The sequence below is a fragment of the Hippopotamus amphibius genome, chromosome 13, assembly GCF_030028045.1.
Source record: "Hippopotamus amphibius kiboko isolate mHipAmp2 chromosome 13, mHipAmp2.hap2, whole genome shotgun sequence".
In the NCBI taxonomy this organism is placed as follows: Eukaryota; Metazoa; Chordata; class Mammalia; order Artiodactyla; family Hippopotamidae; genus Hippopotamus; species Hippopotamus amphibius.
The window spans coordinates 41,057,432-41,179,327 of NC_080198.1; the positions used below are offsets into that span (position 1 = coordinate 41,057,432).

At 47.6% G+C, this 121,896-nt stretch overlaps 3 protein-coding genes and 2 pseudogenes across 6 annotated transcripts; 4 read left to right on the plus strand and 1 right to left on the minus strand.

Moving 5' to 3' along the window:
- Positions 1 to 2,417, plus strand: part of LOC130834435 (consortin-like) — a 5,240-nt pseudogene extending 2,823 nt beyond the window's left edge.
- A 26-nt stretch (positions 2,418 to 2,443) lies between these two features.
- Positions 2,444 to 3,965, plus strand: LOC130834436 (consortin-like; annotated as a pseudogene).
- A 23,655-nt stretch (positions 3,966 to 27,620) lies between these two features.
- On the plus strand, positions 27,621 to 28,631 carry XCR1 (X-C motif chemokine receptor 1). The gene has a single exon (XM_057706529.1). It carries the CDS (start codon positions 27,630 to 27,632, stop codon positions 28,629 to 28,631), a length of 1,002 nt encoding a protein of 333 aa, XP_057562512.1. The 5' UTR covers positions 27,621 to 27,629.
- Positions 28,632 to 34,356: 5,725 nt separating this feature from the next.
- On the plus strand, positions 34,357 to 114,230 carry FYCO1 (FYVE and coiled-coil domain autophagy adaptor 1). Of its 4 annotated transcripts, none has more exons than XM_057704435.1 (18): positions 34,357 to 34,476; positions 43,922 to 44,066; positions 47,055 to 47,161; positions 48,740 to 48,865; positions 51,972 to 52,078; positions 54,685 to 54,828; positions 59,594 to 59,684; positions 60,645 to 63,062; positions 64,120 to 64,212; positions 64,911 to 65,029; positions 67,188 to 67,355; positions 68,690 to 68,839; positions 69,552 to 69,763; positions 71,187 to 71,331; positions 90,183 to 90,278; positions 93,925 to 94,135; positions 111,959 to 112,068; positions 114,077 to 114,230. In XM_057704435.1, exons 2-18 carry the CDS (start codon positions 44,012 to 44,014, stop codon positions 114,150 to 114,152), a joined length of 4,428 nt encoding a protein of 1,475 aa, XP_057560418.1. In that variant the 5' UTR covers positions 34,357 to 34,476; positions 43,922 to 44,011; the 3' UTR covers positions 114,153 to 114,230. The 4 variants fall into 4 exon arrangements, with proteins under 4 accessions (XP_057560418.1, XP_057560421.1, XP_057560419.1 ...); XM_057704438.1 differs by lacking the exon at positions 34,357 to 34,476 and adding an exon at positions 38,261 to 38,346; XM_057704436.1 differs by lacking the exons at positions 34,357 to 34,476; positions 90,183 to 90,278; positions 93,925 to 94,135; positions 111,959 to 112,068; positions 114,077 to 114,230 and adding exons at positions 43,054 to 43,278; positions 78,491 to 79,340.
- Positions 78,881 to 82,524, minus strand: CXCR6 (C-X-C motif chemokine receptor 6). Its single transcript, XM_057704440.1, has 2 exons — positions 82,440 to 82,524; positions 78,881 to 79,933 (listed from the first exon to the last, which is right to left on the minus strand). Exon 2 carries the CDS (start codon positions 79,910 to 79,912, stop codon positions 78,881 to 78,883), a length of 1,032 nt encoding a protein of 343 aa, XP_057560423.1. The 5' UTR covers positions 79,913 to 79,933; positions 82,440 to 82,524.
- Positions 114,231 to 121,896: the final 7,666 nt, after the last annotated feature.

Sequence of the window (121,896 nt, forward strand, 5' to 3'; positions counted from 1 at the left end):
TCCTTCAGGTCTCAAGGTCCCAGTTGGGCTGAAATCCAACCCCCGAAGAGGTGGAGGAAGGGCTTTGGGTAAAAGGCAGGGCTCATTCATAGTGAGACTGGGGAGTGAGCGGGCTTCTGTGAGGGAGACAGGAGAAGACCCAAGAAACGAAGCAAAGATCTGGTACCCATAACTGGAGCCAGAGAACACAAGGGGCCTCCAAGGATGTGAGCCTCAGGATCTGGGCTGTAGCCTCCTTAGAGGTCTGGCAGAAGGCAGCTGAAGTTGATGTTGGCTGTAGAGAGAAGGAGGGTGCAGAGACTGGGAACCAGGCCAAGCCTGACAGCTGTCCATCCATCCCAGCGACACCCCGGAACTACCACAAGGAAATGCAATGAGATTAGAACTCGTGATGCCTCACTATGTATCAACAACTTTGAATCATCACCCCTTCTTTTCACTGATCAGCACTTTCAGGGTAATTGCAAAGATTATGGAGAAAACATCTTTGTGGCTGCTGGCATGAAAATTTCTTGGAGGAGAAAGGGTCTTTGAAAAGTCCACTTTTCAAGGGTAGAAAGGGGCCTTCCAGACTGGACTTGGAGCTGCTCCCCAGTTTTCTGCAGAAGGGGGGGGATTTTTCTGGAACATGAAGGAGGAAGGAGAAGTGGGGCTGGGTGCTGTGGGCAGGAGGCCAGAGGAGAAGAGAGATGCCACCATATCCCAGAGGAAGAGTTCAAGGGACTTGTTGAATTCATACGTGTGAGGTTAACTTTCCCTGGACCACTCCACTTCCCCTAATTGAAATCTTTAGTCAGTTCTCCACTGCTCATTAATGCACCTCCTACTCCCCAGTATTAGAACTGACCTAAGCCAATTGAGTCATGTATAACCATGCAGGTCCTTTTGGTTAATAACAACAGCCACTGTGAGTTAAGGGAGTTGAAAGTCACCTACTCCCCTGTAACCTCACTCCCCTATAACCATAAAAGCAAGTTTCAGAATGAATTTGGCCCTGAATACAGACATTTGTTAGCAAGGAGGCAATACTTTCAAGTGCAGTCATTTGGGACCACAAACAGATGGTGAGGATGAAAACAGAGGCCTCAGGCAAAGATGAACAGATCTTAGTGGGAATTACTATAAGTGGATTTTCTGTCTGTTTATTTATACACACCTATTGCTTCATTCAAAAACTCACTAGAGGCAGGGACTACTTGTTTGGCTTTAAAAATCCCTGTGACCTTACTCCCTAACCAGCAGGGGAGAAATATGATAAAACATTAATGACATAAAAATATGCCTTATGCACTGAGAAACATGAACAGTTTTTATTCTGCAAAGGTATAGACATTGCAGGTGAAAATCTAGGATGTTGTACCTCTCAAACCAAGTATTTTCCCCCAAGATGTCTACCAGGAAGATCTATAAGGAAATTCCCTTAGGAAGGCAGAAAGGGAATTGTGAGAGGGGCCTGTCGAGTGCAGGTGCAGGGAGGAAGTCCAGTCCAGCAGGCAGGACTGGGTGTCTGGAATCTGGTACAAAAACAGACCTAAACCAGGTGAGCATCCAGCACTGGGGTCCAGCCAGCCAGGCACCAAGGGGCGTAGAACTCAGAACGCAACAGAGAGGACCCCAAGAACAGTAGTCCTCACAAATCCAGGAAGATGGGCAGCTGGTAGGAGGGCACCGGGACAACAGTGGATTATAAGACTGTAGCCACTGGAGTGAAATTTTGGAAGAGGAGGGAACTGCAGCCCTGAGCAGGAACTGAGAATGACAGGAGTAATGAGTGGGTTCTGCACCGGCCATCCAGACGCCCTCTAGGAGGGGTGCGCGGAGGGAGGTGGGAAAGCAAAAGCGGCAGGAGACCCGAGCAAGCTCTGTGACAGCTCCTCGACCACCAGGTCAGCAAGCGGGGCTGGAAGCAGACTCGGTGCCTGGCGGTAGCCCTCCTTACGTCTCCGGTTCCCAGACATTGAAGGACTTTAATGAAACTTAAATGGCTCAACAAAAGGTGCTCTAATAGATGACGGTGAAACTCCTACATATAATCTGCAGATAGAACCACAAGATGGATGTCATCCTGGTAACAAAGTGGGAAGTATAGTAACATGCTTCCCCTCTGCATCAGTTGAAAAGGAAAATCAACTTGATGGGGATGGGCGTGAGCTTGTGACCAGCAGTGACAGTGCAGTGGGCAAACCTGAAGTGTTTGAGCAGGACAGTCTCAACAGTAATGGAAGCTGCACTCCAAGCTGTGAGGTGGCTGCAAGTGAGAACTCGGAGAACACTGCTTGTGAAGGCCCCAGAGATGAGCAGGCCTTCCTGAGAAAGGACAAAAAATACCTGGGAAAAGAAGTTCAAGGAGCAAAAGAGGCGCTGTTAAGAAGATCCCACAAGATAGCAGAGTCCTATTTCTAGAAGGAGAACTATGAGAAAGCAATGAAATTCATTCAGCTCAAACGACTGTATCATGAGCAATTGCTTGCAAATCTTTCTGCCATTCAAGAACAGTGGGAAACAAAATGGAAAACTGTAAAATCACATACAGTTACATCTTTGAGGAATTCAGAAAAAGGATTTAATGGTGAGGATTTTGAACGGCTTGCTAACTTTTGTACAACACATCAAGATCCTCTTCTATCCAAACATAAGATAGCAGCTGTATAGAAGTCCCTGGCAAGCAGATGCTTTACGCAGTTAATGGTGTCTGAAGATCCAAAGGAAAGAGGAGCTACAGTCAAAGAGCCGGAGAGTGAAACTTGTCTTGGCGTGGAATCAGGAAAAGAAAGCCAACGTAAAAGGGAGACCTGAGAGAGCAGTCCCTGCTGTAATGAGATGGGCAGGCAGGCAGATCCCCCAAGCCTTCCAGTAACTGCAGGGAAGGGCCACACAGAGGAGCCGCTCTGCAGCGCTGAAGCCACACTGGAGCTCCACGCCCAGCCCTTGGAGTCGGCTGGGAGCAGGTCTGGGCCCCACTCTTCAGGGAATGCTTGTGAGGATGACAGCTGCTTGCAGCTGACTCAGTCAGAGGCCTGCCAAGATGTGACCGAAATAGAGGGCATTGCTGAGGACCCTAAGGTTTCCAGCAAGTCAAGTGATAGAGCCATTGATTTTACCAGGCTCTGACCATATACCTCCTGCATTGATTTCGGAGGGTAAATACTCACAGATGCGAAGAAAGGGACTCCTGTTGCTACTTCAGGATGCTTCTGAGGTGTTGTCCACAGACCAACCTGAGAACAGTGAATTAAATGAGCCGCAGCAACCTGACCTTACAGACAGTGATGGAAAATCACCACAGGGGCAGACTGACTCAGAGGGCTCTGAGAGTGTACTTTTGTGAAAATAATCAAGTATCTGACTTAAGTACAGAGCTTCCAGAGGTGTATATGGCCCCAGAGGAACAGGGAGATAAAGATGAACAAGTCAGTAAAGAAACAGAACAGCTTTTTAGAAGGATGCTTAAAAGAAACTGAAGATTCCCTTTCTTGTGAAAATAACCAACAGGAAGACTCAGATCTCCTTCAAGATCTTTCCCCTGAAAAAGCGCCCTGAAGTCTGCAGGAGCACCTGTCTTCTGATGAAAGCTGTCTTCCTCTCAATGATCTTGCAAAAAGAATAGCAATTGCAGAGGTTGTTCCTGCCGAAGGATTGGTCTCTATATTAAAGAATAGGAATGATACTGTAGGAGATCATCCTGCCCAGATGCTACAGAAACCACCTAAGTGAAGAGTGAGATTCCAAGAAATAGACTACAGCTTAGATCAAGATGAAGTTGCAGGTGGTTCTCGCATTTTACTGGTCTTGCTGTGCATAGCGACGGTTTTCCTTAGTGTGGGAGGAACTGCATTATACTGCGCTTTTGGTGACATGGAGTCACCTGTTTTGCAGAGTCAGACTTTGCAGATGACATGGACTTCTATTACGATAAGATACTACAGGGAATGGCAGAACTTAAACACTGGATCTACCTCTCCTAGCATCCTTCAAGAGGGACAGGCATGCTGGCAGTGAGAATCAAAGAGGGAAACTTTCTAAATAGCTTTTATTTCAAGAGTTCTGTGACATGTGCCCAACCCCCTTCCCCAGTGAGGAACCGTGAACACCAGAAACAGCAACTTTAAATGGCAATCCAGAGGAACTCTGAGAATAATCTGCATAATGAGGCAGATCTGAGCACTGTGGATGGAAGGTATGGTCTTTGGAGAGCATGTCTACCTCCTCCTCGCTGCTTCCTAGTGTAATGAGCTACACTGAGCAGAACTAAACAGGACAGTGTTGGAGCCAAGATATTTTTGGTGCCTTGTCAAGCTAATGGCTAAGGACACTTTTGGTTTACAATTGTTGGTCCAAAGACATTGCTTCCAGCCATCAGGCAATAAGTTTGTGTGTAATGAAGATTTAACTGTGGAACAGATGAATTGTAGAAATTTTGGCCCTGAATTGAGAAACTGTGACAGATCTGTGACAATTAACTTGGTTAACTAGCCAGAAATTAATCGTGGGCCTGGAGGTAAAATTAAAGAGCTCCCTCTGAGTCTCAGGCAACCAGTGTCATCATGGATTCTATGCTTTCTGGTATAATGAATGCTGGATTCATCTCAATTCAGTGAACGCTTATTGAGTACCTATTATGTTCTGAGACTCTAAGAACCCTTCTGCAGAGGTAAATAAGATATTAGTTCCTGCTCTAGATGTTTTAATTCTGGTCTTATGTAAAATAATACTTTGGCAAATTAAATTAAATCATCATGTATAATTCAGTATTAACAGATCATACGTTCAGATTTGACTTAATTGATTTAGACCTAATATGGGGTCATTAGGCAAAAATTCAATCATATCTTAAATAGGCAAATGTCTGATTTTTATTTGAATCTGTCACTTTCCTCTTCTAAGGTACAGTGGTCTAACAATTAGGAAGCCTTGCTTTGGCCTTTTATATCATTGGCAGCATTCTAAAGGAAACAAAACAAATGAACTATAGTTTTTTAGCAATGGTCATTATTTCATGTTTTTCTGTTAGGATCATTTGAAAGAAAAAGAATTTTCTTTCTAGTTGTTACTGGCTGGTACAGTACCTCCCTTCATGTTTCTTTGTGTTTCTGCTTATTTATTTAGAACCTATGATTTTTAAAGGACTTTCTATAGAGTTGAAATTGTATCATTTAGCATGCATTTGGTTATCCCAATACTAGATATTTAATTACTGTATACTTAGTGTTTTGATTTTCTATAATTTCAGCTCAATGTGGTTTTAGGCTTGTTTATTTTTAACTTGATGTCTTATTTTTACTTATAATACTATTTGACTTGTCTCTATCATGTCACCATAAACTATAATATTTTCAAGGATTATAGATCAAAGATATTTATTTAGAAGTGTACAAGATAGTGAAATCTGGATTCCTCATACTTAAGACTGATTTTATGAGAAGATTTTTTAAAAGATTTATTTATTATTTTATTTATTTATTTATTTATTGGCTGTGTTGGGTCTTTGTTGCTGTGCGCGGGCTTTCTCTAGTTGCGGTGAGCGGGGGCTGCTCTTGGTTGTGGTGCACAGGCTTCTAAGTGCGGTGGCTTCTCTTGTTGCAGAGCAGGGCTCTAGGCGTGTGGGCTTCAGTAGTTGTGGTGCATGGACTCAGTAGTTGTGGCTTGTGGATTCTTTTTTATTTATTTATTTATTTATTTATTTATTTTGGGGGTACACCAGGTTCAATCATCTGTTTTTATACACATATCCCCGTATTCTGGCTTGTGGATTCTAGAGTGCAGGCTCAGTATTTGTGGTGCCCAGGCTTAGTTGCTCCGCGGCATGTGGGATTTTCCTGGACCAGGGCTCAAACCCGTGTCCCCTGCATTGGCAGGCGGATTCTTAACCGCTGCGCCACCAGGGAAGTCCCTAAAAGATTATTTTAATGTTCTGTTATAAACTTTAAGAATTTGTGTTCAAATTGTATGTGAATATGTAAAATGTTGATGGTACTATCTTATGTGTTTCTGTAAAAGACATTCACAGGGTCTACTGTGAGGGGCATCCCCATCAGAGAGAAACCTCTTTTGTTTTACCCTCATGATTTCTAGTTACAGATATTTGGTGATGCTGATTTCTGCCAGATTTATATCAAAATTTCCCTCCCATTCACCTTTTTTAGGTCACTCCTGAAGTCCTAAAAAATCTATGTGTCATATTTGCCTATTGGCCACCAGGGCCATTACTTCTGAAACTGAAGATTTCCTGGGAATCTTCACACTGAGGTGAAAGAACTGAGAGAATACTTTGGTACTCTGTGGAGTCCAGTTGATTCTCAGAAAAACCACGTGTGTGCTCACTACTCGCCAGGGAGGGTGAGGTGCGCTCAGGAGCATGTTGATGTCTTGATTTAAAATAGGCGTGGAAAAAAAAAAGAGAGAGAGAGCCTGATCTCCTAGAACAAAATAAATAAAATATAAAATAAAATAGCCATGAAATCTCAACTAGAAAAATTAGGGCAACCTTTTAAAGTGTAATTGTCATTTATTGCATGAATTGGAATAATTCTATCTGGTGATGAGAGAATTGTTGTTATCTCTCACTTAAAAAAGCCATCCAGTTTTACGATAATGTAATTTTTTCTGTCATCTGAAAGTACTGACAACTATTTGTAACTAATCTTTCTTAAGAACTGTATTTGAGAGTAACAGATTAAGCTTGTGATTTAAAATCTACACCAAAAGAAAAAAAGACTGGGTTCTGGAGGGACTGAGCCACTGTCAAGTAGAGACTGAGTACAGAGAGTGAGAGAAACTCCCAGAGTAAATGAACAAGGAAAGAGTTAGAGTCAACTTTGAGAGGTTGTTTCTGATAGTTGCAAAACATTCAACGTATCCAAATTCCTTTTTATGTATTTATTTATTGGCTATTTAAGGAATCAGTGGAGAGATTCTTTGGAGGCGTGATCTGTGGTCATCTTACCAGAGGCAATAGCAACGGACTTTCACATTTATGTAGCCCTTTGGACTTTGTGAAAGGCAAACTAACTCATTTGAATGTCAGAACTAAAGTCTAGGGCACAGTTCAAACTCCATCTTGGCCCAGCACCTCCTCCTGGAATTCCTGAGACTATGACCCACCTGCTTTCCTTAGAAAGAACATTTATGGCTGAGCAAAACCTGCCTTCAGTGAGCACCATATGTCATGGGGCACTGCCAGGCACTTTCCTAATTGTCTCCACATTGTGCCTTCATATGGGGGCAGCAAAGAGGACTGGAGGCCTCTGAGCTACCACGTTCCTGTGTTGGCCCTCCTTGTACTTATCACGGAGCTTCCTGTGATGGCCTCAGAGTCCAGTCCCCAGCAACCCTTTTTACAGCTGTTCTTAGCAGCTGCTATCTTGACTTTTATCCGGTGCATCTTCTGGTTAATGGTTTTTCTTGCAGTGGGTATGCAAAGAAAATCCCCTGATGGCTGTGGGAGACGGGTAGGGCAGATATTTCTAATGCTACTAATTACGACTACGGTGGTAGCCAGTCTTCACGATGGCCCCCAGTGGTTTGTAGCTCCTCGCGTTCACATCCCTGAATAGGGTTGACTTGGATAACAAGTGCAGAAATGACAGTGCTTGACCTCAGAGGTTAGGTCATAAAAGATACAGTGGCTTCTGTCTTGTTCTCTTAGATTACTCATTCTGGGACCAGCCAGCTACCATGTCCAGAGGACACTCAAGCAGCCCCATGGAGAGACTCATGTGGCAAGGAACTGAGGCCTCCTGCCAGCAGCCATGTGAACAGAGCTCTCTTGGAAGCAGGTCCTCCAGCCCCAGTGAAGCCTTCAGATGACGGCAGCCCCAGAGGACATCTTGACCTCATCCCATGAAAAGCCATGAGCCAAAACCACCCAGGTGAGTTGTTCTCAAATATCCAACCCACAGACACTGTGTGAGATAATAAATACTTATTATTTAAGCCACTATGTTTTGAAGGAATTGTAAAAAGAGTAAGATAAGTAATATACCCGTTATACAAGTGAGAACCTGCGCCCCAGACACATACAGTGAGTAGCCCAGAATTGCACAGCTAGAGCTGTGGCAGAACTGGGAGGAGAGTCCTCATCTTGTGACTGCTGATCCACTCCGCACGGGTTCTCTTACAGCCCCGTGATTCAGCAGTTCTCTAATTTGGGTTCAGAAGAGACAGAGATGAGGTTGCAGGCACAGTGCAGCAACTGTCTGGGCAACCAGGGCCACGCTTAGGGCCTAGACTCACATGGCTCCTCCACCAGGAATCCAGGGTAGGGAGGAGGACTGAGACCCTTTGCTCTGACTCGTGTGTGGCTCTCATGAGGAGGAGACACAAGCCGGAAACAGGGACTTCTTCCCACCTGGGCAGACCCACACCCGTGCAGGTTTACACATGAGTTCAGGCCTCAGCGCCTACCACAAAGCAAACTACAGCTGAGCCACGGTGCTGCAGTTCTGCGGGACTGTGGTGGGGATGATTTGTGGTGTCAGGGCTTGCACTTAAGATCCTTGCCTGCCACACAGGGTCTGGCCTTGCCTCCCAGCTTCCCCGCTGCTGATTCATGCGTTCACTTTAGAGAAGTTGCTCCACTGAGCGGTGCTTTCAGTTCCCATGTGACTCACTGGCCATGTGATCACCGGTCCCCGCTCTGCAAGCAGCGCCTGTGGGCTCTCTGTAGTGACAGACAGTAGTAGACACAGGGTCAGCAAGTGATAATTCTAGCTGGCTCTATTGTCTCATCCTTCCAGCTAGGTTGGACTTATTCCAGCAAGAGTTACAGTGGCCCCCTGGGTGGGACTGAGATTGGGCAAATCTAGGGGGTAGTTGAAGACAAAAGGGTGAGAAGGGCTGTGTAGTCTCCAGGGTCTCGAGCCAGGCTGTCAGCACCAGGGAGGAAGCAGCCAGATAGAGCCCTAAAGCAGGGCTGGCTTCCCGGCAGAGAGGAGAAAAATGCTTACAGGGTAGGCAGAGGATGCAAGAGAGAGTGACCCCTGGGCTGTGCAGGAGACCTGTGGAAGCAAACAAGGGAGAGACCTGATGTGGTGACATTTCTTGATAACGGACCTTAAAGGCCCCACAGAGAGTCTTATGCCCATGTCCTCCTGTGATATTCAAGGACCTCCATAATAGGAGAGATTTAAAAAAAAAAAAGAATAGAATGTAGGACACCTACATTCTAATCTAAACTCAAGATCCCATCACTTGGCTCACCTTGGAAAAGTTGTTGTCCTGTCTGGCCCTCAGTTTCTTCATGAGTAGAGTCTAGTGAATGGTTTTCTAACTGGGTTCCTTGGATCCCAAGGGTTCTGCAGACCTCCCTTAGAGTTTGCCGCTGGGAGGGAGCCTCTAAACCTGTACTGTCCAATAGAAATATGAAGTAAGCCATACATGCAGTTTTAAAATTTTTAGTATACATATTTTAAAAATCTAAAAATAAACAGGTAAAATTAATTTCAAGAATATCTTTTATTTAATCTATCTAGAATATTATCATTTCAACTTGTAATCAATTTATTACATTTATTAATAAGACATTTTACATTCTCTCTCTTGTACTAAATCTTCAACATCTGGTGTGTAATTTGTACTTAAGCACATCTCGTTTGGGACCAGTCACATTTCCAGGGCTCAGGAGCTAGAGCTGTGCACCTGACCTGTGAAGAGGGAGGATGAATCCAGCCTTGAGAGAAGACTTCCCCCTGGTGGACAAAACAGGAAAGTACATGGAAGACTGAAAGATTAGAATCTGCAAAATATCTTTGGATTGTGAACGATCACATCCATTTCCTTGATTCAATAATCATGTATAACATCAGCATTATATGTATAGTGAAGGCATCCGGAGAGAGCACGTACAAATCAGAGAAGCAGGTCAAGGCCAAACTTCTGAGGAATTTGGGAGTGAGAACTGACTCGCTTCTGGGAAGAGAGTATGCACTATTCTTTCAAGGAATTTTACTGTGAAGGTGAGGGACATATAAGGGATAGGGTACAAACTCGAGGGTATTTTAAATGTAAATATCTGGACAACAATACAGGCTGCAGAACAACTGTCATGATCGGATCAAAGGAACCAGAGGCATTCAGACCTTGGAGCCGGCTTCACTGGTTCCTAACTGTGTGACTTCGGGCAAATTACTTACCTCCTTGTCCCTCTGTTCTCACATCAATACAATAGTACCTGCTTCTTGTGTTTGCAGTGTGATGAATGGTGTTTGTTATGAGGATTGATTCTTGTTTTCAAAATAACATATTCAAATGCTAATAATAGACATAAGAAAATAGCTATATTGTATTAGCTATAATGATTAGGGGGATTCCTTTAGAGGGGCAACATTTTCTGTGAGTGCTCACACAGCGGTCTGCCTTTTCCCCAGTGAGTTGAAGTTCAAATGCTATTACAGAACAAGTCTGAAAATTCTCTACTCAAAAGTGACAATATTATTTCAACAGGGGGCAGTGGCCAACAACATATTTCTCTAGCATCTTCAAACTGAAACTGACAAGAAGGCCAGCTTCCTGACCTAGTGGGGACATTCTGGATCATGGAGGTCCAGCCCCTTGTTTTACTTCCTTCCCAGGGAAATATAGAACTTATTGGGATTCACAATTCTATTTTTTAACTTAGATGCTGATGAATTCAGTGATCTCCTACTTTTTTTTTTTTTTCCAGAATAACAGCTACCATCTGTTGAGCCACTGCTAAGGGGTAATCAATGCCAACGTCCTATCTAATCCATTCAATTCTGCAAGGTAAGGTTGGTTTACATAAATGACATTATACCATAAATATCATTCAAAATACTTTTTTATTCAGTATGATGTTTTTGAGCTACAACTGTGCAGCTGTAGTAAATGTATTTCTGACTGCTGCTTTGTCTTACTGTGTATGCATACACCAACATTTTATGTGTCCATTTCTTAGTGACAGACACCTAGGTTGTCCCCAGTCTTTGCCATCAAAAACAATGTTGCAGCGAGCATCTGCCCACCTGTCTCCTTATGGCCTGTGCAGTTTCTCTGGGTGAGGAACCCAAGAGTGGAACTGCTAGATCAGAGGTATTTGCAGCCTCACCTTCTCCCAGGTTGTCCCTCAAATGCTACACCAGTTCACACTCCCACCGGCCTTGCCTCCACTTTCCTCGTTCTCATCAGCCCTTGATATTACGACTTTCTAATTTTTGCCAAATACGTGGGCAGAAAATGATGTCTGGCAGTTTTAATTTGCATATGCCTGATTGCTATTGAAATCTCCTCGTATTCCTAGAGACATTCCAAACTTAAATTCAAAGGGCTGTGCAAAGGGCAGTTTCCATCCAAGAACACGTAAAAATTTCTGACAGATGTGTAGCTTTTTACCAGGTGACTTTGTGTATTTTAGTGTATCTATTGCTCCCACCAGCCCTGGGAAGTACTCACAGCAGATGAGACCCAGAGGGCTTAATGACTGACCCATGAGTCATCCAGCCAATTATTACTAGAACTAGGATAAGAATCAAGGTGTCCTGACCCCTCACCACGGCTCTTCCTCCTCAACTGTGTTGTACCCGGAGCCCATCAGTAAGAGGTGGCCTTTCCCCCAAAGCACAGGGTTCAGATGTTTGTGAGAGAGCTGGGGATTTTGTCTTCTGTTTTGTTTATTTAATCAGCTTCATTGAGGTATCATTTTCATACAGTAACATGCACCCATGTTAATTGGGTGTTTCCACAAGTATACACCAGTGTAACCACCACCAATCAAGATACTAAACATTCCTGATACCCCCAAAAGTTCCCTGGTAACCCACCTTTCCAGATAATCACCCACCTTCCCAGATAATCACCCACCCTGGCAACTACTTACTTGCTTTCTGTTGGTATAAATTAGATGTCTTTCCCAGATTTTCCAAAGTTTAGTTCAGAATAGGTGCTCTTTTGTGTTACTCAGCATAACATTTGTGAGGTTCATCTGTAGTGTTGCATGGATTCGTATTTTGTTCCTTTTTATTGCTGAGCATTTCACTGTATGACTGTATCACAATTTATTGGTCCTTTCACTAGTTGGTGGACAATTGCTTGTTTCCAGTTTGGGGATACAATGAATAAAGCTGCTAAGAACCTTTAAATCCAAGTCTTTATGTGGTGAACAGGGCCAGGACCAGGTGGAGGCGATGTAAGATGCAAAATTTAAGGAGGCACTCACTCTCAGGTTCAGGATCTCAGGTTCAGGAAGTGCTAACTCTCCACTTCCGTGGACCCGAGAGTGAGTGCCTCCTTAAAAACCACACCCTTGGCTCCTTGCTTGCCTTACCTCAGTCCTGAATCTGGTGAACATGTTATCTGGTTGTAGAGGAGAGTTTTAATTGTAAACTAAGAGCTCAAGAGCAGAGCCAGAGTCTGAGTTTCTCAAAGTGTGATCTGAAGACCCCTCCTGAAGCCTAATCACCTGCTGAGCTCATTAGAAATGCAGACCTCCACCCTACCCCCTTACCTACTGTATCAGAATTTGCATGTTTAATACAACATTAGTGATACTTATCTACACTCACTTTGTAAAACCACTGCTGTGGGTAATGGATAATTGTTGAAGCTTTTTCAGCTAAAAATAGCAGGATCATAGCTTTTTTGTTTGTTTAACTTTGAAATAATTATAGATTATCGAGAAGTTGTAAAAATAGTATAGAGGAATCCCACCTAATTCACTCATTTTCCTCCAGTGGTTACATCTTCTATAACTATGGTACAGTATCAAAACCAGGAATTAGACATCGATATAACGTATGTGTACAGTTCTGTTCCATTTTATCACATATGTAGATTTCTGTAACCACTACCTCGATCAAGATACGGAACGATTCTATCATCATAAAGATGTCCCTCCTGCTACCCTTTTATAATCATACCTGCCCCCACCATTGCTAACCCTGGGCAACCATTGATCTGCTTTCTACCTCTATGATTTTGTCATTTCGAGAATGTCATGTAAATGGAATTGCTCAGTATGTGACTTTTTGAGATTGCATTTTTTTACTAAAACCCCTGAGATTAATGCAAATCATTGCATATACCAAAAGCTTGCTCCTTTTTATTACTGAGTAGTATCCCCTGGTATGGAATTTAGCCATTTACCCATTATGGGACATTTCGGTTGTTTCCAGTTTGGGGCTATTAAGAATTAATCTTATATAAACAATCATGTTTTGGTTTTTGTGAGAACAGAAGTCTTCATTTCTCTGGGATAAATGCCCGACAGTGTGACTGCTGGATCATATGGTGTGTTCAGTTCTTTAAAACTGTCATACTCTTTTCCAGAGTGGCTGTGCCATTTCATGTTTCCATAGCAATGTATGAGCAATCACTTCTCTACATCCTTGCCAGATTTTGGCACAGCCCCTATTTTTTATTTTAGCTTTTCTAATAGGTGTGTGTTAATATCTCATCAAAGTCTTAATTTGTATTTCCCTCATGGCTAATAATGTTGAATATGTTTTCACGTGCCTATTTACAATCTGTATATTCTCTGCAATGAAATATCTCTCCAAGTTCTTTACCCATTTTTAACTGAATTGTTTGGTTTTTTACTGCTGACTTTTGAAGATTCTGTATATATTCTATACACGGGCGCTTTGTCTGATACGCGGTTTGCAAATGCTTTCTCTCAATCTGTAGCTTATCTTAACAGGGTCATTTGCAGAGCAAAGTCTTTTCATTTTGATGAAGTCTAATTTATCTCTCTTTTATTTATGCTTTTGGTATTATGTCTAAGAACTTGTACCAAGCTTTGGGTCCCCAAGATGTTCTCCTATGTTTTCTTCTAAAAGTTTTTTGTAATTTTATATGTACATTTATGTCCATGATGCATTTTGAGTTAATGTTTGCATAGCATCCAAAATTTAAGTTGAGCTGCTTGTTTTTTTTTTTTTCTTCATTCTTTCTTTTTTTTTCTTTTTTGGCCTATGAATATCTAATTGCTCCAGCACCATTTGTTGAAAAGTCTATCCTTCCTCCAGTGAATTGCTTTTGCACCTTTGTCAAAAATCAGATGACCTTTCTGGTGTGGGGCTATTTCTGGGCTTTCCATTCTCTTCCATTAATCTTCATGTCCACCCCTCTGCCAGTACTACAGTCTCAATTACTATAGCTGCATGATAAGTCCTGAAATAGAGTGATTACTCTCATTTCTTTCTTCTTTTTCAAAATGTTTTAGTTATTCTAGTTCCATTGCTTTTTATATAAATTTTAGAATATGCCTGTCTCTGCCCACAAAAAATCTTGGAGGATTTTGCTAGAAATTTCTTTATAACCATATATCATTTGAGGGAGAATTGACATTTTTACAATGATAAGGCTTCCAACCCATGAATGTCTCTCTATTTATTTAGATTTTTTTCTTATTTTCATCAGCATTTTGTAATGTTTAGTATCCATGTTTTGTGCATTTTGGGGATTCATGCGCAGCTATTTCCTTTTTGAGAGAGAGAGATTGTAAATACTGTTGTCCTTTAGTTTTGCTTTCCATATGTTTCTTGCTAGTGAATAGAAATACAGTTGATTTTTATATGTTGATCTTATATGTTGCAACTTTGCTAAACTCACTTATTATCCTAGGAATTGTTTCAGTTTTGTTTTGTTTGTTGAATATTATTTGGCATTTTCTGTGTAGACCATTATGTCGTCTGCAGACAGGGACAATTTTATTTACCCCTTTCCAACCTGTATGCCTTTTATTTCCTTTTGCCTTATTGTGCTGCCCAAGGCTTCCAGCACTATATTGAACAAGAGTGGTTAATATAGACACCCTTGCCTGGCTCCCAACCTTATGGGAAAATATTCGCTCTTTCAACACTAGTATTTTGTCAGCTGGTGGTTTTTAATAGGTATTTTTTATCAAATTGAGGAAGTTCCCCCCATACCTAGTTTTTTATGAGAGTTTTATCATAAATAGTTGTTGAATTTTGTCAAGTGATTTTTCTGTATCAATTAATATGATCATGTGGTTTTTCTTTTAATACAGCGGATTTCATTGATTGACTTTAAGTATTGAACCAGCCTTGCATCTCTGGAATAAACCCCATTTGTTAATATTTATTAAAGATTATTTTCATTTGTATTTGTGAAGGATGTTGGTGTACTGTGTACTTTTTGGTACCATCTTTATCTAGTTTTGGTATCAGGGTAATGCTGGTCCCACAAAGTAAGGTGTGAAGTGTTCTCTCTTCTATTTTCTGGAAAGGATTATGTAGTGGGTATTAATTCTTCTTTAAACATTTGAAAGAATCCTCCAATCAAATTACTTGGGCATGGAAATTTCTCAGGAATTTTTAAATTATGACTTCAATTTGCTTGAAGTGCTAGTCAAGTTATTTATTTCATATTGGGTGAATTGTGGTAATCTGTGTGTTTTGAGGAATTAATCTACATCTAAGTTATAGATGTTCATACAACTTGTTTAGCATCTTTGTTTTGTTTCTCTCTCTTTTTTTTAATATTTACTTTTATTTATTTATTTGGCTGCACCAGGTCTTAGTTGTGGCACACAGGATCTTTGTTATGGCATGTGGGCTCTTTAGTTGCGGCATGCGGGTTCTTAGCATGCAGGATCTAGTTCCCTGACCAGGGATCGAACCCAGGCCCCCTGCATTGGGAGCGTGGAGTCTTAGCTACTGGACCACTAGGGAAGTCCCTGATTATTATCTTTGATGTCTGAAGAATCTGTAGTGATATCCACTGTTTCCTTCCTGATATTAGTAATTTGTATCTTTCTCTCTTTTTTTGTTAGCTTTTCTAGAGCCATATCACTTTCATTGATTTTTTTCAAAGAATGAATTTATTTTGTTTCATTTCTCTGTTGGGTTTATGTTTGCAATTTTGTAAATTCTTCTCTTTATTTTTTCCTTCCTTCTACTTACTTTGAGTTTGTCTTGCTTCTCTTTTTCTAGGTTTTTAAGATAGGTGCTTAGATTATTTATGTGAGACATTTCTTCTTTTCTAATGTAAGCATTTAGTGTTAAAAATTTCCCTCTCAGTGCTGCTTTAACTGTGTCCCACAAAGTTTGATGTTGTATTTTCATTTCTATCCCACTCAGTGTGTTTTTCAAAATTCCCCTTGAGTCTTGTTTGATCCTTGGATTATTGAAAAGTATGCTATTTATTTTCCAGTAACTCACTTGTTGAAGATTTTCAGGCACAGTAAGTTGGTTTACTATTTTTATTGTATTTTTTTTCAGCTGTTGATTTCATAGTGAGAATGGGTAGGAAGGAGACCCATCTTTATCATTGAATGAGCCCAGAACTTTGTCAGCCAACTTGTATTGACATGGAAATCTATATGAATACCCCCCATACCCACACAGGAACACACAACCACACACACGCACGTACACACACATACCCGCGGCATACTTATACCCACACCTGACCAGCAGAGCTCAAATTCTCATTTTCAAAAAAGGCTCATGGCAGAGACCATGGTAAACAAAAAAACAGGAAAAGGAAGCTGTTTAGGAAGAAAAAAATAAAAAAGTACCAAATCAGCATTGCATCGCTAAAAGAATTAGGCCAAACCAGAAACCTCCAGCGGAAATATGACATTTCAGGGTCTGGGTTGACTGTAGACGCGCTGAATTTCTTGTATATTGGCAACACCTGCGTTCTAAGTCAGCGTCTTCCCCACTTCCCACCACCACTGTCCCTATCGCAACAAGGTCAATCCAACTAATTCTGCTTCATAAAATTGAAAGGAAAAACACACTACACTGACCACAACAGTCGAGTAGAAATTCTAGAAACTAAAGACATATCAAGAAGAAAGCTATGTCCTGCACACCAGTTCAGCATCTGACAAATAATAATGCCCTTCTCAAATGATGTGTACTAAGAACCATAGACATGTTGTATTTATGTTTATATGCAACAGATGTAAATATAGAAGTATCTTTATAAAGCTGTTCCCCATCCATCTGATAACTATTTCTGTCTTCCAGGTTTTTTCGTTTCATTCGTTGCAGTTCAGTCTGTCTAGAACTTCCTAAGGTTGTACATTGACATATCTGACAGTGTATAGGATCCCTTAGCAGCTAAGCCATGAAACTGAATCTTTGGGCTCTTAGCTCCAAACAAATGTCCAATGAGGCAACTTCACCTCCCCATATAAGCTAAGGGCACCCAATCAGTTTAGACCGGGGTTTCTCAACCTTGGCACTATTGCCATTTTGGTAATCTTCTTTCATGGGAGTTTGTCCTGTTTGTCAGCATACCTGGCCTCTACCTACTAGATGTCAGAAGCTCCCTCAAGCTTTGACAACCAAAAATGCCCCCCCAGACATCGCAAAACTGCCCCCAATGAAAGCTGCTTGTTTAGACATATACCTCCTTATTTCCTGCTTCTGATGCTGTGCAGAGCTGTGATGCTGGCTGCCATAGCAGCCATCTCACAGTCATGAGGAATGATACTACAGAGGCACTGAGGTTAGTACAAGAGATAGAAGGGGCTGTGGTTCTTGACATTGCTGGGTTTCTGCACCAACCCTAGCATTACCTTCCTATGGGAAATAAACAGCTTCCACCACTTAAGCCTCTTCAGTCCTGTGCTTTGTCACTTACAGCCAAGAGCATCCTAGTAAATCCACCGATCACCTTATTCCTGTGCTTAAAACCCTTCACTAGTTCTCCATTCAGGATGAATTTCAGACTCCGGAGCTTAGCACCCAGGGCCTTTGCCTCCCTCTGGTGCTCGTCTCCCACAGCCCCTCTCAGCACACATCTTCTCCTCTTGAGCCTTAAGTAGAGTCCTTAGACCTAGCTCTGAGACTTCCTGTCTCCTGGTGTTTACACTTACTGGTCCCCGAATGTCACATCCTTCCTCCTCTTCTCTCTCTATTCACTCCTACTCACCTTTCAAGGCTTAGCCCATGTCCTCTCCTTCAGGAACTTTTCCCTGAATCTCCATGTGGTGGTTTTGAAACATGGACTCCAAATTATTTGATACTCCTCCACTTGAGAGTGACTTGGGCAGGGATTTGGACCTCTGTGGCTTTTCATACTCTGGACACTGAAGCAGGGTGCTAAGTGACTAATCCAGGGGAGTGTTATTCAGTAACACGCGAGGTGACCTTCGTGGTAAAGATGTGCAGTGCGTGAGATGAGCTAGTCAGATATGAAGGCATCCAGCAACCCAACTCAGTCCAACCAGCTGATGCTGCTCTTCTTTCCAGCCTCAAACCTCAGCAGTCTGCCTCTTGCACCACACATCTCTTTCACTCAGAATCATTGGGCGGCTCAGAACGTGCCCTACTGCATGTGTTCCCCCACACCTGGCATTCAGCCCCCTTTCCCTGCATAACTGCTACTCATTCTTCAGCTCTCCTTTTGACACCACCTCTTCTAGGAAGCCTTCCTTGCCTCTCCGAGGCTGGTATGCACAGAGCCTGTCCCTCACATTGCACTTAACACACTGCATCCTAACCACCCATTTCCATCCACATCTGTGAGCTTGTGAGCATCTTAAGGGCAGGGAATGATTTATTCCTTTTTGAACCAGCAACAACCTAGAGTAATGCCAGAGCTTGCTGTAAGGATAAATGTTCATGGCATGATTGTGCCAGTGGTATGGCTGAATGTGTTTTGCTCTCGTCCTCCATTCAACCAGCATTTTTTGAGACCTAACCTTGTACGGAAGGTACAGCTTCCTGCATTGCATCCACTGCCGTAGCCTGGGAAGCTGGAGCTCAGAGTTATCGAGTGCTCACTGGGCATTGTACTGAGTACCTAACTCACTTTGTCTCATCCTCGTAGCAAGTCAGTGAGGTTGATGCTGCAGTTATCTGCAATTCATGTGAGGAAACTGAGGCGCCAACATTCCATGGGCACTGAACCTTGGAGTCCACATTTGAACTCCTGCAGCCTAACTCTGGAGCCTATGGTATTAATCTCTACACTGCCTGGCTTCCTTCTGAACCACCCAGCTGCTTGTCACAAAGGCAGAAGCCCAGGCCTCACCTGAAGAGCTTGTTTCTATAGGTCTGGACAGGACCTGGGAATCTGCATTCCTCATGAGCCCCATATAGTGCAGAAATGATGGCTATACCAAGAGCATCAAGGAATGTCCAAGGCTGTGTGAGGTCTGGCCCTGATGCGTCTGTCTCACTGCATCACAAACACATCCTGTACTCAGTCTTCTCCAAACTCTTGCTGCCTCTGCCAGGAATGCTGTCAGCACTCCTACCCACCCACCCAAGTGTGCTTGAGGAGCACTGGAGGGAGTGAGAAGAGGGAGACCTCGCTGCCCAGGATGGGCTGGCAAAGCCCCAGGGACATCCTCACATGGCCCTTTCCAGAGGCCCTGGAGAAGGTCAGGAGGCCTTTAGCTCCTCAGATGTCTCTTTAGTCTGTGATGCTGCCAGAAACATCCAAAAGGCTCCATCCAGAACCCTCCATACCTTCAGAGCACACCGCAAGGTTTAGTCCTCTAGCTGCAACCCGTGTGACCCTCGGAAGCTCCTCACAGACAGGTCCTGGTGATGTCAGCAGTGTGTGCTCTGCCTGGGACAGGACCGGCGGGGGAACAAGGCAGCCGTGGAAGCTGGGGCAGCCCCAGCCAGCTCCTGATTTCCCCAACTCTCAGTGTGAAAACCATCCAACCAGGCCTGTGCATGCACGGGTGGGCAGAGCAGGCCTCTCCCGGGTGATTTCCGGGTCACAAAAGGTTGAAGGGGGGCCATGTGAGGATTTGGCAATTAACCCAGAACAACTCAGCTTTCTTCGCTACCTAGCGAGCAGCCAGGCCTGCCCTAGGGGGATTTCCCAGCCATGTTCAAATGGAAGCTAAACTGAGCAGGCACCTTTGTTAAAGCCACATCAAGGGTAAGTTGCTGGAGAGGTGGCAAGACTCTGGGTGGTGATAGTCGTCAAGGGGCCTACAGAGCGTGGGATGGGCGAAGGTGGTGTGGAACATCAGCGTAGGGCTTTCCCCCTAACCAGCATTAGAAGTTCTGACTATTGTGTAATTAAACACCCTCAAATATAGAGCCACCTAAAATAGGAGCCATTTTATTATATCTCATACGTTGTGACTCACAAGCTTGAGCAGCGCTCAGCCGGGTAATTCTTTTTCATGTGGCATCAGTGGAGGTTCCTTGATGCCACTGAGCTGGCAGATGGGCTGCTCCAAGGTAGCGTCCCTCCCAGGTCTGGGCCCAGCAGAGAAGGCTGGAGAGCTGGGCTCAGCCAGAGCTATCAGCCGCTCCACATGCGGCCTCACCAGCATGGTGGCCTCATGGAGTTGGTCTCCATAAATGATGGTTCAGGGGCTTCCCTGGTGGCGCAGTGGTTAAGAATCTGCCTGCCATTGTAGGGGACACGAGTTCGAGCCCTGATCGGGGAAGATCCCATAAGCCGCGGAGCAGCTAAGCCCGTGAGCCACAACTGTTGAGTCCGTATGCCACAACTACTGAACCCCGTGCACCTAGAGCCCGTGCTCTGCAGTAAGAGAAGCCATTGCAATGATAAGCCCATGCACCGCAACAAAGAGTAGCACCACCCCCACCCCCCGTTCTTTGAACCTGGAGAACACGCGCGCAGCAGCAAAGACCCAACGCAGCCAGTAAATAAATAAATAGATAAATAAATAAACAAACAAATAGTGGTTCAGGGCTATCAATGAGAATGTTAGGGACCCAGCTGAAGGCTGCCAGGCTTCTAATGACCTAGAAGTCCCAGAATCTCACTTCCATCATGTTCTATCAGCCAAGCAGGTCGCCAAGACCAGCCCGCATTCAAGAAGAGTGAAGTCAGACTTTGCCTCTCAGTGGAAGGAGCAGGAAAACATTTGCAGCCATATTTAATCTCCCATACTACAGACAAGCTGGGAAACACTTGCTAGGCCCATTGCGGGGATTCTTCCTCCACATGTTTGTCAAGCTCCTCATGCGTGCCATGTTCCGTCCTGGGCAATGGAGAGAGAGAGCGATGAACAAGACAGAGACGTGGTACCTGCCCTCTCGAATACAGCCTAACAGTTACACAGCGCCTGGCACGAGGGAAGGGCCAGCAGAGGTTGGCTGCTGATGTTTTAATTGTTCAATGACTCGTTATTGGATAAAATCAATAAGCGTAATAAGCATAAGCAGAGCATGGCTTTGAAGAGTGACAGGGTGCGAAAGCACGGGCTGCACAGAGTCGGACCTGTCCAGGCGGGGGAAGTGCAAGCCTAGGAGGAGGAGTGATAAACTGGGGGGAGGGGAGGGAGCAGCATGTGTGGCCACTGAGTGCCGTGGGCAAGGGAAGCGGGCATCGAATGAGCTGGACCAGGACGGACCCCCTAAGGCTCTGAACTGGGCGTCTTACGTCTGTCCCTCCAGGTCTGCCTTCCAGCTTCCCCACCCACCTCTGCTTCTGAGACTCCCCTACATCAACAGACTCCCTTGCCTCCTCTGCTGGTGCTAGAAGGCACCAGCAGGAGTTTGGGTGGAGTGGGGTGGGCGGAGAGAAAGGTTGGCATGTTTATCCTTCTGACTCCCTCTCTGCTGGTCCTGGGGTAGAAGTGAAGATTTCCTCTGCCAAAAGCCATGTCCTGTGTCCAGCAACCTCCTCCTAGGGCCTGTCTCACCAGGCCCCTCAGTGGCTCTTTCTCCTGTGCCTCCAGGCCTGGGCTCAGTAGTAGCTGCTCATTCTCGTTGGCCCAGGGATACTTCACCACCGCTGCTTGCATTCCCTACACCCTGTCCACACCTTTGTAAAAGTCCCTTCCTTGCATTGTCCTCAGTCACCCTCTTGAGAGGGCCGTCTGTCGCTTCCTGGAATCCTGAATGATACCACTACACCAGCAAGGATAGGTATTTTGGACTTTATCTCAGGAGCAGTTTTAAGATAATGATAAAACCTTCTATCCAGTGGTATGCTGATAAAGTTTAACAGCCAGCTCTCCAGAGGGGAAAGCCCTGATCTGCAGTGATTGCCAGATTCCAAGGTGTCAGTACTTCCACCGTGGTTGATTTCAAGCTACCCGTGTGACAGTAACCAGCTCACAAAATTCCTAAAAGTAAAACGCAAGCTGGTATGAGCCAGCTCCAGCATGCCTCTGCCCAGATCAAACACTGGCTCTAGTCTCTCCCGCTAGGGCCCCCCCAGCCAGGGGCTAGATGTTCTAACAGAGAGGTGGGTGGGCCTTCTGGACGCGGTCAGCCTCCTCCCTCCTTTGCCCTGTGAATGTACTTCCCAGTGAAGCCAGGATGCTATCTCCGAGGGATCCCAGAGCTGCAAGACCTTTCCTGTGCCTATGCCTATGCCTGTTCTCATGTGCATGGAGTGGAGGCTCAAACAGAACCATCCATCTTGCTGGACTTGATCCAGTTACATCACGAGACCCTGGAGATCTAGAGTCAGCCGTTCCCTGTGAACAGCAGTTAATTCCTGCCAAGAGCCCCACTCGGATGCTGGTGTCAGAGACCTCTGATGCTGGTCTCTGCCCTGAATCCCACTTCCGCACAGATGCATCCAGTCCCTAACTGTGATAACCAGGCCCCTGTCCACATTGTGCTTTACCCAGAATTGAACTTCCCCTTCTGTATGTTGAGCCTGCATGAGGCTGGGACTCAATTCCATCTTTGTCCAGCCTGACCAGTATTTTAGAACTTTCTGTTTAAGGCAAGAGCATGAACTTTTTTTCACAATGAAACCAAATGTGAGGAAATGTGAAAACATTAGTTTCAAATTGTCTTCATATTTAGGGAACAAACATTTGTTAAACACTTGCTATATGAGTCCTCTCAATAATTACCTACCTTGGCAAAGAGCAATTACACACACACGCACACACACAATTGGACAATAAATCTGTAGAGAAAATTCCTAACTCAAAATAACAAAATTTGAATCAAAACAACATGATACTACAAGTATCCTTTCAGAATGACCAAAATTTTTAAAGTTAGTAACACCTGATTTTGATCAGGTATACACTGTTGTGGAAATGTAAATAAATACAACCATTTTAGATGCTGTAAATGGTAAGTATTTTGGCAATACTTCCAGAAATTCAACACCAGCACATTGAAGGTATATGTATTATATCTTCCTTTAATCCCTGCAGCATTGTGATAATTTTGAAAATTGAAAGCAGACTAGATGTCCATCGACAGGAAAATAAGTAAAGCCGGACGCCACAATTGCAGTGGAACAGTTTCCAGCTGTTATAAAGAATAAGGTAGGCTTGGAAAGACTTTCATGCCATTTTGTTTAATGTAAAAAGCATAAATCAATGTACATGATAGGATCCCATTTTTGCAGAGAAAATCAACAAAATTGGAGCCTTCATACATTACTTGGGGGAAAATAAAATGGCACACTCTGTGGAAAACAATTCGGCAGCTCCTCAAAAAGTTAAACATATTGATTTCCAAACAATCCAGCAAGTCCACTCCTAGATCAATAGCCAAGAGCACTGAAAATATATATCCACACGGAAACTTATAAGTGAACGTTCAGAGCAGCATTATTCATCACAGCCAAAAAATGGAAACCACCCAAATGTCGTTCAATTGATGACTGGTTGAAATGTGAGTTATCCATGCAATGGAATATTACTCAACCATTAAAAGGAATGAAGTACTGATACATGCTGCAACGTGGATGAACCCTCACAATGTTATGCTAAGTGAAAGTAGCCAGACACAAAAGGTCACATGTGATTCCACTTACATGAAATGTCCAGAACAGGCAAAACCATAGACACAGAAAGTAGATTAGTGATTGCCAAGAGATGGAGCGAGGTAGGGAGTAGGACTGACTGGTGGCAAACAAGCATGAATTTCAGGGGAGATGGAAGTGTCCTGAATTGGATAGTAACGGTGGTGTACAACATTGTGAATATGCCAAAAACTACTGAATTATACAATTTAAAATGGTAAATTTTATGTTACGTGAATTACTTCAATTTAAAATAATAATCATGCATTACTGGTACATTAATCAAATATAATTTTTGATAAGATTAAAATACCACTTTAAAAAATACATCTTTTAAGATCCCTTCCAACTCCAAAATTACCTGCATCTATCTTTGGTGCAGCCCTTAGGGGCTTAGATGACCCCTAAGTTGTGGACCCCACCTTCCTGTGGAGACAGGCTGGGTGACCCGCTCTTTTCCATGCAACAAGTGACGTAACCAGGTTCTACATAGGGTCTTGGGTGGAGTGAGGGGTTGGGAGCAGATGAAGCCAGGAAGCCTGGTGGTGTGAAGAGGAGGGATTAGGAAGACTCCCTGTCTCTCCCTCTGTCTGCCTCTGAGACTCTACACATTAGTCTTCCCCCATCTTCCTCTAGCCTACTGGGCGGGTAGGTGTTTCAGTTTCTTTGAGCAAAATATGAAACAAAGAAGCACCATTTCTGCCTCAAGACACATGTAAAGAGGTGCAGATATAGGTGAGTTCCTTTACAAATTTCAAACCTATGATTTCCTCTATTTTTAATAGCCTATGTAGCAGGAGTTCCTAAACTCTGGGTAGGTATCACAGCCACCTGGAGAGCAAGGAAACTGTGCGGATTCCTGAGTCCTCCCTCCAGAGGCTCTGATTCCCCGGATCTGGGGATTCCCAAAAAGCTAAAGAGCGGGTCTGTGGACCCTGCTTTGAGTACAGCTATCATATATAACGCTTTGCTTTTCTTGTGCTAAAGGAAGTGGTGGTGTTTGTTTGGTTACGTCTTTATGTAAGGCTTTGTTATGATTAGTGGTTGGGTAATTTAGAGCTGTATTTCTCAATCCAAATTATACTCTGGACCAGAAAGCTAGAGTTACTCTGCTAGAATTGAAGGGGGCTTTGGAATAGGGTGGGAGGGCAATGACAGGCAAAGGGAACCAAACCTCTAGGATGTAACTCGGAGAGGTTTGGGGTTTGGCGCCATTCTCCTTTCTATGCCCAAGGCCTACCAGGCCCTGACTGGGAGCACCTCTGAAAATTTGAGCAAATGAATCAATAATCAACAAAAAACTGGAATTTTTTTGTAGGTGCCTGATATCCCTTTTATTTCTAGTTTGCTAAGTGTTTATATCATGAATGGGTAAGTTTTGTCAAATGCTCTTCTGCTTTTATCAAAGGATCATATAAGTTTTGTCTTAATATGGTCACACTTAAATTGATGGATTTTCACATACTAAACCAACTTCATACTTCTGGGATAAACACTTGGTCATGATGTATTGACCTTTTAAAATATACTGCTGGATTTGATTTGCTAACATGTGGTTAAGGATTTTTATGTCTATCTTCATGAGGGATATTGGTCTATAGTTTTCTTTTATTGTAATATTTTTGTCTGGCTTTGGTATCAGGGTTATGCTGACCTCATGAAATAATTTGGGAATTATTCTATCTTGTATTTCAGGTAGTTTGTTTAAAATCAGTTTTATTTCTTCCTTAAATGTTTGATAGAATGCACCAGAAAAATCATCTGGGACAGTTTTTTAGAGTTAACTAAATTACTGTAATAAGGGTAGGACTACATCATATCATTTCATGTCAGTTCTAGTAGGTTGAATTTTTAAAGAAATATGTCTGTTTCGCTTATGTTGTTGAATTTGTTAAAATTGATCACAATATTTCTTTGTTATTCTTTTAAAGTCTGTAAGATCTGTAGCAGTAACCACGCTTTCATACCTGCTGTTGACAGTTCGTGTTCTCTCTCCTTTTGTTCTCAGGCTAGCTAGAGTTTTAGTACCTTTTTAAAAAACTGTTTCAAAGAACCAGTTTTGGCTTTGTACAACATGAAAGGTGCTTACAAACTAACCCCCTGTCCCAAAATGTCTACACTTCCAACTTGTTACACTACAGGAAATCCCAGATATTTGTATTATTTCTGATTTCATTCTAAACTGTAAGCCTCTTGTAGATGGGGTCTATTACGTTCACATTGTACAATCCAGCATCTGTCGTAGCACCTGGCATGTGTCATTAAGGGCTGTTGTATTGAGTCAGAGAAGCTCTTCTTTCAGATAAGCTCCTCTTTAAAATGTAAGTACTCAATTTCTAAATGTCAAAAAAATAAGACCATGAGACAGACTTAAAAGCAGAATGGGTTGATGAGACTCAGTGCTCTTAAAAATCCATAAGAAAAACAATATTATCCCAAGTAGAAAAATGAATAAAGTCCATAGAGACTTTAAAAATGAGAAACAGGTGGACAGTGAACATGCCGAAGCATACGTATTCCTCTCTAGATATCAAAAGGATGCGAGACAGGACAACCATATGAATATTTTCAACTATCTTCACTTTTGTGCTCAGAGACACAAATTGACTTCACCTAAAATAGGATAAATTTCAAGGCTCCCCCTTACCCCCTTATTATTCCTCCTCTCCCAAACTAGGAAGTGGGAACCTGTTTCTCCAGTTCTCCTCCTCCGAATTCAAGGTCGTAGAGCCTGGATTCCCCTCTTGGCCATCCTTGCTGCCTGCTGGCTTTATGACGTCGAGAAGGTCATTTCACCAGTCTGAGCCTGTTTCCTCTTCTGTAGAGTGGGAATGGTCACATCTTAAGAGAGAGAGTTGCAGGATTAAGGGAGCAGTTGAGCCTGACATGTTAGCACAGTGCCTTGCACATGGTAGATGATGAGAGCTCTCTTACCTGTTTCAGGCAGCTGCTTCATCCAAGTCTCCCATCCTTCTCTGAGGTCCTTCTCTGATTGCCTTCCTCAATGAAATTTCCAGCTCTTCAATCACTTTCTTTTGTCTCCTTGGCCTTCTAGTCTCACTAGTTCTAAAATCTCACTAACACAGAGGATTGAATCAATTTGACTATATGTTTTCTTAGCTACTGCCTTCCTGTTGGACACCTAGGTTATTTCCACTTGCTTGTAAGATATCCTATAGACCAAACTGCCGGATGATGAAGCTTTCTGCTCTGAGGGCTAATCCTCTGGGTTAGTGGTGATTTGGTCTCCCAGATCCTCAACATTCACTGAAGTCTTGAGATTATTTCATAACTGGATTTATATGAGAGAGATATTTGCTCCTTTTGTGTCCTCTCTTTTTGGACCAGTTCCTGGAGACAGCAAGTTTCTTGAGACAATCCTGCCATCAGGGTTTGTACACTTTATGGGAGGAAGGAAAGGGGGGAGCAGAGGAAGAAAGAAAGGAAGGGAGGGACAGAGGGAGAGGATAGGGAGAGGCAGGTGGGCATAGTAAATGCTTACTAGATTGTGTTGAATAAATGAAGGAATGACTGGGACTCATTAGTCCTGTTTTGTAGATGAGGACCTAAGTTTCAGAAAGGTTAAAGAGCTTGCCCAGGAACACAATATTGGGCCCCCCATTTGATCTCAGGTCTTTGAATCCAGTTCCACTGTCTTCCTCCTACACCTGCTGGGACACTGGTCTAGCTTAGTGTTACTCAAATGCCAGTCTTCAAGGAGGAAGGAAGCTTATATTGTAAATTAATTTGTCACTTCCTTCAAGAAAGTCTTGCTAAGAAAAAATGCTAACCAAACTAAACAACATGCTTAGTGACCTCACATTTTGGCGAAAGTTCCTAACTTTATTATAAATAGTTCCCCAACAAGTAGCTGGACCATGGGCCACACGTTTTTGTACCATGAGTCCTATTGCTCTCTAGCCTAACCACATGGCTTTGAACTCCATGTCTCTATCACTTCAGATGCTCTCAGCGTCTAGATGGAGCCCTCAGACATCCCAGAGACCACCACCCTTTTCGAGTATGATCCTCAGACCTTTCTGTGTGAGAAGAAGACCTTTGTCTTCGCCACCTTCAGCACCACCATCCTTTACTGCCTGGTGTTCTTCCTCAGCATGGTGGGCAACAGCCTGGTGCTGTGGGTCCTGGTGAAGTATGAGAGCCTGGAGTCCCTCACCAACGTCTTCATCCTCAACTTGTGTCTCTCAGACCTGGTATTCTCCTGCTTGTTGCCCGTGTGGATCTTGGGATACCACTGGGGCTGGTTGCTGGGAGACTTCTTCTGCAAGCTCCTCAACATGATCTTCTCCATCAGCCTCTACAGCAGCATCTCCTTCCTGACCATCATGACCATCCATCGCTACCTGTCGGTGGTGAATCCCATCTCATCTCTGCGCGTCCACACCCTCCAGTGCCGCTTACTGGTGACCATAGCCGTGTGGGCAGCCAGCATCCTATCCTCCATCCCTGATGCCATCTCCCACCAGGTGTTCCCTTCGGGCTGTGATTATTCAGAACTCGAGTGGTTCCTAGCCTCAGTCTACCAGCACAACGTCATCTTCCTTCTCTCCGTGGGAATTATCTTGTTCTGCTACGTGGAGATTCTCAGGACCCTGTTTCGCTCGCGGTCCAAACGGCGCCACCGGACAGTCAGGCTCATCTTCACCATCGTGGCGGCATACTTCCTCAGCTGGGCTCCCTACAACCTGATCCTGTTTCTGCAGACACTGTTGAAACTTGGGGTCATTCAGAGCTGTGAGGTCAGCCAGCAGCTGGATTATGCCCTGCTCATCTGCCGCAATGTTGCCTTCTCGCACTGCTGCTTCAACCCAGTACTCTATGTCTTCGTAGGGGTCAAGTTCCGCAGACACCTCAAAATTCTGCTTCGGCACTTCTGGCTCTGCCGGCAACAGGCGCCTGGCCTTCCCCCATCACCTCACCCCCCAGGTGCCTTCACCTATGAAGGCACCTCCTTCTATTGAAAGGGAGTCTGGTGGGGCAGGAGGAGGTGGACAGAGGAGCTGAAGGAGGCGGAGCTGAAGGAGAAGAAGGGCAGGAAAGAGCATGGAAGGCACAACACTGGGAAATGCTGCAGCTGCAGTGGTGGGAGTGAAAGAAGTACATTACACCAGGGTGTCCAATATGTTCCCTCTTCTGCAGAAAATTTCCCCACCTGGAAATTTTATATTGCCATCCAGAAAAATGTTTCTTAGATTTTGAGAAAATCTTTTATCATTCATTCTTTCATTCAGAAATGAATTTCTTATCCTTGCTTAGTTCGAAGCCTCTAAAATATGAAAGGATTCCCAGAAAGGAGCATCCCTCAAGACTTTACGAGGGTCTGAAATTCAGTTGTGCAGATGTAGGCTGCTGGCAAGATGGTCTCTCCCCTCCCTGATTGTAGGGTTGTCCCAGCTGATTTTGGAGGGGGTTGGCTCTGGGTGACTGCTGGATGGGGCTGTCTGCAGAAAAAAAGTAATCACATCCTCAGATAAGCATAGTCAGAATGACAGCTGGATTCTAAAAACCCACAGCTGGACTAGAGACGTGTTCTGTGTCTTAGTTTCAGTTTCTAGCATGTGAACTGGCACTTGCATATTTAGCCTATGAATCTTCAGAATGAATGCAATTAGTGCCACCTTCTGCAGGCATTTATTCGGAGGATGTAAAGATGAATGAGATGCAGATGCTACCCTCCACGTGCCAACAGTCCATCTCTGAAGGCCTGGATAACTAAACACCCACGTTGATGAAGGCATCCAAGGGTGAAGATTCCTCCAGCATCTCCTCCTCTCCAGATGGATATTGAGCTGACATTTCCGATTCCTCATGTTCCACCTAAAGTGTTGTACCCCTCCTGGTTGATGGTCCCAGCTTTTCCCCCAAACCAAGTTATCTTTGAGCCGTGCATTTCCTTTCCCTCCACTCGCATGGCCAAGTCCTGTTGATGTTACCTTCCCAGTGTCTCTCATGCCCATGGCTTTGTCCCCAAACCCCCTCATTCCCTCAGCATCTTCCTGCTGCTCATCTCTTTCCCTACCGAGCATCCTCTGCATTGACATCAGGGTGCTTCAAAACCCTCAGTGGCTCCACCTTACCTGCAAATAAAGCCCAAACACCTTAGGCCTTATTTACATGTAAACAAAGGCCCCTGCAATCTGGTTCCAACTAACTTTTCCATTCTTTCTATTTGTATTCCAACCTAAGCCCCCACCCCCAAGTAGCCTGGAGTCCAACCACGAAAGACCACCGGTCCTTTCCCAGACACCCTTCTCCCAGTCTCCACTGGGCCTTTGTCCTGCTGGGCCTTCTGCTCCCTAACCTACAAGGCCCAGCTGAAATCTGTAAATCAGAAGCGCACGCTCTGGTTTGCCACGGCACTGTGCTTGTTCCATCTAAAATAGTATTGTCGCCCTCCAACACTTCGTAGTTACATCCATGCATGTCTTATCTCCCTGACCCATCACACTGCAAACTGCCAGGGGGTGGGAGGGAAGAATGACAGCTGTCATTATTCTTACAATTTATGCTTTTGGAGGTGCCATGCCCATGTGACATATTCTACCTAGTTTGCCCCAGACTGCTTCTTTATACATATTAACCTTTCTTTCTAGTCTCCACTCTCAGAGCACGTTGCTTCTCTCTCTCTGTGGCAATGGCTAAACTTGCCCTTGCTGTTGAGTTAGTGGACACATGCCTGTCTCTTTCACTGTACCAGAGCTTCACATCCAAGGACATAAAAACCACCCTCTGAGCTTTCCCGTACCCCACAGACCTGGTCTGAATCTGTCAACCTGATTCAGCTCTGGAGTGGGGCCTTTGGAAAATCTCCCCAGGTGATTCTGACAGGCACCCCAGTTAGGAACATTTGGCTGCAACTCCTTGAAAATGGGAATTCCGGTGTCTTCCACAGTCCCTTGAGCAGGACTTTGCACTCCGCAGGCACTCATTACATGCTTGTTGAATAAAGTAGCTACTCATACAGCCCTCACCTGGAGCCTAGAGAGCTTATAAAGCATGTTCCCCTTCATTTCCAGCTGCAGTTGATCAATGACCTATTTGCTGCTGGACAGCCAGTCTTGAAGGAGGTTGACCTGACTGGGGAAGAGTGAGGGTCTAGTTTTAAGAATTAGGCTGCAGCACCTGTTGGAGAGGGCTGGGTAGTGTACCCGTGAAGGGATAAAACTCCTGTGGACTTGCTAATCAATTGGCGGGGCTGTCACTCACCACAGAGGAAAGGAGCAGCAAAAGGAAAGAGTCAGTTAGTTATGGGGTCAGAGCGAAGCCTATGAGCTCTGGTCAGGCTAATCATTCTGCACTCCTTCAAACTGATATTATTAAAATGTTATTCAGCTTTTGTTCAGAGAGTGGGCTGAGCCCAGGGAGCAGAAGGACAGAGGACTCCACTCACACACCCACTTCGCCAAACCAAAGCAGGTTTCGAGTCCACACTTCTTAGAAGGCAGATTTGGGGAGCTTGTATAACTAAAGAGCATGCCCTTTGAGAGCCTCACTCCACCTCACCCCATCCCATTCCTTCACATCCCAAGATACTTTCTATTCCTTTCGACACATAACAGCCATATCCCTGGGAGCACTTCATCGGTACAATCACATGTGTGATTTGCATTCTCTTTGCATTTCTAGTGATGTTTTGGCATCCCCAGTAGACTAGCTCCCAGGGTAATCTTTAATCCAGAGTCTTCTCCTAATCTAGGTCTTTGGGAATCCAAAGGAAGAGGCACAGAGAAAGAAAGATATGAGTGGGAAGATGAAGGGGCATCCATCCTACCAGAAAGGGAACCTGGGCAGGACTGCTGAAGGAAGCAGCCTGCGAGCTGCAGCCCAGTGATCACACTCCACATTCATTGACCACACTCTTCATGGACCGCAACCTCCTGCTTTCCCCTCCCTCTACCCACTGAAACCACTGATCGACCTCAACTGGACCATTGTGGGACTGTCCTTCCTGCTCCGGTCAGAAAGGGTGCTCTGGACCCGGGGCTGCAGACCTCCTGCCACTCCTGGAGCATTAAAAAACCACAGCAGTTCTGAGGGAAGATCCTCTTCCCAGCATTTCCACCTCCATACTCTCGGACAAAATCAGCACGAGAGAAACCTCGCTGATCTCTAAATAGGAACATACCTCCAAGCCTGGGGCAGTCCCAGACTTCAGATGACCCGAGCCACAGTGGAAGTTCCTTGAGGGCACAAACCTCCTGTTGCATGTCTAGACCCCCCCCTCATTGCCCAGAAGTGTTTGTGGTAGGTTAAGTGGATAGGAGACCACCTTTTTGGCTTTTTTTCTACTTTTGTTTCTTCATCCCACATTTGCTTACATCTTCCAGTCAACACTAGGCACCGCCCAATGGGCTTCCCATGAACTCTTCTCTTGGGCCCACCAGCCCGGACAGTGCCTGGTATGTTGAACTCATTGCTTTCATTTGTGAAACCTGCCTGTGATGGGACAAATATGAATTACCCTTAAAATCATCTCATAAAATCAGAAAGCATCACTGAATCATATATGCAAATAAAAGATTAGCATGTACTGACTTACCTTAGGTTGGTTATGTTCCCCTCATTTCTACCCAAGATCATTATTTAGGATTCTCAAAAGTTCTCTGCTTATGAGGGGTCTGGGTTAAGATCTTGGGTAAAAGGAGTGATACAGAAGGAGGACTGGAGATAAAGGGTTGAGCAAGACCCGTGTGGGTCAGGATGGTAGGAAACTGGCTCCACTCAGGCCTTGGGTGAAATTGTCCAGGAGGCCAAGTCTGTCTTGAGTGCTCCTGATCTCAGTTTTCTGTCCCTGTCTCTCCCCTGCTCTGGCACCCATGTTTTCTGTCTTCAAGCTCAAGTTTTTTTCTATCTCATAACCTGAACAAGGACCTTCCAGAGATCAACCCTCCAATCAGAAGGAAAGGTACCACTTCCTGCTAGGAATTTCAGGCATCCTGAAAACTTGGTAGGATATATTTGGCAGGTTTGGAGTGAAGTTTGGTAAGGGAAAGAAAGTTATCCTAAATCCTCACCAAGTTATTCTGAGTACAAATCTCCTGTCTCCAACTGGGAGTCAGCCCAGAGTTTAGGTGCAGAGTTGTTGCAATCCCCCCCACATCCCACATCCCTAGCCCTTCCACAAAAGAGTGTGGCTAGGAGGACCAAAGGATGACAAACGTGGCCTGACTCCTTGACTTTATCATTTCAGAAAATCAGCCTTGAGCATCACCCATGGTTAGAGAGAAGACATGGGCAACAGAAGGGCACGTGGAATTGGATGGATGCAGGGAGTAGAGACGAGGGGGGGGTGAGGAAGGGATACGTAGACCTCCAGGAGGTCCGTGGTCACTTTTGTAGAGGGCCTGCTCTGGGCTCTGGGCTCTGTGCAATAGCAGTGGGAGGCCCATGTTGGGAGGAGTGAGACCATAAAGCCCCACTCTCAAGTTGGCCAGCCTCTGGTCATTCCTGTGTGGGGAAAGATTTCCATAGGATTACTCCCGTCCCAGGGAATTCTTGGCCCTTTTTCCAGATGACCTGGATGAACCCTCCTGACTGAGAGAAAATGACCTGGCTTGATTGTCCACACAACTGGGAACTGACACCTTAAATGTGTCATTAAAATTATTCCAAGGCACTTTGCAGTGAACTATGGGAGTCTGGGGAAGGAAGTACCTACCTGGGTCTGTTCCCTTGGCAGGGGAACTCAGTTTTAGGGGGACTCCATTTCAGGAAAAATGATTTCCCTTTGCTATCTCCTTTCCCCTCTTCCCTTTTCCTTTTATAGTTTTTAACAGGAAGGGTGGAAATAACTTCTCCCAACCCCCACAAACTGACTATTCCATTCATCTAACTCACTGCCTTTTCTACACCTAATTCAGAAAAGATGGCTAATGAGATTCCATGGCCTAAGTCTATTTCCTTTCTTGAATTACTCTACCAGACAGCTCCCCTCTTTGTCCATTTGTAATGTTGGGGCCATGGCTCCTGACTGGACATCACTAGCTAAGTCCTGTGAGGTAGAAAGGTGTTTCTAGATTAAATGGTGGGAACTGGCAGAGCCAAGGAAGGGAGCCCAGTCGCAGGCTGAAGTACTCCACGTACTGTTGCTCTCTTCTCTTGTGCCCATTCGTTACTAATGAATGCATTTTGTTCTATTGAGTGCAGCCGCAGAGTGCTTCACAACTTAGAAATTGGGCAGAGAAGTTAGGGGTGGTAGTTCATTCATTAACACATAGTTTTTGAGCACTGATTTTAAGCAGGTCCCTGTGTTAAGTAGCAGGGGGGATGGAAACATAGATCTTTAGGCCCAACAATAAATAGTGCTTTTTATTTAGCCCAATATATTAAAAAAAAAAAACTATCATTTCAACATGGAATCAATATAAAAATGTTAATGAGCTATTTTACATCCTTTTGGAACTCAGGTATATTTTGCACTTATAGCACATATACAATTCAACTCAAACTAGTCACATTTCAAGTTCCCAAAAGCCACACATGGACAGCACGGCTTTCAGGATCCCAGACATATGATTTCTGGACACGCATGCTCCCAGGGATTGCAAGGGTTAATTTAAGGCCGGCTGCCCCCGCGGGACCAGTGGGAGTTGTGAACATCGGCGCTGCGGAGCATGCCGGGAGTTGTAGTCCGCTCTCGTGTGCCCGTGGGGTCAGACGGGAGTTGTAGGCAGCGGCCCTGTGGAGCGTTCCGGGAGTTGTAGTCCGAGCCAGCCTGCGTATCATGGCCGCCCACGCTGGGCTCTCCTACTCTTCCGCTTGGCGGCAGAAAGTTTCGGTTTTGTCACACCGTGGATCCAAGAGCGCGTAAGTGCCGCGGGGGGCCGGCTGGACGCAGGGGGCATCTCTAGTTGATGTCGTCTCCGGAGCGGAGAACTTCCCTCCAGGCGCGGCTTGTCACCTGTTGCCCTTACCGTCCCCGCCCATCCCGCGTCTCGCACAGACCCCGCCCGAGCCCGAGCCCGAGCTCTTGCCCAGCGGGCCTAGGAAGCACCTAGGGCCGGTGAATCAGACCCTGGAACCTAGGCTGCCTCTTGTGAATCAGTTAGAAAGACAGACACCGCTCCCCGCCCCCTCCGCAACACACCAGTTCCAAGACCCCCGATGGCCAAGGGGCCGACAAGGAGCCCACATGTGTGGTCTCAGAACAAGTCTTGGAGTCTTTAACCGGAGGACAGGTGCCCGAGTTTCTGCTTGCGTTGTCCAAGAGGCCGCTGCCATCAAGGAGCGTACTTTCTGGCTCAGCTGGGCCGGAACAGCCTAGACCTTAACTTTGCAAGACTCCAAGACTTAACTCTGCCCAGGTCTCTCCCCTCCCCCATAAGGGGACGGTTAGTGTATCCCAGACCACCCCCAGGCCATGGCCCGTTTTCTTTCCCCGCTGTCTCTCGTGCTGTGGTGCAGGGTTTTGAGGTGGCCCCCAGGTGATTGTTCCTGAAACACCTGTGGATTTCTGGGTTGTGGTGTGGCTGTACGGGACTTAGGCCAGAGTCCACGCTGTTAAGAACCGAAGGCGGGGGGGGGGGGGGGGGGGGGGGGGGCGTGTAAGGGGAGGGCTAAATTTAATTTTTTGTAAGAAAAGCGTGTGCGGTTGACACCTTAACCACGTGGCTGCTGGCTCTCCGTTAGTGCACTTGTGTAATCTGATGCCCCTTGTCACTCTTCACAGTTCCATCAGCTGCCCCCCTCCAGAAAAAAATAGAGTGCTCTTTGAAACTGCCCATGTTGGCCACAGCCTCTCTGCCACTGTGCCTCTCTGCCTGTCTTACCACAGCAGTTTCCTTTCCTGACAGAGAAATGGGTCAGGGGCTTTTGTGAGGGCAGAGCATCAGGTCTTAATCTGCTCACTGCTCTCCTGCCACTTCCAGCCTTGTGGTCGCCTCTGTAGCAAGCTTAATTCCTCTGCCATCTGCCTAATACCGGCAGCTGGGTATTGTAGCTGGGGAAGAGCTGTCACGCTGAGGTTCTGCTTTCAGTGGCTCCCGCCCTCTGAAGTGGGCCCATGTTGAGGAGGTTCCACTTGACCCTCCCAAGAGCTATGGTTCACAATGTATTCAATGCCCTGTACCAGTTATCAGCCATTATTATTATCAGCCTGGAAATCAGAGTTAATTGTCTCAGTGATAGGACGTGGCCTTCTTTGATTAAAAGAATCTGAAAAGGCTTTAGGAAAAAGATTTTCTGCTTCTGTTAAAAGTGTTGTTCTTAAAAAAAGGTGTTCTTTGCATAGTATTGCATTTAGTTTTAAATTTGTTTTCAGTACTTTATTAGGAAAATAAACGTACAGAATCATTGAAAGAATTGTATAGCGAACATATAGCCACCTGTTAGATTCTACAATTAATATTTTACTCAGATTATTTTTTGTGGTGCTTTAGAGTCGATCCTCTAGTTGCTGTTTGGATGGTCTTTGCTCCTTGTGGCTGGCTTTGGGGCACCAGCATGGGTTCAGGAGCCACGCTTTTAACCTGGTCCTTTTGGGATGGGATGGCCCCCACAGATGTTTGCGACAAGAGGAACCACCCGAAACAGCACAAGATCAGAGCAGCTGGTGACTTTGTCCCGTGTTGATCACTGAGGCTGTGGGCTGCTGCCTCTAGAACATACAGTAGGTATTCAAGAAATGGCAGTCCCCCTCTTAGCTTTAAGGGAGAGGCTTGGCTAATGGGTAGGCCTGTGTTTTCTGGTGATTCCAAGGACAACTTTGGTGACTCAAAACCAGAGTGTCTTTAAACCTGAGGCAGAAGAAGCGTATTGTCAAGCTGTGGTGTCGTGGTGAAAATCACTGACAGGAGCTCGTAGTCTGGCACCACATTCACTGGAGCGGGCCCAGGCAGCAGAGCAGGTAAGACTCGTTAACCAGAGGCCACCTGTGAGCAGAGAGCAGTCGAGTTTGGTCTTGTCAACATCTGCTCGCCTAGTGGCTGGATGCCATTGTGTTGCTCAAAAGATAAACAGAATTTCCTATTTGTGATCTCAATGCCAGATATTTTTTTAAGCTCATGATTGGCTTAACAGCCTCTGTTTGAACAACTAAATACATCAGTACGGTGGGTTTTGAACTGTTTCCATAGGTCTCTGTTTATCTTGCTGTTTTTAGTTGTGTCACTATACTATCCTGATAAGAGCTTCAGCCTCAGAGCACATGGGCTCCCTGGCTTTTAGAAGATGAGGACGACAGAGCGCTGCTGAGTTGGGCAGGAGGTGTTTTTCACTCTTCCTTGCTTTGGAGTCAGTCAGCCTGATGGTTTTAGTGGCCACCAGTGGTCCTTCCTGTTCACACAGGTCTCTGTGGCATTTGAAAGAAACCATGTGCCATTTGAAAGGGGATCTAGTTGGGCCAGATCCTCTTTGCAGGGATGAGGATGTGTGTGTCAGTGTGTTTCCGAGGCCAGGCTTAAGGAGAATCTGTGGTCTGGATGTAGTCCCATGGCGGTGTGGCTGGTTCCAGGGCACAAGGGCAGGTCTGGCCAACCATTTCAGGAACCTGGGGTACTACACCCTTGGCCTGGGGCAGAAAACCGAATTAGGGGAGCCCTTGGAGTCCAAAAGAAAAACCCGAAGGGAAAAAGCATTCCAAGCAAGCTGTTAGTCTGCAGAGGGCTAGGCCAAGAGGAGAATCTCTATAAGAGGTCCAGGGCGGGCTGGCAACTGAAGCAGAGGTGGTGGCTTAATGTGGAGCTGGAAGGAACTGTAGCCCCAGGTGCTTTTTCCAGGGCATCTGCAGCCTGGGTCAGGAGCGGGGCTTAGGAGCCTCAGCCAGAGTAGCCACTGAGAATGTCTGTTCTTTTCCTTGCCCACCTCCTCCATGGGGGAAGGTAAAGGGTAACCTCTCTACACTGTATCTAAAAACACACACACATACACCCACCCACACACACAGACACACTAGGAAGAGGTCAGATAACTTCCCCAGGACAGATAAGCTAAAATTGCCTCAAAATACTTTGAACTAAATGTACCACGGGTCTCCCTCAATCATGGCGTGATCTTGACTGCATTATTTGTTACATGATAGGGAATGGAAATGTCACAAGATGAATCTGATTCTACATTGTGAATAGGGTCCAAATTGGCAACACTCAGCTGTGATTGGGAAAAGAGAAGACTCTTTCCTTGCCCACTGCCTCCTGGATGCTTTCTCTGGGCTTTCCAGTGGCAAGACCTCGGCCCTGCACCCCCAAATATGGATGTATGGCTGCTTCCTGAGCAACTGCCCACCTTCCTAGAAAAGAAAGAAGCAACACCTCACATCCACAACCCTCTTGGCCCTGCTCTCCTGGGTCAGTAGACTGGAATCAGGGCCAGTTTTGTGTATGTTCTAGGGGGAGTGACCAAGAAACCTGGAATTGTTAGCAGAAGGGAGGGGGCCAAGAGAAGGTTCAAGAAGTCTCAAGTCTTCATTCCCTTTAAGAAAGAGTACAAGCAAGGAGTGTTTGGGCGAGATGACCCAGGCCTGCAGTTGGTCAGCCCTTTAATTATAGGTTTTTAATTATAATTGGGTCACCTAATGAGCCTTTGTTCACGTGTGCTGAAGTGTCGGCCTCTAAGCTGGACTGTGACAAACTCTCAAGCACTCTTCTAGGCACCATCTTGAAGCCCTGGCGAGGGCAGTCTGCCTGCCCACTGACCACTTCATCACTGCGCCCCAGGACTTCTGGGCCTTCAAAGCTGCAGGTACCAGCCAAGTACCCCCCTTTCTGTAGATGGTAACTAGATAGATGCTACTGGGTGTGCTGAACCAGGCCAGCACAATGGACTCTTCAGAAAGGCTTTCTGTTTTTGACTGGTCTGAACTGTCCTTGTTACAGAAACATTCTTTCCTGGTCAGGGCGGAATTGACAATGAGTATACTCCACCTTATTCTGGAGTCGGGGAGGAGCCCTCACTGGGTGGTATCCTAGCTATTGTGTTGAAATCAAGTATGACACATTTGGCAGTCAGGGCAAGGTTGTCTTCTGTGTCCCAAACCTCCTCCCCCCCTTCTGATCCTTCTTTCCTTATGTGGCTACTCAGATGCTGTTGTCAACTGAGAAAAAAAAATACACAACATGGGAGTTGTGAGCTGTTTTATTAAGGAGGGAAGGCCAGTATTAATATGATTTTAGTGAAGGGGGTACGTGCAGTCAAACACACATTTTGGTAAGGCTTGCTGCTAGTCACAAGGAGCATGTCACTATTGATGATTTTAGTGCTTTTCTGTATATGAGAAGATGTAGGAACCTGGGCTTGTCAAATCTTCTCCTGAAAATATCTAGCTATCTGAAGGCCTGTTCTGCCATTTTTTCCCAGAGCACAGAGTGCCTCATTCCTGATCTCCACCCTGAACTGCTTTCAGGACATCCTGAAGGTCAGTGACTGCAGTGGCTTAATCCTTGTAGAGGTGGACGGCAAGCGCCAGTTTTCAGCTGGCCCTGTGTTTCTCCTGCCAGAGCCAGATTCTGGGCAACATTCTGAGTGTTAGTCATTTGTACCATAGTGTAAAGAAGTTGACATGAGTCAGTGTCTTTGTATCTTAATTTGGAACTGAACTGCTGTCTCTGTTGTTTAAGGCATTTAGGGTCTCTGGTGGGCAGGAATGGGAGGAATTTGGAGATCAGGGAAGATCCTTTACCTCTGTTATAATACCTAGGCTGTGACAAGGAACCCAGGCAACAGTACCAGGTAATTAATAAGAATTTTAAACAACACACTTACTCCCTTTTCCTCTTAATCAAAAGATTGGATGTTTTCAGACATTCTGGATAAGCTTAAACATAATTTTGAGTTGTTGGCAAGAGAATCTAGTGTTCCCCCAAATTTTATAAAATGAATTTCTGTGCTATTTGAAAGAGCTTGCCAGAGATGGAGTGATGGAGGTCTTTACAGTGTCACGCAACGAGGACCCTGGGTTCATGGAGGTGATTTGCACTTTGGGGACCTTGCAAGGCGCTGAAGTCCTGGAGCCCTGGAGCCCATGGTGGTGTGGGCAGAAGCAATCTCTGAGTGTCTCCTGAGTTAGGAGAGCAGTTTGCCAGTGGGTTGTTAGAGGTCATGATCGCACTGGTTCATGCCAGAAGTCTGTGATCCCTGTGATATAGTAGGAAGTACGTATTTGGTCTGTGTCCCTGGTTCCTGGCACAGAGCTTCTAAAACTCTTGGGATTTCCTGAGTAATAGGGGTGTCTTTTTTTATTCATAACGAAACCTTTTCTACCAGAAGTATAGCCATATGCTAATAAGATAACTCTTCATGGCCCCAGATAGATAGCTTCTGGGTGAGGGCTGGTTCCCAGAGGACTTTCAGCCCCACGCTTAGACCCCTCTGGGTAGTGGAGAGGGGCTGAAAGTGGAGTTAATCGCCAGTGGCTAGTGGTTTAATCAGTCGTGCCCATGTAATCAAAACTCCATAAAAACCTCAAAAAGTATTTCTCTGGGCTGAGAAATACTTTGCCTGTGAACATGTGCTGGAGGGCGCAGAGCCCTGAGGGTATGGAAGCTCCATGAGCCACCCCTCTTATCTCTGCATTGCCTCCCTTTGGCTGTTGCTGAATTGTGTCCTTTAAAATAAACCAGTAATAGTAAAATGTTTCCCCAAATTTTGTGAGCCGTTCTAGCAAATTATCGAACCTGAGAGGGGGATTGTGGGAACCCCGATTTATAGCTGGTTCGTCAGAAGTACAGGTAGTGACAGGTACTGGGACTTGTGACTGGTGTCTGAAAGCCGGGGCAGTCTTGTGGACTGAGCCTTTAACCTGTGGGGTCAGCACTGACTCCAGGTAGTTAGAGTTAGAATTGAATTGAGGAAATTCCCTGGCGGTCCAGTGATTAGGATTCTGCGATTTCACTGCCGAGGGCGGGCGTGGGTTCGATCCCTGATCGGGGAACTGAGATCCTGTAAGCCGTGCTGCGTGGCCAAAAAGAAAAAGAATTGAATTGAATTGCAGGACACCCAGAGGTGTCAACTGGATATCGGTGTGGAAAAAAAGCCACATATTTGGTGTCATAAGTGTTATGAGGAAAAAAATCTCTCATCCCTAAACCAAAGGGCAAGCTTATCTAGAGGCACAAGGAAGTTGACCAAGGAGTGGAGAGAGACTGTGCCCCATTCTGTGTCTTTTGAAGTTTAATAATAACCTCAGGCCCAGGAAAAGGGAGGCCAGAATGCTGAGAGTCATTCTTTCAAGTGCATGAAAATAGCATTCCTGTGGTGACCATTTGCTTCCTGAAACCCTGTGAGATGGTGACCCACAGCCATGGTGGGGAAGCCCACTGCGACCTACAGGCCCAGCGGCAGTTTCTTAGGGCTCATTATCTTCCCTGTGAGCTGGGAACTTAGCCTTGGAGGAGGGAGGTCCTCCGAGGCTCAGGCAGAGGAGGCCTCCTGGGCTCGGGCTGACACGTGCAGTTTCACCAAAGTGCCAGGAGGTCTTGAAGGAGCATGTTTCTGTGTGTTCAGGCTCATCATGCCAAGGTGCCAGTTTGGTTTACAGACACTGTTGCCCTCGTGCCAGGCTCCAAAGAGGGCTGGTTTCTAGGAAATCCAGCTGCTCGTATAGTTGATGCGTTGTCCCAGCCAGAGCCTGGACGACGTAATTCAGAATCTACTGTTGTTGTAGTTCTTCCTTTCCAGGCCCTGCCCGCTCCGTCATATGCGCGTCTTACCCCGGTTTTAAGTAAGTAAAACACACAGACCCCGTGGATGCATGGGGTATAGGTCATCTTCTTCCAAGATTATTTCTCCCCGAAGCTACAAGGGTCTCTGTTGACCACGGTTGAATAAGAGGAGTGCAGGTAGAGAAACGGCCTCTACACCTGCCGTGCCCTCCACCCTGGCACCCTCTCCTCCTCAGGTCTCTTTGATGACCTCCTATTCGTCACCCAACTCAGTTGCCATCACAGAGTGTCCACCACCCTCTCCCTTCCCCAAGCAGAATGAACGTTTCCCTCCTCAGGTCCCATCGCACCTTGCTAAATTTATACCAATGCTGCTACTTTTTGCTGTTGAGATAAGATGTACAGTATGTGAGTTTTGACAGATTATATGTTTATCAAATATGTACAGTCATTTAACCACCACCACAATCAAGACACACGACAGAATTGCCCCCAGATTTCTGCATACTCTTTTGCAGTGAGACTTTCCCTTCCCCATCAGCCCCCGGCAACCCCAGATCTGATTTCTCCCCAGTGTTTTGCCCTTGTAAGAACAGCATGCAGATGGAATCGTCAGGCAGGTAGCTTTTAGTCTGGTTTCTTTCACTTGGAAAACATCATTTGTTGTGTGTGTCCCTGGTTCATTCCCTTTTCTTGTTGAGGGCCCATAACTTTTTATTCATATCTCTGCATGGACCCCGTCTGCCGTATCTGCACCTCTGGATGCTTTTCTCTCTGTCTTCTGGTGCACAGCCTGGCTCCTCCAGGGCTGGATGGTGCCATGTGTGCCCCTGTATCCCCAGGCTGCACTGGACAGTGTGGAGCAGGGGCAGCTGTGCATTGACAGTGATGATCCTTGGGCCTCTCCTCCTCGCTAGGAGGAGCCAAGTGTCTGTCCAGGCAGCAGAGCCCCTGCAGAAGTCTGGCCCGTCCTGGGCTCCTGCTCTCTAGGGCCCTGGCTGGTCCCCGCTCAGGCTCTGTGTTCAGAAGGTGACCTAGAGAGCCGCCCAGGGATGGGCAGGCTGACTTCCGGTAAATCGTGCCCACCCTCAGTTTGGTGTCTGTGATGGCAGGGTGCCAGCACTTGCTGGGGACTTTGGTAGGCTCTCTGTGGACCCTCTGACCCTCTGGGCTCTGTGTTATGAATTACTGGGAGTGTGGTACAGGTGTGTGCCTGTCTAGTTCCTCCTAGGGTGAAGAAGCCCTCTTTGGGCCTTGTTTTCACTGAGTCACGGCTGCACTGGCTTGTGAGTTAAAAATAGACCTAGGCATATCTGCACCATGACAGGCCCTCCCTGGGCCTCAGGCGGACCTGGAATGCTTGGGTAAATATTTGGAAGAACTTGAGGCTGGCGACCATTCCTCCTCCTGGATCGTCTTGCCTTGTCTCCTGGAGCCGTAAGGCGAAGGGTGTGATGGGAGAGTGAGGGCCAGCTTGTGTTTGAAACACTCAGGGTGGTGGCACATTCGAGAGGCACTGGAGTTCGGGGAAGTTCCTAGAAGCCAGTGGAAGTGGTTGACATTTGCTGTAGTGACAGTGGCTCCGTGGTAGAGCCAAAGGGGTTGAATTCAGACTGACCAGAGTTCACATCCCGATTCCCCTCCCTACTGGCCCAGGGCCTGAGGTGAGTTACACAACCACTGTGTACACTAGTTTCTCCCTTGTATGTTATCTACCCCCCAGGGTGCTGCTGAGAATTAAAATGACCGAGTGTGTAAAGCACCTGACAGGCCCAGTGCACAGCAGGCCCTCGTCTGGGGTGGCTGCTACGGCCACCTCTCGTCTTGCCAGCAGACGTTACGCCTTCGTGTGGGACGTCTCAGGAAAAGAGTATAGGTTCCGAACGGAGGACACAGTGGTGTCCGAGGGCATGTCCAGACCTCCTTCCGATGCTGTTCCTGTCTCCTCCTCTTTATGGGTCTCCAGCCACCGCGGTGTCCTTAAATCACTTCAGCAGCTGCCCAAGTAATGCTGGTAACTCGGGACTCACGAGCCAGAGAGGATGGTAACCGAGCTTAAAATAGAGACTCGCCCCTTGACGGGTCCTGAGGGCTGTGCAGGCCCCCGCAGGCCCCTGGTGTCTGTCCTCCCAGGGTGAGCCGGACGCTGGGCGGCTGGAGGCCACAGACCTCGCGCGGGGAAGGCCAGGCTCTCCTTGGCCTGGAGACCCTGAGGGTGTGTCCCCAGCTGCTTGCCTCCGCTGCGGCCTGGGGAGGGCGTGGGGCCGGGTGTGGCTGCACCCTCGGCTTCGCAGGCCGGTGAGCGGGGGTTGGACTGGTTCTGGCCTTGCTGTTTGGGGTGGGGGGAGCCACTGGGAAGTGTTTCTAAAGGTGGAAAATGAGGCAGGCCTAAGAGGGCAGACTAGGAGGGGAGCTCAGGAGGAGTAGGTCACGCTATTTAGTTGCTCTTGTTTCTGAAGCTCCAGACCAGGTCATTGTGTCTGAATATAAGTGTGTCAGAGAATGCCCACAGAGCAAGGCCCACGCAGAAAGGTCAAGCCCTTCCCGTTGAGGGACGACGCCCAGAGGGGCGACTTTGTGCTCGGAGCCGTGTGCCTCTGCTACTGTCTTTAAATGGTGTCTGTGACCGCTTCCTCCATGACCTCCTCCCTGTGCAGGTGCCGCCAGGGAGTGTGACCACTGCTGAGCGGCCCCAGGCAGGAGGCGCACAGCCAGGAAAGGCAGCCCCTCGGACGGTCACGGTTACCATGGCGTCCACCAGCGCTGAGAGCCAGCTGCAGAGAATCATCCGCGATTTGCAAGGTACGGCTAGGCTGCAGGGCACACCCAGCTTGCTGTTGAGGGAGCTGTGACTGTGCTTTTACTGCTGCCAGCTGAAATTCAGCCCTGTGATCTGTGTTTACACCGAGAGTAATCGGAGCCCTGGGGACACATCATATTGAAATAATTGGGGCTCGGATGTCCGCGCTGTATAAGGCTAGGAGACCTTGCCTGGCCGTCCTCTCAGGCACTGTAAAGGCACTTTGTAAACAAAATCAAATACCCCTTTCTGGGTCTGGGTCTGATTTCACAGTGTGTGTGTGTGTGTGTGTGTGTGTGTGTGTGTGTGTGTGCGCGCGTGCGCGCGCGCGTGTGTGGAAGCCACCTGTTAAGTCTTTGAATCGTGAGCCTCTGGGAGGTGGTGGAATTGGCTCATTTGTGGAGGAATATTCGCCCTCCCTCTGAGCAGGAAGACGAGATACCTGTCTTTCTTGTTTTGCTGTTCCACCTGGTCACAGGTGGAACTCACTCCAGTTCTGGGCCTCTGCCTCCCAGACTTCCCTGAGCTCAGTGCCGCCCAGTGAGAGAGACTTGTGGGCGTCAGCTCACTGGCCAGAGGCAAGGCAGGTGGTGTGAAGAGTGCAGAATCGGGAGGAATGGGCTGTGTTCTGTGCTGGGCGTGGAGTCCAGGGCCCGCGTTCACCCTTTCAGGTGATGTCCCAAGGGTCAGAATTTTGGCAAGTTTTCCGTCCCTCTTGGCAGGTCTTGTAAGCCTCTCTGGAGCACCAGCGCATTTGCTACAACATGGGCTGAAGCTGCCTCCTCCTTCCATGTCATGGGGACCCCAGTGACACTCTCCTGGCAGACTCAAGGCCCAAGTTCCTAACTGCTCAGACATAGCATTAACCAACTGCAGTCGCTCATACCCAGGCTAGTGGAGGCCACAACAGTCTTCATTGTGAAGGTCAGAAGTCAGTGAGATAAAAATCACTTTCTCAGGCTTGTCTCCTGTTTATGCAGGACTTTGGGCGTCTGCTAGCTGATAATTACATGGCACAGGTCTCACAGGCAATAAGTCATGGAGCCCTCATGTTTGGATCTGTGAGGCAGGAACCATTATTATTCCCATTTTCCAGATGTGGAAACAGGCACAGAGAGGTTAAGTGACTTGCCTCTGGTCACACATCCAGTCAGGCAGAGCCTGGGTTTGTGCGCACACCTGGCCCCAGAGTCTGTGCTCTTAAACGCACCAGTCTATGTCCAGCTAACATGTGAGATGGCTTTTTTCTTTTTAAATCTACACACGCCCACACACAGAAAGTAAAATGACAGTCCCTACAAATCTGAGTTTGCCCCTGGTCTTCAGAGGTTTCTCTGTGTTCTAGTCTCTGGCTCTCAAGGATGACTCTGCAACCTGGGGGTCCTTATCGGAGGGAAGAGAGAGGAAGGGAGGAGCCTGTGGCAGAGCTCCTGATCCGGGGAGGGGGGGACAGGCATCAGCATGTGTTCGGTTGCCCTTTTCCACCCCACGTGCTGTCCTCGTCTGTCACGCCCCACACCCCGAGGCCATCTCAGTGTCCTGTACCCAGCCCTCGGAGCACTGTGGTGGGAATTTTTAAAAGGCACTACACTTTCTCAAGACACTTTCCTTTCATCTGTTGGTAATGATCAGAGATTAGAACTGGAAATTTCATATTCCATAGCCAAGCCTCCTTCTTTCAAAATTTCAGGAGTTCCCAGGTCAGCTTGTGAGCTTTACCCCTGCCCAAGCGTTGGGGAAGAGGCTGTGTGTATTTCCCAGTCCCTGGCCACTGGTTCTCAGTGCTGCCACAGCAGATGCTTCTAGTAGGGCACACTGAACAACAGTCACTTGGGAGACTCAGTCCCAAGAACCTCTTTGCCATTTGCTGACCTTTGCCTGAGGGGTCAGTGTTGATTCACTTTTAGCAACTCAGGCTCAGCTTCAGTCCTGGGCAGGTCTGCTCTCTAAACATGGTGTTTGCGAGCACGGGCTGGGGTTCCTTTTCTTTCAGGAATTGTCAGAGAAGATAGTTTTGTGCAGCATGTCCCAACCATCTCATCTGGGGACATTTTTCTCAGTATCTAAACTAAACCCAACTTCCGACAGTCTTTTGTCCCACAGCAGGGCTGTGAGTGAGGCTGTGAAAAGGGCTTTTCCTCTTTTTCTGCACTGGGAGGTAAATCATCTTAGAAGTTAAGAGGTGAGCTCTGGGGTCAGGAAGCCGTTGAGAAAACCAGGGTTGTCATTCCAGCTCTGTTTGCCACCCGTGGTCTTTGGCCAAGGGCTCTGATCTCTCCGTGAGTTCCTCATCTGTAAAGTAGGGATGATAATGCCAGCCTTCATCAGTTCTACCTTGTACTTACTTTCTTTCACGTTTTAACAGCTCTGAAATTGGGATCATCTTAAAATCAATTGCATCTTAGATTTGTTGAAATAAAGCAATTCCTGCTTCTCAGTGTTCTGTTGAATGAGAAAGACACGCAGAGGCCTGGTCTCTAACCAGCACTCAGTTAACAGGAGCGGGTGGTAGTGTCATTCTTGACATTGTCATCATGACCGCTGTTTGCACACTTTGGGTCCTCTGGAAGCCTGGTCTTAACCTGTACTAAGTAGTGGGGTTATAGTGAAGAGCAAGAAACATCGCTTGGAATAGAGGATAAAGCTCGCGGGAAGTCAGTATCAGGGGACTGCTGTATGATTCATCCACACAGCAGACATTTTTGACCAAATACTGCTTGCAAATTACGAGGCGTACATGATGGGCCTACAGGGATGACCAAGAAATGTGCCCAGTCAGTGAGCTGTTGTAAAGTACCTGTGGGCTCTCAGGACATCCTAGCACCTTCTGACTTGGAGTTCCAGCCCGTGGATGTTTACGTAGCACTTGACACGTGCACAGCACTTTGCCTTCATGGACCACTTACTCCTCCTGCTCCCCAGGGTCATCCTGCTGCCCTTTCTGAGGCAAGTCTCCATCTGGTTACATGTTCCTGTTTGTTGTCTTAAAGATGCTGTGACAGAACTAAGCAGAGAATTTAAGGAAGCAGGGGAACCCATCACAGATGACAGCACCAGTTTGCATAAGTTTTCTTATAAACTTGAGTATCTCCTTCAAGTAAGTGACTCCTGTCATGTGTTGATTTCTGCTCTGTTGTCTCTTGTCTCCCTCTTGGCTTCCTCATCAACATTCAGGACACAGCTCCAAAAGCTCAGTGGAGCTATTGAGCCCTCCTGGTTAGACTAAAGGTCAGAGCCATCCCTAGCCTTCAAGTGTGATCCCCTGGGGAATCAGATTGTTGCCCCTCAGGATGGTTTTGGGAATCGAGAGCATTCTTCAGAGATTTAAGTCATCTTAATGCAGGTCACAAAGTCTCTGTATAACAGGGATCTTAACTTTGGGGCAGTCACATACCCCTTTGGCAGTCCAGTGAAAGCTAGGGAATCTCTCCCCAAACATATGCATACAAACCCAATCACACATTTCCTAGGAGTGTGTGGACCCTCTGAAGATTATCCAGAGGCCCCTTTTTCAGAGCCTTGCTCCTCAACGTGTGGTCCATAGGGCAGCAGCAGCAGTGTCACTTGGGAGCGGGTGAGACGTGCACTCTTGGTTCCCACCTTGACCTGCCGAATCAGGATCTCTGAGGTCAGCCCAGGAAGTTTTCCTTTAACATGTTCACAGTGTAACGCTTATATCTTGTATTGCTTGGTTCAAGAAGCCCAGATCTAGAGGACTCTCCAGGTGTGGAAAAATACAGGCAACTACAATAGGCAGGAAGGAAATGGACCAATATGATAACAGAAGTTATGTTAGGGTGATTTATTATAATTTTTTCTTTTATTTTTTTTTGTTTGTTTTGTCCAGATGTCCTAACAATGTATGCAAATCTTTTATAATCAGAAAAAATGCTATAAAATGTTACGTTATAGGAAGATATCCTCTATCATTTCAAACACCGTAAGTCTGCAATGTCACCTCCCACCAAAGCGTTTAGGACGGGAGCCCGCTGGAGGAGGTGCTCACTGTGTTGAAGGCCCACCTTTCACATGCCTTTTTTCTTTCTTTAATTTTCATTGGAGTATAGTTGCTTCACAATGTTGTGCTGATTTCTGTACAGCAAAGTGAATCAGCGTTACAAATACATATATCCCCCCTTTTTGGTCACATGCCTTTGCAGCTGGTTCTCTTGTTTTACATTGTGAATGGATTAATGGGCCTTTTTTTTTCTCAGCCCATTTTGGTTTTGGTTTTGAAATGACTCATGGCTGACATTTATTTGGATTTATTCTACGTATGTTAAAACAGTATTGAAATTTGAGTTGAGTAACGGATAAAATGTCACTAATGCATTTCCCTATGTCAAGACATCGTTAGTATTATGTTGCCCTTAAACTTTTCACTTGCTTTTCTTTACCATGTGTTAATAACACCTTTGGTGTCTTCTACCCAGCTCTATGCACAGAGGTCCCTTTGGGGACCCATTATTCCTGAATCTCACTAGTTGTATGACCTTGAGCTAGTTACTTAACCTCTCCTAGCCTCAGTTTTCTCAGCTGTAAATTGAGGACTAAAACACCCTCATTCACCAGTAAATAAAAATAATGCGAAGAAGCTGTTGTTATTATTCATCGTTTAAATGATGGGATGAACGGCAGTGGGTTTGGCTGTCCTTCCTCTCCTTTCCCTACCCAGTTCGATCAGAAAGAGAAGGCCACCCTCCTGGGCAACAAGAAGGACTACTGGGATTACTTCTGTGCCTGTCTGGCCAAGGTGAAAGGAGCCAGTGACGGGATCCGATTCGTCAAGTCTATTTCGGAGGTAAGCAGAGCAGCCAAGGACCTCACGTCTTCCCCTCGCCTGCCTTAAGCCTCTCTCGCGGAGACCTTTGCTGCAGACAGCCAAGTGAGGAAGCAGGGGTTTACGGGTAGGAAGGAAGTAGAGAAATCCAGTCCAGGAGTATGTGGTGCCCACTGATAGCTCCGGGAAGCTGCCCAAGTGAGCATTTATCAAGCTGAGGAATGGCTCAGTCCTGACTCTGTATTAGACCTGGACCCACATGTGACCTAGCAGGGTGGGCTGCTCAATGGTGGGCTGCTCGTGGTGCCCCCGAGAGGTGTGCAGTACAGGCTACCGTCACCTTTTTTAAAAGAATCAGTTTCTTAGATAAAATTCTTAGAGTTGCTAAGCTACTTTCCCTATGATTTGCCCAGGAAACTTGGATTTGAAATGAAGAGAGTGATGTGGGATCTTGAGAGACAGCTAAGCAGCTTCCCACATGAAGTTCTGAGCCCCTCAAGAGCAGAATGCCATGGCTTTGCTCTTTTACAAAACTCCATATCAACAACACACATACTCCCCTACTCACCCCGCCCCCCCCACACACCCTCCCAGCCTAGTCCATCTGGGAGTGAAGGACTTTGCACATTAAGGAGCAAGTAATCCCCTAGATTTGGGGCAGGAGGCCTAAAGGGTTTGTACATTTCATCTTTCTTTTCAGTATCTCATCAGTAAGTCTAAGGTCCCTTTAAAGTCGGCAGACATGCTCCCTGGCCAGCCTCCCACAAAGGCCACAGGGTCAAGTGCTTTGGGAAGAACTCCCTGGCCGTGCCAGCTGGAGCCAGGTGGGTTTCTCCTTATAGAGGGTGATGGTGTTAGACACGCGGACACTGAGGGCTGAGCATTTTCCACCAGCTGTACCTCTGACAGCTGAGAAAATGAGGAAGGGTGCTGTCTTGGAGGAGTTGGTTTAATGTCCAGGTAGCACAGACAGGTCTTGTGAGAGCTTGCCTGGTGGGACACTCAGGTGCATGGTTAAGCGTTCTGTCGCTTCTCAGTGTGGTGCCATGAGTTCCAATTAGATGCTAACAGAAATTAAGGAATTGGATGATGAAAGTGAACCCATGATCTGAAAAAATTCTTAAAAAAAACAAAAAACAAGGCTATGCAGTAAAGGAACTATTATTGTTCCCTTCCCCAAAGGGTGTTTAAAAAGTTCTTTTAAAATAGCTCCTTTTACGTATATAATCAATTCAGTTAACAGGCCTGATTTAAAGTGTAGCCTCAGATGTTTGCCTTTAAAAACTTCAATGTTCCAAATGCTGTTACAGTGGCCATTTTATTAATGAGGACAAGCCCCTCCCTTGGGAGTTTACAGACATGGACTTGTGTGGGGTTCTTTTTAGATTCCGCAGGACCTGTGTGTGGGTGTGTGTTTGTATGACAGACACGCTTCACTTCACAAAGCCTTGCTCAGCTGTTCTCGGCTGCCTGGGTTTCCTGGTTATCACCGCTGAGCACTTTGTTCTCACCTCACTTATCAGTGGAAAAGCATTTGGACGTGGGGAGGTCATCAAGCTTCTCCCCTGGGCATCTGTCATGATCTACTCCCGGTGGACTGCCATGCTGGTTTTTATAAAGTCAGTGGGTCAGGCCACCGCCCACCTCCATTTCCAGACCTCCTGGCTGTACTCCAAACCCACAAAACTCACGTGGAAAAATGTCTTACAGCCTCTTACAGAAAAGTCTTATGAGGTTTCACACCTTCTTATTTTTTAAAACTACTTCATTCTGTGGTACCATTTCCTCACGTCAGCAGTGAGAAGGCATATAGCTCTGAGCTAAAAGGTGCCAGGTGCCGGGATGTTTACAGCATCACAAATGTACCAGTGATTGAGGCTGTACCTCATGTCTCCTGTCTTAATCCAGCGCCATGGTTAGCTTCTTAATAGGGTGGAGGGTTAGGACCATCTTTTGGTCAAACCACTGCCAGCCTTCCCCCAACCACCAAGTTAAACGTTTCTGACCTTTGAAGAGGTGAGGAGAGAATGGGTCTTGGCTTACCCTGCTCAGAGCCAGCGCCTGACGGAACAGGTGCATGTGGTAGGTTGAGAGGTTTTGAGTTCCTGCCTGCTTATCTTGAGCTTCTGGGGCTGAAACATTGGGAGCACGCATCCCATGATCAGAAGACACTGATCTCGTGTCTTCTGTAGCTGTCCCTTTGGACAGCTTGATAGCCCTTGGTCCATCTTGGCAGCTAGGACCAGAGTCGCTGACCAGCATACCCCACCTCCATCAAAACAAGCTTCCAGAAACCTCTTTAGAAGCCATGTTTTGGCACTATGGGGAGAGGTTTTGAGGATAGGCCTACACCTGGACCCTCCATCCACCTCAGACTTCCTGAAACAGAATCACACCCATTTTTCATTACCTCTGTGTGACTGGGCTGCCTAGAAACACCCCTGCCCTCACCCCCTGGGCACCTTCTGACTAAATGCAGTGAGTTGGTAGAGCTGAAAAGAAATCCAACCAGGAAAGTGTTGTGGATATGTGGATTTTACAGATGGTCCCATGAAGACACAGAGGAGGCAGTTATACATCCATCACAAGCCCCCCTAACACTCCTCTGCCTTTTGCCCTGCTCTCTCTTCCACCTTCCACATGGGCTCCAGCCAAGCCCCTTAGGCCTCTTCCCCTGTATCTCTTTTTCCAACACTTCAAAAACAAGCCCAGGCATTAGCTAAACTGAGACATCTCTCACTCCTTAAGTGTACTTCTGGTATGAGAAGCCCTTCGTTTACCTCCAGCTTGTTTTCTAAATATTCCAAATTAATATTTAGACTCCATCTGACTCCAAACCCAGAGATTCTGATGGAGCAGAGGAGGAAGAAAAACATTCCAGTAGAATTCACAGTAGATGTGTGAGCCTCTCATGACTGTATCTTCCTTGACACGTTTGTTAGAGTCTACAGACTGTTCTCAGGTGGAGGCCTGCAAGACATCCATTTGAGGGACATAAATGAAGCTTATGTAGGGTAGGACTGGGTGACATTTTCTGCCCTGTTTCTGCTTTTGCCAGCCACCCACGAGGCCTGTATTTGGAGTCAGGCTAACAGCTCTTCATTTCCATTTTATCTACTTTTTCCAGCTCCGAACATCTCTGGGAAAAGGAAGAGCATTTATTCGCTATTCCTTGGTGCACCAGAGGTTGGCTGACACCTTACAGCAGTGCTTCATGAACACCAGAGTGACCAGGTAAATACATGACAGTGCTGGGCTTTACCTCCACACCATTCAGAAATGATCCGAAGTCCCCTCATTGATAATAATGATACTACTCATAAGTCAGACAAAGACAGATATCATATGATGTCACATATGTGGAATCTAAAAACAATTTGAATGAACTTATATATGAAACAGAAACAGACTCACAGACATAGAAAACAAAGTTATGGTTACCAAAGGGGGAAGGGGCAGGGATAAATTGGGAGTATGGGATTAACAGATATACACGACCACATGTAATATAAATAGCAGAGATTTACTGTATAGTACAGGGAACTATATTCAATATCTTGTAATAAGCTCTAATGGCAGAGAATCAGGAAAAAAAAAGAATATAGTTATGTATACATTTATGTGAAACCAAATCACTTTGCTGTACACTTGAAACAGGATATTGTAAATCAACTATACTTCAATTAAAAAAAAAGGATGATGCTACTTATAATACAGGAGATGGAAGCCAGCAGTGTCCAGTGATGGAGGGCTGTTGAATTACATCAGATTAGCTTAATTGGCATAGCAAGGCATCATTTAAAATTATAACAAGGAAGTCTATATAGCAATAAGGAAAATAACTATAATAATCAATGAAAAAGAATGCAGTTCTTGTCTATCTTAGACAATGAAGAAATTACCAAAAATATATAAAAGAATTAGAAAGTGTATGAGAACACGATTTGATAAAGGATAGGATTATGTATATTTTTCTTTTTAAATTATTGTTTTTGCAGTGAACAATTTTTCAGCACTTTTCAGCATGTATTAAAGTATATAAGGTCTCTGAAACAAGTTCAGAAGACCTCAAATAAATGTGATAAACTAGGACTTCCCTGGTGGCGCAGTGGTCAGGAATCCGCCTGCCAACGCAGGGTATACAGGCTCAATCCCTGGTCCGGGAAGATTCCACATGCCGCGGGGCAGCTATGCCTGTGCACCACAACTCCTGAGCGTGCATGCCACAACTACTGAAGCCCACATGCCTAGAGCCCATGCTCTGCAACAAGAGAAGCCACCACAATAAGAAGCCCTCACACCGCAACAAAGAGTAGCCCCTGCTCTCCACAACTAGAGAAGGCCCATGTGCAGCAGCGAAGACCCAACACAACCAATAAAAATAAATTAATTAATTTAGAAAATGTGATAAACTAAACAGTAATCATGAACTGCAGCAGCAGTGCCTGTCTGTGTCGCACCCTGGCACAAGCAGAGGCCTCCACCTGTCATCCTCTCCTCCCCTTCCCTACCACAGTCCTTGGCACACATGGGGCAGGTAGCACTGAGCGTCCACAGACGAGGAAAGTGAGACTCGGAGAGGCCAGATGCCTTTCTCTGGGCCCCACTGCAGCTGAGGTGGAAAGCAGGAGCTTGGGTCTGGGTCTCTGAACTCCTAATGCCAGGTAGTTTCCCCTGGTGGATGGCATGTCGTTGGTGCTGGCACTAATGGGCAGACCCCACTGGTCACCCTGGACCAGTGGGTTGCAGCCTTGGCCTCTCAGCAGAATCACCTGTAGGGTTTTTAACACCAACAAGCCTGGGGCCTCACCTGAAACCTGAGTCAGCACCTGCCCCATGGGTCTGGGCTCCCTGGAGACTGTGATGGGCGACCAGATGAGGAGCCTTTGTGCCCCTTCCCCAGCAGGAGGGGAAGGAGGAGGGAGAGGAGGATTGGAGCAGGTAAAGTGGGGAGAGGGTGTCAGATTAGCAGCCGCAGATCAAGTGCCGATCAGCTGAATCTCCTTGGCTGGCCCGGCACCCCTTTTCCAGCTCTTCTTCCCCTCTGCCTCTGAAGTGTTCTTCCAGTCAATCAAAGAAATACCTCTGAATTGAAGAAAAACTGTTGGGGGGAAAATATTTTGTTTCATTTTGTCATCTTTAAAATTGTTTTGCATAACGTGTATTTCTCTTGCACGTGCCAGACTTTGTGAATTCGAGTTGAGAACCTTTGCACATTTGATTTGCAGCTTATTTTGTTGTGATGTTTGGTGAAAACTGTCATAAACAGCTTGACTTCCAGTGTATCCCAGTTCACAGATATCAGCCAAGTAGCTCATTAAAGTCATCAGTGCTGTCTTTTTAATTCTTACTGCTTCACACGAAGTGAAACAACTACCACCTCAAAGTGGAGATGCTTTGTTCCTTGGCTTTTATATTGGTGTCTGGACAGAAATTAGCAGTGAGTGCATTCTCCTGTGTTGAGTTCTGTGGAAGGGATAGAAGACAAGATTTTTTTTTAAAGAAATATTCTTTCCCCTACAACTGCCCTTTCTTGGACAGTAATTCAGATTTAAGGTTTCTCACATTCTTTTGGGAAGTAGAGATGATATAAATAATAAACAGATATGCATCTAGTTCATTTCAGTAACTTCCCTGAAGAAGAGCAAACTTATTTAAGAGTTATGTGCTCCTACAGTGAAAATCAAATTGTGGTGTGTGTGTTTGTGTCTGTCTTTAATTAATTTAGTAACCTGAATTGGAATTTGACGAGGCAGAGCCTTACTGGGGGGACGATTAAATGCACTCTTCCCTTCTCTTTATTACTCCTGTACTTGACCCCTTTTTGTGTTTCCTTTCAGTGACTGGTACTATGCAAGGAGCCCCTTTCTGAAGCCAAAGCTGAGCTCTGACATCGTGGGCCAACTCTACGAGCTGACTGACATCCAGTTTGACCTGGCATCGAGGGGCTACGACCTGGATGCTGCTTGGCCGACGTTTGCCAGGTACCTTGAAGAATTAACTGCTTGATTGAAAAGAGGGGAAAGAGATGTTTGCAGTTTTGAAGCTTGCCACCAGTCTACTCAAAGCAGTTTTGCTTACACAGTAAATTACCTGTAGCTTTGCAACCCTTAAGCTTGCTAATTTTACAGACTTGGTTGAATTGTGACTAGTGATAACATCTGAAGGTTCCAACCTTAAACTAACCTAACTGGCCAGTTGGCATGAGTCAGTAGAGATATGTATGTGAAACCCAAGGGTTTCAGATGTGTTAAGGAATTTGTTGTGGAGGTGAGGGGGGAGCAAGTGGTCTTTTCCCCGATGTGTTCTCATAGATACAGTTATCATGGAGGCCAGTAAGAGAGGGAGCAAAAGCTCGTTCACATAAGGGTTACCGGAAAGTTTACTTTGTTGTGTTTTCTTTTCTTACACTGCATCTTCACAACCGCCCTAGGATCCAGGTGCTGAGGAAACAGGCTCAGAGAGTGGAGGAACTTGCCTGGTGTCACACAGCAGGGCCAGGGCAGCAGACTCGAGTTCAACTCAAGTTCAGCATTCTGTTTTATTTTCCTTCCTGTTAATAAGGTGTTTTGGGGTTTGTTTGGTTTTTTTGGAATTACAATTTTTATATTTCTTATTACGGAATTCTTTCCATGGAGGAAAAAGTACTGACTATAATGGAACCCATGTGCCAACCACCAGGATTTAAGAGGCTAACATTTTTGCCATATTTACTTCATGTGTCCTTTTTAGGACTGTTCAATTTTGAGGTCATTTCAGAATTACACAAAAGTTGTAAAAATAGTGCACAGTACTCATCTATCCTTTTACCTTGATCCTCCAGTTATCAGTATTTTACTACAACTGTTTTAATCATTCTTTCTCTCTCACACTTTTTTTTAATTTTTTAATTTTTTTTATTTTTAGGCCACTCCAAGTGGCATGTGGGATCTTAGTTCCCTGACTAAGGATCGAATCCGCACCCCTAGCAGTGGAAGCATGGAGTCTTAACCACTGGACTGCCAGGGAATTCCCTATCATTCTTTTTTTTTTTTTTTAGTATTTATTTGGTTTTTTTAAAAATTTTTTAAATTGAAATATATTGACAATATGTATATATTTCAAGTGTATTACATAATGATTTTTGTAGATATAATGAAATGATTACAATAAGTCTAGCTAACATCTGTGAAAAGTTCATAGTTACAGTATTTTTCTTGTGTTGAGAACTTTTTAAGTCTCTGTGCTTAAGAACTTTTAGTCACTATACTGTACATTACATCCCCATGACATTTTTTTTTCCCATCTTTATTGGAGTATAATAGCTTTATACTCTTGGCTGTGCCAGGTCTTAGTTCCAGCACACGTGATCTTTTTTTTATTTTATTTTATTTTTTTTATTTATTGTCTGCGTTGGGTCTTCATTGCTGCGTGTGGGCGTTCTGTAGTTGCAGAGAGCAGGAGCTACTCTTCATTGCCAGTGTGCAGGCTTCTTACTGTGGTGGCTTCTCTTGTTGTGGAGCCCAGGTTCTAGGTGTGTGGGCTTCAGTAGTTGCGGCACCTGGGCTCAGTAGTTGTGGCTTGAGGGCTCTAGAGCACAGGCTCAATAGTTGTGGCGCACGGGCTTAGTTGCTGTGTGGCATGTGGGATCTTCCCAGACTAGGGTTCAAACCTGTTTCCCCTGCACTGGCAGGCGGATTTTTAACCACTGTGGCACCAGGGAAGCCCAGCACACCTGATCTTTAGTTGCAACATTCGAACTCTTAGTTGCAGCACACAGGATCGAGTTTCCTAACCAGGGATGGAGCCCGGGCCCCCTGCATTGGGAGCACAGAGTCTTAGCCACTGGACCACCAGGAAAGCCCCTTCCTATCATTCTTTCTCTTCACTTATTTATTTATTTATTTTATTTATTTGGCTGCGTTGGGTCTTCATTGCTGCACACAGGCTTTCTCTAATTGATGTGAGCAGGGGCTACTCTTCGTTGTGGTGCGTGGTCTCCTTTGTGGTGGCTTCTCTTGTTGTGGAGCACAGGCTCTAGGCACGTGGGCTTCAGTAGTTGTGGCACATGGGCTCAATAGTTGTGGCTCATGGGCTCTAGAGCACAGACTCAGTAGTTGTAGTGCATGGGCGTAGTTGCTCCACGGCATGTGTAATCTTCCCAGAGCAGGGCTCGAACCCGTGTCCCCTGCATTGGCAGGTGGATTCCTAACACCTGTGCCACCTAGGAAGTCCTGTTCTTTCTCTTTATGTAAACATGTTGGTTTATTTCCTGCTTCGTTTTAAAGTTACAGACCTGATTCCCCTTTACTCCTAAGTACTTCATTGTGTATTTCCTAAAATCAGGGACATCCTCTTACATAAGCTTAGTACAGTTGTTAAAATCAGGGAATTGACATTGATACAATACTGCTGTCTAATCTATAGACCATGTTCAAATTTTAAGAATTATGCCAGAAGTGTCTTTTGTAACCCAGGAGCCAATCCAGGATCACGTCGGTGAATTGTTGGGTCTGTCTAGTCCTTGTTCATTTGGAACAGTTTCTCTTCTTCGTTGTTCATAGTTTAGACCTTTTTGAAAAGTACAGGCCAGTTATTTTTGTAAAATGTTTCTTAATTTGAGTTTGTCTAGTGTTTTCTCATTATTGGATTCAGATTAAGCATTTTGGGCAGAAATACCCCAGATGTTGTGTCCTTCTCAGCGCGTTGTATCCGGAGACACAGGATGTTGATTTGTTTCATTACTAACAAGATTAACTGTGATCATTTGGTTAAGGTGGTGTTAGCCCAGTTTCTCCTGAAGTTACTGTATCTTATGGGAAGACATTTTTGAGACTAGGTTTTTATCCTGTTTCTTTGAAATCTCTCTGCTGTTACTTTTAGCATCCAGTGGCAAATCTTTCCTGAATCAATTACTGTCATGGTTACCAGAGTGATTTTCTGACTCCGTTATTCCTTCTACATTAATAATTAACATTCTATTGTAAGGAAGATCTTTTCCTTCTTCACCATCTGTTTATTCATTTATAGCAGTATTGACTCGTGGATTCTTATTTTATTCAATAGGTTGTGTTTTATCACTGTGATCATTTTAAAGCTTAAGTTGTCTCATATTTGGCCAAAGCCCCTTCAAGATGGTTCTTGTGGGATTTTTTTGTTATGTTGTGTCTGATACCTTTTTTTTTTTATTGTGTTGGCTGTGTTGGGTCTTCGTTGCTGCACACGGGCTTTCTCTAGTTGCGGCGAGTGGGGGCTACTCTTCATTGTGGTGCGCGGCTTCTCATTGCGGTGGCCTCTCTTGTTGCAGAGCACGGGCTCTAGACACGTGGGCTTCAGTATTTGCAGCACATGGGCTCAATAGTTGTGGCTCACGGGCTCTAGAACGCAGACTCAATAGTTGTGGCACATGGGCTTAGTTGCTCTGCAGCATGTGGGTATCTTCCTGGAGCGGGGATTGAACCCGTATTCCCTGCATTGGCAGGCGGATTCTTACCCACTGCGCCACCTAGGAAGTCCTGATACCTTTCTTTTAAGAAATAAAATATAGGTTCAAATAAAGCCCCACCACATGGCCATCCTTTCTCCTTTTCTCCCTTTCTAGAAGTAATTACAACCCTGTAGTTAATGCATGTCATTCCCAAATATTTTTGTTTTTGTTTTACTACATGTGCCCAAAAATATTATATGTATAGTTGTTATTTTGTATATATTTTTAAAATTTGCATACATTGATTGAATCATGAGATAGCTATAATTTTGCAACTTGCTTTTTTCATTCCACGCTGTTTTCGAGATTTTTATCTGTGTTTACACAGGGAGTTCTATAGATGTGGAGTAGGGCTGGCAAACCACGGGCAGTGTGTAACACTCCTTTATTTACATATTGTTTCTGCTGTCATGCCACAGTGGCAGAGTTGAGTTGTTGTGACAGAGCCCATAAGGCTTGCAGACGGAAAATATTCACTATCTGGCCCTTTACAAAAAAGATTCCCAACCCGTGGTGTAGAGTATTCCATTGTGTGAGTAAACAGTTTATCTGTTTCTCTAGTGACATGGAGTTAGGCTGGTTCTGCTTTTTCCACCATGGCAGTGATGCCAAGTGTCCCCACATGTCACCTTATGCACATATGTGACTGTCTTTTGGGTAGATACTGAGAAGTGCAATTGCTGGCTTGTAGAGACTAACAAGGTTTAAAATGCAATTGCAGATTAAGGAGAAGATTCTGATTAAGTAAAAGTGTGTTTCATTTGCAATGACTAGTGCCGTCAAATAGAACTTCCTGCAGTGAGGGAACTGTCTGGTGCAAACCAGAAGAGGTCTTCCAGCCACATTACCTGTGTAACATGATGTAAAGCAGTGACCTCAAGGCCCAAAGCACAGCATGACCTTTATTTACCAGATTGACTGCTGCCAGTTCCTCCCTGGTAAACAAGTTATGGCTGGCATTGAAGGATCTAGGAAAACTTAACCAAAAACTGGGAAATACTGTGTTCACTTCATTCTTTTTGGGCAGTGGGAGCAAAGAAAGCCACCATGCTTAGACTTCAGCAGCAGGGTCCACCTGCCACGACCAACCTGAATGTGTGCTTTGGTGGAAATAGTTGGACTTTGCCTTCATATTATACCTGGAAGGGCACTGCCTCTACCTCCACCTGGTTGCCTAGGGACAACCAAGGCCTCCCTGAGTGTGTGTGTGTGTGTGTGTGTGTGTGTGTGTGTGTGTATGTTTCCTGCTCTGATGCAAGCATGTCTGTTCTGCGACCCCACAGGAGGACCCTGGCCACTGGCTCTTCTGCTTATCTGTGGAGACCCCCCAGCCGAAGCTCCAGCATGAGCAGTTTGGTGAGCAGCTACCTGCAGGTAATGCCGAGGAGGCTGGGGACTCCCTCTCTGTCGTGTCAACCAGGGCATGTCCTTGCCCCTCCCAGCTCAGGGGGTTGTTCTCAGATGTCTGGTGTTCCAACCCGAGTGATATAATCCCTCAGTCCTACCACTATTTCCTAGAGTCCAGGTTTTTACAACCAAAAGGAATGTAGGCCTTTTCAAAAAATAAATTCTTTTAAAAGCTTTTTTAAAGTGTGTCAAAAGAAGGTGTCTGGCACTGCGGTTAAAAGTGGCAAGGTCACATCCTAACTGTCACTCGCCACCTGTACGACCCTAGGAAGGTGACTTACCCTGTCAAAACGTCAGCTCTCTCATCTGTAAAATCTCATTCCAGCCTGTAGGGTGTTTGTAGGGAGTAAGTGAGGGCACACACGTACAGTGCTTAAAGGCGTGGCACAGGCTAGAGCTCAGTAAGTGTTCGTGGATAATGTCAGTTTTGTTAATTTTGTTGGAAATGTGAATGTATCATATAGTTTCATGGGAAAGAACACAAATTAATCAGCATAGCAAAATAAGAATAATTAATATAAGAAGCATTAAGAGTAGCATTTTTACCCTATTTTGTGATTTAATTGCAACAGGAATTGTGGGTACGGTGCAATGGGTAAGCAGTAGTTTACATGTAACTTCATTTCTCTGAGAGCCAACATCCATTATGATACCAAAGCTACAGGAGGCTGGATGGGAAACGCAAGTTCTGAGTCTCAGTGGAGATGACACGTGTGGCATTGCATCACATTTTTAGGGTGTACTGCTGACCTTCTCTGGCAGATGCTTTGAGCAAAGGGGTTCCGGTCCTTTAAATAGCTTGAGAGACTAACCTTAGGTCATGTAATTGCTGTATTTTTACTTCTGTCATCTGTAAATTCTACAGCTTTGCCAAACAGCCATGTAGCTTCATCCCCAAGCCACTTGTTTTTCGTGTTTCTTCCCCAGACTCAGGAGTTGGCCTCCAGCCTTGACCTGAGCAACCCCTTAAACAATGAGGCACTGGAGGGCTTTGACGAGATGCGGCTGGAGCTGGACCAGTTGGAGGTGCGGGAGAAGCAGCTGCAGGAGCAGATGCAGCAGCTGGACAGAGAGAACCAGGAGCTGAGGGCGGCTGTCAGCCTGCAGGGAGAGCAGCTGCAGGTAGAGAAGGAGAGGGGCCGTGTCGCCGCCGAGGACAACATTCGCCTCGCCAGCCTGGTGGCCGCCCTCCAGAAGCAGTGGGAAGTCACCCAGGCGACACAGAACACTGTGAAGGAGCTGCAGACGTGCCTGCAGGCCCTGGAGCTGGGTGCCACCGAGAAGGAGGAGGATTACTGCTCAGCCCTGCGGCGGCTGGAGTCCTTGCTGCAGCCCCTGGCTCGGGAGCTCGAGGCCACACGCAACTCCCTGGGCAAGAAGGACCAGCACTCAGCTGATGTCCCAGACGAGCTGGATGCAGCCAAGCAGAAGGCCGATGTGGCACTGGACACCAAGGGGCAGCAAGGGTGCATCCCCAGTGACTCGGCCCTGGAGACCCAGGAGCTGGGCGAGAAGCTCCGAGCCCTGGAAAGGGAGAGCACGCGGGTCCAGGAGCTCAACAGGCAGCAGAGCGCCCAGCTGGAGCATCTGGCCAAGGAGCTGCAGCGGAAGGAAGAGGCCCAGGCCAACCTGGAGCACCTGGTGGAGGACATGGTCCCACTCCAGGAAGAGCTGTCCCAGAAGGGGCAGGAGGCAGCCCAGCTCCGGCACCAGCTGCAGGAGTCGCTGGCCCACTTGAGCTCCCTGGAGGAAGAGTTCGCGGAGGTGAGGCGGGAGAAGCAGCGGCTGCAGGAGGAGAAGGAGCTGCTGGAGCGGGAGGCCAGGTCCCTGATGCGGCAGCTGCAGCTCCTGGAGACCCAGCTGGCCCAGGTGAGCCAGCACGTGAGGGACCTGGAGGAGCAGAAGCAGCAGCTCATCCGGGACAAAGACCACCTCAGCCAGAAGGTGGGGACGCTGGAGCGACTTGCTGCGCAGTCAGGCCCAGATGTGCCCGTGACGGCTGAGAATCTCGAGGCTGTGAGCTCCACCCTGCAGCAAGCCTGCAGGAAGCCAGAGGGGGAGCAGAGGGGCCTGCAGGAGGGACAGACAGACGATCCCAAGATGCAAGGGACCAGCCAGGAGGAGAAGCTCCAGCAGGCCAACAGGGAGCTGGAGAAGGAGCTGCAGAATGTGGTTGAGCGCAACCAGCTGTTGGAGGATAAGCTTCAGACCCTGCAGGCTGATTACCAAGCACTGCAGCAGCGGGAGGCAGCCATCCGGGGCTCCCTGGCCTCTCTGGAGTCAGAGCAGGCCAGCATCCGGCACATGGGAGACCAGATGCAGGCAAGCCTCCTGGCCGTGAAGAAAGCCAAGGAGACCATGAGGGCCCACGTGGCTGAGAAGGAGGCTGCGCTGCAGAGCAAGGAGGCCGAGTGCCAGCAGCTGCGGGAGGAAGCGGAGCAGTGTCGGCAGCTAGCCGAGGCCCGGGCAGGGGAGCTCAGGGCTCTGGAGGGCCAGTGCCGCCAGCAGACTCAGCTGATCGAGACCCTCACAGCAGACAAAGGCCAACAGGGGCTCGGCCCACCTCAAGACCACGCGCCCCAGGAGCTGGCAGCCCAGCTGGCCCTGTCTCAGGCGCAGCTGGCGATCCATCAGGGGGAGGCCCAGCGACTGCAGGCTGGGGTGGTGGACCTCCAGGCCAAGCTGCAGGCAGCCCTGGGTGACCGGGAGAAGGTGCAGAGCCAGCTGAGCGTGGCCGAGGGTGCTCTGAGGGAGCACAAGGCCCTCGTGCAGCAGCTGAAGGAGCAGAACGAAGCCCTCAACAGGGCCCACGTCCAGGAGCTGCTGCAGTGCTCGGAGCGTGAAGGGGCACTGCAGGAGGAGAGGGCCGGAGAGGCCCAGCAGAGGGAGGAGGAGCTCCACGCCCTGCGGGAGGAGCTGTCCCAGGCAAAATGCAGCTCTGAGGAGGCTCAGCTGGAACACGCTGAGCTGCAGGAGCAGCTACACCGGGCCAACATGGACACGGCCGAGCTCGGCATCCAGGTCTGCGCGCTGACTGCGGAGAAAGAGCAGGTGGAGGGGGCACTGGCTCACGCCATCCAGGAGCTCCAGGATGCCAGAGACGCAGCCTCCAGGGAGCGGGAGAGCCTGGAGCACCAAGCAGCAGGGCTGCAGCGAGAGAAGGAGAGCTTGCAGGAGAGGCTGAAGGTGGCTGAGGAAGCCGCTGGCTCACTGCCTGACCTGCAGGCCCAGCTGGCTCAGGCCGAGCAGCAGGCCCAGAGCCTCAGGGAGACCGCGTGCCAGGAGCTCGACACCCTCAAGTTCCAGCTGAGCAGCGAGATCATGGACTACCAGAGCAAACTTAAGGTAACCCTCACCTTGACTCCCTCAGCTGCACCCGTCTCCCGCGGCAGGGCCTGGTGGGTCCATGAGTGGATGGGTTGCACCTTCGACCATGTGGCACATGAGGGCCCAGGAATGTGCTGGGGGCCCAGGCCGACACAGTCTCGTCCTGGTGTCGTAGCTCAGAGCGTTCTTCTCCCTGCGGGAACGTGTTAGGGACACGGCGTTGGGGAGGGATGCCTTAACTCAGATGTCTGAATTTAAGGCCATTTCAGACACGTTTGATCCACACAGAATTTTTTTTTTTAAATTAGTAGCCAACATTTCAAGAGCAGAGTACTTACAGACGTAGTTTTAAGATCTTGGGAGGTCTTAAAGCCCGTGCCCTCATTCCTACGGGGCAGCAGTCAGCAGGAGCCGGGTGAGGACCACCCACTTTAAGGAAGCACGCATCGTCTGGTTTTTCCTTACACTCGTTTATGTACTTGTCCAGCCCCTGTGGGCATGTGAGTTCCTGACGTCCCCAAGTCCTATCCCTGGATTCTCTCTCCCTTCAGGTGCCTCTTGATAGTGCAGTTGTAGGAAACCAACTCAGTTCATTTTCACAAAGCCCTTGGGGTAGATGAGCTTACGAGAACAATGGCTATCATGTGCCTGGAACGGCACAGAGAAAAAGGGTTGAGAGTGAGGACACAGGCAGACGGCCACAAGGCTCTGGCTTCCCGTGCTTGTCCCGCGTCTGTGTGCTCCTGGGTCTGTGCGTTCTCAGAGCACACCGGACCTTCTCTCTCAGGCAGCTGCTGCGTTTCCACAGATGCGCCCCCGCCTTGCGTCCCCCCACCCCGTGCCGTTCCATGGGGCTCGTACGCCACCCTTTCCTTGGCAGACGTGAAATCCCAAGTTCTGGGGGCCAAACTCAGTCTCTTAGCTTGACAGGATGATGTTACCTGTGAAGCCCAAAGGTTATTGAGTTTGGGAGAAAAAGGGGGAGGTAGCTTGTTTCTACCCATTTGGGTGAATGGCGCTGAGGGAGTCTCAGAACAAGGACCCCCCTTTTTGATCTCTCTTTCATCCTCTCCAGATCTCCAGTGAAGAATGCAGGAGCCTCAAGGGCCAGCTGGAGGAGCGAGGTCGGCAGCTGCGGGCCGCGGAGGAGGCTGTGAGGAAGCTGGAGGTAGGCCCAGCCCCTGAGGCCCGGGGAGGTGCTCCTGCAAGCCCTGAGCAGGGGCCGGCCCATCGTCCGCCTGGGCATTCCACTCCTAGGGTGCGGGCCCGTCGGGAGGGGATCTGGCTTGGCTTTCACGGCACCAGCAAGAGAGGCTTCCCTGCAGGAGTTCCAGTGCCTGGGCTGAAGCTGCCGTCAGCTCACTTTTGTAGACACCTTGAGTCTACGTCATGGTCCTTCCACTCCCTGGACATCTGGCTAGAGCTGCCAAATGTGTTTTTTCACCACCCCTGTGTCTTATGGAAAGGAAATAAGGAACCCCCTCTGCACATGTTCTCCAAGTCAGTGATTCTGACCAGAGCCAGAGCAGGGGTGGCCCTGAAACCCGTTTTCAGGGCAGTGACTTTTTTCAGTGACCCCTCTGCCTAGCCACCCCACCTCCACCCCCCGCCCTGGAGATTCTGATACCTGCTGCCCTTCCAGCCACCATAACGGGTAGTAATTGATGCTTGAAGGACATAATTACAGATGGGAGTCTGTCATACTCCACACACGTACTAGTTCTTGGCCTCTTGAGCTTAAACAAACAAAAGCCTCTCCTGTTAGAAGTGCGCCAGCCAGATGGCGTGGAGAGCATGCCAGTCACTTGATGGCATCTTGCATGGGCTTCTGCAACCGAGCGTCTTCTCCCTGCTGTCCTGTGCCAGGCCGCCCAGGCAGACGTGGGGGAGAAGCTGAGCTGCACCAGCAGGCACCTTGCCGAGTGCCAGGCCGCCATGCTGAAGAAGGACGAGGAGGGGGCCACCCTGCGCCAAGACTTAGACAGGTTAGTTACATGGTTCACCCACGCGGCCAGTGGGAGAGTCCTCAAGGAAGGGGGTGTTTGGTGCAGTCATCTAGAAAGTCACCCACTCATATCAGGTTAAAGAAGTCCTTTTGCAAGAAAAGCCACAGACTCAGAAAGTGCTTATGTCAGAAGCCTGCCACAGAGAACCTTGGCAGTCTGCCTGTCAGAGGCCTACAGGAAGCTACAGAGAACCTTTCTCTTAATTCCACTGTCGTATCTCTGGCAGGGCATATTTCAAGTCATTAACTTCATGCTTTGATAAAACTAAAATGAAATCAAAGTTGGGAGATATCATGGCACTGGTAACAGCAGACATTTCAGTCATGCCCCAAAATGTGGCAGCTACCGTTTTAAACACTTTATATTTATTTGCCCATTTAATCCTCCCAGTGGTCCTGTGAGGGTGGCGTTATTGTTTGTTCCATTTTATAGATGAGGAAAACGAGGCTCAGAGGAGTGAAGTCACTTTCCCAGGGTCACACAGTGTGTAAGTGGTGATGGCAGGATTGGAACTCAGAACATTTGGCTCTAGAGTCTTTTTCTCAACAGCTACCCTAAGAAATATATAGACAGATAGTTTTGTGTTTTGTTTTGTTTTGTTTTAGGGTACTGGTGTGTATGTGTTGTGTGTGCATGTTTTCCCCACTATGAGTTTTGACTTGAGTTCTTCATTTCCTCTGTGAAATGAGAGGCTGCAGGGTTAGGTGTGAGGTTCTCCCAAGCTTATCCGAGAGTAAGTGAGCGAGCCAGGGAGCGAGATCGGCTTGTCTTCCTGCAGAGTCTCTGGTGCTGTGTCTGTGGAGAGCACGTCATGCTGTCGACCTTTCATCATGATTTTTTTAACCTTAAAATATGGCCCAACCTGTGTGCAACCCCAAGGCCTCCTCATCGTCAGGCTTGGGGGCCACCGGAGTAGTGAGCATCGTCAGCCCACTGTCTGGTGATGGGACCTAACCGGTCCTGCGGGGGATGCTGGGGCCTGATTGCGCATGTGCTGCCAGCAAAAACAGACATACCAAGTTATCCCAAGGCTTTAACTTCTCCACCCATCTCCTACCACTTGTTTCTAGGCCTGGGCCCAGGCTCAGTGGGAGATTCAGACCACGTTGGATGTTTAGTAACCTGGATGTACATTTCTTCTCATCTGACTCTCCTTCCAGAGTTTAAATCCTATAGGACTCTGGCTGCCCTTAGCCAGGTATTCACATGACAATTTAAATAGAACCTCCTAAGTTGGTGGTATTTTTTTTTAATGCTATAACTGTGTGTGTGTGTGTGTGTGTGCGTGTGTGTGTGTGTGTGTGTGTACCCAACATCATTTTGGTGGAGAGTGTCTAGTGTACAACCTCCTCACAACTTTATACTGGACATGGAAAGGCTGGGTTAGATACAGATTAATTAGTCTTGCACAGCCCTCTGTTTTAATGGCGCTTTTATGAATGCCTTGCTTTCTGGAGCATTCTTGGAAAACCACTGCCTTAGGGGACAGGTGAGCTGAAAGAGAAGTGGGCAAGGGCGGGAGGACCGCGGTTCAGCCAGCCCCACTGTCATAGCCTGAGACTCTGAAACGCCCAGAACAGGATTCCTTAAGCCTTGGGCATGTCAGGTTGAACTCCTGGCAGTGCGTGTTCAGTGCCTGCTGTGTGCCCAGCGCCAAGCCCCATGTGTAGAGTCTGAAAGACACATGGAAGACAGGTGCTCCTCTGCATGGAAGCTACACCTCTGTTCTTTCTGTCCTGACTCCTTTTTCCTCTTGTGTATCCCCCAGCACCAGCCCATTCATCTCACCCATTGGGCTCCTCTCACAACCTCAGTCTCTGCCCAAGAACCAAGCGATGCAGAGTCCGACACACCTGGGGTGGTCCTAGTGACCTGAGGTCCACGTCCTCTCCCAAATGTCCCTTGTACTTGTTGTGGGGGAGTAGTGGTGTGTGAAGAGTTTGGGTGTGTGATGGGAGTTTTGAAGGCTTAGGAGAGTGTACAACCTGTGAACAGAGTGGTGCCGAGGGGCTCCCGCCATGAAGGGAAAAGGCTGGTTGGGCAGTGGGATCCCTCGTTAGAGGCTTGGGTTAGCCCAGAGGTATGGGGGAAACTGGAAGTAGTGGGTGATCAGGACAAGTTACCGCTTCTCCGCCAGGACCCAGAAGGAACTTGAAAAAGCCATGACAAAGATCCAGGAGTATTACACCAGACTCTGCCAAGAGGCGACAGACAGGGAGAAGAATGACCAGAAGATGCTTGCTGACCTGGATGACCTGAATAGAACCAAGAGATACCTGGAGGAGCGGCTGATAGAGCTGCTCAGGTGAGTGTCAGAACAAAGGGCTGGGCTTCTCCCACGTTTGGCTTTTCTTTAAAGAAATGCAGTTGTTCTTGAAAAGAACAAGCTGTGGACCAGTTGGGAGAACGATGCTGGTCCAGAGAATGAGTCTTTCTGCTTCCTGACAACCTCAAGCTTCCTTGAGAAGTCCATGTTCTGGTTCTCTATTTAAGGGGAAAGGTCTGTGGTTGATTTGGAGTCCCTGGCTGGCGGGGGAGCCAGTTTCTCTCAGGGCCTGAGCGGCTCTGGTGTTAGTCATCGGTGGCTGAGATGATGCTGGGGCCACAGTAATCCTCAGGATGGTGGCTAAGGTTCCATCCAGGAAAGAACGAACCTTCTCGTGTCAGAAGCCGTGAGCCCTGAAAATTAGCAGCAGTTTTCAGAAATGCTTTATACACATCTTCCCTGGTGCATCATGTATTTCCAGATGCTGCTGGAGCTTTCCGAAAAGCCTCCCATTTCTTTCAGTGTTGCTTGCTTCCTGTAGTGGCTGTGGTGTCTCTCTAAGGAGTGGAGGTCAACATCCCATCAGATTTTCAGGCTGGGAAAGCTTGAGTCTTCTCCATTAATTATTACTTAAACCATAAAAACATGAAGAATCCCGAGCACATTTAAGATTTGGATGGGCAGGGCTTCCTAGGTGGCGCCGTGGTTGAGAATCCGCCTGCCAATGCAGGGGACACGGGTTCGATCCCTGCTCCAGGAAGATCCCACATGCCACGGAGCAACTAAGCCCGTGTGTCACAACTACTGAGCCTGCGCTTTAGAGCCTGTGATCCACAACTATTGAGCCCATGTGCTGCAACTACTGAAGCCCACGTGCCTAGAGCCCATGCTCCGCAACAAGAGAAGCCACGGCAATGAGGAGCCCGCGCACCACAACGAAGTGTATCCCCCACTCACCGCAACCAAAGAAAGCCCACACACAGCAAAAAAGACCCAACACAGCCAATGAAATAAATAAGTATCTAAATAAATTTATTTGAAAAAAAAGATTTGGATGGGCACTATGTTCAAGGTTGGGCTTATGGCACACAGACTGTCATGTAATCATGGCAGCATGTGACAGCTTCAACTCCCAGTGGCCATATGTACTGTCATTTAGACACCTGAGCAGCTGGTGACCCTTGCCTTCTGCTGAGTGTGGGACTGATGTGGGGTGACAGAGGAGACTTAGAATGGGGGGTCATTTACAAGGTAAAAGTGAATTCTCCTTGTGTCTTGGGAAATTGGGAAGCAGACTTGCAAAATGAAACAGAGATAATTCTATTGTTTTCATGGATTCTTTCTTCTGTTTTTCGAATGTGGCTTTGTCCCAGGGACAAAGATGCTCTCTGGCAGAAGTCAGATGCCCTGGAATTCCAACAGAAGCTCAGTGCTGAGGAGCGGTGGCTCGGGGACACGGAGGCGAACCAGTGCTTTGACTGCAAGCGGGAGTTCAGCTGGATGGTGCGGCGGCACCACTGCAGGTCAGCGGGCAGCTTGCGGGCAGGGCCCACAGCCAGAGCAGACGGCTCTGAACAAGGAGTCCATGGCAGGTGTTGGCACCGCGGCCAACTATCTAGGAAGAGCACGTTGCCTTTTAGTTTTGAGGGAACTCGTCGAGGAGGGGATATTAGGCAGGGTCCCAGCAGGACCCTCAGGGTTCCCTGAAAGGGAAGAGAGTTTAATATAGGGGGTGCGGGCAGAGTTAAGGGGACCCTCAGGGTTGTGGAACACCCAGAGACCCAACCCCCAGCCCTCCCTGAGCCTGCCAGGATCGGAGGGGAAATAGAACCCAGAGAGCAGAGGCTGAGGCTTCACCCGAGGAACACAGAACAAAGACCCCCTGCCCCCAGAGCCCAAAGAGAGGCAGGCAGGAATGAATCTTGGGTTGGGGCAGAGACAGATGCAGAATCGTCAGCACAGGGGTGTGGGGTCTGTGGTCTCTTGGAGCCCAGCCCCTGAGGTTGCATCGGGGAGGGGGCTTCAGCCCACCTCCCGGGACCCTCGGAGGTGAAAGTTTCTCCCCTCAGGCCTACCGAGTTGGCTTTCTTGGAATCTTATGAAATAGGCCTTAAGGCCATCCTCTAGAGTGGGGGCAGAGCCAGGTCCGACGAGCCAGGTGGCGTCTGGTGCCGAGCTGCTCACTCGAGACCTCTAGCTCAGCGTCCTCACTGCCCGTGCCTGTGTCGTCCCCAGGATCTGCGGCCGCATCTTCTGTTACTACTGCTGCAACAGCTACACCGTGAGCAAGCACAGCGGCAAGAAGGAGCGCTGTTGCCGGGCCTGCTTCCGGAAGCTGAATGAGGGCCCCGGGTCCCCTGACAGCACCAGCTCGGGCACCAGCCAGGGAGAGCCCAGCCCCGCCCGGTCGCCAGCCCAGGCCATGCCCCAGACCCCCGGAGGCCAAGGTCAGGCTCGGCCGCTGCCCTCGGTGTTCTCCACGTGCCACCCTCATCCCTACCCCGTGGTGGCTGCTGAGCTGGAACACGCTTAGTTCAGTGTTTTCCTAACTTAGGTACTAAAAAGGTAGTACCACCAGTTTGAGACTTTCTTTTTGATGTAATTAGGATTGAAGGAGAATTGAAAAGGGAATAACTTTCTCCTGATATGATTCATTGTTATTTAATGTGAGGTCTGTTTACCTCTTAACTCACATACCGCCCGTGGAACCCACCCCACTTTGGAAAACACTGTCTCCCTGGGCCCCAGCCCCGTATCCAGCCCTCTCTCCCAGGGTAGCCAAAGGCCAGGAGTTCAGTCTGGAAACGAGCGCATCCTTCCCTGTCTCCCTGTAGCTCACGTTCTCTCCGTGGCCAAGAAGGGTGTATTCTCCTTCACGTCCTCTCACTCAGCTCAGTAAGAGGAAGTGGGATGTGATTCCTGCTGCTTCTGCTCAGAGCACAGCCTCGCAGACCAGCCCAGGCTGCCCTCTCAGCAGTGGGCTGTGGGTGTCTCTTCTCAAGCACGGCCTGTCCCGGGAGCCGTGTGGCAGGGCCCGCTGGGAGCGTGTAGCTCACACGAACTGTTCTTCTTGCTGGCCAGCCCAGGAATCTTCCCCTTGCCTGACTTGCTAGTGGGCGTTCCAGTGACGACAGAGGGTGGCCTGGTGCCAGCATGCTGAGGTTACTTGTTTTGACTTCTGCCGTTTCCTGTCCCCTCCTCTGTCTGTCTGTCTTTCTTACTTTCTGTCTTTCCTTCTTTCGCCTCAGGCCTGCCATCACACTTTCCATCACGTACAGGAGAGTGCTCGCTGGCACGGTGGGGTGGGGGTGACTAGCCCAGCAGCATCCGCACAGCATCCTACTTACCTGGTGGCCTGCAAAGCTAGGCACAGGGCTCCTGGTCAGAGGCACAATGGCTGCTGTGCAGAGGGAGGCTCTTTTCCACCCCCCAGTGGATTGAGGTGAAAATGCAGGTCAGACAGAATCATGCTCTCAAAGAGGCACGAGTGAGGTCTGTGTCTGCTGGAGCAAGGATTCAGCAGCACGGAAGCATGTTCACTGTTTTGTTAGGTTCTTTCTATAGGTTTTTTCCTTCTGAATAAGGGGCCTCAGAGAATATGTAAGAGCTTAAACCCTTTCCACACCCCTGTCTAAGGGGGTTCAGACAAATCTCTTATGTTGTGCCTTCCGTTTCATCTGTAGTCACCTCGTCTGCATTTCTGGATCGTCCCAAGAGCCATTTCTCTCCATCTGGACAGAATAGCTGTCGGTTGAGTGAGCACTTAAGAGTGTGTCCTGATGGCTTGTGCCACATAGCTGCACTCCCTCCCTGGCCTGTCCATGACTGTGCGTTTCTCTTCTCTCCCCACCTGCCTCTGCCCCCCCCAAGGCGCGAACATAGGCTGCCGGCCGCCAGACGATGCCGTGTTTGACATCATCACGGATGAGGAGTTGTGCCAGATACAGGAGTCCGGCTCCTCCTTGCCTGAAACGCCCACCGAAACTGATTCCCTTGACCCAAACGTGGCTGAACAGTGAGTAGATATCAACAGGGAGTAGATATCACCTTGTGCTGATTAAGTGCCTGGCCTTGTGCTTTCTTATCAAAGGATTAGGAAAGCTCAGAAGCAGGATTGGCTGTCCTTGCTTAAGGGAAGGTGCTTGAGAACAGAACTCAGGGCGGGGTGGCCCTTGAGGAGCACCAGGGCTTGGGGAGTGGCGGGTGTTGAGCCTTGTCAGAGAGTTCCTGGGAGTGTCTGTCAGCAGTCCCTCTGATTTCAGCATCTCCATGAAGGCCTTTCTTGGCTTGGGCAACTGTGTTAATCTGCTTAGGCCACCATAAGAAAATACCTTAGACAGGTAACTCAAACAATAGAAATGTATTTTCTCACATTCTGGAATTCCAAGACCGAGGTGTTGGCAGGTCTGGTTTCCTGTCCTTGGCGTGCAGACGGCCACTCTCTCCGTGTCTCTTCACATGGTTGACCCCTGTGCATGTGCACCCCTGTCTGTGTCCTAATCTCTTCTTGTAAGGACACCAGTCGGAGTGGATTAGGGCTCACCTTATTGGCCTCATTTCAACTAACTTACTTCTTTAAGGTCTTATCTCCCAAAACAGTCACACTCTGAGGTGCTGGGCATTAGGACATCAACATATGAGTTTAAGGCTGAGGACACAATTCAGCCCATGAGAGCGACCCTTGCTGGGCTGCCGTAGCCGTGCTCAGAGCAGTGCACTGCTCTTTAAAAACTGCGTTCATCTTTTGGAACCACGCATCGAGCTTGGTAATGGTGCCACAAGAAAGGAATCGTGGATTAATTTCTGTTGTCTCAAGTAGATATTTCTCTCAGAAGTCCCTTTAGCTCTAGCTAAGCCCTCCTCAAGCCCCAAAGTTCTTTTTTTTTTTTCTGGCTGCACCGTGCAGCATGCAGAATCTTAGTTCCCCAACCAGGGATCGAACCTGTGCCCCCTGCAGTAGAAGTGTGGAGTCTTAACCACTGGACTGCCAAGGAAGTATCCTACAAAGTTCTAAAAGCAATGAAAAATATAGCCAAGTTTGTTACCCAGCGCTCTGTGGAACCCAAGGGACTTTCCCCTCCCCCAGCCCATGCTCTGCTCCATCACCAGTTTTTGTTTGTTTGTTTGTTTGTTTTATTAGCTGTGTTGGGTCTTTTTTGCTGTGTGTGGGCTTTCTTTAGTTGCGGTGAGTGGGGGCTACTCTTCGTTGTGGTGTGCAGGCTCCTCATTGCTGTGGCTTCTCTTGTTGTGGAGCTCGGGCTCTAGGCGCATGGGCTTCAGTAGTTGCAGCACATGAGCTCAGTAGTTGTGACGCATGGGCTCTAAAGCGCAAGCTCAATAGTTGTGGCGCGTGGGCTTAGTTGCTCCATGGCATGTGGGATCTTCCTGGAGCAGGGATTGAACCCGTGTCCCCTGCATTGGCAGGCGGATTCTTAACCACTGCGCAACCTAGGAAGCCCCATCACCAGTATTTTATGCTGCTCTTAATCAGTGACCTGGACCCACCAAACCTTCCCAATGCCACCAGTGGACAGCATCAGACACGAAGCATCCTTTAGGACCAGCTCTCCATTGGCCATCTAATTTTTCTGGGCCAGCTCTTTTCCAACAAGCTTGTGAGGAGAGTTCTGCAAGGGCTAATTTCTAAATATATGAAGTAACTGCATAAAGTGCCATCGTATTAAAGTTTTAAGAGTTTAGCCAGGGGACCCATGGGAAAAGTCAAGTTCCCCTCCATGGTAGCCTTGTTTGGTGTTTCTCAGCCCCTGGGGTCTGGCTTAAATGCAGTTTTTGCACCAAAGCACTGCCTGCTCAGAAGCTCAAGGCCGAATCGACCTGGCTCCCGTGTCCAGACATTCCTTGACCCACTTTCCATCCAGGTAGGGAGTTCTGTGATGCTCTTGCTGACTCATATTGAGATCTCTTCCTCTCTTCCTGCCCAGAATTCAGAGGAGGGCTGTCAGATTTATCATCCAGGATTTCTGCTACATGGGAGGAGATGCACTTAATATTCAGGAGGTTCTCAGCACAGGAGATTTTAGGCTCATGGATATGTCTCCATACTCTTCTGTTCTCTTGCTTAGAGAGTGACTGGCCTTGCCTCATGGATAAAGCCAACCCCATCACCCAACCCAAGAAAGCTTCTGCTCACTGTGACCATGGGCCTTTTCTTTTCCTTCTGGAAACTCCACCTGGAAGCCTTTCCTGGCTGCGTGAACCTGCAGCATTCTCCCCTACCCCCACGGTTCAGTGGTCCCCAGGGCACATTCTGTCGAGTTTGCACTAAGCCTCACTCTGCCTTTGTCACCTGGCAACTTTTCACTGACAGTGCCTCGACTCCCGGCCAGGTGGGTAGGGGATCAGGTGAGCAGGACTGGAACCTCAGGGCCTGGGAGGATGACCTTGGGCTGTCACCTGCATAAGAAAGTGTCCCCCTGCAACTCGCTCTTCCCTTCACCCCTCGCCTTCCCCTTTCCCAGTAGGAGCAAAAGCAGAAGGTCTCCTGACCACTGACAAATATGTGTGTTTTCGGTCATGGGAAATCAGGAAGCGGTCCAGGGAAAGGAAACTGCCAGCGTGCTGGCCTGTGGCCTCCAAGGGAGATCCAAGGCTAACGGACAGACCTATAGTCCCCGTGCTTTGTTTGTGTTCAGGGCCAGCCCTCCAAGTCCGTTCAGGGGCTGCCTTGTCTCACACCTTCCTGTGAGTTAGCCAGAGACAGACCCCCACGTCTCCAGTGGCTTGTTCTTATGTTCTTTTTCTTCCTATGCTTAGGACCAATCAAAACCACCAGGAGTCTGAGAAATTGGCGGGGGATGGGGGGAAGGTGGGATAGAGCCTGGGTTTGTGTACGCATCCCTGCCAAGAAACTTAGAGAAAGAAATCAGCAAGTCCAAAGTAAGAAGGGGTCCAGGAGGGATTAAATGCTGTGACAGCCCTAATCCCTGAGAAAAGGAGGCTGCCTGGAGGCAGTGTTGTTGAAAGCCATTCTGTTGAACACTTTCCCTGTGTAGCTGCTTTTGCACGTGACCTCACTTAGTCCCTGCCCCACCCTTTAAAAAGTGTAGGGATTATGGTCCCCATTTTACAGGTCAAGGCACTGAAGTTCAGGAAGCCAGGTAACTTGCTCAGGGTCAGGTGGCTGTGTCAGAACTAAGCTTTGCGCCCAGAACCCCTCCCTCCAGTCCACAGGCACGAGATTCAATTTGAAGACTACAGCCCTCTTCACCTGGTCCCATTTCCCCATCTTCACATCAAAAACCTGCCCACCTTCCCTGCCTCTTTGTCCACTCCTCCCGCCTCCATGCCACCCCCCACACATTCTCAGGACAAACACAGTTGTCTGCCTTGGCCCCCCTGGCCGTGGTGGGACAGGAACAGGTCCCAGAATCCAGGCTCTCGGGGACACCTGGCAGGATCCCGCAGATCCCTAAGCAGCCTCCCAGGGGTCCCGGCACGTGGCTCAGGAGCACAGCCCTCCACCTCAGGTGGAAAGGTGATATTCTCCAGAACCCTGCAGACATGCATACCCCTCCCCACAGTCACCCAAGCCCACCCTCAACCATCTCCCTGACCAGGTGCCCAGCTGTTCTCAGGACTGAGGCAGGCAGAGAAGGAAAGAAAGCTCAGTCCGCCCGCAGCAGGGCAGGCCTCGGGTCCCTTGGCCTCTGCTTGGCTCCCAGCAGCCATGGCCTCCTGCAGGCTTGGCCTCCGCTTCTCGAGCAGACCAGGACAGTGAAGAAGATGAGCTCCAGAGCCAGACAGTCCCGGTCGGGTTCTGGTCTGCTGCCTGCAGGTTCCATGGCTTTGAGCACCGCGGCCCCCTGAACTCCGTTCCCTCACTTGCACAGAAGAGACAGGGATGGCAGCCACCCTCGAGGGCTGTTAGGAGGATCAGATGTGAATGACGTGGGAAGGCTTCCATGGAGGTGCGATGTTTTCCCTGAGCTGTGAGGTCAAGGGCCACGCCTTGGTGTCTCCTGCCTTGGGCCCTGGTTCCTTACACCTCGTCGCTCAGTTGCCTTCGCCAAGGAAAATCCCGCCAGGTGCCCGGATGATACGGAGCTCCACTCATGCACAGAGACTCTCCCTGACCCACAGAGCGTGTTTTACTTGCTTTGGAACAAATGCTCTTGCTTCGGGGATCTGTGGCAGGTTTATCACCAACCAGGAGATCCGATGCCGTATCTCACACAAAACCAGAACAGGATATGGTGATGGTGGTTAAGGTTAGAAAGCCACCTTGAGCTTGGATTAAGCTGGCATCTCTGCCTTCAGATGAGTACAGAGTTGTCGGGTACGCTGGGCCGTCTTAGCCAACATTTGAGGGAAGAGAAAGGCTGTTCACTGGGGTTCTAGCCCTGGCTCTGCTGTGTGAGCTTTGGCAGGTAGTAATCTCTCTGGACTAGTTTCCTCATCTGGAAAATGGGGGTGATGTAGTACCAGGCATCCTACTGAACAGTGCTGGGAGTAACCGTGAACCACGAAGGCCTGGGCACGTGGAGGGGGTGGTACCCTGAGAGGACAGGGCTAGAGCCAGCACCCCGGCTACTGCGGGGCCCTGCGCTCCTTGCTGCACCTCCACCTCTCCAGTGTGGGCAGCTTCTGTTTTTTCTCTCCGGCCGCACCATTTCCTCAGTCCAGAATGCTCGGGGAGAATCCCAGGCTTCTGGTCACCGGTAGGCCCTGGAATCAGGTTCCCCGCTGTGTTCACCACATCTCGGACAGTGTGGCCATCATGGCTTCTAACCACTCCCCCCCACCGCAGCTCCCCACCCCCGCCTGGCCTGCGTGCAGGGAATGTGGTGGGCGAGGAGGGCCTGAGGCAACGCCCGAGGCAGACTGGCTGCACCCAGGGTCCACACCCAGCCTGCCCCCCTCTGGCCAGCTTCCCCCCCCCCCCCGCCCCCCAGGCTGCTTGCCTCAAGCCCTGGTGTGCGTGAGTGGAAGGGAGAGCCAAGGGGAGGAGAGGGGCGGGTCTGAGGCCGGGAGCTGGTGCTCCACGGGGCGGGCGGTCGTGTGGATGGGTGAGGTCAAGAGGGAAGGCCCTCTGGGAGCTGCGTGGGCTGTGCCGGCGTCTGCTGCCCATAACACAGCAGCGTGTGCCCAGGAGGGGGTTTGGGAAGAGAATCTCCGCTCCCAGGCGTAAGCAGGTAAGGGCCCAGAGTGTAGGACCAGCGAGTGGCTGGGGAGGCAGAGAAAGTTAAAGAAGATTCAGTTGCTTGTGCTTTTCCTCGGGACAGGCAAGCAGGTGTTCCTAAGCTGCGGAAGGGTCAGTGCAAAACCTTTTTTGCGAGGAGCCTGGAGACAGGGCATGGCCTAGGATGGGGCACGGCGTGACGGGTGCCTGGTCTCGTTTGACTCAGCCAGGCAGGCACCTGGTCAGGGAGAACCCAGCGGTCCCAGCAGCTGCCCCTCTGTCGCCGTGACCAGCGGCCCCCAGTGTGGCTCGGAGTGCACTGCGCATGCCTCACGGCACTCCAGGAGGGAGGGCTGTTGTCAGCCAGCAGTGTGGGTGGTGAAGCAGGCTTGGGGAGGCTGCGTGGCTTGTCCCAGGACGCACAGACGTGAGCGCTCACCAAGGCAGTGTCTGAGCCACCCCAGAGCGCTAGTTCCCCGTCATACCACACTGCTTTCCCCCATGGGGACATGTGGAGAGGCCGCAGGGCCCCTGGCTCCCCAGCTCTTCACTCCTTCCTTCCCAGTTAGGGCCTCTGCCTCTTGTTCTGGGACGTTGTTGGGGCAGCCAGGGACGCGTGGCCCCTCTAACCAGAAGTGCTCGACGTTAAGCAAACAAAACCAACGTAAATAAGTTGAAATTCAGCCTTGTCACAGTGAAAAGGGTGGGTTTTGGTGTTTGAGGATCACTGGGTGGTCCGTGTGGCCTGAGTGCTGTAAAGCAGCTCTCCCCAGGCGTGCATTTAGGCACGTTTATGAAGCAGTCAGTGGGGCCCTGCAGGACCGGCCTGTGCACAGCTGCATTGTGCCAGGCACCTCTGGAAAGTGTGAAGCCAACCTTTCCACACCTCACCATTGCACAGAGAAAGGCAGGCACCTAATGTTTCATGTGGCTGGTTCTTGAGAGAAATAATAACTACCACCATTTGGGGGCCCTTCCTCCCACAAATGCAAACCATGCTAAGTGTTTCGTGTGCATCCTCTCCAGTCCTCTGCACACCCAACCTGACAGGTGGTACTGTTATGATCCACGTTTCACCAAAGCAGACGTGGTTAAGAGATTACCAGCTGATCTTACCCGCTCATGACTCGGGTCTGTCCAAGCTGTGGAACCTCACTTCAGCCCATTCTGTCCCACCTCCCTGAGTGCTCTTCTTAACTGTTGTCAGCAGGTCCTCCATATTTCACTGAGTGATTTTGTGACATGTGAGCCAAAAAGGCCACTTTAAGCCTGTTGAGCAGGTTGCTGGGATCTAATAAACACGCACAAACAATTGACTGACATTTAAAACGCTGCCTCATTCTGTGACCACATTTCACAGGCAACAAGTACACCTCTTGTTCTGGGCAGGAGGTTGGAAGCCACAGTGAAGGAGTGGGTTGTTACCATTGGTATATCCATAGAGCAGTGCCCTGAAAGTTGACAGTTTTAACTTATTTCCTGTGCTCTGAGCCTGCAAGTGATCACTTTTGGTATATTCAGGATTACCACATTAAGGAAGAATGTGCCTAAGGATGAAAGTAGCTTGGAGACCTTTAAAAAGTTTTATTTCCCAGTCATGAACATCATATGCTATTTGATGTGCATGTGTATGTGTTAGATATACATTTATATGTGATGTGTGTGTGTGTGTGTGTGAGGCACTGGCTAATTCAGGTTTTAAATGAGCAAACCCACCAGGGATCCATTTCAGAAGTGCTCCTTAGACTCGTGATAGTCTCAAATTCAGCTTTGCATGTTTCTCTAGCATTCTGCGGCCCACCGGAATCCTCCGCCGACCCTAACTTGCTTTGGCCCGTTCGTATTCCCTGGTGCTAGTCCTCCCAGGATTAATCAAAGAGAACATAAAGCACCTATAAAACCAAAGCACAAAAACCAACCCCCCAAGGAGTGGCAGGACCTGGGCTCTTTTCTGTTGGGTGCCTGGTGATGGAGGTCTCCGTCACAGGGATCAGCACTCGTTTCCATGGCTGCTTTAATCGTCCCTGTTTCCCAGTTGTCAGAAGAATCTTCGGAACTTGGGAGCCCAGAGTGTCATCTGCCATTAAGACCTTCAACCCCCTCTTCAACCCTTAGTCCCAGTCCCATTCCCAGTGAAGGAGAACCTGGGGTCTTCAGAATCACAGGTCATTCTCTGGTGTCAGTATCCTCGGAGTAGAGGAAGGAAAGCCCTTGCAGCTTTCAGACTCCCCATTTGAGCTTTAGGCTGCATGTGAAAGAAGAAAACAGAATCTGTTCATGCCTGAGAAGAAGCATCCTGCCCCAGCTGCACCATTTGATAACTTCTCTGTGAGAATGCGCATGCTAAACACAAAACCTTCCTCATCCAGAGGACACAGCCCTGCTCCCATGACTTCCTGAGCGGCCTCTGCAAGCCCAGCAAGGCCTACAGCTGGAACATTCTGGTGGCCTCCACGTTGTGAGAGGCCGAAACAGTCCTAGAAGTGTCCTCCGAACGCTTCCATTGGTTTGAGACACCCAGGTAAGGGAGGCAGCCGGCATCTTTCACAAGTTTCCAGAAGTTCTTCCGAAACTTCAGGCCAACAAAGGCATAGAGCACAGGATTAAGGCAGGCGCGCAGGTAGGCGATGCCCTCTGTCACTGTGATGGCGTATTGAAAGCTGGTCATGGATTGGTACTCCCAGCTCGTGCTGCGGACGAGCTTCACGAGGTTGAAGGGCGTCTGGGTCAGCAGGAACACCGCCACCACCAGCAAGATGATCTTCAGAGACTTGTGCTTCTGGAAGCCTCGGGCCTGAAGCAGGGTCTTGATGATGACCGAGTAGCAGACAATCATGGCCAGCAGTGGCAGGAAGAACCCCAGTGACATCTGGATGGCCAGGACCATGGTGAAAATCTTCTCGTTGTGATAGCCGCAGATAGGCTTGTCAAGGTAAAAGATGTTGCCATAGATGATCTGCGGCAAGGAAACCAGCAGGGAAAGCACCCAGATGGACAAGCAGATGGCCTTACCCCAGGCCATCCGCTTGGCCTGCTGGTTGTAGGCCTTGGTGGCCTGAACCACTGCGATGAAGCGGTCCATGGTGATGCAGGTGAGGATGAGCATGGACGTGTAGAAGTTCAAAGTGTAGATGCCCAGCAGGGTTTTGCACATGATGTTGCCGAAGACCCACTCATGGATGCCTGCATAGGCCCAGAAGGGCAGAGTACAGACGAACACCAGGTCAGCCAAGGGCAGGTTCATCAGGAACACATCCGTTAGGCTCTTCAGCTTCTGGTAGAAGATATATATGACCAGCACCAGGGAGTTCCCCACCAGCCCACAGATGAACACCACCACGTACACACAGGGCAGGAAGAACTTGCTGAATTGCAGGAAGTGTTCGTGCTCCTGGCTGCTGTAGTTGGAAGTGTTGAAGAGCCCAGCGTCTACGTAGTCGTAGTCGTACTCGGCCATGGTGTCTGTTCTGATGGACCCCTGGGAGTCAAACCACAAGAATTATATATATATTTGGGGCTGAGGGTGATCCTTCCTGTCTTCCCACTGTCTCATTGCCCACGTTTAGGAAGCAAACAGTCACCTCCTAAACCCACCTACTGTTCTGCTCAGTAACAGTCCAGTATACTGGGGACAGCCAGTTCTGCGGGGAAACTGCTCAGACAGGACGAGGGACCCTTCACTAGCCCTAAAATTCTCAAGATCTCACCCATCTGGGAGACAACATGTAACTGACCCACCCACATTCCTTAAAATCCTGCTCTGAGCGGCCTTGGAAGTGAGGGTCTCCACGTGGTGAAGTGGGAACAGTGTCCTTTTGGAGGAGCTGTGCTGCTTTTCAGTAGGGGGGGGGTTGTCTTCATCTGCCCACGCCTTGCAGCAGCAGGTGCTCACCCAGCCTGTGCCCTGTCTTCTAGTTAAGTTGGCCCCTGCACTACGAGTTGTGAAAGCGAAGGCCGTATCCCCCTTCCAGGGGGTCCACCACCAAGGAGACTCCTGGGGACCAAGAGGTGTTTGGTCCTTTCTGCCTGAGTGGGCCATCCATCCTGCCTCGTCCTGCGGCGATGGGGAGACAGGGCAGGGAAGAGCCCAGGCTGCCCAGTGCTTTGGCCGATTGGCTTTCCGACCAGGGAACTGGACAGTTCTCCTCTCGCCCAACCCCAGCCTTCCCCTTCATCACCTGTCATGGGGGGGTATGACATTCCACCCTCAGGGCCTCTTTGATCTTCAGGAATCTCTTAAAAGGTGAATTCCCCCAGAAGGCAACATCGTGCCCCGCCAGCTTTGGGCTGCTAGGTTAAGAGGGTCAGACGATGTATGCGTGCTACTGCCTCACATGGGGACAAAAACATATTCTTCATTATTTAGGATGTGACATTGAAAGTAATATCAAATCTCCATTATTGTTTGACTTACTCTTGCCTTTAAAAAAAATTCTCCTGCTAAGGCTGTTGCTGCATCCTTAGGCTGGCATTGCAGTTTCCTCAAAGGACCCACGCAGATTCATTTGTAGTAATTGGTCAACTTAAACAGTATTTAACAGATTGGGACGGCACAGTTCTGTGCAGATAGAGTATTAAAAATTACTTTCCCTTCTAGAAATGTTAAAACCATTCATTTCTTTATTGTCTCTAACCTATGTTGATTTGTGAAAATTAAAAAAGAAAGTAATATATACAACTTGAAAATAGTAAATGATAAAATAAGCAAAGTATAATTTAGGCATAAAATAGAATATGACTGAAATGTTGAGGAAGTGCCTTTAACGATTTTGGAAAATGCAATACATTTTTTAAAAATTTTTATTGGCGTATAGGTGATTTACAATGTTGTGTTAGTTTCAGGTATACAACAAAGTGAATCAGTTATACATATACATATATCCAGTTTTGTTTTGTTTTTTAGGTTCTTTTCCCATATAGGCCATTACAGAGTATCAAGTAGAGTTCCCCGTGCTAAACGGCAGGATCTTATTATCTGTTGTATATGTGGTATGTATATGTCAATCCCAGTCTCCCAATTTATCCCTCCCCCCAGAAAATGGAATATGTTTAATTTGCTGAAAACAATGTAAGCACAAAGTAGATATGCAAGATAATATTGGCTGTTACTATTACAATGATTAGATGACAGAGTGAATGTACAATCGATCATGATTTTCAACCTTCTTTGATCATAAGCCTCTTTGAGAGTCTCATAAAAGATGCAGATCGTTTCCCTCCGTGATAATGTACACACATGCCTGTAATCCCGGGGGTTCGTGAGCTCTTTAAATCCCTCCGCCTTGTATTCTATGGACCTTGTTTAAGAATCTGTGATAATGGGGGGGGAATGAATTGGGAGATTGGAATACCAAATTGTACACTCTAAATATATGCAGTTTATTGTCTGTTAACTTATCTCAATAAAAGTTCTTAAAGAAAAACAGCAAAAAAAAAAATCTATGATAAGCTATATGATTTTGACTATATTTTTTAAAACATAGAAAAATGATCAGATTTTATCAGCAGTTCACCCCTGGCTGATAGGGGTGTAACTTATTTCCCTTCCTCCTTTATATTTTTCTATATTTTCTGAAGTTGCTACAGTTGTATATTAACGTATGTGGAGAAAAGAAAGTAAACCATAATCTAAGATAACAGTCTGTCTTACAAAATGGAAAAGAAACAAAAGAAAAACAGAAAAGGAGATTAGTCAGTGAACACACACAGTGACTAGACTCTCCTTATCTCCTAGGGAGAGTCTGATTATGCCATTGCTGTCAGCATGCTCTTACAAACATCATCTTACAGAACCAGCGTAAGTCATAATCCTCTCCTCTAACCCTTATGGCAGCAAATGGCAGAGACAGAATTTGAGCCAAGAGCAATTGAGCTCGAAAGCCTGGGTGTTTGACACCATACCGCACTGCAGACAAGACTCTGAGAATCCAAAAACCTGGGGTTAGCCCCTCTTTTAACTATAAAGAAGAAGACAAATGACTCACCAGTAGAGATGCTCTTTCAGTTTGTTCGACAGATGAGGTTGCTCACAGAAGCAAGGTCTGCCTCTGCCTGTGTGATGTGGTCCGTGTTTCCGTTGAGTAATTTTTAAGAGCGCTCAGTTGGTGATTATAGGAGACCCAGCCCTCCCCCACCTTGCAGATCAGAATCCACATGACCAGCCTGCACCCATATAATTTCAGGGTCAAAGGGACTAAGCAGTGACTCTGATGCTGTATACCTCCTGCAACCTGGCGGGGGTCTTACTCTTTGCCAGGATCTGAGAGGGTTTTAATTTGTAAACTGAAGGGGAGCAATAAGCAGGTCTGGCACTGTTGGTCCACTGAAGATGGTGGCATTTGTACCCTAAAATTATTTCATTCACTAGTCATGTGTCTCTTTGGAGCAGTTTGGGTCTGGATCAATGCAAGGTTGATGCTATGGCCTGTGTTCTGTGGGTGCATGCAGCTCCAGTGTAAGTGACAGCCCTGATCCTCACAGCAGTCCCGCAAGTAGGTATTACACCATTTTATAGATGCGAATACAGAGGAACGTAGCCAAAGAACACCCCCACGGACTCACAGCTAATAACTGCCACTTCCAGGATACAAACAAGGTCTCTGTCATTGCCAGACCAATGGACTGGATGGCTTCTAGATGATGGGTCTGCCAGAGGGCCAGACACAGCCCTGCCTCCTAAACCCACACCACGGGCAGTGCCCACTGCCCTGCTTGTGCTGCCTAGAATCCACAGTGAACAGGCTGAACCAAGTTCTGAGGGTCAAAGCACCCACCTTTCTGAAAGAAATCTTTTGAGACAAGGCATTCCTTCACAGTAAGCTAGCCAGACATTTTGGAATCTTTAAAGCTTGGAGAGGTGAGTTTTTTCCAGAGACAAGCCAACTGTGTCATTTAGGAGTGACGTTAGAAGGACCTGAACCTTGTCAAACACACTGACTCGGTCCTGCTTCTGCCTCTCAGCAATCACTTATCCTCCATGGAGAAAAACAGGCCTCGGCCTGGTGCCCTCTGTGACCGTGTACGTGCTTGGGAGGGAGGGCTGATGTGTGTCTTAGAGCATGACCGTACTTGTCATAACCATTCTCCAAATGGAAGGTTCTCCAATGGAAAACTTGTAATTAAATTAGAGGAACAGAGCCCCTCACAATTCGGGGGCCAAAATTTTATTTCAACTACTTTACAAAGTGCCTTTTGTTGTTTTCTAATTTGTAGTGCTCATTGCTTATCTTTGAAACAGAACTCTGAGCTTCTTAAAGGCAAGTACCCAGTCATGTGTCTTGGGGTTTTTCCCAGAACATGCGAACATTTCCTAAACAGAATTGGGGGAAGAATAAGAGGGCCGTGGCAGCCATGCCCACCACAGATTCTCTCGGGAGTCAGACTGTGTTGACCTGCTCCCTCTTTCTGAACACCTGACGTTCTGGAGCCAGAGCCCTGGTTGGGACGACAGTTCCAGGACCCAGGGATGAGGCCGTTGCTGCTGGGAGAGGAGTACTGCCAGGCGGTGGCGGGTGGTGGGAGCTGTGGAGGATGAGTGGAAAGATGCTCAGAAAAGCAGCCTAAGCAGAGGGCAGCAGGCAGCAGGCCGTTTGTGAGGACGGGCGTGTGGGTCTGTGTGTTTTGGTCTGCCCATAGTTGCCAGGTAATCAGAAATCAAAATCAGAAGCTCTCTTCTTCACTTGGTTTTTTGGCAGAAAGGGAGCCAGTGACTAAAAGAAAAACTATTAGGAGTTTAATAGTAAAATAAAAAGATGCGCCAAGCCCCACAGTGAATGTGGCCCATGGCATGGCTCAGCCTCTCCTTCCAAACCCGACTGTTCAGTAGAGGCTCCTGGGGTGACAGGCATGTCCTGTGTCTGCACGTCCAACACGGCGGGCACTAACTCCTGTGGCTGTCGGGCACCTGAAGTGTGGCTAGTGCAACCACAGAGTCAAGCTTTTAGTTTTGTTTTAATGCTGGTGAGTTTGAGTTTAAGCAGCCGCATGAGACCAGTGGCAGCGTATTGGGACAGGGCAGTTGTAAACCAAAGATCTCTTCAGTTCACAGGAGACCCCATGTGACAAGCAGAGCTGCACTGCTAACTGTGCTGGCTTAGCGAGGCAGAGGGGTGGATGGAGCCCTCCGAGGAAGGCTGTTAGCAGGACATTCAGGCCATGAGGCTCTCTAGGCTCTGTGCCTTCCTCAGCCAACCTGAACAGCCAGAGAATCTGCTCCCCAGGCAATTGGCAGGATTAAAGTTAAAGAAAAAAGAGGCTGGGGCATTTTGATTTGTGACAGAAAAGTACTGTAGATTCCAGCTGCAGAGACTGAGCTGGAGGGACCCCAGCTGTGACTCTTCATCCAGGCAGGCATGGACCCTTGGACCCTCGTCCAGGCAGGCATGGACCCTTTGCAGGGGACTTCCTCATTGTCCTTGCTCATGGTCACAACTTTATTCTTACTTGGTTCCAGAGCGGAGTGAGCCTTGTCCTTGGGGGCATTTGGGACAGAAAACCACCTTGGCTGTGTGCAAGGCTGGTGCCCAGGACAAATGTGGCAGGTGTGGCCAAGATGACCACCCTGAGAGGGTGGAGCAAGTTGACCAATATACGTGCCTCAGGGCAGGTTCAGCTTGACTGACCACAGGCTCAGGGATGGAAACTCAGATGGACAAGGAAGGGGTGACGTGCCTCAGCCACGAGAGGCCACCATAGCCATCAGTAAGCTCCCATGGCCAGAGCAAGTGAAGGAGGAAGGTCCCTTGTGGGCAGTGAGTTTGTCTCACATCTTTTCTGAGACAAACACCTCAATGGCAACAAAAGGAGATAGGGTGCCCCCTAGTGGCCTTGCCTTTGTTCCCTGTCATTCTCAAACTTAAAAATCTTTGACATCTTCCAACAGAGTTGCTTAAATATTTTCTACTGTAGCCCACAGTCAGAAATTTATCCAGGTGTATATGTGTGTACACATAAAGTCAAGCAAGAGCCTCATAAAACAATACTTATGCTTACCCCATGCAATATCATGCAAAAATGTGTTGATATTTTCTATTCTATGTCTTTTAATATTTATCATAACTTACTAAGTTGATTCACAACTCACTGAATGGGTACCATAACCCACAGGTTGAAAAGCCATTGAAAGGGAGCTCTGTGTCCCTAATCATTACCTTTGAGACTGCATCACCCACCCATGCACACTCCCACCTCCCCTTCCCACCTCATGAAGCTCCCCCATGCAGGGCCTCAGCCAGGACTAGCAGGGGTTGCAGGGGATACTTGCAGGTAATAGGGTTGTCTGTGTCGTTATGGTCAGAGAGGTGGGGAGATGGAGGAGGAGAGGGAATAATAGATTAGGACATCTTTTTTTTTTTTTGGCTGTACCGCACGACTTGTGGGATCTTAGTTCTGCAACCAGGGATCGAACCCATGCCCCCTGCAGTGGGAACACAGAGTCCCAACCACTGGACCACCAGGGAATTCCTGACATCTTTTATTCTTTTTTTTTTAAGGTGTTTACTTTTTATTTGTTTGTTTATTTAGGCTGCATTGGGTTATTTATTTACTTATTTAGGCTGCAGTGGGTCTTTGTTGCTGCATGCAGGCTTTCTCTAGTTGCAGAGAGCGGAGGCTACTCTTTGTTGTGGTGCATGGGCTTCTCATTGCGGTGGCTTCTCTTATTGTGGAGCACGGGCTCTAGGCTTGTGGGCTTAAGTAGTTGCAGCATGTACGTTCAGTAGTTGTGGCGTGCATGCCCTAGCGTGCACCGGCTTACTTGCTCTGAGGCATGTGGGATCTTCCCAGACCAGGGATCAAACCCGTGTCTCTTGCATTGGCAGGCGGATTCTTAACCACTGTGCTACCAGGGAAGTCCTCTTCTATTCTTTTTTTTTTTTTACTTTTTTTTTTTTTTTTTTTTTTTTTTTTTTAGCTCTTTATTGGAGTATAGTTGCTTTACACTCTTGTACTAGTTTTTGAGGTACACCAAAGTGAATCAGCTATATTTATACACATATCCCCATATTATTCTTAATGCAGGAAAATTGAGAGAATCAACCAGTTTTCAGAGTTCATTTCATCATATGTATTTATCTTTCTCATTTATGGTACCTGCACTTTGGACAAGGATGAGAGCAAATGAAACGAGTCAGGCCTGAGTGGCCTTGGGCCCGTCTCCTCTCCCCTAGGCCCCTGCCTCCCCAGCCATGAAGTGGAGGTTGGACTGGATGGTCCTTTGAGCTCTTTCTCCCACTGATGTTCTGTGGTGGGAGTGGGGGATTCTGGAAGCCCGTGGTTGGAAGACGAACAGAAGGAGGTGTTGGACTGGGAGGAGGTCAGAGGTGGGCTGGCTGGGGAAGAAAGGGAGTGACAAGGCTTGCCCTTGGTGGCAGCAGGCACTTCAGGACATGTTCTTGCTGCACCTTTCCTGGGGAAGAGTGGGGAAGGCTGAGGGCAGCAGCTGCTGACCAGAGTGAGCCCACCTCTTTTCCAGCCAGTAAAATGCCTTCTCCAAGTCCTTTGAAACTTACAGCCTTTTGAAGCCAGCAGAAACTGGAGTCCATCTCGTTCCATCTCCTCCCATTTAGAGAGGAGAAATCTGAGGTCTCAGAGGAGGAAGGGGCTCGCCCAGAGTCACAGTTAGTCATAAAGCCAAGACTAGAACCACCTTGGAGTGATATCCACCCCAACCCTGGACCCGTACCGCCTCCCATGCCCTCTGGAGCCACAGTGAGCTCCAGCCAGAGGGAGCCCACTGCTCAGGCCTCAGGGCGCTCAGCCCCCAAGGAAAGGGTGTTCGCGAGAGCGGGCTCTCCCACTTGTCCTGGGCTGACGTAGACTTGTGCAGACAGCCCTGGCCGGACACCTGGGCGCTAGTGGGCATCGGATTATCTGGGCAGCCCTGGAGGCCCCTGTGGCAGCTGCCACCTCCACCCCCTCGCAGCAGCGCCCTAAGCAGCTTGTCACGGCCCGCAGCCTCAGCACTCCAGCAGTAGACAGGAGCGAGCTGGGAAACGGGGCCATATGTCAGAGCAAGCAGCTGCCCAGCCTGGTGGGTAGCAGGCGTGATGTTCAGCTATCTGAATGAAGCCATGCCTCGAGCTCAGAGATTTCCAGAGTGGGCAGAGACCTCTCCCTGTGCAGTGCTGTCCTCCAGACAGAGAAGCTTTCTGAGTTGGCAGCGATAGTCTGCTTTGTGTCTGAGAGGATCCCATTCGAGGTAAAGGTGCTGCAGTTTGTGCCCAGATGCGGCTCTGCTAACCCAGTGTCCGCCACTCCCTGTGTGACTCGGGGTCTTCCTCCTTCGGGATCTGTTGCCGATTCTTTTCTCGACTTCATCAGCATTCCCTATGCCCTTTTATCCTGAATTTACACACTGATGATTTACTCCCCCACATATATTTCTTAGCAAGTAGCAGAGATGTTCTTTGGTTCCTGCACACGGCAGTGACCTGTCCTTTGGGGCAGGGAAAGCCCAGCGTGACCAGGGTTATGACAGGTGGGTGACAGGGAGGAGTATGGGATGCGGGAGCATGGGGGATGGGAGCGGGCTGCAGGTGCCGCGTGTGTCACAGCCCCTGGGGTAAGGCCGCTGGTCACCTCCCCCAAACTCTTGGTGCGTTGTGGTTGCTGCAGGTGCACTGCGTGTTGCACAGATGTTCCTGTCCCCAGAGCTGACAGCCAGGACAGGCTTAGGCAAGACGCCCTGAATTTTGCCAACTCTGAACCACCCCTCTTTGCATCCACATGGAGAGTGCCTGGGTGCTCCAGGGACCTTCCCGGGGTCCTGCTGAGTGAGTAAGGAGCCTCGGGCCTCAGACACAGGACGTAGACTGTGGGGGACGGGACTTGCTTCCCCTCCCCGTGGGTGGGTTGTGCACCGTCCATTGTTAGCGCCTCTCCCCGTGGAAGGATGAGCCTCCCGCCCCAGCTGTGGCGTGTTTGGCAGTGAAATGTGAGCAGCAGTGTGGTGAGAACCATTTCCGCGCAGAGGCGATGGCCACCACCTCCAGGCAGAAGCTCTGTGAGCATTAGGGTCTGGCCAGTGTGCTCTCCTGTATTTCTGATGTCTCAGAGATGATGTTACATCCTCAGCTCACCTGAGCTCTGGGATTCAGGATCTGTTCATTCACCGAGAAAGCTGCAGAGCCCCTCTCCAGGCATCACACCTGGCCGCAGCCCATTCAGCGCTCTCAGACGAGCACGCCCGTTTCCCAGCATAAGTCATCCGTCCACGCTGGGTGGAACCGTGAACCTGGTGCCTGAGTGGGTGTGAAGGTAGGTGGGGAGGGCCCTCTGGACGCCTGCTGTCAGCCGCTGACCTCACGTGTGCTGCTGTATGTGCTGAGGCCTCCTTCCAGCCAGGCTGCAGCTGTGTGTCCCTGCCTCGGTGGAGCACACCTGTGGGGTGGGGCCCACGCCCACCTCGCGTGTGCTGTGCAGTGCTGAGCCGCCGCTCAGCACCCGCTCAGCAGTAGGCAAGGTGAGGGTAGAGCAGGTCTGGGTTCACACATGGTCACGCAGGGCCGCAGGGGTTAAGTGAGTGTGCCTGGGGGCCAGGCTGGGGAGAGCCCGGGGTGCAGGTAGGGGGTGAGATCGGGGAGCAGAACTGGGTGAGGGCATGGTGGGGCCTATTGACTTCACCCCAGAGACATCCGGGGAGAGCCTGCCGGGACAGTTGAGAAGGGAATTATCCAGCGTTTTGTGAAGAAGCCTTGCTGGGCGGGAGATCTTCCTCCTATTAACCCCTTCCCACGGGGCAGATCAGCACATCTTTTCCCTTTTACTGGATCTAGGCTCTTCTCAGGCAGCACTGGACACTGGCGCTGGTTGGGCTTGAGATCCCTGAGCTCATTTAAGCCATCGGCCGCTCTGGGTGTGGGGCCCGGCAAGATGAGCCCTGAGCTGGAGTCAGGGTGTCTGTTTCTGGCCCTGCCTCTCAGGACCTGCCTGGACCTTGGTGTCCCTATCAGTAAAGTGTGGGCGCTGACATCTGCCAGTCTAGAGTTAAAATTTAATAGATGTTTTTGCTGCAAGACATCTCAGCGCTTTGAATGTACAGCTTAAGAATGCCATGAGTTTCTAAGAAAGAGTGCAGAGTTCTCCTCCTCTGGCACTGCTGTTCCACAGAGCACACTTTGGGAACCATGGTACCACTCTACGGCCAAGCAGCTACCTCAGCTGGTTCTCTCCACAGCGGACAGTGGGTTGTGAGGGACGAGGAGACGTGGCGTGGGTCTGCCCTCTTTGTGCAAGGCTCTGTCCCACGACCTTCCTCTCAGCCCATGCTGCTTGTGCAGCTCCGGGTACCTGCCCCATCAGCTCTGGGTGCCTGTCCTTGTTCCCCAGAGACGGCCCAGAGCAGGCTCTTATAGTCAGGGGCTGGCGCTGAGAAGGCAGCATCAGTGGTGCTGGAAACTTGCCCTGTGGCTGTAGCCCTGCTGGCGTGGGACAGGAGCCTGGTCCATTTGTGCTGTGGTCTCCCCTCCACACTCACCGGGAAGACATCGGGAAAGTCACTGCAGCCCTGTTGTCTCCCTCCCCACCCCCACCCTGTCCTGCCTGCCTGCGCCTGGCACCCGTGGCTCTCCACCCACAGAGCCTGCGGGGCCTCCGTCCTGGCCTTCGTGATTGAAGGGTTCCCCGTGCGTCCTGAGGTTGACGACTGGACTCCAAGACTACAGGCCTCAGAATGCGGGACCCCGTGTGCTGATAGCTAACTTGCTGTGTTCTTATTTGTGACATTTCAGGGACACCACTTCCAACTCGCTAACCCCTGAGGACACTGAAGACATGCCCGTGGGGCAGGATGCTGAAATCTGCTTGCTGAAGTCGGGAGAACTGATGTAAGTGACAGGCCTCTGAGCTGGACTTCTCAGGGTGTCACATTTGGGGAGGAGGAACACGAGGGCAGGCCTGACCTTCCAGTGCCCCAGCTGGAAAGCACATCGGTGGCTCAGATTGGGCACCCATGGTGGCTTTCACGTTTGTGCTTCTTTTTCTTTTTCTTTTCTTTTTTAGGTAAAATTTATATATAGCCAAATTCCCCCTTTTTAGCGTACAGTGCTTGGGTTTTGACAGATAATACAGTGTAATCACCAGTCATCTACTGGCCCCCATGTCCAGCTCAGCCAGTGGCTCATTACAATCTTAGACCTCAGTGCCCAACCAGCTCCACTCCCAGTTCTGCCTAAGAGGAAACCTAGATCCAGAAAAGAAAACTGATTGGCCCCCATGTGAATGGAGTGAAGATATAGAACAGTTCCATCACTGCAGAAAGCTCCCCCTGTCCCTTTGTAGTCACCTCTGTGCCCTGTGTTCTTCCTTTTTGAAAATAACTTTTTCTTATTGTAAGAAAATTTTCCTTGTAGAAAATCAGGAAACAGATTAAGCAAACCACTTAAGCATATAGCCTTCCAGTCTTACTTATACTTATATACATAATTTTTCAACATAGATAAGTATTGTACTTCTACATCTCATTCTATAGTCTTTTCAAACTAATATTGCGTGGATATTTCCCCATGTCATTCCTTTTCTCCAGTGTTGTGACCAGTGGCTATATGATTGCATTATGGTCACTGAGTATATTCAGTCACTTATCCACAGATATTTATGCAGCACCTGCTATGTGCTAGATACTGTTCTAGGTCCTTAGAGCACGTCTGTGAACAAAACAAAGATTTCTGCTCTCATGTTCAGTTTACATTCCAGCAGGGGCTGACAGACAATAAACATCAGTAAATAAGTAAATTATATAGTATGTTACAAGGTGGTGCTTGCTATGGAACAGACACAAAGAGTAGGATAAGTGGGGAGAGGTTTCAATTTAAATAGAGGACACTAAGAAGGTAAGACTTGAAGGGGTTGCCATGCAGATATGGGAGGGAACAGCATTCAGGCAGAAGGAACAGTCAGTGCAAAGGCCCTGGGGCAGGATGGTGTCTGGTGTCTTCGAGGAATAGTGAAAGCGCCAGTGTGACTGAAGCAGAAAGAGCAAGGGAGACTAGGTCAGAGAGGACACAGGGCCCACGTCAAATCAGGCTTTCTTGGCTATTGTAAGGACTTTGGCTTTTAACCTGAGGGAAATGGGAGCTTTAAAGTTAGATTTGGAACAGAACTATGACTTAATCTAATTTACATTAGAAAGGGGGTCACTCTGGTTGCCATGTGGAGAATGACTATGGAGGGATGGGGGAGACCAGTAGAATTTACATTTGGGACAAGAGTCCTGTAGACAACAGACTTCTTTTTTTTTTTAAGCTCTCTATTGGAATATAATTGCTTTACACTCTTGTACCAGCTTATGAGGTACACCAAAGTGAATCAGCTGTATTTATACACATATCCCCATATCCCCTCCCTCCCACAACTGCCCCCCACCCTCCCCGTCCCGGCCCTCTAAGGCATCACCCATCATCGAGTTGATCTCTCTTTGTTATACAGCAACTTCCCACTAGCTCTCTATTTTACACTTGGTAGTATCTGTATGTCTATGCTACTCTCTCACTTCGTCCCAGCTTCCCCTTCGCCCCCCACCCCCTCAACCCCGTGTCCTCCAGTCCATTCCCTGCATCTGCATCCTTATTCTTGTCCTGTCACTGGGTTCATGACAACAGACTTCTTTTACTTAAGATTATATTTGAGCAGAGGTACCAAACCCTTGATTTCTTTTTATTAGCATCTCCTTTGGCAAGACTAAGTATTGTCCTCTCACTGAACAGATGAGGTCTAGAAAGGTAAAAAAGATGAAAGACACAATCCAAGTAGCAGTGAAAGGGGTGGATTCTGGAACGTTAAATTGTGAAATGACCCAGCATCGGTGGGACATCCTGTCAGAGTAACTACTGCAGCAAGATTTCCATGTTATAAGAGACCTCTTTTCCAAAATGGACCCCTTTGCCTCCGTGCAGATTCTTGAAAATTGTAAATATTGGACAAGACTTTTTTTTTTTTTTTTACTGTAATTAGCAATAAAGCTTAAATTGACACATGGAAAAATGGCCCATGAAATTAAATTTTTACACAGGTGAATGACCTATATGAGAGCTGATCCTTAGAGCATTTTGGTTTTTGAATCATTGATTAGTCTTCACATTTGCAAAGCTTGGGGAGTTTTCCCATCCACCTCTACACCTTTGGAGCCAACAGAACTCTTAGCGCTACCGCTTATTTGCTGTACAGTCTTGGGCAAGTTACCTACCCTCTCTGAGTTCGGGTTTCCACCTCTGTGTTAAAGGGGACAGTGATATTTTTGTCCAGGAAAGGCAGTTTGGTGTAGCAGGAAGGCAGTGGCTTTGGATCAGACCGGTATGGACCTGATAGAGTTTCTTAGTCTTTTGGAGTCTTCACTTCCTCCTGTGTAGCGAGAACATCACGCTTCCTCGCGTAGCCCTTGTGACAACCCCCGATGCTGGTGAGCAGTTACCCCTTTCACAGTTGAGGAGAGGAGATGGGACTGGCCAGGGCTGCACACTCCTGAGCTGCAGCTCCGCACTGAGCCCGCCCTCCTGGCCCTCGCTCACCTGCTGCCTCTGGATTTGCAAGGCAGGAGGGGGCGCCACTTAACCAGGGAGACTTCACCTTCGGGGCAGGTTCATCCTCTGATGTAATCCTCACACGGACCAGAGGCGGACGTGGTTGTCCCTGTCTGCAGGTGAGGAACCTGAGGCTGACATGACGGTGAGCCCTGTGGCAGATGCGAAGCGAGGCAGGTCCCAGCACCGGGTCCTCTGGGTCCTGTAGAGGAACTCATTGTCCCCAAACCCTTTAAACTTTTGGAACCAGCTCTTAATCCAGCTAGTGAGAGTTAGAACCAGGGACACAGCCCCCAGAAGCCTGTCTCCCCAGGGTGCTCATACTGCCCTGCATTATAGAGTCTGGGGTGTCTGCATTTCAGAAAAGTTAGGTTACCCTCTTGGAATCTCGCGACAGGCCCCAGATTTCCGCTGAAAAGAGGGGTGGCCGACCGAAAGGGCAGCAGGTTTCAAATGATGGGTGTGCTTTCTGCTGGTGCTAATTAGGTAAAAGGGGGAGGTGAGGAACTGGAAAGAGAAAAGGGAGAGAGAGCGTGGACAGGTGAGCAGCAGGGCTGCTGCAGGAGAGCTGCAGAAAGCTGAGGCCTTGGCACGCACTTCCTGTCCTCGAGGGGCATGGAGCGTCCCAGGCCATCCTGTCAGTTCCGGCTGGCTTGTGGGGACCACACCAGCTCCTAGCAGGCAAGGATTATCATCTGTATTTTTTACTTCTGTGTCCCTGGTGCCTAGAGCGATGCCAGGCACCTAGTAAGTATTCAGGAAACATCTGATGGCATGCGCTGCACACCAAGAATCCTCCCTGGTTAAATTAAGCATGTCAGTCATGGTGACCCAGGGCTTGTCCTCCCAAGAGCCTCCAGGGTCTCCAGTCACCTCTGAGTCACAAACAACCTGGCCAGTGGACTCAAACGCTTTCCCCGCTTTGATCAATTCCCTCTCTGCATTTGTATTTTAGGATAAAATTACCCCTCACGGTGGAAGAGATTGCCAACTTCGGGGAGGGCAACAGGGAGCTGTTTGTGAGGTCCAGTACCTATAGCCTCATCCCCATCACTGTGGCCGAGGCAGGCCTCACCATCAGCTGGGTCTTCTCCTCCGACCCCAAGAGTATCTCCTTCAGCGTGGTCTTCCGGGAGGCTGAGGACACGCCTCTGGATCAGTGTAAGGTAAGGCCATCTCCCCGCCAGCAGGATCCCCGGGCAGACCTTACCTGGAATGTTCTGAAAGGGACACAGAGAGAAACCAGATGGGAAAACCCACTGGGTTGCATCACACAGAGCAGGCAATGCACCTGGACTTGTCCAGCCTGGGGAAGGAAAGACCTGAGACTTAGGAGAGCTGTCTTCTAATGTCTGAAGGCCCGCTCCTGGGTCAGCTTCAGACTGACGTTCAGATAGGTCAGTAGGTGAAACTGAAAGGAATAGAGATGTGTGACTCAGTTTAAGGATTATTTTTTTAAGCTCTTTATTGGAATGTAATTGCTTTACACTGTTGTGCCAGTTTCTGCTGTACAACAAAGTCAGTCAGCTGTATTTATACATATATCCCCATATCCCCTCCCTCCCGCAACTCCCTCCTACCCTCCTTATCCCAGCCCTCTAAGTCATCACCCATCATCGAGTTGATCTCCCTGCGTTATGCAGCAGCTTCCCACTAGCTATCTATTTTACATTTGGTAGTGTATATATGTCAGTGCTATTCTCTCACTTCGCCCCAGCTTCCCCTTTGCCCCCCCCTCCCCTCCCCATGTCCTCCAGTCCATTCTCTACATCTGCATCTTTATTCTTGTCCTGTCATTGGGCTCATCAGTACCATTTTTTTAGATTCCATATATATGAGTTAGCATACGGTATTTGTTTTTCTCTTTCTGGCTTCCTTCACTCTGTATGACAGACTCTAGGTCCATCCACCTCACTACAGATGACTCGATTTCATTCCTTTTTGTGGCTGAGTAATATTCCATTGTATATATGTGCCACATCTTCTTTATCCATTCATCTGTTGATGGGCATTTAGGTTGCTTCCATGTCCTGGCTATTGTAAATAGTGCTGCAGTGAATATTGTGGTACATGTTTCTTTTTGGGTTATGGTTTTCTCAGGGTGTATGCCCAAGAGTGGGATTGCTGGGTCATATGGTAGTTCTATTATTAGTTTTTTAAGGAACCGCCATACTGTTTTCCATAGCGGCTGTACCAATTTACATTCCCACTGACAGTGCAGGAGGGTCCGCTTTTCTCTGCACCCTTTCCAGCATTTATTGTTTCTAGATTTTCTTTTTAATTTATTTATTTTATTTAATTGGCTGCATTGTGTCTTTGTTGCTGCACACGGGCTTTCTCTAATTGTGGCAAGCAGGGGCTACTGTTTGCTGCAGTGCACAGGCTTCTCATTGCTGTGGCTTTTCTTATTGTGGAGCATCGGCTCTAGGCGCACAGACTTCAGTAGTTGCAGCACGTGGGCTCAGTAGTTGTGGCGCACGGGCTTAGTTGCTCCACGGCATGTGGGATCTTCCTGGACCAGGGATTGAACCCATGTCCCCTGCATTGGTAGGTGGATTCTTAACGACTGCACCACCTGAGGAGTCCCTGTTTCTAGATTTTTTGATGATGGCCATTCTGACTGGTGTGAGGTGATACCTCATTGTGGCTTTGACTTGCATTTCTCTAATGATTAGTGATGTTGAGCATCTTTTCATGTGTTTGTTAGCCATCTGCATGTCTTCTTCGGAGAAATGTCTATTTAGGTCATCCTATTTTGGGGGTTTTTTGGGGGGGGGGGCGGTTGTTTTGTTTTGTTTTGTTTTCAGAAATTTTAATCAATGCATTTATTGCAATCAAAACAAATTTTTTTTAAGAACAAATGGTGGATTATAAATGGCCATAGTAGTAAGTATTGAAATTTCATATTTTTGTATTTATCAAACCCAATACAAATATTTATGTTCATCAATTATATAGGAAAACAGTATAATGAATCTAATTGAAATACTCAGACACATCTTTAGCAGTGAAGGTCTTGTCAGATTTGAACATGTTTATCATGTGCGTTTATACATTCCAGGTCTCTAATGTAACCTCATTGAGAATCCACCCACTCTAGGGTATGAATCAGTCTGGATGACAGAGGGGTATTTAAGCACATAAGTATGTCAATATACTTTTTACAAATATTTTAATGTGTTTCATTATTAGGAATTGTATTGTTTTTATATTGCTATGTAACAAATTACCATAAACTTAGCAGTTTAAAACAACACCTATAAAAGGTCACAGTTTTCTAGGTCTGAAGTCCATTCTATGAGTTCATGTAGCCTATGACTACATTTTCTGCTCAGGATAGTGCAAGGTTGAAGTTCAGGTCTTAGCTGGGCTGAGCTCTCATCAGGAGGCTTTGGGGTAAAATCTAGTTCCAGGAGCATTCTTGTTAAAATAATTCCATTTCTTGGGCTGTAAGACTGAGGTTCCTGCTGCCTTGGTGACTGTCTGCCAGCAGCTGTTCTCTGCTTCAAGAGGGCATTTTCAGGTCCTTTTTCTTGTGACCCAGTAGCCAGTTCACACATGGATGTTTGCTTTCTTCCAGCCCAGTGTGACTTTCTATTTTTTAACCACCTGGAGAAAAGTTCCTATTTTATGAGATTAGGATATACCTGGATAATCTCCCTAGTTTAAGGTCAACTGTACCATATAACATAACCTAATCTAAGACCCAGGTGTTATAAAGGGCATGTGCATCATGAGGAGGGGAACCTTGGGGGTCTTAGAATTCTTCATAACACAGGAATATTCACAACTAAATTATGTTATAATATAGTGATGCCTACAAATCTTATTAAAGTGAGTGTATTTCTTTGTCTTTTTGTCAAAAGGCTCCCAAATGAAATATAAATCAGTTTCTAAATATAATTAATTCATTCCCTTTCAGTTTTGCAATAAACTATCACTTTGCACCATCTTCACAACCTAGAATAGTTTTCTTGCCTTTTTCTAAATTTCTGATGTTTAATATAGCTTAATGGGGAAATTCAGATTATAAGCATAGAATCATGCGTCAAGTAAGAGTGCAAGAGTTTTTTGGTAGAGTGGACATTCCTTCAATATGTATGGTTGATGGATTTTTAGTGCCTTATGTCTAATGACATCAGTTTTATTTACTTGGAGGTGTTTTAGCTGCCAATAGTTATTTGCTTTGCTCTGTTATATAACATTGTAGGAGAATTTCTACATACATGATTCATTACTATGCTACTGTACATGTTAAATTTTGTAATCTGGAATGGCTCTGAGAATGGAGTGTGAGCTGTGAGCCCTTTGTCTCTTTAAGCTATCAAGTTTGAGAGTATAGAAAACATAAAAATATTGAGTGCTTGGGGATTTTTAAAGAAATTAATAAAGGATAGATATTCCCATAGAAAGGCAAATGGTAGGTGTGAAAGAGCCCATATCCTGGAATCAACAGACCTGACTTTTAGTCTTAGATCCACTACTAACTGAGAGATTGGGAAAGATATTTTATGTCTTTGAATAACTTCCTTCCTGTGAAATGGCAATGAAAATAACTCATTGCCTTTTTTTTTTAACTCTTTATTGGAATATAATTGCTTTACACTGTTGTGCCAATTTTTAAGGTACACCAAAGTGAATCAGCTGTATTTATACATATATCCCCATATCCCCTCCCTCCTGCAACTCCCTCCTACCCTTCCTATCCCAGCCCTCTAAGTCATCACCCATCATTGAGTTGATCTCCCTGTGTTATGCAGCAGCTTCCCACTAGCTATCTATTTTACATTTGGTAGTGTATATATGTCAGTGCTACTCTCTCACTTCGCCCCAGCTTCCCCTTTGCCCCCCCCCCCCCGCCCCATGACCTCAAGTCTGTTCTCTACATCTACATCTTTATTGTTGTCCTGTCATTGGGTTCATCAGTACCATTTTTTTAGATTCCATATATATGAGTTAGCATACGGTATTTGTTTTTCTCTTTCTGGCTTCCTTCACTCTGTATGATAGACTCTAGGTCCATCCACCTCACTACAAATGACTCAATTTCATTCCTTTTTATGGCTGAGTAATATTCCGTTGTATATATGTTCCACATCTTCTTTATCCATTCATCTGTTGATGGGCATTTAGGTTGCTTCCATGTCCTGGCTATTGTAAATATTGCTGCAATGAATATTGTGGTACATGTTTCTTTTTGGATTATGGTTTTCTCAGGGTATATATGCCCAAGAGTGGGATTGCTGGGTCATATGGTAGTTCTATTATTAGTTTTTTAAGGAACCTCCATACTGTTTTCCATAGTGGCTGTACCAGTTTACATTCCCACTGACAGTGCAGGAGGGTCCGCTTTTCTCTGCACCCTTTCCAGCATTTATTGTTTCTAGATTTTTTGATGATGGCCATTCTGACCCGTGTGAGGTAATACCTCATTGTGGCTTTGACTTGCATTTCTCTAATGATTAGTGATGTTGAGCATCTTTTCATGTGTTTGTTAGCCATATGCATGTCTTCTTTGGAGAAATGTCTAATTTAGGTCTTGCGCCCATTTGTGGATTGGGTTATTTGCTTTTTTAGTATTAAGCTGCATGAACTGCTTGTATATTTTGGAGGTTAATCCTTTGTCCGTTGCTTCATTGGCAAATATTTTCTCCCGTTCTGAGGGTTGCCTTCTAGTCTTGTTTATGGTTTCTTTTGCTGTGCAAATGCTTTTAAGTTTAGGTCCCATTTGTTTGTTTTTGTTTTTATTTCCATTATTCTAGGAGGTGGGTCGGAAAGGATCTTGCTTTGATGGATGTCATAGAGTGTTCTGCCTATGTTTTCCTCTAAGAGTTTTATAATGTCTGGCCTTGCATTTAGCTCTTTAATCCATTTGGAGTTTATTTTTGTGTATGGTGTTAGCAAGTGTTCTAATTTCATTCTTTTACATGTTGCTGTCCAATTTTCCCAGCACCACTTATTGAAGAGGCTGTCTTTTTTCCATTGTATATTCTTGCCTCCTTTGTCAAAGATAAGCTGTGCATATGTATATGTGCATGCGTTTATCTCTGGGCTCTCTATTCTGTTCCATTGATCTTCCTTTCTATTTTTGTGCCAGTACCATACTGTCTTGATCACTGCAGCCTTGTAGTGTAGTTTGAAGTCAGGGAGCCTGATTCCACCAGTTCCGTCTTTCCTTCTCAAGATTGCTTTGGCTTTTTGGGGTCTTTTGCATTTCCATACAAATCGTAAAATTTCTTGTTGTAGTTCTATGAAAAATACCATTGGTGATTTGATAGGGATTGCCTTGAATCTGTAAATTGCTTTGGGTAGGATAGTCATTTTCACAATGTTGTCTTCCAATCCAGGAACATGGTATTTCCCTCCAGCTATTTGTGTTGTCTTTGATTTCTTTCTTCAGTGTCTTATAGTTTTCTGCATACAGGTCTTTCGCCTCCTTCGGCAGGTTTATTCCTAGGTATTTTATTCTTTTTGTTACAATGGTAAATGGGAGCATTTCCTTAATTTCTCTTCCTGCTTTTTCATTGTTAGCGTATAGGAATGCAAGAGATTTCTGCACATTAATTTTGTATCCTGCTACTGTATTACTAAATTCATCGATTAGTGCTAGCAGTTTTCTGGTAGAGTCTTTAGGGTTTTCTATGTATAATATCATGTCATCTGCAAAGAGTGACAGTTTTACTTCTTTTCCAATTTGGATTCCTTTTATTTCATTTTCTTCTCTGATTGCTGTGGCTAAAACTTCCAAAACTATGTTGAATAACAATGGTGAGAGTGGACACCCTTGTCTTGTTCCTGTTCTTAGAGGGAATGCTTTCAGTTTTTCACCATTTAGAATGATGTTGGCTTTTGGTTTCTCATATATGGCTTTTATTATGTAGAGGTAATTTCCTTATATGCCCATTTTCTGGAGAGCTTTTATCGTAAATGGATGTTGAATTTTGTCAAAAGCTTTTTTGGCATCTATTGAGATGATCATATAGTTTTTATCCTTCAATTTGTTGATATAATGTATCACATGGATTGATTTGCATATATTGAAGAATCCTTGCCTCCCAGGGATAAACCCCACTTGATCATGGTGTATGACTTTTTTAATGTGCTGTTGGATTCTGGTAGCTAGTATTTTGTTGAGGATTTTTGCATCTGTATTCATCAGTGATATTGGCCTGTAATTTTTTGTGTGTGTGACATCTTTGCCTGGTTTTGGTATCAGAGTGATGGTGGCCTTGTAGAATGAGTTTGGGAGTGTTCCTCCTTCTGCTATATTATAGAAGAGTTTGAGAAGAATAGGTGTTAGCTCTTCTCTAAATGTTTGATAGAATTCGCCTGTGAAGCCATCTGGCCCTGAGCTTTTGTTTGTTGGAAGATTTTTAATCACAGTCTCAATTTCCGTATTTGTTATTGGTCTGTTCATATATTCTATTTCTTCCTAGTTCAGTCCTGAAAGATTGTATTTTTCTAAGAATGTATCCATTTCTTCCAGGTTATCCAATTTATTGGCATATAGTTGCTTGTAGTAGTCTCTCATGATCTTTTGTACTTCTGTGGTGTCAGTTGTTACTTCTCCTTTTTCATTTCTAATTCTGTTGATTCGTGTCTTCTCCATTTTTTTCCTGATGAGTCTGGCTAATGGTTTATCAATTTTGTTTATCATCTCAAAGAACTAGCTTTTAGTTTCACTGATCTTTGCTATTGTTTCCTTCCTTTCTTTTTAGTTTATTTCTGATCTGATCTTTATGATTTCTTTCCTTCTGCTCACTTTGGAGTTTCTTTGTTCTTCTTTCTCTAATTGTCTTAGGTGTAAAGTTAGGTTGTTTATTCAATATTTTTCTTGTTTCTTAAGGTAGGACTGTATTGCTATAAACTTCCCTCTTAGAACTCCTTTTGCTGCGTCCCATAGGTTTTGGGTTGTTGTGTTTTCATTGTCATTTGTTTCTAGATATTTTTTGATTTCATCTGATTTCTTTAGTGATTTCTTGGTTGTTTAATAGCCTATTGTTTAGCCTCCATGTGTTTGTATTTTTTACAGTTTTTTTCCTGTAATTGATATCTAGTCTCATGGCATTGTGGTCAGAGAGGAAGATGCTTGATATGATTTCAATTTTCTTGAATTTACTGAGACTTGATTTGTGACCCAAGATGTGATCTATCCTGGAAAATGTTCCATGTGCACTTCAGAAGAAAGTGTATTCTGTAGTTTTTGGATGGACTGTCCTATAAATATCAATTAAGTTGAGATGATCTAATGTGTCATTTAAAGCTTGTGTGTCCTTATTTATTTTCTGTTAGATGATCTGTGCATTGATGTAAGTGGTGTGTTAAAGTCTCCTACTATTATTGTGTTCCTGTCGATGTCCCCTTTTATGGCTGTTAGCATTTGCCTTATGTATTGAGGTGCTCTTATGTTGGGGGCATAGATATTTACAATTGTTATATGTTCTTCTTGGATGGATCCCTTGATCATTATGTAGTGTCCTTCCTTGTCTCTTTTAATAGTCTTTACTTTAAAGTCTAATTTGTCTGACATGAGTATTGCTACTCCAGCTTTCTTTTGACTTCCATTTGCATGGAATATCTTTTTCCATCCCTTTACTTTCAGTCTATATATGTCCCTTGGTCTGAAGTGGGTTTCTTGTAGGCAGCATATAGAAGGGTCTTGTTTTTGTATCCATTCAGCTAGTCTGTATCTTTTGGTTTGAGCATTTAATCCATTTACATTTAAGGTGATTATTGACATGTGTGTTCCTATTACCATTTTCTTAATTGTTTTGGGTTGTTTTTGTAGGTGTTTTCCTTCTCTTGTTTCCTACTTAGAAAAGTTCCTTAAGCAATTGTTGTAAGGCTGGTTTAGTGGTGCTGAATTCTCTTAACTTTTGCTTGTTTGTAAAGCTTTTGATTTCTCCGTCACATCTGAATGAGATTCTTGCTGAGTAGAGTATTCTTGGCTGTAGGTTTTTCTCTTTCAGGACTTTCAGTATATCCTGCCATTCCCTTCTGGCCTGCAGAGTTTCTGCAGAAAGATCAGCTGTTATCCTTATGGGTTTTCCCTTATATGTTATTTGTTACTTTTCTCTTGCTGTATTTAATATTTTTTCTTTGTGTTTAGTTTTTGTTAGTTTGATTAATACGTGCCTTGGTGTATTTCTCCTTGAGTTTATTCTGTATGGGACTCTCTGCGCTTCTTGGACTTGATTAATTATTTCCTTTCACATGTTGGGGAAGTTTTCCACTATAACCTCTTCAAATATTTTCTCAGACCATTTCTTTTTTTCTTCTTCTTCTGGGATGCCTATGATTCGAATGCTGGTGCACTTAATGTTGTCACCAAGGTCTCCGAGACTGTCTTCCATTCTTTTTATTCTTTTTTCTCTTTCCTACCCTGCGGCAGTTATTTCCCCCATTCTGTCTTCCAACTCACTTATTCCTTCTTCTGCTTCAGTTATTCTGCTGTTTATACCATCTAGAGTATTTTTAATTTCAGTTATTGTGTTGTCCATTACTGTTTGTTTGCTCTTTAGTTCTTCTGAGTCCTTATTAACTGTTTCTTATATTTTCTGTATTTTGTTATCAGGATTTTGGATCATCTTTACTGTCATTACTCTGAATTCTTTTTCAGGCATTTTTCCTATTTCCTCTTCATTTATTTGGTCTTGTGGGTTTTTTTCCTGCTCCTTTGCCTGCATGGTGTTTCTTTGTTTTCTCATTTTGTCTAATTCATAGGATTTGCTGTCTCCTTTCCCTATGCTGCCTAGGAGTAATTCCTCTTGTTTCTGCCCTCGGCCCCCTGTGGTGAGATTTGTCCAGTGTGTTGAGTAGGCTCCCTGGTGCGGGGCAGGGGGTGGGGGGGGGTCTGGTGTCTGCTTTCCAGTGTGTGGCTCTGTGTGTTTTCTCTCTGATGAGCAGGGCCATATCAGGAGGTGTGTTTTAGGGTATCTGTGAGGTTAATATGGCTTTAGGTACTCAGTGTGCTGATGGGTGGGTTTGTGTTCCTGTCTTGTTTGTAGTTTGGTGTGACATGTCCAGCACTGGCAGTTGCAGGCAGTCGGACGAAGCCTAATCTCAGACTCTGATACAGAACTCTGTGAGAGTTCTCTGTAGTTAATCTTCCGTGCATCTGAGGACTCCCTAGTAGTCTAGCATCCTGGCTTCAGTGCTCCCTCCCCAGAGCCTTCTACTTGACTTCTGATGGAGTAATCCAAACTTCAGAGGTTGCTTGTCCTGGCAATAAAGGGGTTTAAAGAAGACTGTCCAAGCCCCAGGCTAACGGCAGAGTATTGAGTCAAACAAATACTGAGTCAGGGAAACATATACATGTATAAGACACACACATACTGAATCTAATAGAACATAAGGCACTAGAAAGACCTGACAGAAGAACCCCAGTATGGTATCAGACAATCAAAGAGAAAACCAACAGAAATTCAAAACCAAAACAGAAAAAAACAAAAACAAAAAACAAAAACAAACAAAAATCAACAACACACACCCACAAACACAAATCCAGGGAGATATTGAAAGCTAGGATCAAATATAATAAATGGCAAGAGTACCACCAGATAGACTGAAGATTCTCAGAACGAAATCAGACAACTATACTTAGAACTAAGATAAAGACAGAACTTAATAATAAATACCAAAGCAGTGTATCATTTGGAGAATAAAGCAAGGAAACAGAGTAGACCGATAATATTGCTTATAAGTATATTAAGATAAAATAAACTAAAAAAGGATAGAAGACAGGGCAACAGAAGAGCATAGTGTGACTGGAAATATGAAAAGAAAAAGAAAGAAATAGAAATGTATAAAAGATAGAGATGAAAAGAAGATAGGAGAGATACAGTCAGCACTACAGAAAACTTAGCTAGAAATAGAAATATATAAAAAGGCTAAAAATAAAAATAGAATAAAAAAATACGATAAAAAAAGTTATAAAATGCGTAGATCCCTTAGGACTAAGATCGTAATTAATAAAAAAATAAAAAAACTAGAACTGACCCCAGAATGGACCAGATCAATAGAATTAATACTAATATTTCTGTTTCCATGGGGTCTCAGCTGTAAGTGTCTTTCTACCCACTGTGGGCTTTTTATATTATTCTTTGACCAGCAGAGCTTTCTTTATTGTTTGTCTGTAAGCACTGGTGTGTGGGAAGAGAGAGGGTACAATAGTGGCTCCTTCCCCTGGGAGTGAGTGAGCAGTGGCGCCCTGCCTGGGTCACAGCGGCTCGGGCAGCTCAGGCCGAGAGAGTGACTCCACCTGCGGCTCCTCCCCCCTGCTAAGACTCTGCCAGGGCACCCTGCCTGGGTCACGGCAGCTCAGTAGGCCATGGCAGTGCCTGTTGCAGAGGGACGCCAGCGGCTCAGGTGTAAACAGAATGTCTCCAGAGCTGGGCCACTCTGCTGGCTTTTGGCTCTTGACTGCAGTCACTGTAGGCCAGCCCCACCGGGAGGCCTTTGTTATCCCTGAGTGCGTTATCTAGGACCACAGGGGTCTTTCCTTTGTCCATAGCAGGTGCTGAGAGAGAGACTACACCCACGGCTCCTCTCTCCTGCTTGTGAGTCAGCAGTATCAAGCCGCTGCCGTGGCCACCCAGCTTTCCGTGGTAGGCATTCTTTGCTGCGAATTTCTTCCCTTCTGTCCTCTCAGTCCATCTCCCCACTGCCAACAATGTTTCTCACCCTGAGCCAGCTCTCTGGTTCCCACGTTCCAGCTCCCAGACCCCCTGTTCAGCTGTGAATCGACGTCTCGGTCCGGACATGCTGAGCCGTGGTGCGGACCCTCTGTGTGTTTCTCACTCTTTCCCATCTGCCACAGCTCAGCCGTTTCACCCTCTTTGAACAGTCCCAAATGCCTCCATTCTGACCCAGGGAAATTCCCCATTGGAGAAGGGGCTTCCCCATCAAATAAGGGATGTTTCCCCGATATTTGGCAATCTCCCCTCTGTTTCAGATCCCCCCGCCCTAGGGTGTGGGACCCATCCCTTTCCTTTCTTCTCCTCGGGATCTTTGCAGTCCTTTCTGGTGTCCGAGGTCATTTGCTGGTGTTCAGCTGGTTCTCTGTGGGAATTATTGCGTCTTTTGGTGTATTCCTGATGCACCTGTGGAGAGGGATGCATTCCGCGTCCTTCTGCTTCACCGCCATCTTTCTTCCCCTCTGTTGGAAGACTTTTAATCACAGTCTCAATTTCAGTACTTGTGATTGATCTGTGCATAATTTCTGTTTCTTCCTGGTTCAGTCAAGGATTATGTTTTAACAGAGCCGTGCAGAGCAAGCGTGAGTCATCATGGGGGTCCGTGACCAAGATCTCTGCTTCTGGTTACAGCGTGTTCAGCATCTCACCTCAGAAAGCGCAGTAGAGACTCATAGCCATTGTGTCACTTGGGTGGCTGGGCTAGAAATCTTGGTGGCAGATACCAGTTCAGAAACTCCTAAGACATTCTAAGCATGGGACGTTGACAGTGGCCGGGATCATGGTTCTCAACTTTGATGCACATTAGAAACATGTGGGAAGCTTTTTGAAACACACTTCTGAGTCTGTACCCCAGACCACTAAATCAGAATCTCTAAGTTGGATCCAGGCATCCCTAGGTGATCCCAGTGGGCAGCTAAGGTTGAGGGCCACTGGTCTAGATCAACGGGAAGAAGTCAGAGTAGAAAGGATGGAGTGGGATGCAGAACACAGGACAGTGAACAGGTCTCCGTGGGGGCTGAATCACTGTGGGCCAAGGAAGGGGGAGGGTCTGAATTCCACTCCTGAATCTCTGCAGGGAGGGTGCCAAGGGATGACGGAGGGAGAGCTGGTTTGGGTGGGAACACGAGTTCCATTCAAATCACTGTGAGTGGAAGAATGATGAGGACAGTCATATAGGTTGGATTGGAGCTCAGGGTGGATCCTAGGCTTTTAATACAAAATCTGCATTTTCTAAGAATGAAGCTAGAGAGGAGCAATTTGAAGTCATGTGAAACAAGCCTTCTGTGAAGTCTCTGTGATTGCATCCACTAGTCACTCATGCTTGTGGTCCTCTGGGTATCCTAAGAGGCTCACGTCGAGGGCTGGGGAAGGCCCAGAGCCCCAGGAGGGCCATGCTCAGGAGCACTGGGCACACAGATCACTGCTCCAGCATCCACATGGGAGAATGTGTGTCCTTCTGGGTTTGCTCTCCTTCCATCCCTGTCCTGGTGGTACCTGCTCCTTATAGAGATTGTGTTGTCATTTCTGTCCTCTTCAAATTCACTCCTTAAATTTAATTCTAGCCCCGCTGAGTTGGCCTTGATTATTGGCGTCTCATGCTCGTTCTTATTTAAAAACTGCTCTGCCCCTCTGTTTCTTTTGGGGACTCACAGCTGCGCCACCTGCGTAGCCTTGGAGCCCTTCCTTCCTGAGCAGTTCTGAACGTCCACCTGCGAGGTCCTGGGCTTGTGGTCAGAGAGTGGATTCAGGCTCAGCCCTGCCACCTGGACACATGTCTCAGTCTGAGGCAGGTCTCAGTCCTAGGTGGCCGATGAGGAAACTCAGATGCAGAGCGGCCTGCCTGGGCGCTTCTCAGCTCTGCACTAACAAACAGCTGCACCACCCAGAACTCACCACCAGCACCTTCACTATTCACCTCGTGTTCCCAAGGCCCACGGAGTGCCTAGCACTGCATCTGCCCAGATTAGACACTGGTGGGTGTTTGTGCAAGGAGAGAGGGAGGTGACTAAATCCGGTGTCCACACCTCTCCCCTTGCTCAGTCCTTCACTCCCCTAATTCTCATGGCCCTGGGAGACCTGTGTGGTTCCTCCCAAGAATCAGGCGTTCAGGGACCCGCAGGAGCCATCCTCATCTCTGGCTCCCTTGTTGCCTGGAGGGTATAGCTACCATTGTCTTTCCCACAGTGGACACCAGGGGGCAGAAGGAGCCCTTCTGCAGGGTGAGTGAGAGGTGCTCAAGGTGCTTCTCTGCCGTCACAGGCCAACTGTCACCAGCCAGCTGTGGGGGCGGCTGTTATGTCTGCCTGAGGTGCCTGGACAGACATCAGCCTGGGGAACCTATGTCCAGGCTCACATCTTTAGCATCTATCCTGGGGACTCCCCGTGTGATGCCCTGACCAGCCTGGACCTCATAGGGAACAATGGGACGTAGTGCCAATTGCAACACTTAGGTTTTGTGATTATGGACGTTCAGACATGAGGAACTATGCTGTGTACTTGTACTCTCTTCACAACCATTTACTGAACTTCTGCTGTATGCTGGGCTCTGTAGGGCCCACTGGGGATAAAGAGAGAAGGAACAACATGGGATCTGCCCTTGAGGAGCTCATGATGTGATCAGAGAGAGACCCTTAATAGGAAACAACTATGGGGAAAAAAAAGAAAGAAAGAAAGAAACAGCTGTGATTCCAGGTGGTGACTGTCTTGATGGGGTGGCACTGTGGGGGTGGGGCACCTAGGAAGGGTGCCTAACCCCACCTGGGGAGCAGTGATCAGGGCAGGAGACTCCTGGGCCAAACCAAGAGAGGCTGTTGGGAGGGGATTGGTTGGGGGGCATGGGTTAGAGGAGAAGCATCCAGGCAGAGGGAACAGCACGGCAGGCCAGTCCCTTCTCCAGGGGCACGTCAGACACTCCCCATGCAGGACCACCCTCTCTCTAGAGGGACCTCCTCCATCAAGGCCATGCCTCAACACTGAGATTAGAGATTGTGAATTTGGGAAGCACCTGAAGAAAGAAGCAGTAAATCAAGGACTTGAGGCTACTCATGTGTAGACCGCCAGCCTGAAGCGTGGGACAAATCAGGGAACAAGACCTAGGCCCTGCCTCTCTCTTTGGCCAGAGAAGCTCAGAGGCCTGCCTGGCACTACTGAGAGTCAGGGGAGGAACACAGGACTGGGAGCAAGGACCCTTGACTTTGTTTTTTGTTTTTTGGGTTTTTTTATTCTTATAATTTTATTTTTTTTATTTATTTTTTAATTGGAATATAATTGCTTTACACTCTTGTACCAGTTTTTGAGGTACACCAAAGTCAGTCAGCTGTATTTATACACATATCCCCATATTCCCTCCCTCCCTCGACTCCCCCCCACCCTCCCTGTCCCGGCCCTCTAAGGCATCATCCATCATCGAGTTGATCTCCCTTTGTTACACAGCAACTTCCCATTGGCTATCTGTTTTACAGTTCGTAGTATATATATGTCTGTGCTACTCTCTCTCTTCATCCCAGCTTCCCCCTCACCCCCTGCCCCCCACCCCAACCTCGTGTCCATTCTCTGCATCTGCATCCTTATTCTTGTCTTGTCACTGGGTTCATCCGTACCATTTTTTTTTTTTTAGATTCCACATATATGAGTTAGCATACAATATTTGTTTTTCTCTTCCTGGCTTACTGACTTTGTATTTTTTAAACAGCTTTATTGAGATATAATTTACACACTGTATAATTCACCCATTTAAAATGTGCAATTCACTGTTATTTTAGTTTTATTCACAGAGTTGTGTAACCATCACCACTATCTAATTTTAGATCATTTTCATCATCCCCCAAAACAAAAAGAAACCGTGTGCCACCAGCAGTCACTTCCCAACCTCCACCCTGCAACCACCAACCCACCTTCTGTCCGTGTGGATTTCCTGTTCTGGACATTTCATGTTAATAGAATCATGCAATATATGGCCTTTTGTGACCGGTTTTTCCATTTAACATAGAACCCTGGCTCTGTACCAGTGCCCCAGGCCACTAGAGTCCCTCGAGAGAGCAATAAAACCAACTTGGACTGTTTTGCAGACATATGACATAAATCAGGTCTTGGCCACCCAAGCACTGGAGGCTGATGGGAGACACCCCCAGAGCTCACACAGCAGGGACCTGTCTCACTCAGGTTTACACAAGACCCCAGTCATCTCCCGTCACCTCTGCTGTCTGGGCTTTGACACCAGAGCCATTGTTAATCGCCCCTAGACGTTTTGATTGATTAATTTAAAATAACAGTGAGAAAATCTTACAGATTTTGACTTTGGTAGAAAAAACAGCAGCTGGAATGAACAAAAGGTCTATAGAGTAGACTGTTTTAAGGAAATGAAGAGTATTATCTTACACATGTCCTCTTCAGAGGATCTGCCTTAACAAGCTCTTGGTTTTTGCTTTGTAATCAAAGAAGTGTGTGGGAAGGTTGAGGTGTGGGGCGCGCAGGCGTCCCTGTGTAAACAGCACGCCTTTCTCCCCAGCACTTCCTCCTGTGTATGCTTGCTGAAGTATCTCAGGCCAGGCTCACAATTTTTAGGTTATGGACCATGGGAACAGACCCAGCCACTCAACCTCCCAGGATTCTCAGTCCCCAGGGGAATTAGAATATTATAGAACATTAATGGAACTTGATTAGATAACATGTGCAGAAGTAGCTGCCACAGAGCCCACATGTAGTAGGTCTTCACACATCTTTTTCCCCTCCAGGCTTGTCTTGGGCCTGTCCTACTCCCTCACCACCACCAGCTTCCAGCCAGAGCAAATGTACTGTGACGTCAGGAACATACTGTGTGCTCTCTCTCCTTCTCCCAGGCCTTTGGAATTTCCCTTTTGACTTCTCTCTGATACATGTTATTGAGTTTCCAAATACTTGGGGATTTTCCAGACAACTGCTATTTTTTTCCATTATTTCTTAATTCCATTATCAGAAAACACACTTTGTGTAGTTTGAATCCTTTTAAATATAAGGTTTTTTTTTTTAATGGCCTAGAATATGGCCTACCTAGTGAATGTTCCAAGTACACTTGAAAAAAATGTGTTCTGCTGTTGTTGTGTGGAGTGTTCTATAAATATCAGATCAAGTTAGGTGATTGTTCTTCTATTTCCTTATTACTGAGTTCCTGTCTACTTATTCCATAAATTATTGAGGGACAATAAAATATCCAACTATAATTATGAATTTATTCTGTTTCTCCTTGTAACTCTACCACTTTTTGCTTCATATGTGTTGAAGCTCTGTCATCAGGGGCATAAATGTTGAGGATTGTTATGTCCCCTTGATGAATTGACATCTTTCTCATTATGAAACTACCCCTGGCCACATTCTTTGATATGATAAAATCTACTTTGATATGAATATAGTCAATCCAGCTTTCTTTTGACTAGTGTTAACATGGTATATCGTTTTACATCCTTTTACTTTTATTTTGTATCTTTTACTTATTTTTATCTTTACATTTAAATTGTAGGCATGATGGGGTTGGGGCTTGCTTTTATCCAACCTAATAATCCCTTGCCTTTCAATTGGGATGTTTAGCCTACTTACATTTAATGCGATCATCAATAGGGTTAGGTTTGAGTCTCTCATCTTACTGTTTTTCATTTGTTCCATTTGCTTGTCGTTCTCTTTTCCTCTCCAAGCAGTAAGCTAGGTCACAATTGCAGGGCTCACCTTGTTCTCTCAAAAATCACTGTCAATCATTGCCTGACGTACAGTGACTTGAAAGCTGTTGTTTTGTGTGTTTTGTCCATTTTGGTTGTTCCTTGGGAGGGTAAATCTTAGCATTGCCCCATGCTTTTGAATATGTTGTCCCCACTGCCTGGAGCTGCCAGACCTCCCTCTAACTAGCTAAATTGTCCAAGCTCAGTGTTGCCTCTTCCAGGAAGTCTTCCCTGATTCTGCCTCTCCTCCCTCGTACCCAAAGTCTGGGATAGGCACCGTTCCCCATAAACACCTTGTGATGGTCTCACCCAACATAATTGAATGTTTTCTTATCTGTTGTCACTGTTAAACCACAAGATCCTTAAGGGCAGAGCCTTTTGTGGGAACTTACTTCACTTTGGGAACTTTGTGGCCACCATGTAGGGTTTAAAGAAATAGACAGCTGTATTCAAGTTTGAGTTGAAAAATAATAACATCTTGATAACTATTTTGGATTTCCACAGGTTGAAAAATGTTTAATAGGAAAAAATCAAAACCAAGTTTAACAAAAATTGAATTTCCAAAAAGGAGCAACATTTAATTTTGTAAAGAATCAAAATGGTCACTTGTTGGGTAGCTTACCACCTTAGGAACCCGACATTGCTAAGATGTTACGTGGTCTGTGTGACCATTTATGTGTAGTCACTCCTAAATGGGAGGCTTAGGGATGCTTAATGAGATAAGACCCTTTAAGTGCTTGTCCCTTCAAAAAAATATTTTTAATTTTGGTTGGCTCTGTGTTGTTTCCTATCATATCTTCAGTTTTAAAGTATCTTAGCTGGCCAACAGGTTGAAGACTCTGCCTGTGGGAAAGAGGTTGGCCATCCAGAGACCCCAGCCCTGGCCCTGTCCAGCTCACACCATTTGCTCAGATTTGGCTTCTGACAGTGAGGCCCTTAGAACATGTCCTTAGAAAGTAAATGTCTCCTGGGATTAATTTCTCTCAGAGGAGATAGAGAGGAAGCAGGAGACTTGGAGAGATAAAAGGGCTCTGGGGCATATCAACTGACTGGGGCCAAGTCAGAAGCCACAGGTGGAACCAGGGGTGGTCGGCCTGGAGGAAAGTGGGCCCAGCAGCTTCACAAAGTGCTCGAGAGATGTGGAAGGAGGGCTTGGCCTGTCCTAGGAGACCCCCAAGGGCAGCGGCACTAGCGCCAACAGGAAGGAACCAGGCAGGATTTCACCTAGAATAAGCCTCAGCTTCCTGAAGCTAGAAAGAGGCTGTTCCTCCCGATGGTGGAGCCTTCTGGCTCTGGCCATGGTCAGAGGAGGTTGGGGGACCGTTCTTTTGGGATGCTGACCAGTTCATGATTTTGGATGACGCTCATGTCTGCAGCCACGCCCATATCGTAAGTTGTTGACAAACCCAGGGCATTTGGAAGGTACCCCACCACTCTCCTGGGGACTGATCCCAGCCCCAGCCCTGCTCAGCTGTGACTTCAGACGAGGCTGGCATTCAGCCCCTCTGGGCCTCAGCTTCCTTCCCCAAAATAAAGAGTCTGCCCATAGGATCTGTGGTGCCCTCTCAGCTTCTGTGACACTTTTCCTATCTGCGTTTCCTCCCAGGTGCTCATCCCCACGACCCGATGCAATTCCCACAAGGAGAACATCCAGGGCCAGCTCAAGGTCCGCACACCGGGCATCTACATGCTTATCTTCGACAATACCTTTTCCAGGTAGGGGCCACCTTATTTGTCAGCATCTGGGTGAATCTACCAGTCACCTGGTCTCAAGAACAGAGCTGGATGTTTAAAAGAAGTTATTTAATTGTCAGTCACTCATTATCGGTAGTTCTTTGATTTTAGACCTGTACTGTGGTGTTCCAGTGTCTGGTATAGGCTGTGTGACACACAGAGTAATACTTACAGAGTCTTGCCACATGTCAGGCGTGTTCTCTGCCCCCCGCTCTTACTTACTCACTGCAGCCCCACAGGAGCCTCATGCAGTAGGGACGGTCTTTCTCCTCATGTTACTACTGAGGGACTGAGGACCAGAAGGATAGAAGAGTGACACTCCCAAGTCACACAGCTGGTGGTGGAGCTGGATTTGAATCCAGGTGGCCAGGCTCCAGACGCCAGGCTTTTACCCGGGATGCTCTTCTGCCTCTCTGCTGTCCAGATGCCCACTTCCCAGACCAGAGAAGAGCTCAGGAAATATAGTGGAAGGATTGGGTGGGTGGATGAATGGATGAGAGAGAAGCAAAGCAGTGAAAGCTAAAGCTTGAGATAATCAGGACTAGAGCTGTGAGGTGAGGCCCCTGGGCCCTCTTGTCATGGGAGTGGAGCAGCAGGTACCATCTCTGGGAAGCACCGTTTCAGAGCACCAGATGCAGGTCCAGGAGGGTAGGGCTTGGGGGGCAGAAGGATAGGGATGTAGGGAGATAAGGCTGGAGGGTGGCCAAGAAGGGAAGTAGGACAGAAGATGAACATGGGTTGAGCATCTCCTGTGAGCCAGGGGAGACGTGAGATGGGGTGGTGAAGGTTGCTGGGCATCTGTCCTTTTTATGTCTTCTGGCTTTAGCAGAAGCCCTTAATTAGGTCTTGCCTCTTTTATAAGACCTGTCTGATGAGCATCCAGCCACATCCTCTCTGAGTGGGGCCCTAAGCTAACGGCCACATCCCTCCACATGGGTGCCCTTCCCAGCCCACTTGGCTTTAAGCACAGTAGCTTAACAGGACACCCTAGGTGAAAGCTAGAGTGCCACCCCCTCACCACCTCTAGGCCTTGAACTCCCAGGGCTTGTGGCCATGGGCGTGCACCAAGGGAGAGGTTAGAGGATGGGCTTCCCACCTTGCCCCTCTCCTGCCCTTCCCACACACCCCCATGAAGACGAACACACCTTGAGTTAGCGGGACTTGGGCACAGGCCCAGCATGTCCAGTGAGCTGCTTTCAGACTGGACGTGGGCCTCAGCCCCTCCAGGGCAGCAGGATGGGACGGCAGTTAGGAGACTAAGTGGAGACCAGCGAGGCACAGGCTCTGCTCTTCCCTCTGTGGGTTTTAGTTGAACCCCAGTGTCCTCTGCAGTGGCAGCGAGCATTTTTCCTGCCTCACTGAACCCCTCTGTGGGTTGACAGGCCGGAGAGGCATGTCGAGGGCAGAGCACAGCCCCAGACCGGCTCCCAGTGATCACTAGAAGCGGCCGTGGTGCTGTGACACACTCTGGCCTTAGCCCACTGAGGTCACCTCAGGGACCTACTCAAGATTTCCAAAGCACAGACAGCAAAACAGATTTAGATGCCTAGTCAGAATGAAATCTAGGCTCACTTCCACCATGTGTGTCCTCTCCACGCCTGCTCCATCCACTTCCCCAGTACAGTCCAGACCACCTGTGCGCCTGAGACCCCTGGGGCTGCTTCAGAGCTGCAAGGTAGGGGAGGGGGTGCCTCGCAGTGTGGGACCACATGGGCATTTCTGCACCCAAGCCCCAGGAAAGTCTGTGGCGGTGTCCCAAGACCCCTGACACTTTACAGGGAGATGTCACTGCCAGACAGACAGGAAATGGGGGTGAGGGGGCCTGGAAGAGTCCATGCATTCTGTGAGGGCCCCAGCCTGCAAGCAGAGGTCTCTGACAAAGGCTCCCCGTGCCAGCCAGCACGCACCCCAGCCAGGTCGCTGCAGCCACTGCCCCTCGGACTTTCAGCCCTCAGGGTAACACTCTCCTTTTCCATTTCTGTTTCCTCAGGTTTGTCTCCAAGAAAGTATATTATCACTTAACAGTTGACCGGCCTGTAATCTACGATGGAAGTGATTTCCCGTAGCATCAAGCACCTGAATTTTAATAGTTTCACAGTACCCATAGAAAACACTACTCTTCCTCACCTATCACATAAAACACTTAAAAAACCCAAAAAACAAAAAACAGCTGCTCTGAAGCCATCAGTATCCACTATGCAACTTTAAGAGACAGGCCCCGGGCTGCTCCTCGGAGCTGCGTTGTTCCGAGCGCTGTGTACTCAGCACCACGCACGTCACTCTTAGCCCGTGGCTTGTAAGGGCTCAAGCAGTGTTCCCATTGTCCTCACAGCCAGAGGGACACTGTGCCAAAGGTTTAAACACTCAGGAGAGCATCGGCCTCTCCTGGGGTCACAGTTGGTTCTAGGCCTCCGATAGAGAGTTTCCCAGGCCAGGGGGGATCCTGACTTCTGCCTGTGGAGAGACATGGCCCCCGTGTCCAGCCCGGGGCCAGGCATCACAGGTGACCATGAGCTAGGATGCCCTGGCCAGTCCCTGTGAAGCCCTCAAGTCCTTCCAGGAAAAGGAGGTCGGGTCACCCAGGTGCCCACGCCAGATGCCAACCAGCCTCCTCCATCATGCTCCTGTCCCTTCCTGCCCCAGGAGTCCAGGTCTGCTCCAGCACTCAGGCGTTGCAGAGGGGCCTCCAGCTGCACTTTCCTCCTGGCTCTTCTGTCTGGGCAGTTCTGTCTTTGAGCAAAGCCCTTCACTCAGCCGGGCCTCTTAACAGCTCAAAACATCACCCTTAGCATCAGAAGTGAAGCTAATCCAGGAAACAGAACCCAGCTGCTGAGGGCCTGCAGTGTTGTCTGTATACGGACAGCCAGAGCCCAGGTGCTGGGTGACGTCAACGCCATGACGAAAGCGTAGGATTCTGCATCCGCCTATAGGGCTCACTGCTCAGCTGCTGGCCTGTGTGTGTAGATCAGTAAGTTTCTGCCTCACCTGCAGGTATGTTTACTATGATCATAATCGGTAGGAAGCACTTCTAAAAATTGGGGCTTCTTTAACAGGAGTCTTTGGTGACTCAAGTGTAAACAGGCACAATTCATGAATCTGCTCTTTGCTCACCTCTCGGTCCCTCCTCCCCACACCAGATTCCCCGCACCCCATTTGCCCACTTCCTGCTGCTCAGCCTGCACCTGACACCTGGGAGCTGCCTCCCTTTGGGGCAGATGAATCCTCTGTCCTTTTCTGGGACAAGAAGGAGATAGTCTTGCTGTTCTCTGTGGCCCTTCTCTCCCACCACAGAGGGCTCGCCTTTGATGGCCTCTTTGTGCCCTGCGCACGGGGCAGGCAGGACCCAGGAACCTCCACAGTGAGCAGAGCATCTGACAAAGCAGCCCATCTTGGCCGGGATGAGGGAGAGGGTGCCGGGCAGTGTGACCGCGGGTCTGAGTGCTGGGCCCAGCCAGTCCTCCAGCTAGCCTGGTGACTCAGCCGAGTCACACCACCTCAAAGCTTGTCTTTTTGTTCACGAGCCTGGTCTGACCGATTTTGAGAGCTGGAGAATGGGTCAGGAACCCCAGGCCAAGTTCAGCTTAGACCCATACCCACAGTGAGCCAGCAGAGAAGACTCATGGGGCAGGGGCAAGAGGAAATGACTTTGCCAGTGGACTCAGAGCTTTCATTTAAACAGGAGACTTAGGCCCTTCCAGTCACTTTAAGTGGAGCTTGGGACATGATGAACAGAATCTTCCAGAGAGATTGGCCCAGAGAAAAGCTGGACCTCTTGTGCTTTTTCCTGGGAGCAGCCACCTGTGGCAGAAAGCCGTCAGTCTCTAGCAACTCCTCAAGCAAGGTCCTGCTCAGCACCAAAACAGAAATGGCCAGGCCCCCAGAGACTTCCTAGCCTCCTGCTTGTCCTCACAGGGTGCCACACAGCCTGGAGATTGTTCAGGGCAAATTACCCTGCCTTTAAAGTCACCTGCCCCCTTGGAAAGGATAATCAGATGTAGCTCGTTCACCACATGAGAGAAACTAACAAAAGAACCCAAAGCAGTTTGGAATCTTGGTTTGAATGCTTAGGATACCATGGAGACCCTGGCCAAGGTGATGGCCTGCTGGTATCACCACCATCCTCTGCAGCTAGAACCAGCATTTCGAGAGTAGCTGACGTGTTTCCTGTGAAAGGCTTGGGACATTCCATCTGAGGCTGGTTCTGAACCTCTGTCACTCAGCCCAGCAGGGGACCAACTGCAGCTTAAAAAATCACTTGGCTCTTGTGAAGCCAACCCAGAGCCACTCCTGCAGGAGAGCGTGGGCGCCTTCTGCCCCCACTGCAGACAGTGACTGCAGTTGTGCATAAAGGCCTTTGCTGTGTTCCGAGGCCCACCCCCTGCGGTCACACCTGCTTCTGCAGCATATTTATTTTTTTGTGCTGAGTGGACTCTTGTCCCTTGTTACTTTGCGGTGCGAGCTCGGGTTTGCTGTGCACTACGCAGCTAGAGATATTTAAGTATGGCTTGTATAAATAGCTTCTTATTTTAAATAGGTTCCCAAACTTTACTGAGGTTTTGGTGTTGGGGTATTTCTTTTTTTTAAGGCAAACGACAATGAAAGACAGCTATTGAAAGTGGTGGCTGCAGCCAGTAGACTGAAAGACACTAGAAATCAACAAGAAGGAAACATCCTTGGAATCCCAGATCACTACTTAAAACAAAACAAAACAAAACAAAAAAAAACCCCTCAACAGCCCCTTGATGGCCTAGTTCTCTGACTAACCACCGCTCTTTAGTATTGATACCAACTGCCTTGCTCCCCACTGCCTCAGAAGCCACTGATCACCCTCGCCCGAGAACATGGCCTCTGTCAGGCACCCCCATCCAAAGCAAGGAAGGGCGTTTGGGAGAAAGTGCGGCCTCTACAGAGCACTTCTGGCTGGAGCCCATCTGCTCCTGGTTGACCAGACCAAGAACAGGCAAGGAAATTCTCAAGCAGGAACCTGGAACTGAAACACCACAGAGGGCTTGGAAAGTAGAAATGAAAAGCCACACTATATAATTAGAAAATAAAGGGGATGGGTTTTCTGGAAAATTTCAGTTGTCACTCACCTTAGGTTGTGAAGTCATTCCAGACTCACATGAAAAGAAATCCCCATTTGTCTGTGTTTTGTGATACTGGTTAGATGTGCATTGATATGATTTTATAAGAGTTTTGATTTTAGAAGCCCACCTTGCTGACTCTACATGGGAGAATCCCATCCTTGGCTCAGAGGGTTTGAGAATCAGCAGAGCCATCATCTGTGATGCTCAGAACCAAGGTCGCCCAGCACAGAGACTGTGAAGTCAGCCTTCCATGTTTACAAAGCACTTACCCAAAAGTAGAACCTTGGATGAGTTTTCCTCTTTTCATTGTGATTCTTCCAAGGAAACAGGAAAGACTGAGTTAATAATGCATTTTCTCTCTTAAGCACTTTTTCAAAATAATAAAGTACATCTTTACATTTGGGGAGGCATCTCTGATAAAAGGGCTTCCTTAGAACCTCAGGACCAGTGTTATCCAGAGATGCTCCTGCCCCTGGTGGCTGCAGAGCAACAGCGAAGCCTCAGTTGGGCGGCTTCCAAATCGGAATTGCACTTTAATTGATTAATCCTCAATTCTCGGGGCCTTACGGGATAGAGGGTCTGGGAGCCCATCTCATTCTTATCTGCCAAAGAATTACCCGGAAGCACACTATATGCCAACGCTCCACCTGCACAGTGGGGGTGAGGAACTTTTGTATTTCCTTATAGCCTCTGCTGCACCATTTGGGAATGTCTTATGTTTAACCTCAGGATTTAAATAAACACTATGACTTTGAGAATAGTGTCATCTTTCATTCCACTGAGACGTAAGACGAGTGATGAAGCTGCCCACAGCAGAGTCGGGGTTGAGATGCCCTACTGGGACACATCTTACACTGTGACTTTTCAGAAGGTCTCGAGCCAGCAGCTGTGCTAAGACGTCTGACGTGGCCTGATATCTGGACCCACGGTGTGCTCCGAGGCCCATATTCAGACCTGCTTGAGCCAACGCAATGCACCAACCCACCGCCCTCTGCCAGATGAGCTTCTGCTTTCAGCAAAATCCCCCAGCCCTCCCCGGGTCCTCAAAGAGCACGCTGAGCAAAGAGCAACCTGATTTACCAGAATAACGGGGTGGGGGAAGAGGTCACAGATGGCCTAAAACCACAGTTAGGCAATCTGGATACAAATCTGGGGAACACTGCCCGGACGAGGGAGCACAGAGGATCAGCAAAGAGCTCGGACACAGGCCCCGAGCTGCATGTCCCAGGCACTCCTCCACCTGGCAGATTGAGCTCAGGCTGGGCAGTCCATCCTCACTCGCCTCTCCTGAGTGCCTTGTGCCCCACAGAGCCCCTCCCAGCCCCCCTTCCCTCCCCCTCCCTTCCTCCAACCCTCCCCCTCCTCCCCGGATTCTCCTGTGGCCTCTTCTTTCATCGGTTACTCAGGAATAAGGTACACTTTCCGTGACCGTATTGTTCCCTGAAGGGCCAGGACTGTGTTTCTTTCATCTTCGTCTCCCTCCTCTGCCCCACCCCACAGCATCGAGCACCGTGCCAGACACCAGAGTGTTCGCCAGCCTCTGAATCAGCGAGGACACTTGGTGCCTTGGTCAGCTCTAGGCCATCGACAATCCCATCGACCAACTTGGCCAGAGATAAACTCCCCAAACCCCCATGGCAGAGAAGGACAAGCCTGCAGGGGCGGTTTGAGGAAGGTGGAGGGGAGGCAGTCACTCAATCCAATGCCTGCAACCCCCTGTGCCCTCAAGTCAAGCCTCTTCCTGTCCTAACAGAAGAGTGGTTTATCTAAGTACCCGAAACAGGACAGCAGAAGGATTTCTGTATTAATAGGCCAGTCCCTCGAAAGACACAGGTGGCCACATGAACTGGGCCTAGAAGGAGAACTGACCAGGACACAGAGATGTGCAGGCTGCTCTATCTGGTCTGCGATCTGGGGCCTTCGTGTCAGAATCCCGGTGTACCTCACCCCCACCTGCTGAACCACTGAGTAGCCCAAGGTGACCAAACCACTCCTCTGCTCCAGGTTTTCCAAGCCCCCGTTCGATTCCAGGCATTCTGGCCCATCTCAGTGTCCGTAGGCTCCGTGGCACTCAGTGCAACGCCTCTTCCGCCCGCTCCGCCGGCGGTGCTGGATGATGTAGAGATTCCCCAGGTGACTCAAAAGGACACTCTCTGCAGGGTCAGCCCTTTCGGTTTGAAGATGCGTGGGAAAAATCTGGCGAGTGGGGCCCGCCACCCACGCACATCTGAAAAGCAAATAGATGGTGAAACCTGTCGCCCGGGATGAGAAAACGGACTTTTTTTGAGGGAGTGGTTGAAGCTGAAGCCATCAAAACCCAGGGGAGAGCAGAGCTATTATGAAAGCCGCTCGAAGTGGGTTAGGGTTGAAAGAAAGGTCAGCCTTTTACTTTTCCCACACCTGCTGGTTTCTGAAGAAAAATGGTATAGCGGAGCAGAAGTGTGCTTGCCAATCTCTGGTCTTTGATGTGTGTCTGCTGGTCCGTCCCCCGAGCTCTGGGGGAGGATGGAGGCTTGTGTGGTTTCCTCGCACCTTCTGGCATGTTCGTGCTGAGGTTCGTGCCGAGACTTGGCAGCCCCATCTGAAGCCTGGAATGAGTTGTCTTCTTAGCTCAAAAAAGAGCAAAGGGAGCCTGCCTTGCCAAGCCTGAGGTGCGTGAGTGTCCTTCCCCAGGGAAGGCCTCATTCCCAGAACAGGTTTGGCTTTGGGCCTGTGGCTCCACAGAATCCTCAAAGGGAAGGTGATGTCAGGGAGGCCTCCCAGCTTTCCACTCCCAAGGAGGAGAGACGGACACCGTTCCTGGGAGGTCGCAATCCGTCTGCCAGGTCAGTGGGGCAGGCGCTGTCTTCTCCCTGGCGTGAGAAAGGAAAGTGGGTGAGGGGTGGAAGAGGCTGAAAGGATAGGAGAGTGAAGAAGGGGTGAGAAGAGGGGATCAGCAGCAGAAGGGCCTCCTGGGAGGCCTCGAGGGGGCCACACCGCAGGCCAGGTTAGCAGAAACCGCCTTTTCGTGGGAGGAAAGGGGAGTGGGGAAATGGCAGGTTTACCGAACAGACACATAAGGCAGTGACTGCAGACGCGGAGGTCATCCAATTTGTCCCTCCATCTCTGAGGCTGACTTCAAGGCCCCACATGCTTTCACAAAATGACCCTGGGGCGTGACAGCAACATCAGCCCCCAAGTGGCCTTTGTACAACAGACAGGTTCCGTGTGTAGAACCAAAGGTCTTTGTGAAGACAGCCCTCCTCCACCAGCCAGGACCCCCACAGGACTGTTGGGTGTTCTCAGAAAGAGAATCACATGTTCACACCCCCAAAATGAAGCTGTGAAAGAGGAATAGGGACCCATCAGGCACAGATCAGGCGCACAGGCTGCTTAGTTATCAAGGGTTCTGCTGTTAAGCTATCAGGAAAATCCCAAGACTCACCCGTGGCTCCATTTTGTTCCAGAGTCAAACCGTTCACTTGTTAAGTGTCAGTAAATACAAAGCAAGTAGCAGAGAGTTTCTTAGAAGAAAGTCCTGTTATTTGGGTTACCTTGGTGGCATGTTAAAACGCAGTCACGGGCACTCCCCACGTCAGTGCTGGTTCATCAGGTCCGGTCATTCGCAAGGCCGCCAGGTGATTCTGGTGGAGGTGATCTGTGGGCCACACCAGAAAGTCCTCGATGGTCACTACTGTGTCACCACTTTGGTTAGAACGTGAGGAAAGGGGTAAAATCAGCTAATGGATATGTCTCCTAATTTAACTCTACCAGTGACCCTCAAGTCTTGGAACCAGGACCTATCCCTCAATTCCTTGAGTCAAGCACTGGGATGCAGTGATGGAAATGTCATTCTTGGAGAGAAAGATATTTCTAAATGAATCACCTGGTATGAAACTATTCTACAGGTAAAATCTTTTTACAGCCATAATTGTGTGTGTGTGTGTGTGGCTTGTATTTGTATTCAAGGGACATGTTGCTACCTGGAGTCATTTGTAAATGGAAAAACATTCCCTCCCCGAAATCCAAAGTAGTCCCATACGTGTCCACATTTAAAAATTAGTGGAAGACATATGAGTTTGGTACCAAAGGGTTTGGGTTAAATATGGGTTGCCATTTAACCCAAACCCTGTTCCATACACAGAATTCAGAAGGTGTGTGAACTTGAAAAATGACATCTTTCTCCTATTATCTAACTAAAATTTAGGTCTTCCTTCAATTATGAATGTAGACGGCATGCCACACTAGTATGTATTAGCAAGACCTGTGTCTCTGTCACTGGCAAAAATGACAGATATTTTCATGTTGCATGAAAGTTGTTGCAGACTCTCAAAATATCACATATGCCCATTTCCACTGTGAAATGAAAGTTGTCATTAGGCCTGCTGTTAGATTTTATTTAATGTGTTCATAAAGAGGCATGTGTATTACTAGTTCACAGATTGGTTTTAATAGAATTACATTTCAGTGTAATTGGTTTCTTTTATAATCCTATGTTTTATTTTATTCATTTTAAAACATTTTGAGAAGGAGGCTGTAGGCTTTGTCAAATTGTCAAAGGGATGTTTGAGGGGGAAAAAAAGGACCTTTGGGTTCTGGCAGGTCGTCATGGAAAAGATTAGAAAGATCAGCTCATTGCAGCACTGGTTTATTAATAATAACATATAATTAATAGCAGCATGTATAATTTAATAGGCTCTTGCCATAAGTCAGCCACCTTTTACAGATGAGAAAACCAAAGACC

Bases quoted from the DNA above. Each gene is read 5' to 3' on its own strand.
- XCR1 (XM_057706529.1), top strand. From the start codon at position 27,630: ATGGAGCCCTCAGACATCCCAGAGACCACCACCCTTTTCGAGTATGAT.
- FYCO1 (XM_057704435.1), top strand. From the start codon at position 44,012: ATGGCGTCCACCAGCGCTGAGAGCCAGCTGCAGAGAATCATCCGCGAT. The intron at 65,030-67,187 runs GTTAGTTACATG...CTTCTCCGCCAG, and splicing joins CTGCGCCAAGACTTAGACAG to GACCCAGAAGGAACTTGAAA. The intron at 71,332-90,182 runs GTGAGTAGATAT...GTGACATTTCAG, and splicing joins GACCCAAACGTGGCTGAACA to GGACACCACTTCCAACTCGC.
- CXCR6 (XM_057704440.1), bottom strand. From the start codon at position 79,912: ATGGCCGAGTACGACTACGACTACGTAGACGCTGGGCTCTTCAACACT.